The sequence below is a fragment of the Rattus rattus genome, chromosome 8, assembly GCF_011064425.1.
Source record: "Rattus rattus isolate New Zealand chromosome 8, Rrattus_CSIRO_v1, whole genome shotgun sequence".
NCBI lineage: Eukaryota > Metazoa > Chordata > Mammalia > Rodentia > Muridae > Rattus > Rattus rattus.
The window spans coordinates 107733832-107878010 of record NC_046161.1 but is presented as its reverse complement, the minus strand read 5'-3'; the positions used below and the strand labels follow the sequence as shown (position 1 = coordinate 107878010).

At 44.1% G+C, this 144179-nt stretch overlaps 1 protein-coding gene across 5 annotated transcripts in view; it reads left to right on the top strand.

The window, feature by feature from the left end:
* Rbms3 (RNA binding motif single stranded interacting protein 3) overlaps window positions 1-7502 on the top strand; it is a 665104-nt gene extending 657602 nt beyond the window's left edge. For all 5 annotated transcript variants that reach the window (XM_032911069.1, XM_032911066.1, XM_032911068.1 and 2 more), the window contains 2 exons: window positions 3573-3650; window positions 7371-7502. In XM_032911069.1, coding sequence (XP_032766960.1) covers window positions 3573-3650; window positions 7371-7502 — 210 coding nt within the window. The remainder of the gene's footprint in view (window positions 1-3572; window positions 3651-7370) is intronic.
* The last annotated feature ends 136677 nt before the right edge of the window (window positions 7503-144179 follow it).

Sequence of the window (144179 nt, the reverse complement as noted above, 5' to 3'; positions counted from 1 at the left end):
AAATTCAAGCTTTTGGAGGACACCATTATAAAGTAGTTAGCCTAGGATTAGTGAGACATCTGAGAGGCTAACCTCGCTTGCTGTCAAACCTGATGACCTGAGTTGAAGCCCTGGGACCCGCACAGTGAGAGTGGAAAACATGAACTCCAACTGCCACATGTGCACTATGGTGTCCATTCACACACACACACACACACACACACACACACCTCTATACGAACAAAATAAAATGCAATTTAATAATTAAAAAGCTGTAGTAAACAGCTCAAAGTGTGTATATGTATTCCCGTAAAATTGCGTTAATAAGAAATCCAGAGGATTCTACCAAGTCAAAATGGCAGAATTGGGCTCGGTAGGTAAAGTACCTGCCACATTAATGAGGATTCCCAGTCTGATACCGAGCCTCAAAGTAGAAGCCCGCTGTGGCTGTGCACAACCATGAACACAGTCCTTGCAGTGGGGGGAGGGGGGAGTAAATGCTGGCCGTGGAGACCAATAGCCAGCCAGTATGGAGGATCAGGGAGCTGTGGTTCAGTGAGAGACCCTAATGGAAGAGTTGAGCGCGGCTTGCACAACCTGGATTGTCGGGCCGAGTGCAGTGGGTGTGTGCTCACACTGCAGTCCAGCTGGGCGCTGGGAGAGACGTGCAAAGCTATTTGTCATCAGCAACCTGAAGCTGGGGGCTGAGCTTGCAGACGGCCCGGTTTCCCCAAAGTGCTCTCTCCTAACTTACCAGGGCTGTCACTTCTTCAGGCTTTCCCCTGAGAAAGCCTGTCACAGGAGAGCCTAGCCTTCCGTTTATCCACAGATAATAGTCTTCCGAGTCTTAAATCCACACAGCACTGGCTTGCTTAGCATAATCTGCCCGTAACCTTCAGATCCACCTATTAGATGTTTCTGTGACAAAAGTAACCAGAAAGGTATTCCTGCTGAACGCCGACTGTCGGAACGCACTGGACAGAGCTGGCCGCAGACTATAAAAACCTTTACTGTTCCTTTCAGTACACTGACAGAATGGCAAATCACCAAGTGCCTAGGGTAGTCTTCCTGATGAGGAAATTAGAGGCTGTGCATACGAAGATAGAGTGGTGCACCGAAGAGACTGGGATGTGGCTCGGTTGGTAAAGTGCCATGCTGCAGGGACAAGGACCTGAGTTCAAATCTTAGAACTCACGTAGTAAAAGCCAGGTGTGGTGATGAATTCTTTTAATTACAGAAGAGGGGACTTTGGGGGTTTCTGCTGAATCTCTGGGCCGGTCAGCCTACCTTGAGTGGCAGCTTCCAGACCAATGATAGGCACTGTCTCTCGCAATGGCAGGTGGTGCCTTAAGCATGATAAAGGAGGCTATCTTTTGGTGTGTACATGTATGCAGATGTGTGCTCACACTCAGACACACAGACACAGGCACACAGGCACACGCACCAAGACATACACAAAATGTTTGGGGAAAAAACTAAAACTTTCATTTGGTGGCATGTTATCATCTGTAAAAGCTTTTTAAAAAGTGCTTACTGTGGTGTGTGTGTGTGTGTGTGTGTGTGAGAGAGAGAGAGAGACAAAAGAAAGAGACAGAGAGAGACAGAGAGACAGAGACAGAGAGAGGGAGGGAGGGAAGGAGAGAGGTAATGAATATGTGGGTTTGTGCACATGACTGCAGTGCCCACAGAGACCAGGAGAGGGCACTAGATCTCCTAAATGTGTAATTATAAAGGGTTCTGAGCTGCCATCAGGGTGCTGGGAATCAAACTGCAGTGCCCTGGAAGAGCAGCCTGTGCACCTTGCTTCTGTAAAGTGAGTGAACCACCCTCCAGACTCAGGCTTCTGAGGAGAGTTTGAGTGTGAAGCCCTCCGCGTTCTCAACTGCACTGAACGTTAGCAAAGGAATGAAGACTTATTGATTCAGGTTTACAGAGGCAAAACACAGATGGGGCCCTGAGTAATCCGGTCATTTGCGGAAGCTTAGCCAGGAATCACATAAAATATTCTCATTAACCACGGCCTGAGAATGCCTTAGCTTGGCAGGAAGCTCTAAATAATTCATTGGATTCCCGTATCAGAGTCTCAGGCATGCCTCCTTATAGACACAAACAGCAGAAAGTGAGCACATCAAAGTAAGGTCCCGCCCCCAGGGACTGGTGACATCACCCTGGTCAAATGCCATGCGTGATGAATTATTAGGCCCAGGTGCAAAGTTCACAGCTAGCAACTGTAGAGGGTAAAACACCCCAGTCATCCATTCTGTCCTCACGGAGAGGAGTCGATCCTCTCGCTAGTAGATTAGAAGTTTTGTAAGGTGGCACCAAAGTCTAGGAACGTGAAGACCAACGTTATCGTTATTCAGCGAAGCAAGTCCAGTATATATGGCACAGATGTTTGAGACTCATCAGGGGGAAAGTATGTTCCTTAGGATATTAGGTCTAAGCAGAGGTCCTACAGGAATAAACACGTTGCAAATGCTGTTTTAATCAGCTTTAAGGAGGCTTTCCAAAAGCATGAATCTTCAGCGTCTTACATAAATTATATTATTCTTTTTCATTTATTGAAAGAGTGGATGTGTTGTACAGCGTTGCTCAAATGCATTGGAACCCAGAGAATTTTTCTCTCCAAACAAGTAATATTTCTGGGGGTGGGGATGGGGAGGAAGCCTGTGTGTGTGTGTGTGTGTGTGTGTGTGTGTTGTACACATGCACGCGCACATGCAGATGGAGTGACTGTCTGAAAGAGAGAGGGAAATAGATCTCCTAGACGTGGACTCACAGGTAGTTGTGGCATGGGCGTGTGTCATGGGTGCTGGAAATTTAACGTGGGTCCTCGTCAAGAGGAGAATACAGCCTTAAAGGTTGAGACATCTCTCCAGCCCCCAGGACTGTGGTTTATTTTTATAAGGTTTTAGAAAGAAAGTGTTCATGTTGCCGTGAGGATGGCATAGAAAGGGGGGACCAAAGCAACTTCAGCGTTGCCCGTGATGAGCTCACTCTCTTTTGCTGTGCTTGGCATGGAACTCCCAGCCTTGTACATTTTAGACAATTGCTCTACAGCTAGGGGGTATCCCCAATCATTTACTCTATAATAACAAAGGGTTGGGCAAACAACACTTGTCCACTGAGGTACTGCTGTGCACGTATTCCTTACATCCTTCCTCAGCACTTTTAGTTAAAAATCTTTGCTTACAAATGACGATTCATTCATTCGACAAATGCCCATCGGGAGCCCACCGCGTGATAAGTTCTAGCAGTAGAATGGAGGGAAAGCATCCTCACACTTGTGAAATTGGTGTTTAGATATGAAGTAGGAAACATTCCAGCTCTCACACAGAGTGCCTAGATGGGCACCCGGGAGGGTGGGCTGAGGTAACTGGTGCTGGTACGGAAAAGAACCTGCGACTGACATGGGTCTTACAGTGAACAGGAGTCCCTGTTGATGAGATCTGCCGTGGTTGAGCTGCAGTTGAGCGTTGAGCATAACTGGTCGTGCACTGTCTGTCTGTCCACTTGTCCTTGCATGCAGTGTCTGACTTGCGCATCATTTGCGACCCCCAAGTTCACGTGCATTTTTCTTTGATTTTCTCTAGTATATGACCGCTGCTCCCATGCAAGGGACCTACATTCCCCAGTACACGCCTGTGCCTCCGACAGCTGTTTCTATTGAAGTAAGTCTATCCCGTAAGCACAAAGAGGCTAGGAGAGAGAAGTCTCAGCCACACAAGTCCCCATGATCCAAGGAACGCTCAGATAAAATCTTTATGCTCTTCTAAAACCTGTCCCTGTAAGCTAAGTATATACAAGTCTATACATTGGCTCATCTGGCCTACAGTTTGCTTTACACATGCAGCTAACAAGTCTTATACAGAGGTATAAAGGGGTTGGGGATTTAGCTCAGTGGTAGAGCGCTTGCCTAGCAAGCGCAAGGCCCTGGGTTCCTGGGTTCGGTCCCCAGCTCCGGAAAAAAGAAAAAAAAAAGGTATAAAGGAAGAGTGATTTGCATGCCTAGACAACAATTCAAATCGGTTTCACGTCAGACGCAGACCACACTCATGATCAGAGATAAAGAACAGGTTCTGGCTTAGTTCTTTTCCCTATTGCTGGGCTATATAAGGAAAGCAACTCAGGACAGAATGGGTTCATGCCGGCTCACAGGTCAAGAGCACCATCCATCCTATGCTGGGGAAGTCATTGAGGCTGCTCACGCAGCCGCTCACGTCACATGCACAGCCAGAAAGCAAGAGAGCACTGAATGCATGCTGCTATTCCGTTTCCCTTTCTCTGTTTGTACAGTGCAGGGTTCCAGCCAGGGAATGGCACCACTTACAGTGGGTCTTCCCACCTTATTAACACGAATGAAGATAACCCCACACAAGGGTTTCCTGGGTTGATCTCCCAATCCGATCCGTCAAGCTAAGAACCAAGATTAACCATCCCAGCATCACTTAGGAGTCTGTTAGAAAGGGAACGTATCGGATACCACCACTCTGTTTCCTGAATCTATCTGTTAATTTTGAGATGGTTCCCTGAGAATCCAACCTCATGAAATGAGACAGCACCCTGATGCTTAAACCCTATGCTAATTAAGATAATTAAAGGGGGTGGTTGTGCTTTAAAAATATGGATTCCTGAGTCTGGTTACAAGAGATTCTTACTGATTGGTCTGGAATATGTACTGGGCGTAGGGATATTTAAACAGTCCCAGAAGATGCTAGTGGGTACTAAGAACTGAGAGCTGTTGCTCCGGTTGCCAGGGTACTCACTGAGTATAAGGCTCTGGACGCCACCCCTGGCAGGCTAGAAGGCAAATTAGCAAAAAGACCACTGTTCGAATGAATGAATTCAACATACTCTAGCTTTCCCAGAGATGGGAAAGATGTAACTGAATCACTGTGGGTATCCTGAATCATGCTGTCTGTCATCTTGTCCTTAATGGAAGGAAAGCACCTTCCCTCTTTTGATTGGGACAAATCCATCCCAGCTGCCCTCATTTTCCGGGATGGAGCTGTAAAGGTACAGAGGAAAGCAGAGAGCCACAAAGATGGTGGTTGGTGGTTAGACTGTATCCACCTCTGGTTATAACCATGGCCGCTCTTCTTCTAATGCCCAAACACTTTGTGATCATTGGTGGGCATTCGGAAAAACTAATCAATACACCTCCTCCCAGACTCGATCTTCCCTTCTCTGTAACACAACCAGTACTTCTCCATGTGAAAATTCACCAGTAGGGAGGTCGACGGAGGTCTTCGCTGAATAAATTGGCTCTCTGAAAATGTTTACAGATTTATTTTTGGAGTGTAACAGATGCATGCTTGAAGGCAGGTAAAGAAAGCCCCAAAGATTGGCAAGGCATTGCTGTCCAGTTTATGAGACTAGGGCTGTCACATCCCTTATTGTTTTTAACTTTTGAGATGTGCGGGTCCAAAGTCACGGCCCATTAAGCAGGTTTTAATTGGAGTTCAAGAACATGGGCTTAGATTACATGGTATTTGATACACTTAGTGACTTAAAAACCAACACATTACAAGTACCAGGAGCATAAACCCCTGTCACGTATTCGCACTTCTATATACGCCACCAAAGGCTTGTGCTACTGAGAGTCAGAGCCTTTAATTGGCACAGGGCAACAGACACAGGTAGTTTAGTTGAGTTAGATCTGGAGTTGGAGAGAGAAGACTAACTATTCTCACCATTCTGCCTTGAAGCCAGGCTTGTGAAGATCAGGAACGTAGTCATGTTCACGTAAAAACACCAGAAGGACATCTGTTGTTATCCATCAGTCCATCAATGGACCAATCACAAACCAATCCTATTTTGGGGGTTCTAAAAAGAGAAACCCTGTCTCCACAAAAAAAAGTACAGAACCAGGAAGTAAGTGATGGGAACAACTGAACATAATCTACACCATCTATGTCACCCACATCACCCACATCACCGACATCATCACCCACATCACTGACATCATCACCCACATCACTGACATCATCACCCACATCACCGACATCATCACCCACATCACTGACATCATCACCCACATCAACCACATCATCACCCACATCACCCACATCACTGACATTATCACCCACATCAACCACATCATCACCCACATCACCCACATCATCACCCACATCAACCACATCACCCACATCATCACCCACATCATCACCCACATCACTCACATCACTGACATCATCACTCACATCATCACCCACATCATCACCCACATCACCTGCATCATCTGCATAATCCAGGACAAGGATCCAAAATTACCCCAACTTGAAGCTGCCATAGCTGCTGATTCCTCCTCATCATCATCCTCCTCCTCCTCCTGCTCCTCCTCTTCCTCTTCTTCCTCTTCCTCCTCCTCCTCTTCCCCTTCTCCTCCCCCATCCTCCTTCTCCTTCACTTCCCCCTCCCCCTCCTCTTCCTTTTCCTCTTCTTTCTCTTCCTCCCCCTTCTCCTCATCCCCTCTTCCTCCTCTTTTATTTCTCTGAAGCCTCTGGCTTAATGCCTGTCTGTGTCTTAGAAAGCAAACCACAATGAAACAAGGAAGGAAGGAAGGAGGGAAGGAAAGGAAGGAAGGAAGGAAGGAAGGAAGGAAGGGAGGGAGGGAGGGAGGGAGGGAGGGAGGGAGGAGGGAGGGAAGAAGGAAGGAAGGAAACCAACACAAGAACCTGGGCCAGATGGCAAATGCCTTTGATCCCAGGGCTCTAGAAGCAGAGACATGAATTCCAAGTCAGCATGGTTTAGGTAGTAAATTCCAGGCCAGCCATGGCTGCACAAGGAAACACTATTAAAACAAAACAGAAACAATACCAACAGCAACACAGATCTTATGCAAGAAACTAGAGGGAGCACATCTTCCACTTTCCTAACACAGAAAGTTGGTTCTCAGCCCCCAAGCCGGGAGGTTCAGGAACATCGGCAACTCCAATTCCAAGGGATGTAACACCTTCTTCTGTCTGCCAAGCTTGCTCACACACACGTGGGCATATATGCACTAGACATCTACACATCTGTAAATAAATAAGAATGTATAATAGATCTTCAGAAACATGCTTAGTTATTGTAGGAGAGGCTGGACTGTGATTATAGATAGCTTTAATTGAGGGCAGACTCCTCTGTCGCAAATACGGTTGAAATGGTTTTCTGACCATACAACCTTTCCGAGGATGTCTGCTGACCCAGCTTACTGGTGTTTCATCATCAATGCAACAAGATCAACCATTCCACAAGCGTGCCCTGATGTTTCACTTTGCGCCCGTGCCGTGCTTTCCTGTGGCCGAGGGTTATCTCTTCAAACCCAACAGAAGGGCATTTGTGCTGCATCTAGAAAGGGCCCTTGGCTGAAACAAATAAGGCCTGTGTGTACCGATTTGCTTCTTTAGGGTGTTGTTGCTGATACCTCTCCCCAGACGGTGGCCCCCTCATCGCAGGACAGCAGTGGTCAGCAGCAACAGTTAGCAGTGGACACACCCAGTGAACACGCGCCGGCATATTCATTCCAACAGTCCAAGTAAGTCCACACTCAGCTGAGCTCCTCTCAGAAGCAGAGACCGGGAAGTCCTTTCCTCAGAGTGTTTCCGTTTGTTTTGGTTTCACAGAAACCACCCGTAAACTTAGCGATAGGCTTTGCTCGGGCTCATGGTCACGTGAGTGGCTTCCCATGAGTGGATTTCCCAGTTTTAGTGGTACTTAGCCCTGTATATGGAATCATTAGTCATCCCGACCCTCTGCTTTGGGATGGTGAAAGGCTGACTGTATGCTTCCCATCTTTTAACAAATCGGTTTCCAGACAAGTTAGACTTCCAAGAGTAGCAGGAAGAAAACCCAGCGAAAACAAGCTGTCAGGTTTGCATCTATGCATTAGCAGGTATCCTATTGGTTAATGCAAGTCACGTGACCCAACAGTCAATGAAGGTCCTCGCTTCAAGAGTGAAAAAAATCTGTTCAATGCTATTGGGAAAACTATAGTGTTCCACCTTAAACTATATAGTGAACCAGACGCCCTGTTCTTAAACTCTTAAACAGTTACAGTGACATTCTCATTGCAGGGTGACTTTGAATACCTGGGTAATGGTCACGGACAAGGAGAATATTGTTAAATATATGACAGTGATAATAGGCAGGCCCACCCTGCCCAGGAATTAAATAGCAGAAGGGAATAACGCCATACTCGGAATTACTCATGAAAAAAATTTTAATCACCCCTATAAAGCAAATTACATTCGGCCGTGTGTGTGGAGCTAATGTGTAGACTGCATTCCGAGGGCTCTTCTCTGAAGTGGGAGGAATTAACAATGGGAAAGTGTATGTCGAGAATCCTTTGCGAGCAAATTATTCCAACTGGGTGCATCGTGGCTGAGCCTCTGATGAGCTGAGACCAGTCGGACGAATCTGTGAGTCTTGCCCACTGTTCTGACACCCCTAAAGTGCGGAAGAATCTGAGCCTATCACCCAGGCCTGTAGGCAGTGCCACAGACGAATGGAAAAGAAGTGTGGTCTACGGCCGCATGGGAGAATTCTATCCAGCCATAAAGAAGAGGGTAATGATGGTCCTCAAAAGAGAAAAAAAGATCAGAGATCATGTTAAGTGAAATAAGCCAGATTAAGACAAATAGTATCTTTATTTTCACATGCAGAGTGTGGATTTGCATATAGACACCTATACACATATGTGGATACATACATCTACACTCGCAAGATAATATATATATATGTGTGTATATAATATATATATATATATATATATATATATAATGTTATTTCTGTTCCAGTGGATCAGAAAAATTATTTAGCTAGACCTTATAGGTAGCTTTCTTGAGTATCCTAGATTTTCACCAACTGGAAGGTTCTCAGAGATGTGCTGATGAAAAAGCCACTTCTTACTTTGCTCAGAGCCCCTTTTCTTGGGGCCATTATGCTAAGTGAGGTGTGGAGATCTTTAAGAGCTTCCTAATGGGTGACATCATTCCTCATCAGACACCGGCTGACCCTCCCGTGGGGTGTGAGGTGCAGACAGGGCCACCTTGTACCCTGAAAGGCAGCTTGACACATTACATGCATTTAACAGTCAAGAGACTGCAAACCACAGCCATCGCAGGCAGGGGTCCCAGGGACACATTTGAGGAGCACAACACTCGGATTATGGATGAAAGGTCTACCACAGACTATGTCCCCTGTCCACATTTTACTTTTCAGGCTAAAATAAAGAACTTGAAGTCCTGTTTCAAGGGTAGCTTACAGCTGCCTATGACTCGAGCTCTTGGAGATTCTGGGTGCCCACACAGACGTTTGCAAGCACACACACATATACACATAGAACTTGCATTGATGCAGACGGACTATCAGCTCTTATCACCAAAGGAGGCCATCCCTGTGACTTGTTCTGGAAAGTCTATGAGAATTCCATTCCCCACGGAGTCACCACTTACCCCTTGTGCCGAATATAAAACCTTTACAAAAGCTGGAATCCGGGGGCTTAGGAGATGGCTAGCTTGGTAAGGGGACCTGAGTTCTAATCCCCAGCACCCACGTAAGAAGCAGAGTGTGGACGCATGTGACTGTTACCCAGCACTGGGTGACCCGAGTCAGACAGACCTAAGGCCTTACAATCCAGCCAACCAGCTCTGCAGAAAGTGAGCTGGAGGGTCAGCATCTGCAAGTAATAAAGCGGAGACCAATAGAGAAGAGATTAGATTCAACTTTGACCTTCAACCTCCACATGTGCACAACCAAAGGCACACCCACACACGTGCAGACACACAATATATACACTCAAGATTAAAAGTTAGGTGTTTGATATTTTTTTGCATTTTTAATTAAAATCCCTTTCCTTTTCCTTTCCTCCCTCCTTCCCTCCCACCCTCCCCCGTCTCAAATCGATAACCTCTTCGTTAATTACTATTGGCCATCCAGTACAAAGCACTCAGACCTGGAATCATGTACACACAGACAACAAAAACACGGACTCAGCATGCTGTATTAATATATTCCTGCACGTGTGTATAAAAGGTAATGAATAAAAATAAAAGTTTATACATAGCCAGATCCCATGAAACATACGTGTGAGTCCTGTTAAATTCCCAATCGCAGAACCAGGATTCTTTGCCTCCAACTCCACACTTGTGACCCTGTGTTGCAATTCAAGTCTTGAGGACCCTGGCCCGTCCATTTGAAGTTATGTGATCACCGATCTCCGAAGAGTAAAACTCAGGTCACTGATGAAAGAGATTTGCCACTGTCCACTAGAAGTAGGGTTAGAAAGCCCATCGTACACCCCAGTGGGATGGCACAGGGATAGGGGCTTTCAACTGAGAGGAGAACTGAGCTGTGCAGTCTGTCTGTCTGCTCTCCACACAGCAAGCTAGATGGACTAAGACTCCTCTGATTGTCAAGTAATAAATGATACAAAATATTCCTCCAGGGTACCCAGTGATTCTTCCCTTCTGCTGTGCCCTGCTTTGAGTGTGCCCACTAAGGCTTTGAGGAGGACAGCTCGGTCTCCAGTAAGGCCACGGAGACGATGACAGGACCCATAAGAGGTAGAACCTCTTGGCAGATCACAGTGCTCCTGGGTCAGAAGGCATTGATGCAGTTGTCATGGCAACCTGAGTTTTGACTTGGATATGTGTAAGGACCCTTGATGCTTTTGCTAAGGTTCCCAGCATCTACATGGCCGCTCACAATCACTTCAAAGCAGTCTGATGTCCCCTCCCGGCCTCTGACAGCGAAGCATACACATGCTACACGTTCACACATACGAACAAACCATTATCCACACAAAAACAAAATAAATCTTTACAAATATCTAAGTCCACCAACCCCGGTTTTGACAGAGTCTGACACAAGTGTGGAATGTTATGGGATGAACAGAACTTGGCCACCTCAGAGGCTAATATGGCAGTGGCCTGCTTCTTTGAGTGTGAGGAAAAACTTGCACTCCTCACTAACGAGACGTCACAGGAAACAACAGAAGAAAAGCCTGGATGTTATAACCACTCTTGCCCATTTGTCTTTGCAGACCATAGGCAGAAGGGAGGACACTCGTCTGAACCCCTACCTTCAATGAAGAAACGTCACTGAACAAGAAGTTAGTTGGCCTCCGGTTTGCACAGGCCCCAGGGGAACGCTTTCTTCTTCTTTTATTTTTATTATTTTTTTTATTTTATACTTTACTCAAAGAAAACAAAATTTTTACGTGCTGTACGAATGGTTCCTTCGTGTGGTCTAACAGTTGTTTTTGTCATTTTTTTTTAATTAAGGGGAAAATAAATCCCAGAAAAGGGGGATGGGGTGGTAAACATCACAAGTTGATGCTTTCTTTGGAAAAACAGAATTTGCCTAAAGGTATAAGTAGTATTTTTTTCTTTAAAGTAGAAACACCAATGTCAAGATTTGGGCAACCAGAAGTATAAGAAAATTATTTTCCTCAGTAATTAAGCTATTTTTTCCTCTTCCTTTCTTGTTTGAACCTCCTGGGTTTTTTATATATATATATATTTTATGTTTTCTTAGAAATATTTAGGTAAGGTTTATCTTGAATCTTAATTGCCTTAATTTTAAGGACGTCAAAGGCTCCAGAGGCATGCTTTCAATGTCTTGTTTTAAAAAATATATATATATATATATATCAAGAAAGCATTGAGGTATTGTGCCAGCTTTCACTGGCATAGAAGATGGAGACTGAGTTTTTAGGGTGGAAAAAAGGAAAAAAACTGTACAGTTTAAAGGAAAATGTTCTTTCTTCATTTGAAGAAAATTTGTTGATAAACAAAACCAAGGCAACCGCGAGAATCGGGAAACGCTGGGACACTTCTCATGAACTTTGACACAATCCCTCTAAAAGGCTAAAAGACATTTTACGGTAAAGTTATTCACGTTGGTTTGAAAAACAACTGCATTAGAAATGATGCGTGTTTCGGGGGCAGAATGCGGATTTTTTTCTTTTTTTAATTTACAAGAGCGTCGTGGTTGCTAGCGAAAGCGTTAGCGCTTTTTATCTGCAGTCTTTTCTATGAGCTTTGTCAGGTTCTAGTCAGCTTTGCTTGTCACATTGCAAAACCTAGCATAAGAGCACTCAAAACAAAACTTTAAGTAGATAGAAGCTTACGGTCAAAAAAGTGCAAAAAAAAAAAAATTAAAAAAAAAACAAAAACAAAAACCACACACACAAAAAAACAAAACAAAAACAAAAAAAAAGCAATAGATAGAGAAATTGTTGACAATTTCTGTAGTTTTTCTTAGTTGTGGTCAATTGCAGCCTATGGATGGCCTATTTTATACCAAAGATGAAGTGAGACCCTGTTACAGGCGATGGTAGACACTGCTTTTCTTTCTTTGAAGTTTCGTTTGACCTACATGGCCGGACCAGTTCTAACTTCATTTAAACTACCTTCCACTAGTGTATACATAACCGCAAAAAAAAAAACAAAAAAAAAATGTTTTTCTAAAAATGTGTATTTGTTGATAGTTGAAGTTTGTTCCTACCCTGCTCAGCCGTTTAAGCATGAAGAATTTGAGACCCAGTGGGATGGATGGATGCGGGCGGCTTTAACTCCTGTGAGCGTTATCAGCTCCTGGCCAGCTCTCTCAGCAGTGGATAGGTGGCCACTGATACACGGGGTCCTTTGTTCAAGAGGTTGCAATGTCGTCAACGTCATCTGAACTGCAAGCTAAGGATGCTTCTGACCTCTGAAAGGCCACTTGTCGGAAAGGCTCGGCGATGTTCAGCGCGGTGGGGTGTGGCCTCCAGAGAAGTTCTCACAAATTGGTAGCAATGTTCCTTTCAAGCACCGACAGACACAGGTTTTTGTCTTCCCACCTTCGTTTAGTTATCGGCCCACCTCGCTTCCTGTTTTTGGAAAGGGGATGTTTTACTTTTACCCCTTCCCCCCCCCACTCCCCCACCAGTTGTGTTCTCATATCTTGATATTGACAGGAGAGATGACAGAGCCCTCTTTAAATTTCAGTTTAATTCTCCAAGATAGGTGGGGCCATTAAGATCTAAGACTCCTTCGAGTGCAGTAGGGGCAAGCTCTTAACACGCTAGTTGACAATCAATAAAATTGCTTTCTTTTTATCAACGAGAAACAGGAGAGTTAGGGGTTGGTCCAGCACCGAAACCAAAGGAGATATTTGCACTTAGAATAATGCAAAACTTGGCTTAAAATGATGTAAGTTGACTTAGTGAGAAAGTCCTAACCGTTGCGACTCATTGTACCTGGGATCAGCGGATCTTGTCTGGCTGGAAGTGAGAGGCGGGGGTGTGGAGGCGGACATGGTGCTGTTCATGGGAGCACTCCCAAGAATTGCTTCTGAATGGACCACTTAAATGAGGTAGGCAAAGCTCTGTTCTGCAGGGTTCGTCCATCTGAGTGCATAGGGAGGAGACAGAAACAAGCACTGGAGAGGAAAAGCGAGTAGGCTTTCAGAAACGAAACCACTTGTAAGGCAAATCACGGTCCCGTTAGGTACCCACAACTAAGGAGTCTTAACCAGTCCGAAGGTTCATATTCCACGTCTCACTAGACCCCGGTTCTCTTCTTTGCAACCCTGTGAACTGAGAGCGCAAACCCAGAAAGTCACTTTGTATGTTGGCCATCAAACTAAATACAGAACGGTATCCAAGGAGACGGCGACACACTACGGAGACAGCCTGTGCTTCACCTTTATCCTAATGTCTTTCCGTGCTTTGGAGGGAACCTGAGAAGCCTGCATCCTTCGGTCGCCCCGGTCAGCTCCTTGTGTGTTGGAAGGGTGGACTTGAATTTGTCTGTGGAAAGCAAACCCTCAAGTTCCAGGGGCTCTCCGAAAACTCACTGGAGACCCCACTTTCTCTTTCTCCCTCACCTCCTCTCGGTTCTCTGTGTATGTGAGGATTATCCTGGGCATCGTTCATTTGAATATGGAACCAACATACTTTCTTGTCCTTTCTGTAAAAGTACAAAATACATGTATTCACGTGATACAAAGAGAGTCTCATTTGCATAACCAATAATGAGGCTTCAAGGTAGCTACCATGTGGCGGTTGAAGGTGCCTAGGGAACTTCATGCTCAAAACTCCTGTCTTACATATTCACTCTGAAACATTTCTTTCAACTTTGAAATTTTCCTCATCTCTTTTCTTTCAAGCCACCTCAGGCCAAAGGAAATCATTATGTCCTTTTATATGTTCCTGTGTGTTTTATGTTTGGGCTGTCTTGATAGTGCCATTCCATAAAATCTTTTGAGAAGAAAAAAAAATGTGGGTATTCAAATCGGCTCCCTCTTATTCTGTCATTTTTTTTTTACCTAAGAGCAGTTTTTCAATTGTCCAATGTAAAAGGGAAAGAAAAGACATCAATTACTAAGTCGTAATTAAAAACAAGACATCACCACCACCCCCAAAAAGAAAACACACACGTGTGCAGTGCAGATGCCTGAATCTCGACCACCACTACACATGCTGGTCCTCGTGAGTTAGCACTATAGTCATTTTTAGATTTGAAGTAAAATTCTAGTTCTTGAGACTGTCAGAATATTTTGATTTTATTCCCTTTTATTACCCCATCCTGGACTTAGGAAACCAACTAGAGCCACAGTCCAAACAAGATAAATACCCTGTCATCTAAGTGCTACAAATTTCTGTCAGGACAATGGACGTCTTCGAATAATGACAAAGGCATCAGGGGAGGCCAAGTGTGTGGTGACTGGTAGCTGTTTTCACTTAAGGACCCCAGGACAGAACCTGTGTGAGCTAGTGGGAATATCAGCAGGTGCTGAAGATTAAAAATAATTGCTTAGTTTTTATTTTTTTAAATCTTTTTTTAATGGTTGGAATATCTATTTAAAAAAAAAAACAAAACTTACATATCTTTTCTATTGATTTAAAAATCCCCTTCACTGAAGAGTGGGATTTGGTCTCAACAGGGTCCTTGCACTCTTCTTCATGATTGAGATGTTTGGATGGGACATCTGCATAGACTGTGATATTAATAGGCTAAAAAATATTTTTGACAATCCAGTCTCATCCGCGTGAGTGTGGAGAACTGCAGGTGATCTGAAGACTGAAGAGTAAGTCTTCCGTGAGCCTCCGTGGAAAGCCGGTGATTTCAAACTATGAGACCGTAGGATCAAAAGTCACCCGGAATGGCTTTCAGCATCACAAGCGATCACACATCAGAATATAATATAATCATGTCACAGAACCTTGCTCTATTTTAGCTCGACCACAGTGTGGAGCAAAGAATACTTTTTGTTTGTTTGTTTGTTTGTTTGTTTGCTTGTTTTTTGTTGTTGTTTTGCCATTGAGACTGATATGCTGAACATTTATTTTGAGCCCACTGACCTTGACAGATTCTCTGGAACCCCAGAATTGGCAGGCTCCTTGATTCCATTTCCCTATCATAGGGTTTCTTTCATCCACGAATCAACTCATTTTACAGTTGCGGTGTTATATGGTGGTTGGGTCTGGTTTGAGATTAACATTTCTTACCCATACAAAAGTGGACCCTTCAGCCACTCACCATCTGTCTCAGTCATCCTTTGTGATGACCTGGAGTTTAGCAAAGAAAAAAGCTGAGTAAGAAGTGGCTCCAAGTGGCTCCACGATTTAAGAAACTGGGTTCAGCGAAGATTTCTGATTTTTGATTTCTACTGTCTTTGAGGCGATACCCCAACTTGTAACATGCAGACATAGTCGCTGTTACAGAAAGGGCTGGATGTCTTCTAGGCAGTAACAGCCATGACTTTCTGGGCAGAAAATTAGCTAGCGTGCTGGGGGATTCATTTCAGAGCTGAACAGAGCTTGGGGTTTCAAAAAGAAAAGGAAAAAAAGAAAGCAAGACCAGAGTCACCTGGGAGATTTTCTTAACACTGCTCCATTTCAAAGAAATATAATCACTGTCCATACCCAAAGGGCTAGCTAACTAGTTTGTGGGGGTGTTTTGTCTTTTCTTCTCAATGACTGGCCCTGTTAACCTTAGCATCTCACTGTGTGGGTGGACAGAAAAAAAACCCTGAAAATAACAGCTCACACCAGTCTCTCTTGCTTCTCAAGTACTGATGTGTCTAGGGAGTTTTAATCATTCCTGAAATCAGTCTCCACACAGCATACACTATGAATTTCAGCAGTCCATAATGTCCTCTTCCTATCCACCACACACAATCTGGAGCTGGCTGCATGCTTGCAAAACACAAATGGAAAAATTAGAAGAACAAGCTTGGCTCCCCTTAAAAGAAAGCTACTTTGGCACCATTCTCTTGACTGAAACTCAAACCAGGAAAACAAAAAAAAAGATCAACACATTCTCTATCAGGAGAAAAATAAGATCATTCTGGCTAAATACACAGTTTTAATCCCTTTCTTAAATCTTTTGATTACAAAAATATATCATTTTTATTTTTGTTGTTGTTGTTTCTATTTGAATCTGTTACTGTGTTAAGACTGAAAGTTACTCGTATCCTGAGGCATAATTTTATGGCCATTATGTACCTAAGTAAAAAGTGTAACATTAGTGTTACTCTTTGGACTTTAAAACCTTTGGTCCAACATTGTTAATAAAGATGCTCTCTCCTCCTCCCCAAATGTGTTAGGTCCTCACATGTAAAAAGAAGTGAGCTGTTCCATCCCTGTTAGGAATAGTAAAATTGTTTCAAAGACTCATTGGGTATCTGAAATCACACTGTTCTCCATTCTGGAAACAATCTGTCCCCATTAACTTAAGAAAACCATTGGGATCTTAATTTTTAAGCTCTGGGTGAAAGGACTTCAGTTTCTAGGAAAGTGTGACAGGGCTTCCTCTTTAAAAGCCTTGGTTTATGTCGTCATCCTCAGCTTCATGGACCTCCCAAAACACCCTTTCGAGATTTTATTTAAGGGCATCTTTGTATCGCTATCTCTGATTGTCATGGAGAGTTCTGTAATCCTGTGGCGTTTGGTTTTATTTCTAAGTTCTTTCATGTGTATCATGGTCACGTTAGATACCATTTCCCCTGTTTCCTGGGCTCTCTGTAGATCAGTGGATATTAGGTTTCAATTTCTGTTTTCTTTGATGAAGCTTTCAATAAAAAATGGAAATAAAATCAACAAAGCAGGGCCATGGTGTTTGTTTGCACTTTTCTAGAAACTTGGTGTGGGAAACGGAGGAGCCGTGTCTGGGTTTAATTCTGTTTTTTAAATTGTTGTTGTTTTCTGGACTCAATGGAAGAAAAGATCACTCAGGGCCGGAGAGATGGCACGATGGTTGGATCCTGTAGAGGACTCAGGTTTGTTAGTTCTCATCTACCCCTGTTGGCTTACAACCACCTGTGATTCCAGCTCCAGGGAACACACACACACACACACACACACACACACACACACACACACACGGAGTTAGAGATAAAAATAGAAATATTATAATAAATAACAAGTTATTCCAAGCAAGAAGAGCAGAGGGAGTGACCATTCATGCCTGAGAGTCTGAGAAAGCTGCCCTGGGCGTCTTTAGAGAAGGCACAGCCTTCCGATGAGGTCTTTCCTTTACCTCCCAACAACCCTTACATACTCAAAGGGGTTCAGCAGTTACCCATCCCCCATTTCCTTATATGCTCACTTGGCATTGTGAAGGCCAGAGTTTCTTTCTTCAGTACTGGTTTGTGTCCCTGCAAGAGTTAGGTGAACCAAGATCAGAAGTCTGCCTTCCTCCAGCTGTGGATGGCTATGGTAAGGAAATAAATTAAGGGTATTTCCCTGGCCCAGAATTGCTCAGCTCTCTTGGATCTTACATTCAAGGACAAAGAAATGATCCATCCTGCTTGTATTTGCTGTACAGTTCAAAAATACCATGACGTGAACGGTGAGAAAAATACCGGAAAAAAGTTCCTGCAGAAAACTTGGTGATATTTGAGACAGATAATCTAAGGAGAGAGAGAAAGTGAAAACACACATGTACATGCATGAACAAAGTTTATGTGGATAGAAAGCCCCTGTGAACCCTGTCTACACATGATGTGCTAAGCACACATGAGAAATAGGAGGTATTGGATATTCACAATTCCTGACTGGTTCCCCCAGTGCTGACATTCATTATCTCCCCTTCCCCTGCCACTGCCCACATGAAGAAGCATCTTTTGCTGATTTTCTGGGGCTGTTCTTGTTCAAATCTTGATTCTGTGACACTCAGCATCGGTGGGCACAGGGATGCAGCAAGAGAAAAGGAGGGTGTGTGAACATGGTTGAACCGCCATCCCTATGGTCCTCCTGCTCTTTTGGTACCTTACCTTCATACGTTGGCCTATTCCCTGCAGTTCTCCCTTGCTTCTTGCCTTGCATTGAGCCTTGTGGTTGGATCCTGAGAGTCCAGACTTATAGACCAAGTCTTGTTGGAGTCGAGATAATTCCACAGACATCATCTTCATGTGTTAAAACACAGGTAACCAAGAAAGGAAGTAGAGACAGGTAAGTGGTGGCCATGCTCTCAGACCATGTTGTGTATTCCATTGAGGTGTTAGGGCAGGAGTAACTGAAGAGAAAGCTGAAAGAAGAGATTTATAAGAGATTATGAAAAATGAGAGAAGTGGACATAAATGAACCTCTTATCATCCACGATTTAGGCCCCGTGCCTCATATGAGGTAACTTACACAGAATATATTGTTCACAGAGCTGAAGTAGAAAAGTTCAAAGTCCCTGTGTCCAGCAAGGGCTTGTCTCCACAAAGCATGTATGTATGTGCACATATCTATATGTGCATATGTGTATATATGTGTGAGTATGTATGCTGAGAATGACAATCAAACTCGTAGGCTTCTTTATGAAGGGCACCCCGCCTACTCCTAACGACTCCAGACTGACTAATTCCTCCGCTCCCGAAGCCCCAACCACCTTTAATAATAGTAATTTAATACAACAATAATAATAACACATGAAATGTTGCATTGGGAAGTACACAGAGTTTTAAATATTTTACTTTGAGTGCAACTTTCCCCCACCGTTATTGTACCAGGTGGATTTTAATCTTGGATGGTATTCTCGAATTTAGGAGAGATGTTTACGAGTTAGTAAAATAAAGTTCACAAAACTGTGTGGTGTGTCACCCGTGAGCTGAGAAGAGGAAGTGAGGTGTGTGTGTTTGTGTGTAGGGCTTTCCTTTCCCGTCTGTACGCACACCCACATCTGCCATCTGCTCAGAACGTCTCTGGGAATAGCCACAAGAAAGCCATCTAGAAAGCTAGACATGCCGTCCGGGACTGCTCACTTCAGTGGCATTTTCTGTGTATGTGTTGCCTTTTCAAAAATGAGACAGCCAAACAATACAGAACAAAAATGAAACACCAAGGACAGTTTCCAGGAAGAGCTGGGTGCTTATTTTTCATTTGGTGATTCCTCCAGGGACTGAGGTCTGCATCAGTCCTAAGCTACAGTGAAGCAGAACTACCCAGTGGGGACATCCTTCAAGATTCTAAGTTTCCTGGCATTCAGGTGATCTCTTCAGCATTGAGGAGATCCTTCTCCCGCAGGATTTGTAAAGACAACGAAATACACATACATGGGATCAAAATAAGGTATTTATATTGACCAAAAGATCCTCCAGAAGTTTAACGTTTTCGAGATAGTAATGTTTCTTTTGGGGGGAGTGGGTGTCGATGCATGGTTTACTTTTTGATACCTGATAACAGAACCGGAAGGAAGACGACTTGTTTTGGCTTCGTGTGTGAGGATGTGGTCCCTGCCATGAAGGAAACCACAGCAGCAGAACCTGAGGCGGTTTATCTTAGTTAAGGTTTCCATTGCTGCGAACAGTTGTTAAGGCAACTCTTAAAGGGAAAACATTTCATTGGCGCTGGCTTACAGGTTCAGAGGTTCAGTCCATCATCATCACGGCAGGAAGCATGGCAGCATCCAGACAGACAAGGTACTGGAGAATGATCTGAAGGCAACCAGGAGAGGGTCTGAATCTCACTGGCCAGACTTAAACATATATATGAGACCTCAAAGCCCTGCCTCCACAGTGACACACTTCCTCTAACAAGGCTCTCTCTCCTCCAATAAGGTCACATCTCCTAACAGTGCCCCTTCCCATGGGCCAAGCATAGTTAATCTACCACAGAGCAGCACAAGCATAGTTAAACTACCATGGCATCGCAGTCAGGATGCAGATGGCTGAGTGTGGTGCTCAGCCCGTGGAATGGTTCCATGCACAGTCAGAGTGGGTTTTCCTACCTCCTTTATCCTAATCCTGGACACACCTGACTGCCATGCCTAGTGGTTTGTGTCCATGACAATAACAGCCATCACAACTGTGTAGCCCAGGCTGACTTTGAACTCAGAATCCCCCTGCCTCAGTCTCCTGAGTTCTGGTTTAGAGGCTTATGTCACCAAGTGTGGCCTATCAGAACTTCTTCGATGATATCACAAAGGTTTAATAAATTTTGGAATTTTAAATTGAATGGCATATCCACAGTATGATAAAAAATGGTTGTTTCTATTGATAAGGGAGACGCTATATCACGCTGTGGTTTATTTTTTATAATTGTAAATAAAGGAAATAATGCAACTCGGTTGGTTGTTGATAAAATTAAAATACTTAATTTTGTTTCATTTTTCTTTTGTACATATTCAGAGACATGTACAAAAAGACATGGTTTGCATCTATAGTTTCTCTCCCTCCCCCTCCCCTCCCCTCCCCTTCCCCCTTTCCCTCTCCTCCCCTCCCCCTCACCCCCTCTGCATGTTCTATGTATCCATGTGGTACATGTCTTTACACATGCATGTGGCACATTCGTCTGTGCATGCCTGTGTGGGGTGTTTCCCTCTATTACACTCTGTCTGATCTTTTGAGACAGGATCTGTCCTGGAACCTGGAACTCACTGTTGTGGCTAGACTGGCTCTCTAGCGCCTCTCTGAGATACTTCTGTCTCCACAACACTGATGCTACTAGTCTGTGGTGCCACACCCAGCTTGAGATCCTTCTCAGGTCCCCATGACTGGGTAGCAAGAACTTTCCAAAGCCGTCTCTTCAGCCCTTCCTTTGGCTTTTCCTAAAGTGAATGAGTGGCCGAGGGGGATCTACAGAAACTAACCTTGTTGGGGTTTCCATCGCCATCAGTCTGATACCATTCAAGTATATCCTTTGGCCTGATCTTGCTTCTCCTCAGCCATCGACGGAGTGTCTGGCCCATAAGCATTCAGGTAGCTATGAATGGGGCCAAACAGACTTGTAGGTATATCTGGCAATGTCAAGACCTCCTGAACAATTGATACCCCACATCAGTTGCCATGTTCCTTCATCAGCCTCTCTTTTGTTTTGGGGGCATCAGCAAAATCTTTTGAGATGGGAGAGCAAAATCTAGTTCTTTCTTGTCCAAACAGGCTTTGGCAGTCCTTGAAGGATGCCTTGGGGACATGTGTTCATGGTGAGCTTGGCTTTAAAACTTCCACACCAGTTGGTCCCATGCAAAGAAGTTTCCCAGAAGCCTTCCTTCCATCAATATCCTATGGATAACTATCGGGGGCAAAGTTCCTAGACCACGACACAACAGAATTGTCAATTAAATCTCCACGTTTGCTATGTGGTTCGTCCACGTCTGCAGCCCTTATTTCTTTTGACCAGAAATAATTGGTTGCAAACAGAAAAGAAGGGGGAGGGTCCTTAGGGTGTTTTCAGTGAGAGGTTTTTTCTCTCATACTTTAGCTGCATATCTAGAGAGTTGTAATGGCTGCCTTTATGGCGTCTCCCGAATTGGTTTGGTTTTTGTAGCGTGGCTGCATCATAAAGAAAAGCTTACTCTCTGACTCATGATCCTGTACACAAAGGTTTGCAGGACTATGTCAGTTGGTAGGCTTCTTGCTGGGCTTTTGTGAGTCCCATCTCACCAGGACCCAACCAGGGAGATTTTAGTGCACTAATCTAATCTAGTCTAATCTAATCTAATCTAATCTAATCTAATCTAATCTAATCATCTATCTAATCCAATCTAATCACACCAGAAGCCCAGCATCTTCTGATCACCTCACCATCATGAGACCAGGTTTCTACCCTCTTAAATCCCACTGTAGGAACTCCATTCAGCATGTAATATTCTAGAAGAAAAACTCAAACTCTACCCAAGTCATAGTTAATCATTTTGGTGCTATTACTTTGGGTAACGAACAGAGAGATGAATGTTACGGTTAACGTATCCATGTTTTCTAGACATTTTCAAAATGCTAATCTCCACATGGTTTTCTACTTTAAGGTTATTGTCTGTTTGCTTTATTTGTTTTTGGTTTTAGAGACAGGGTCTCACCATGTAGCCCAGGCTGGCCCTGAAATCTCAGTAGCCATCCCAGGTCAGCCTTTCAAATGCTGGGGTTAATGGCATCATCGACCAGATCTGCTTTAATTCTTAGCTTTTCTATTTCCAAAATGTGATCCCAGTCTTGCTGAGGCATTAGCCAATGAGTTCACACACTCCAGACACAACAATTCAAGATGATAAGGACAAACACGTGCTCAGAGCTGGAGAAAGAAGCCATTACCCAGTCAGTAAGACACTCAAGACATCTAATAGTTGGAAGTAAGGCCTTAATTCTTTTTTCCTCCTCTTTGGAAGATTTCTGTTGGGCCTGACACTACATCCTCCTCCCCAGGATCCCTGTTGAATAAACTCAGTCTGTAGTAACGCTGTAAGACAGCAAGGGTGGGATGCTAAGACCCAGTGGGCATCCTGAAACAGTACTCCATGAGGTCCGAGGACCTCTCTGCTCAGCTGGACTTCTCTCTGTAGTTGGGTTTATGCATCTACAATCCAGCTGCCTTCTAAACGCAGCGGTTATCCATGTAAGTCTAAGCAAAGAATTGACGGTGCATCTCTGGTAATGATTGTGCTTCCCAAGCTTGAAGGTGCGTGTCAGTCGCAAAGGGAGCTTGAAGGTGCCCACCAGGCACCTAAGCTAAAGTAGAAAGGTGTGTTGTGGGTATAAAGACTGAGTAAGAGCTCGCAGGCCTGGAATTCTGTCTCCAATACTGCCAGCTTCGAGAGTGCACTTCTAGTTACAAGAATGACAGGAGAGCTTCAAACATAATTCTAATTATAATAAGTTTACATAATTTTCTCTGTATACAAACGTGCTCAAATGATTATCAATTTACTCAAATGAAATAAGCTCACATTCATTCACAAAACACTTCAGCCTTTAAAGTATTTTTATTCTTTGAAATTTTCATACATATATACAATGTATTTTTTTTTTATCGTATTTACCTCCCAGATATCTCCCTCCAGCAGCCCGCAGGATACCCTTCCAACATGTCCTCTTTCCTTTTTTTTTAAAGATTCATTTATTTTATGAATGATTCATTTGCCTCATGCATGCCTGCTGTCAGTAGAGGCCAGAAGAGGGCATCTGATCCCTTGGAACTAGAGATACCAACAGATGTGAGACACCACGTGCATGCTGGGAAAACAAACCTGTGTCCTCTGCAAGAGCAGCAAGGTCTCCTGACAGCTGAACCATCGCTCCAGTGCACTGGCTTCTGTTTTGTTTTTTAAATTAATAATCCACTGAGACCAATTAGTAACTCCCACAAGCACACTGATATGAAGCCAACCACTGGAGCATGGGCAACCTACCAGGGGTCACACAGAGCTTCCAGAAGGTCTTAGCTAGAGTTAGGGGCTAGGTGCTTCTCATCCACATCGGGGCTGGAGTGCTGACTGGCTCGAGCCCATGTAGCTTTGGACAGGTAATTTCATTTTTTGTTACGGTCTTGTCATGTCTAGACAGACTCTTATAGTGTTCTTTCCATCCTCTGACTCCTATATTCTTTATGCTGCCCCTCCTTCGGCTTTTTACCAGATCACAATGTGCTGGCTGGTTTTCTGTGTCGACCTGACACATGTTGGAGTCATCAGAGAGGTAGGCGCCTCAGTTGAGAGAATGCCTCCATGAGAAACAGCTGTGAGGCATTTTCTCCATTAGTGATTGATGGGGGGATAGGCGATGCCAGCTCTGCGCTGGTCCTTCTGGGTTCCATAAGGGAGCAGGCTGAGCAAGTCATGGGAAGGAAGCAAGCCAGTAAGCAGCACCCCTCCATGTCCTCTGCATCAGCTCCTGCCTCCAGGTTCTCCAGCCCAGCTTGACTGTTCCTGTCCTGACTTCCTCCAATGATGGATTATGATCAGGAAGTAGAAGCCTCCCCAACTTGCTTTTTGGTCATCATGTTTCATTGCAGTCATAGACCCAGACTAAAACACACAAAGATTTGTAATATGAGAACTATCCCATTAAGATATATGAATCAATGAGAAATTGACAAAATTCTTGTCTGTTCACTGACTATTTGACTTGACCATTTGAATTTACAGTTTGCCTGGCGAAGGCTATATTAGACACTGAATTTGTGTCAGTAATTTCAGAAGCAGACAAGTTGAACAGGCAGAATTCATGCATGTGCATGTGTATGCAGACACACACAAACACAGAGAGACAGAGAGACAGGGACATAGAGACAGAGACTAAATTGTTCAGTCACAAGAGTAGCCCCAAATGCGTGTGAAGAGATCATGCTAGATCTCTCTATCAGGGTCCTAGCCCTTTGCTGGGACCCAGCTCTGTGACAAGAAAAAAAAACAGTGGTGTGTAATTAGGGAGATTCATGATTTATGCACTAACGAGCAATGAAACGCAACCCACAGAGTGAAGAAAAGACTGTGGCCAGCTAATAAGCGTCTCTATTTATTAAGCTAAATAATCGACCTACAGAACAGATCTCAACCCTTGGCAGACAGGGCCAGGCAGTTACAGCTGGCATCAGTTCCATGGGGGAGTAGGCAGGGAAGCATAAAGCACGGAGCCGTGGGAAGAAGAGAGCCCAGGGAAGACAACAGTGAAACATTTCTCTGATTCATCCTGACTGGGGGGTAAGATAATGGTGAAGAGAAAGGAGATGCATGTGCCATGGGGAAAGGGGGAAAAGCGAAATGGTGCCTTTTCAACTCAGCCTTCATGTGGGAAGATGATGGGGAAATTTAAATTTCAAAGCCATGCACGAAAACTTGGTGAACAACCTTGATAGAAAGTCCCTAGCAAGAGGACAGGGACTTTAATGCCCCAAATCAGAAGAAACAGGCCAGCAGCCCCTGGAAGAATCCATCCTCTCCTGGTGGCAACTTCGTCAAATGCCAGTTCCTTTGCTAGAAGTGATGAAATAAATACTAGGTCTGCCTTTGAGGAGTTTCAGTGATGAAGTAAACCACACACGTGCGCGTGCACACACACACACACACACACACACACACACACACACAAAAAGAGACTTCATCTCTCCGAATTTCTGATGACTTATGCTTAATATCTAGACAATAGTTGGCAGTGTAAGGCTGTTGGGGGTTTTAGTAGGAAGGTGCTTAGCTCCTAAATAGGTTCCACTGGATTTTCTTTGCTTCTTATCTGAAGGAAAGCATGCAGACCAGGTAGAGACTGAAGCTCACACAGACATCAGCCTGGGTAGTCACAGAGCTCTTCTTAGTCCCCAGGTCCTTTGTTTTCATCCTCTCTACCTGCCCTCTCCTTGCCTTCAACTTTATGGAGAAAAAAATCACAATGGCGAATAGAGTCCTTGTGTGTAGAGAGCTTGTATTCAAGTAGACTTGTGCTCAGCCTCCTGGCGGGTGAGTCGGATGATGGGGAAACACAGGGACAATCCTCATGCCTACGGAAGCTAGGGAGAGCAGGACCAGTGAGTGACTAAGGCTTCATAGAGTAACAACATTCAAGTCAATTGTAGGGCCTCTATGAGGACTTCATTCTCATTATCTTAACCCTGCTTTCTGTCTGGGACAGGCTAACGGATCTATAGCACTGGAAAGGGCAGGAGGCGAATATGTTCCAAGCAACATGACTGTCAGCTGTGGTTGAACACTGGAGCAGCCTGACGAGTTCCCAATGCCCTTCACTTAGATGATTCTTTTTAAAGTGCTACAAAGCCTTTCCTGTTCCCATGTATGTCACTTCAATGGAGAATTGGGTCTCAAGACCCCAATACACAGACTGCATGTCACAGACAGATCACTAAGAGCTTAGGTCATGGGAGGATGGCTCAGTGGGTACATATGCTTGTTGTACAAGCATGGCGACCTGCATTCAGATCCTAGCACCCATGTGAACATCCAAGTGTAGCTTACATTACCAGCAACAACACCACTGGGGGAAGATGGGACACACAAAGATGAGAGGGACTCGCCAGCTGCCAGCACAGCTCCAGATTCAGAGAGAGACCCTGTCTCAAGGGATTAGGGCAGAGGGTGATAGAGCAAGACACATGGCTTCCTTTGGTCCCCATGTGCAAAGGTACAGACACTACACACATACACACCAGAGTGGAGTGTAGCAGTGAGAAGAAATGAGAATGGGAAGGAGGGAAAGAATGTGGTTAAAACAAACAAACAAACAAACAAAAAACGTAACCTATGCACTTTGGGAAGGGCTAACCTCAGAACAACACAAAGTAAGTTCCTTTCTCTTGCTTTGAGGAAAAATAGGACTGCAGGACTTTGGGCTAGATGTCTGACCTGCTCTGACTCTGCTAAATCTAGCTGGGCAAATTCTTTAGCAAAGCAAGCCCACATTATAGCAGGTAGGCGTGAGGGGTGGATTTCCTCACTCTGAGCAGCGAGAGGAAACCGTGAACACCAGGGGCAGCACAAGTCCCCCCACAATGTCTTTACTGAAGCCTTCAAACCAAGTCGTCTTCCAGGAGTCATTGAATGTTTTATTCATAGTTGGTTCCTAGGAGTGTGGCTCAGAAGCGAAGATGCACAAAAGGAAGAGGCTGCTCCAACCACAAGCAGCTCTCTGTCCTGACCTTCTAAGGAGTGTGTGAGCAACTGAAATCGCTACCCCTCTCCATCCAAGGATCTCCGGAGAGAAATATGCATCGTCTCCGGGATGCCCGTTGAAGATTGCCCTGGGATGTGTTCACTCTTCTGAACTGCACTTCTAGGCATGCAGCAGAAGGGAAGTCTGGGCAGCATGTGGGAGGTGCAATGTGTGTGGTTGGGGTGAATGGTTAGCAGAGCTGGGTGAGTTACCATTTAAGTGGAAATGTGCTGGTGCAAGAAGAGAAACCACAGAGAGGCTGCGAGGGTGAGGTGGGGAGGGAGAGGCAGGCGTACAAGAGCATCTGACTCACCTGCCATCGACGGCTCTCCTACTGAGCTAGCACGACTCATTTCTGCTTATTGCAGCACACGCTAAGAACTGCGTTCTGCTCTCAGTAGATGAGACCCACAGTGCAGCCGAGGGTCAGGGATCACAGTGGAAGAGAGTATGCAAAGAATGTGAAAGCTGGAGGGTGGGGAGGAGTGCTGTGACACACTGTCCTCTGGCCATAGCATGGCTGTTGCACTTATGAGCTCAACTGTGTGTCTCCCTTCTCCCCTGTGTCATTGGCCACTGACCCACAAGAGGGAAGGGACCAGTTGATGAACAGAATTTTGGACTGCCCATGAGTATGAATGGAATTGGTGACAATCAGGGATCATTGGGGAGATAGATCAATTTTACTTGGGGTGAATCAAGGGTTATATAGTTTGGGGGAAGGGGGTAGGAGTATTCAGGGTGGGCAAAGATTATTGGCTGAAGGCTAAGTGCCCTCATTAGCAAGGGAAGGCATTCCAGGAATCTCTGGTGCTTGCTGAATGGGTTCTTATCAGGGGAAAGGCAGCTGAACCTGTAATCTAACCAAGGCTACATGATATTTTGCAGGCAGAGGATACAGGGGTTTAAGGCTCCCCAGACAAGGTTAGAGAAGGAGAAGCCATGTTGACAAAGGGAGCCTTCCATTTTGTACCGAGCTCAGGGCTTTTTGGTAATGACAGATTTCAACCTTAGTTAGTAGAACAACATTCAATAGCTCTGGTTACTTTCACACGCCCCGCACAAGACCAAGCTCCTTAAAATCGTCAGCACAGATAAGAGTGGTCTAACTAGGTTCCTGCTGCTAGCTGAACAGCTATTGGCAGTTGATGGTTGCAGGGGAAGAGAGAGTCATTTCGAGGTGCGGCCACTGATCATCCAGGCCCCAGTGGATGATCGAACACCCACACAAACATGTGCAGAGCTGTTGGATTTTATGAGTTCAAATAGCAAATAAATTGGGAGAGAGTTGTGTGACCCTCTTGGGAGGAATCTGAGGTGGATATGATCGTGACACATTATATCACAAATGTATGAAATTTTCAAAGAATAAAAACAAAATTTAAAAAAAGTAATTGCCTTTCCTAAGCCAGATGCAGTTACTTCTTAATTTCTGGACACACGCCCAGAACTTGGCAAGTAAAGGCAAGAAGATCTGCAGTTAAAGGGCAGCCAATCTGATTGGACTATATTAGACCTTGTCTCAAACACAACAACAAACAGCCCCCCCCCATAAAAGCAAAAAGATCTACCCTGTCCCATCAAAGTCCATCACTCACTGCTCCTGTATAACCATGTTTTAGACTCTGTCGTGATCCAACTGTGTCTCAATCTGAGTTCAAGTAGCCAGTAGTATACAGAGCCGTGTACCATTGTCTAGTCTACAGTAGACAGTTTCCCCATAACAGCTTCGTAAAGATTTACTCATCGGGATTTTGGTGCATACTTTGGATGCCACACTGTAAAGTTGTTGCCCTTTCAGGCCTCGTGATAAGTAATGCAACGACCTCATGCTTTTTATGAGTGAAGACTATATGTCCCAGGACACCATGACCCAGTGACACTTAGGTGCCAGTACGCCTGTGGAAACCCACATGACGGGACACGCCACCCCCAAAGGCTGAGTCTTGTTCCATTTGGGCTCTTCCTTTACAACCCAGATAAACAGCTGTTGAAATTCAGTGTTTGAGTCCTGGCTCAACCTTTGTCAGAATCAGGACTGTTGGATACAGACCAATGATTGAGCTTTACACAGATTAAAATCTCCCAGTGATTTGTCCAGCATCAGAGAAAGGCAACCTGGGCTCCAACCAGAGGCCTTCAGGGACTAGGAAGGCCATGTAAGTGTGTGAGATAGGAACCAGCATCTAACTACTGGGAACTGAGTATCGGTTCCTATTCAGGGACATTTAATATTTATTATTTCTAAACACTCTCTGACTGAACAAAACAACCTAAAAATATAAACTATTGATTGGAAATATATACTAGATTATAGAAATGAACACATTATTATTATTATTATTATTATTATTATTATTATTATTATTATTATTATATGTCCTACCATTGGACAACCATCAACACAAATTTATTTCTTTTCTTTTCTTTTTAGTTATGTCTTTGTTTTATCAGCTAACAGGACATTGATTTACTTTGGCTCTCTGCCCCTTGTTTGTTGTTGACATGTGTAAATACATATGTATACACACACGCGCACGCACACACACATATTTCAGTCACTTCTTGGTGCTTGTTGGGTGGTTCATTCAGGAAGGACTCATGATGCATCATTTTGGTATTCCTCAGGCTCTTGAAATTTTGAATCTATCTTAAATACCTCTGATACTTCAAAAACAGTTTAGTTGGGTATAAAACCATGAGTCACACTTATAAGAAATGGGTTGTAGCGACAAGACAATGGCCACAAAATTGAAAGCACTTCAACAAGGCAAACGTTTTTATTTCTGAAGAAAGGTGCCTTTCTGGGCTAAATCACTGAGAAAGTGGGCAATCAAGAGAAAAGAGGCAAGTGCCCAAAGAGGTCCTTCATTCATGCTTGAAATACATTATCTCTCTGGTTCTATTTAAGTAGATATTTTATTGGTAGTGTTGTTGTTGCTATTGTTTTTTTTTTTTTTAAACATTAACCAGTCCTAAAATTAAGCTGCAAACTTTACCTCTATAACTGTGGAACTTGGAGCTATAAGAATTTCTTTATTGAGATTTTTGAAAAAGTGGAATCTAAAACCTCCATCTGCAGGAGTCTCAACTTCTGAACAATAGACACAGGGGTAAAACAGTAGAGCATTCCAAGTAAAGGGAGTTGCTCATCATTTGAAAACAAAATGACAGGTATGGCTAGTGGCTTACACTCCTTGGTAATCTTCCAATCTCCAACTTGGTAATCTTTCCCAGGGCTGCCGGCCTTGAATATCAACTGCCCACCTTTGTAAATCAATGCTTGGTTTTAAGAATTAGGAGACATAAACCGATGATTGGCTCCTGCAATTCTAGCACTCAGAAGGCTGAGGCAAGAGGATCAGCATATGTTTGAGACTAGCCTAGACTACACAGGGAATTATAGGCTAGCCTGGGCTAAGAAGGAGGGCCTATCTCAAAAAAAAGACATATAATTAAAAGGCATAGTCACTCCTAGCCACCAGAGGGCACCACAGACTCTAATCTCCCAGCCTTCCATGGGTATGGACACATAAATAATGAGCTGAAGTTATAGCTTTTACATTTTTCCTGTTTTTGCATCAATAAGAGGATCTTTTCAACACCCACAAGTGCGTGTTCTTGATTGCCTGGCAAGGTAAAATTTGTTTTAAAGACTTCAACACACCCCTCACTGGTCTGATATTTTTATTTTCCAGGTAGAGGGCAGAGATGAAAACAACTGTTGATTCCCCATGCATTTCTATATTTCCACCAAGTTATTTATTTAGAAGCCGGTTGGTGGAACACTACGTAGACACATAACCCAGTAGGGAAGTAGCCTACACTTGTGCCAGGTGGGATCCATCTGGGAACAAATATTAGAACCGTGGTTTCTGTCGACACATTAGGTTCTTATTTCCAAGGAAATAAGATACAGGAAGTAAAACCTGTCCTTCCAGATGGGTCTCCAAGACTAGAAGCAGACTTTGGCCAGCTGGTTCCAGTCATGCAATCAGTAGCTTCTTCCTGCTTCACTCTCTGTCGACAATTGAGTCTTTGTCCTGAGTTTCTGGCGATCAAGTCCTCATGATCGCTGTGCCCGCCGCAAACACAGGGCCTCTAAACACAGATTTTCTTTCACTCCTTTGTGTTCTAAGAGCATGTTTTATGAACTGCAAACTCTTTGCCGTCCTCAGTGAATAATTAGTTAGGTACCTTGTTGGTGAAGTATGGCTCCCATGGCTGCTTCCAACTGGCTGATTAGGGATGAAAAAGTGCATTTGAAAATGGAATTCCACTTGAAGTTCATGGCTGGGGGAGGACCACAGCTGACCATAATTCCTCCTGCAAAGAAAAATGATTCCCAAGGCTTCGGATACAGCCTGGTCTGTAAAGTGTTTGATTTGAACACATGACGACCTCAGTTGGGGGCACCCAAAGTCCAATTTTAAAAACTGGCTGTTGTAGCATGCACTTGTCATCCCAGAACTGGAGAAGTGTAGACACTGGATCCCTAGGTTCATGGGCCAGCTCGTCTATCCAAAATGGGGAGGCCCAGATCCCAGGGAAAGATCCTATCTCAAAAAATAAGGCTGACAGCAGTAGAAGAAGGGTACACAGGCTGACGTCTGACTTCCACATGCACTTACCTACACATGAACCATCCAGGAGGAAAGGAGAAAGCAAGGAACAAAGGAATACACACACACACACACACACACACACACACACACACACACACACACACACACACCAGTTTCTTGTGGAAATGCTAGGGCCTATTGAATTTCTGTAGCCAGCGAATCCTACAAGTTGCCTTTAGGAAGCAACAGAAGTAAAAGCAACAGAAGCATCAAGTTTCAGACTCTCTCGCAGGTTTGCTGATGAGGGCTTTCAAGTTCGCTAACTGATGAGTCCCACGTGTCGTTGATCAATGTTTCTGGACTTAAAGTTGAATCCCGGCTTGCTGCAGTATCCATACCCGTCATCTCTCGCTTGGGTAAGTAGCTTGAGTCGGTATCTGCCAAGTGTCTCTCGGAGGGGAAAAGCCAATGGCTACAGGGCAGGGGTGCAGCACCGTGCACTCTCTCCTGCAGCAGCCTGGGAGTTTTCTTAATTTTTTATGGTTCTGCAATGAAAGCAACCCAGGTTCTTGACCTACGTTCTCACTACTGAGAAGGATTCGGAAATGAGCCGGTGTGTAGAAGGGTTAATATAGACCTTTAAACCTGAGAGATACTACAAAGAGAGGCACTCAGAGGGAAGGAGAGGCATGCTTGAGGGAGTGCGGGGCTGGGCCTCTCAAGGAAGAGCAGTGCTTAAGTGTCCCAATGATGACCCTGTATAAGAGGTTTAGAAGTTTCCACAATTTCATTGTCCAAGATATTTCTAGGGACGCTGGCCTCCTCTCCATCTGTTTTCTTTTAGATAACAGAGATGATGGTGGGGCTCAGCGGTCCTTTGAATGTAGCCACAATCAAACGAGATAAACCAAGGGCCACTGAGGTTGAACACAGTACATTGCTGTTAAGAGGGGATGTGGTGCAATTCTTAGAAAATTTCAGCTTTATATCTGGAAAGAGAGGAAGGCCTTAAGCAGCTGCTGTCAACTGTGTTGGAACTCTTGATTCTCAGATGGTAAGAGGCTCCAGCAAGACTCTAGGAGGGTGGATCGTTTCCCACTACGTGTCCTCCAATTTCCCTGCATTTCCATCCTCTCTCCGTATGATAGCATTGATAAGGAGAGCAAGTCCAGGGTCTGAACCAACCCGCAAAATCTCTGTGACACAAGACATTGCTTCTATTGACACACACTGATCAGGACAATCGCCTACATTCTTATACCACACACATACATGCACACACACACACACACACACACACACACACACACACACACACACGGGAAAAAAGAAAACACAAAAACCAATAAAGGCAACGGCTGTAAGAAAAATATTTTATCATAAAAAAGTTACCGAGTCATCTAAATATGGTGACACACTGCACCCTGTGTGCTCAACACTCCCGACTTCCCTCCAGGCAACTCTACACATACCTCGTGATGTTTTCCTTATTCTCATCCCACCCAAAGCTAGACAGTTTTATGTCCCCTCAGAGCGAAAGCCTTTCTACAAAATTTAACTGTGAGGAATTGATCACCACCAGATGTGTGACTAATTTAATGGGAAATAGATTCTCAAACCAGGATCCCCCTAGAGACATCATTCATTAAGATTGACAAGTTGTCACCAACAATTCAAGGCTCTTGATACAGACTTCAGACCAAGGTAAGGCAGTGTGCCCTTCAGTGGGGAGGAGGCAGTAGTATTCATGCCGATACAGGAAGTGGAATGACTTCTTATGGGCACGTGTAACCAGGGAGATCTGGCCTGGAGCAAGATTGAGACATGCCCGAAACCCCCCAAATGTCACCCTGAGACTGGCATGGGTTGGTGTGGGTCTCTCCCTGCTCTGAACCTACAGGCTCTGGTGAATGACCTCTCCCTCCCCTACCCCTGAGGACAGGCACCTGCCCTGCAGGTTCTTGGAATGCCTCTTCAAGCAAATGAAGCATTCCCTCAGCCCTAGCCAAAGACACACACCCACTCTGAAAACCCCTACCAACTCCCCCAGGTCTACATAGTCTTTGTTCAACTCAAATAAACTTGAGCTGCCTCACAGAAGCTGTACCTGGAAGTCACAAAGTCCCACCCAGGGCTGTTCAAACTCTGCCTCCAACTCCTTCTCCCTCACCCTCATGGGCCTGTGGCCGACGACCTCCAAGGAATGGGCGACTTACAACTGCTGTGCATGTCCATGTAGTGTAAGCACCTTCAGGAGCTTGTCCCACATCTTATCTTCCCCTTCAAAGTACTTGAGTCATGACAGGGGTGGGGTTTTGTTTGGTTGTTGTCATTCCCATTTCCCACTTCCTCCTCAGCACCCAATCATTTGCTAAAATTACAGAGGTGAGGCTGCAGTGCCCTTCTAGTTTCAGAGGTCAGTGGAAGCCTGTTTGATACCATCCTCAATTTCTTTTTCAGTCTCAACATTTTATCATACAAGTTTCTCATGCGCTTGGTCAGTTACCCCAAGGCATTTTGTGGGGCAATTGTTAAAGTCTTTGTTTCCTGAATTTCTCTCAGTCCGTTTGTCATTTGTGTATAGGAAAACCTTATATCTGTGGATTAAATTTGTCGCCCGCTACTTTGCTAAAGGTGTTTGTCAGCTGTTGGAGTTTCCTGGTGAAACGTTTAGGGCCGTTTAAGAATAGAACCCTATGCAAATGAGGATGCTGAGACTCCTCCCCTTCCTGTTAGTATCCTTCTGGTTTCCTCCAGTTGCCTCACTGCTCCAGCTAAGACTTCAAGTACTATACTGAACAGATTTCCAGAGAGTAGACAGCCTTGTCTTGTTCCTGGTTTTAGTCGCAATGCTTTGAGTTTCTCTCCACTTAGGTTGATGTTAGCTGTGGACTGCCTGTAAATCGCCTTTATTATGTGGAGGTTCGCCTTTTGTATCCCTGGTCTTTCCAGGACTTCTAAAGGTGTTAGATTTTTGTCGAAGGATGTTTCCCCATCTAATGAAATGATCGTGCAGTTTTGGTCTTCGTGCGTGTTTATAAGATAGATTACGCGCGCCCACACCCACACAATGAACCATTCCTTCATTTGTAGGATGAAGTGTGGAGAATGACTTTTGGATGTGTTCTTAGATTCAGTTTGCAAATATTTTATTGAAAATATTTGTGGGGGTTGGGGATTTAGCTCAGTGGTAGAGCGCTTGCCTAGGAAGCGCAAGGCCCTGGGTTCGGTCCTCAGCTCCAAAAAAAAAAAAAAAATTGTGGGGTTGGGATTTAGCTCAGTGGTAGAGCGCTTGCCTCAAGGCCCTGGGTTCGGTCCCAGCTCGAAAAAAAAAAAAAAAAAAAAAAAAAAAAAAATTGTGAATTGTCCTGTAATTTCCTTTTTGTTTGGTTTAGGTATCAGGATAACTTTGGCCTTATAAAAAGAATTGTCCAATGTTCCTTCTGTTTCTAGTCCGTGGGATAATTTCAAGAGGACTGGCCTTAATTCTTTGAAAGTCTGGTGGAATTCTCCACTAAAGCCATCTGGGCCTGGTTGTTAGTTAGGAGACTGTCAATTACTTCTTCTGTTTCCATAGGTCTGTTTAAAGTGTTTATCCGATCTTGATTTAGCTTTAGTAGATGGTATATCAAGACAACTATTCATTTCTTTTACATTTCCAACTTGTGGAGTATACGCTTTTAAAGTATGTCCTTAAGAGTCTTTGGGTTTCCTTGGTGTGTGTTTTTAGGACCCCTACCCTTTCCCTCTCTGACTTTGTTCATTTGGATCGTCTCTCTTCACCGTGTGGTGAGGTTGGCTGAGGATGTGTCAATCTCCGAAGTTTCTCAAAGAACCAGCTCTTTGTTCCATTGATTCTTTATATTGCTTTATCTGTTTGTTTCTAGTTGATTGATTTCAGCCTTGGGCTTTGTCATTTCTTGCACTGTACTTCTTTTGGGTTTAATTTCTCCTATTTGTTCTGGAGTTTTCGGGTGTGCCATTAAGTTACCGAGTTTCTCTCTCTCTCTCTCTCTCTCTCTCTCTCTCTCTCTCTCTCTCTCTCTCTCTCCCTCTCCCTCTCTCTGTCTCTCTCTGTCACACACACACACACACACACACACACACACACACACACACACACACACACTTCGGACCATGAACTATTCCCTAAGAACTGCCTTCATTGTCTCCTGTAAATCTGAGTGTGTTGTATTTTCACTGTCGTTCAATTCTTAAAACTTTAATTTCTTTCTTGACCTAGTTTTCATTCAGTGGCAAGTTCTGTCTCTATGAATTTGCAAGCTTTCCGTTGTTGTTGTTGTTGTTGTTGTTGTTGTTGTTGCTGCTGCTGTTGTTGTTGTTATCCAGGAATAACCCATGCTGGTCGGATGAGATGCAGGGTGTTATTTCCGTTTCCTTGGATCTGCTGAGACTTGCCTTATGTTGGAATATGTGTTCTATTTTGGAGAAAGTTCGATGAGCTGCTGAGAAGAAGGTTCCTTCTTCTGTGTCAGGGTTCTGTGAATATCTGTTAGATCCATTTGGTTTGCAACATCTTTTAGCTTCAGCCATTTCTGTTTGGATGCTGTCTGGATGGCCCTGTCTAATGGTAAAGGGGAGGGGGGTTGAATTGACCTCACTACCACTGTGTGAAGGTCAATGTGTGATTTAAGGTGAAGGAGTGTTTCTCTTGTGAACTTGGGTGCCCTTGTATTGAGAGCACAGATGTTTAGAATTACACAATCTCCTTGGCGATTTTTCTCTTTCAATGAATACGTAGTATCTTCTCCTCCCTCTTCAGATTAATTTTATTTTGAAGTCTATTTTGTCAGATATTCAAATGGCTACACTAGCTTGTGTCTTGGGTTCATTTGCTTGGAATATCTTTTTCTACTCTTTTACCTTGAGGTGATACGTATCCTTCACGTTAGGGTGTCTTTCTTGGATGGAGCAGAAAGGTGGATCTTGTTTTTTATTTTTTATTTTTTTTTTGTCTAATCTGTTAAGTTAGTCTGCATCTTTTTATCGGGGAATTGAGATTTTTAAGTATGTATATATGTTTGTGATGAATTTTTCCGTTTCAGAGAATATTGCATTGGTTACTACTTTAAGTGAGATTGTTTGATAGACATAAACCAAACGAGATCAATACACCAGAAGGCTGTGCAGACTGCAAAGGCTATTGGTGCTGAGAAATGTTTGCATTTATCTACAACCAGGAGAAAGCCCTGCTGGTAAAAACAATGTCAGAGACTCAGTCCCTGAGCAAGATGTGTGCTCAGCCTCCTTCCCTTTAAACTGTGTAGGGAATAGTTTGAGTGCCTGTGTGTGTGTGTGTGTGTGTGTGCACGCGAGCGCACGCGTGTGCGTGTGATATTTTTGCATGCGTGCTCTCTGAGGCTAGAGGTATGAGGTCTTGCTGGAGCTGGAGTTATAAGCCGGTTTGAGCCATCTAACATGGGTGCCGTGAGTGAACTTATGTCCTCTGCAAGAGCAGTGTACACTCTTAACTGCTGAGCCATCTCTCCAGCCCCCAACATTTGTTTTCCTCATAACAGCCATTCTGACTGCCTGAGATGGAATCTCGATGGAATTTAGATTTATGTTTCTCTGATGGGCAACACTATTTCATATGCTTATTGACTCTTCCTGCTTCCTCCTTTGAGAACTCTGTTGATTTCATTAGCACAGTCGTTGACTGATGGCTTGCCTTTCGGTAACACCTGGCATGTACACTTCCGACCCCCACTTTCATAAACTCCGCCACCTCCATTTGACCTAACTCTCCTCTCTGTCTATTCCCCTTTGTCTCCTCCTCTTCCTCGACGCTTTCACATCCCTCTGGGACCCATTTTCCCCACTTTCTGTCACGCCTGTCTGACTCTCAGTGTCATTTAAACTTTACTTCAAAATCCATACTTCTAAAGTTCAGCCTCACAGATCTCTGTCCTCAGCCTCCTGGCAGCCAGGGTTACAGACACACAGGTGTCTAAAGCAGACGTTTGGGAAAGTTCTGGTAATGGCGTTCATAGAAGACATGGGCATCTTCTGTTTCACCCCTTCCTGCTTTCAGCTATTCCCTAAGAAGAAGCTGCTTAACGAGTTCACCAATTTATTATCTAGCTGTTTCCCTCATATTTCTAAGGATTCTCTGTTTATTTATCTGTCTATTTACTTTTCATTTATAGCTGTCTAGCGAGTTTCAGTTGTAGGAAATGAGGATTTAGCTTTGTGGTGCCGCACACCCACACAAATCTTCTAATCGGCAGTAAAATTATGCCGCTCTTTTTAGTTAAATCAACCTTTATATTTATATTTTATAGGCCTGTAAATATTATGCAAATATGAGCCTCGTTTGTACATTGACATTGTTCTCATTTATTTTTATGGGCGTTTAATAATTGCATCCATTTGTCACCTTGTTTTTTATATATATATATATATATCACAAATTTATCTCTGAGTCTTCAAAAATAACACTGATGTTTCTCTGCTATTTGAAAACGCATTAGCTATTCAGTGAAATTTATTTGGGGGTAATTTCCTTTCTAAAGCACTCTTCCTATCCATGTTCTAATTGGGACTATATATTTTTAGTCTCCGAAATATATAAATAATTCTTAGAAAATAATAACATGAAGACAAAAGTAGACAGATACATGGATGGGCTATTTATAAAAGCAGGTGCCTGTGTCCAATCAGTATATAAAGAGTTTTTTTTTCCTTTCCATTGGGGAGTGGCAAAATTGAAAACTTTAATGATGCTATGCTCATTAAAAGCTTAAGCTGGTCAATCGTTTGAATGAGAGCCTTGGGATCTAATAAGGGAGCAGTTATGCCTTAAGGAAACTTCCTCATGCATATGAGCAGACAGCTGAACGTAGGCATTTTGGTGTACTGCCTTTAGTAGATCCAGCTGGATCTAATCCACCCCCGCCCCCAACGTGGCGTACCCACGCACTAAGGTACAACATTTGGTTGAAGTTATCAAGGAATTGCCACGCTGGAAGTTAGTCATCAACTCACAGCACACAGCCAAGGCTTGTGAAAAGGGAAAGCAGTATTCCCCACAGCATAGACAGACAGACTCCTCATGAGGGCAGGATCCGGGATGTAACCTGTCCAGGCTCTGGGAAACCCTGAGCTTTTACATTCTATCAGGTAGGGCGTGGGGCAGGATTGGACTCCCTTTCTCTCTCTGACGTCACAGGGCAGGATCCATACTGCCCATTGGTCTCTTAAGTGAAAGCAGGAACCTAGATGCTGTAAGGGTGAGAACTTCCTGGGGAAGTCTATCCATTGGCCTCCACAAAAGCTAGCTTTGAGCAAGAATTGGGAAATGGGCCATTTGGGATGGAAACAGAAGCCATTTACCCCTTGCAGCCTCCCCGCCTTGATCTCAAGCGAATCTGCTTAATTAGGATGAAGTGGTCATCCGCTAGTCTCCTTCAGAGTAAAAATGGTGAGAGCTTTACAATGCACATGCCTTTCTTTGTGAACTGGCATGGTGTATTAGAAGCTATTTGAACCCGTTTCTAGTTAGGGTATGCCTCAGCCCTTAGCACACTCCTTTATTCCCTTGAACTAGAATCCAGACACACTCCTTAGTATTCACCTTTAATCCAAAACAATGAAGGCAAAGTTAGTTTGTAGAAGGAAGCGCCCATGTTTGAAAGCGATGTCTAATTGAGTGGCAGAAAGAGTGATGAATCAGAGAAAGATTTGACAGAATAGGGTATGCCCAACTCTCATGAGAAGAGAGAGAAAGGGAAGCTATTTAAGGGGGAGACAGACAGTACAGGAATGCAGTAGAGTTCATGGAGAGAGCAGTGCAGTAGAGTGGAGAGGGAGAGTGGAGCGGCCCAGAGAGGGAGAAGGAGGCAGTGTTACCGGGAGAGTTTTACAGAGACAGATCGAAGAGCGAACAAGCTAGACAAGTAAAACTCTGACTCACAGAATGAGTCTGAGAATGAGAAGGAGCTAGAAGATTAGAAAAGATTGCCAGAGTTAGTCTGAGGCCAAGCAGAGCAATTCAGAGGCCAAGAGAAAAGCTAGATTGAATAAGTCAGCTGGGAAAAGAGTTTGAACCAGAACAGGTGAGTTGATCCAGCCAGAGAGAAGTCACAGAGAACTAGGAAGGGGCGAGCTTATTCAACGGTAAATCTCAGAGGTTGAAAACATTCTAGTCCTAGATAAAATCATATGGAGGCTCGAAGCTTCCAGGACTAAGCCTAAGTTAGAAAATGGAGGAAGCGAGCCTTGGAGACAGTTACAACAGGAGAATATAAGTTACTTTTACAGCGATGAGCATGGTAGATTATTCCTTTCTGTATTAAATATTCCATTATGTAAGCTCATCATAGCTTTCCCATTACTGTGATCAAAAAAGCCAGACTTGAGGGGTGATATTCATTTTGCCTCATAATGTCACAGCATTTCAGCGCATCTGGGCAGGGAAGGCTTGGCAGAAAGGCTCAACTCAGGGCAGAGAGAGTGTAGCAGAGTCTGGTCTGCTTACCACACAACGGGCCAGCCAGCAGAAAGCAAGTCTGGAACCAGGGGCTGGGCTACAACCTTTGGAAGCATGGCTCCTGTGTCTAGGTCCTGCCAGCCAGCCCCACACCATCAAGGTTCCACAGTGTCCCAGTAAGGCGACTACAGGGGACGAACAGTGCCAAACACTAGCTCTGGGCAGTTGCTGCAAATTCAAACCTTACCAAAGCTGAGCTAAGTCAAAATATTGCAAGAAAACGTCACCTGTGTGGACTTAGGGTAAACAGGAGTGGGCTGACAGCAGTGTTGGTAAGATAGCCTTTGGATGAGTCCCCAGAAACTTCCTCATAAACATTACATGGTTTGGCAGATGAGAAAGACAAAGGCTAGCTACTTTATTATATTGTTTTATTTTATTTTCCTTCTCGCTAAACTGCTATTTTAGAGAAGGCTGCCTTTCTATGGGAATTGGGAAATAAGCTTCCAGGACGGGTCTGGGGCTACCGAGCAAATTCGGTTTTATTTAACAGGTCTTATATTTGAAAGTATGTTAAGAAAGCAATTAAATAAATATTAACTGGAAAAGTGAACATTAAATATGCCATACTTAGAAAGCACCTTCAAAATTTTTCAGGCTTCTGTAGCCTAAAATCTTGTAGACCTGTGTGGAGGGGTTGAAAATTTTCCAGACTGCTTAATGGCACAGGAGTCTGCCAAGCTCACTGAGAAAATGCATTGGCCATTGATGCATTGCCAGTGATGGCTGTGAACAGAAATGCATTGGCCAATGATGGCTGTGAACAGACCTTTGAGTGCGGTCCTAATGCTCCTCCCTGTCCCTCAGCTCAGAATGAGCCCCTCTGCACTGGGTTGCCCAAAGTCTCTCTTAAATAACAAAAGAAACAAAAGAGATACACAGTGAATGACATCATACCAGGGCACACAACGGCTTTCTGCTACTTTGTCTCCCTTTTAAGGCACTTCCAGGGCCTGGGCGGTGACTCAGAGTGCAAAATCCTTGCTACACAAGCAGGAGGCCCTGAGTTCAGATGCCAGCGTCCATGCAAAAAGCTCACATGATGTCACACGCCTGTGACCTCAGCCGGGAGTGGAAACAGGCAGAGAATATGAGGTCTCTGGCACGAAACAGCCATTTCTGACTTTCATTAGAGACTCTTCCTCAAACACTCGTGGGGACGTGATTTAGGAAAATATCTCAGTGCTGGCATCTGGCTTCCACACACGCCCACAGGGCAAGCACACCTGCACACCCAAAGAAATGGGCCAATGGGTGGATTTTAATGAATGAATGAGGAATTCCACTGAGTTCTGCTATGAAAGCAATGGCTTTAAAATTAGTTATTACTCACTTCCTGCCTTACTGACCTGTTTTCTGGAGCTTACACGTGCCTTTACACAGATCAGCTTCTTGAAGTAAATTCCTGGCTTTACTGTGCTCACAAACGCACAGGAAATCTAGGTTGAGAAATTCCTAGTGCTTAGCCTTCTCTCTTCCAATGGGTTCAAGTTCCTGAAGCCAGCTTTGTGCTCTCTACTCGCTAAATGCTAGAACACACATCCTGTTGCTGAACCTTGAAACCCTGGTGAAGAGATCCTGAGCCACAATTACTGTTGTTTGTGGGCAGTGCTGGTGTTGAAGAGCATGGAAAAAATTGACAACGTGATTGGCTGTGTGATTTGCATCAGCCAATGGGACACCAGGAAGCAAGATTCCATGAAAGCTATAACAGGGCCTGATTCAGTTGCGTGTTCGTCATGAAAGGGGAATTCCTGTATATCAGCTGACCCTTAGCCTGGGCCTCCAGAGGAGGACATAGGGACCATCTTTCAAGTTCTATAATGAAGCTGTATCAAACATAAGGGAAGAATATTCCCCTGACGGAACGGGAGGCTGAGCACACAACCATCCTAAAGGACAAGCTAATTTTCATAAAGTTCATGGGTAATGACTCTCTGTGTGTGTGTGTGTGTGTGTGTGTGTGTGTGTGTGTGTGTGTGTGTGTGTGTGCTTGTGCTGTGGCATGCATGTGAAGGTCAGAGGACAATTTTTTGGGACCTAGTCCTCTGCTGGTCTGTTTCCGCCTTGCCGTTGGGATAGCACAGTGAGTGTAGCAGGCCAGCCACCCAGGAAAGTGCATCAGTCAGTGCATCATTGGGCTCCACGCCTGCCCAGCCACAGGGATGTCGGAATGCAGTACGTGGGCTGCTCGGCGGGCAGGATGCAATCCAAAGATCCCTAGCCTGACCAGAACTAAAGGCTCTTCGGGGCTCTGGCCTGGTCTGCAAGTGTCACCGTTCCTCATGGGAAAGTCAGGGCAGGGCAAGTGACAAGTAGCTGCAGGCAGCCAGGAGCCACAGCAGGAGCCACTAGGTGATAGGGGAAGTGTTTGCCATCAACTGCAATCAGCACCAGTAGCCAGCAAACTCCTCCCAGGAGTAGTGATCCAGGCGCATAAGACAGCCACCTCAGATGACTCTTGGGGAAATAACTCACGCACTTTATTCCTTGTGGACAGGGACCTTATAAACACTTCAGAGGTAGGGTGGGACTCAGAGGAAGATGCTCCTCATTGGCTCAGGCTGAGATGTTAGGGATGCTTTATTTGCAAGGGGAAGAACTTCAGGTGTTGTCCTTACATGACCGATTGTCATGGTGCTCCTAGTGGGGTGTCATAGTCACATGTTCCAGGACAGGTAGAGTCTGGCAGGGAGCTGATTCTAATGCCTACCATTCTCAATTATGAGATTTACCAGGGTTTTGAACCTGCATCGACCTTACTAGTCCTTCTGTCTGATGGCATGGTCCACTTGCCCCATAGTCCCACCTCCCCCACAATCCTCCCCTTCCACCTTGTTGAAGCAGAGCTTTTCCTGTTATTTCAGTTGCCAAGACTCATACTCCAAGGAATTCTGGGATTGCAGAGGTGAACCACGGTGTCTAACTTTTTAGCATGAGCTCTAGGGATAGCAGGATGGCAGACTTCTGTAGCAAACGCATTCACTTGCTGTGTAACCCCTGCATTAGGGTTACTTCTGTATTAGTCAGGATTTCTATTGCTGTGAAAAACCGCCATAGGCAGGGCAGCTTAGAGAAGGAAGGATTTATTCTGGCTTTGCAGTTCCAGAGAGTTGCTAGTGCATGATGGGGGAACCGAGGTAGCTGGTAGCAGGCAACTGGAACAGCAGCTCACATCTTTAGCCTCAAACGGGAGCTGAAGAAGAATTATCATAGTGATGGTATCCCAGGGAGCAAAGTGGCTCACCTCATAGCGGCCTGAAAATGGAACGAGGGAAATAAGAAAAGAAACAAAAACAAAAACAAAAAACAGCATAAGCAAAGAGTAAGGGGAGAGCCAATAAGTCTAACATCTAATTGCTCCAACTGGGCTCCATTTTCCGGTAATCGACAGAAGTATGAATTTATCAAATTTGGTCTGCAACTTCTTGACCAGTTGCCTCTCAATAGTGCTAACAATTGGAGATCAGGACCTCTGTACATCGCCAGTCAGGGATAATCATATGCAACCATAGTAAAGAGAGGAGGTGGCTTCCTAAACCTGCCTCTCAACACTTACTGTTACTTAAGTAACACTTCTTGTTACTTTGTAACACATCTTCATTCCTAGACCCTCCCAAGTAACTAACCCTATGTCTGCATTGCCAAGACACAGCAATCCTTGCTTCTTTCTATACTTTTGTTGCTGTTGTTTGGTTGTTTGGTTGGTTGTTTGTTTGGTTGGCTGATTGGTTGGTTGGTTTTCAAGACAGGATGTCACTGTGTAGCTCTGTCTGCCCTGGATCTGATTATTGTAGACCAGGCTAGACTCAACCTCACAGAGATCCACCAGCCTCTGCCTGTCAAGTGCTAGGATTAAAGCCGTGAGCCAGTATGCCCAGCAATCTAATGTTTCTAGAGAGGAATTTCAACACGTACTAAAGCACCATTTTAGATTTCGAACTAGGATCATGTTAAGCATATCTGGCAACATTTAGGAACAATGACCCTTTAAAAACTAATGTTAATACAGAAGGTGCAAGAACATAATGCACTCTCTGCCTTCTGACATTTGATATGCATTTAGAAGGGTTTACACTTTTTTTCACACAAATGTAACAAGTGTCACTATTTCCTATGTTACACCTGTTGAAGATTTGAAAAGAATAATTTTTGTTACACCTTTTACCAAGCTGTTTGAGGAAACTTTTCATGAATCTTTTTTTTTCTACCTCCATTAACTAGGTTTTACACATACTCAATATTGTAATTCAGAAACGTGGCATTTTTACTCATCTCTCTAGTATTACCGTTCTCAGTTTAGCTTCCCCACTGTTTTCCCATGAGTCTCTGGGCACATGAAAGGTATTGATTTTTATTTCCCACCTTTCCTCTGATTGTGGTTTTAGTAGAATCATCTCTAGTCCCTCATCATGAAGTATAACACTGCCTGCTGCGTTGTCAATATCTTTCGAAGGTTAGTCAATTCCCTTCCTTTCTCAGTTTATTAATTATTTTATGTGTTATTGGCATTGCATTTAAGCCACTGTCTTTACTATTAGCTCCTAAGACAAGTGAGTTCTGAAAAATGTATCCGTTGTTATTGCACACTCTATTATTAGGTTTTAAAAGTGGGTTTATTAAAACTGTTGTAAAGAACTTACAAATAAAAAGCATCACAGAGAAAAACTAACCAGACCCAAAGTCTGCCTGTCTCCCTGAACGTCTATCTATCAGGACAGGTAGTCAGGAGCTGGGGAGCATGTCAAGATGGATCTATAGGTTCACTACCTAATATATTTTTAGGTACTTACTCACCACTGAAAAGTTCAAGACAGTTAAAACCAGAGAAACGAATTAGCTCTCGCTCATGTCCATTCCACGCACAGTTATTAGTTTATCCAACAGTGCTGTATCCATGCATTTCTGAGTTGTGGGGATAACTGTTATGCTGTTATGCTGTTAATTCCCAACCAGGCATATGGTACACACTTTTAATCTCAGCAGAGGCAGGTGGATGTCTGAGTTTGAAGTAGACCTGGTCTACCTAAAGAGTTCTAGGGCTACACGGTAAGACCATGTCTCAAAAATAAGACAAAACAAATAAAACAAAACCAAAAATCCCCTTCAAGATAGTTGTATGCTTGTTCATAAATCTTGCTACTGTTTCTTTATTAGCTTTAGATTTGGGTCAAAGCTGGGTAGCTAGATGTGTGGTCTGTCTTTTTCTCTCTTTCTGAGGTAGCCTCATTGGCCACGGAGAAGGCAATGTTTAAACCAGGACTAGAGAGGAGTGGAGTGAGGCATGCAAATGCTTGGGGATGTGAGGCACAGAGACAGACACTGATTGTCGCAGTGAATTAATACATTTGCCTGTGCACGCTTCTCACCACCCACCGAAATGTTTTGGATCCACGAACGAAAGACACACACACACACACACACACACGGGCTTATTTCTTAATATACCTTAACCAACTCAATGGCTGGGCCATTCCTGGAACTCTGTGTGATTAACACACTCCCCTCCAATGTTCCTGAGTTAATACTTGCCAAATCTATATTTAATCTCTTCTGCCCCAGACACAATTGTGGAGAGTGGCTCCTGGGGCTGTTTTCCTCTACTCTTACATATCAGTGGGCTCTCTCTCCTGCACCCTTCCCTGTGTGGTCTGTGTCCCACTCCCTTTCATGGCCAGACTCTTCCTCTCTCTGTGCTTCTTGCCTGGGAATCCTAAAATTCTGTCTTCTGCCCAGTCATTGGCTGTTGGCAACTTTATTTCCCAGTCAGAGCCAACGTGGGGCAGGCTTCTTTTAGCTTGCATGCATGACATTTCAAACAGGTCTTTGGGGAACATAATTAGCATGAGAACTTAAGCCACTACAACTGCTGATACTGGTCTCTAAACCGTATTTAAGGGCTCACGTAAGACAGGTGAACGATTTGATCACATTTTGGCTTAGAAAAGCATCTAGTTCCCTGTGCCAAGCATATTGAGATAGATACAGATCCGAAGCCAGGAGGAGGGATGGGGTGTTCATTTGAAAAAGAACAGAAAGGAAGATGGTGGAGAAGCAAGCACAGGAGAGGATGATGATGATGATGATGATGATGATGATGATGATAAAGACGAGGAGGAAGAGGAGGAGGAAGGAGGAGGGAGGAGAGGAGGGAGGGGGGAGGAAGGAGGAGGAGGGAGGGAGGAAGAGGAGGGAGGAGGGGGAGGGAGGGAACAGGGAACAGGAGGAAGGGAGGAGCAGGGGGGAAGGAGTAGGTGGGGGAAGCTGTTGTGAGGTTCTTAACAATGGGTGGGCTCTGATAACTCCCTGGAAGGAGAGGGAAGGCTCCCTCAGCACAAGGTGATCCACCTTTCTGGGCTGCATGACATCCTGTGAGGTGGACTTTCTCTCACCTAAGGAGTAATGGACAAGGAAGGAGTGACAGAAAGGTGCCATCCATCAAGACATTCAATGTCAAATAAAAGGCACAGGAATCAAACTCCCAGACGTGTATGGTCTAACTCCCATTCTTCAAAAGCACTACAGCTTTTCCTAATATGTCAAGTCTACGATCCTGCTTTATTTGGGGCTCAATTCTCCCAATGTTTGCTTTCATGATTCTAAAAGACCAAATGAACCCAGAGGCTGTGTGTTCGTCAGATTCCCAGAGGCCTTTCCAATCCCCAGGAGATGCTGATAATCTGGACATTCCCATCTTAGCTGCTGGAAGCATCCATGCAAGCAGCCCAGGGTTTCGAAGACTTCAGAGCTCTTGTTTGGTTTTGGCTTTGCCTAGAACCCCACATCTGTTATTGTTCCCCACCCAGGCACACAAGCCTCCGACTGTAGGAAGCCTTCAGTAATGATGTCTGTGCGGCCGTCACTCAAAGGACAAAGGATTACGTCTAAGAGTGCCCTTGTAATTGCATTGTTCCCATAGAGTGGAAACTTGTCTCTGCCCTTTCCAGTTTGCTTCGCCATGCATGCGTGTGCTGGTGTGCCCCCTATGTTTGGGAAATGTCACCGAAGCTAGAAGGCACCTGTGTTCTGTCTCCTCCAGTTCTCTTCCACCTTGCCCCTCATTCGTCCTACTGAGTGTATGCTGACGAGTTTTGTGCCAACTCCACAGGAGCTCCAGTTATCTGAGAAGAGAGAACCTCGGCTGAGAAAATGTCTCTGTAAGATTCAGCAGCAGGGCGTTTTCTTAATTAGTGACTGATGGGGGAGAGCCCAGCTCTTTGTGGGTGGTGCCATCCCTGGGCTGGTGGTGCTGGTTTAACAAGAGAGCAGGCTGAGCAGCCAATAACACCCCTCTATGGTCTTTGCATCAGCTCCTGCCGCCAGGTTCATGCTCTGTTTGAGTTCCAGGCCTGAGTTGCATAAGTTAGATAAATCCTTTTCTTCCCAACTGACACTGGATTGTGATGTTTTATCACAGTGGTAATAACTCTAACTAGAACAGACATTGATACCAGGATAGTGGGATGTTGCTAAGACAGAACTGACCATGTTGTTTGGGGGGAATTGTGGGAAGACTTCGGAATGTTGGGTGAGAAAAGCCACTGAGTGTTGGGAGCCTGGTGATCTCTTCTGTCTGACCTGAGGTCCTGGAAGATAAGAAGGTTGAGGGCAAGGCTGACAGTGGAGGCCTGGCTTTGTCAAGTTCCAGAGGGAAGTTTGAGTTTCACTTAAAGGCTGCTGTTGTGAGTTGAGAGAATCTGTGACTCTGGTTGGCTGGGGCTGAAGAATCAGCTGTGATTAAGAGATCAGTGTCACTGAGGTACAGCCTTCTGAGAAGGGTTTGCACTCAGTCAGTCTATGCAAGCTGTGCTCTGGAGGTGGCCAAGGTCATATCTCCTGCTGGTAGCCGACCTCGGTAGTGTAAGAGTCGCCCAGGTGGTACTGGTTTTGAAGGCTTGAAGAGAGCAGCTGAGGCTGGGCGCTGTGTTACAGGGCTGGTGTCCTGAAGAGAGCCTTGCAGAGGCTGTTGGCGAAAGGGCAGCCCAACTGCAGCAGAAGACCCCAGAACTGTTGAAGATGCCAATACCAGAGAATAATCACCAAAAGCAGAAGCAATGGAGAGAAGTCAACTGGGGTCTAGGAGACAAGCTGTGAGGCTGCAGAGGGCAGAGCTGGAGAGGTGACTGAGCCCCTTGGAGGAGCCCAGAAGATGGTGAGTGAATCCCAGATATTGGTCATTGAGTTATTGCAGTTTGATTTTGCTTGATTCAGACTGTGACTGTGCCCAGGTTCTTTCTTCTTGGAGTAAGATGATATTTCTCTTAATTTTGATTCCAACAGGATCCCACAGGTGAGAAACTTTGAATTTTAAAGGACTACATTTGAAAGATATTGAATTTGTGTGTGTGTGTGGTGTGTGTGTGTGTGTGTGTGTGTGTGTGTGTGTGTGTGTGTGTATTTGAATTTTAAAGACTGTGGGACTTTTCTAACTTGGAAGAGCAGCCCTCCCAGGGATATCAACTGAACATGGTTTAACAAGGTGCTATAAGACCAGGCACAAACCCTCCAATCAGGGCTGGACAAGGCAACCCAGTAGAAAGAAGAGGGTCCCACAAGCACTCATGTTTATATTAAGGTATGATTTTCATGAAGAACAAGAAAGGGCAGGTTATGGCTTGACAGTGAGGTGCTTGTGTGTCGAGTTGAGAAGGGTTCAGCTGTGCAGGCAAATCTGTCATCTTAATGCAGGCTAGAGTCATTGGAAAGGATCCTCGATTGAAATAAAGGCCTCCGTAAGATCCCCTGTAGGGTATTTTCTTAATTAGTGGTTGATTTGGGAGGGCCCAGCCCATTGTGGGTGGAGCTATCCCTGGGCAGGTGGTCCTGGGTCCTATTAGAAAGCAGGCTGAGCAGGTCATGGGTGCAAGCCAGTGAGAAGCACTCTGTTTCTTCCCCAAGTTGCTTTGGTCATGGTGTTTCATCACAGCAACGGTGAGCCTAAGTAGAACACAGAGCTTCTCATGAAGCTGCGTCTTCAGGTTTAAAGAAGCAACTAATGCTTTCAAGCAAGGGAGACCCCTCAAAGCTCCAACTCACTGAATTAATTAATTAATTCACTTCCTAGGGAAGTGGCATTGAGATGACCCTGTTGGCATTTCTGGCACCCAAGGCAAGTATGGCTTCCTAGAGGAAGAAGAAAGAACTTGTAAAAAATAAAATAATGCCCTGATCTGTCCTTGCTGATAACAAATTACCTGAGGCTGGGCAATTTACAACAGACAGAAATTTATTTCTCACAGGTCTAGAGACCAGGAAGTCCATGATCAATGCTCTGACAACAGAGCATCTCGAGAGGGTCCCCTCTTGGTCTGTCAGATGACAGCATAAGTTCTCAGAGGGGACGAAAGCCATACTTTCAAAGGTGGAGAGGCTAAAACAAAGTAGACCATTCTGCTTCCCTCTGGTGTTCTGTGAGGGGCTACACACTAATGAGAACTGGGTACCCAAGTGTTATTCATATCTACGCCATCACAGTGATGCCGATGTGTCAATCATCTCTTTGTGTCCTCACAGTGATAGCTATTTTGTTACCACTTTTGAGACATGTGCATCCTATAATAACTGTCCACATGGTGAAAGTGTGGCCAGTGTATAGTGGGAATGACTAGATAAGACTTGAGAAAACAGATCAGAGGGTGGTTCTAAGAGTAACATTCTCTGAACAATGATCCAGCCAGATCAAGTGTTGCCTAGGTACGAGGATCTGAACTCTTTCATTCATTGACTTATCTGCTTTTAAAATCAATTAAGTGCTATACTGGTTTTCCTGTAGAAAATCAGTAGCATTTCCTTACTAATGTGCTTATCAAAGGCTCATTCCCAGGGATTATTACGCTGAACTGTTACTGCTTCTGTGGACACTGCTTTCCTCTGGGAGACTTTGAAGCATGTGACATGGAATGAACCCTGACATCCCACCTCCTTGGTGATGTTACACTTTTGTGGTAGAGCATCAAACATCTGGAGACATTACTCTCAGGCCATACCCAGAACTCTACTTCAGGTGCTGAACATCTGTATGACTCCTCAGCTGCATTAACCTGGAACAAGTTCATTTGGAATTTATTGAGAAACATATACCAAGTTGTACCAGCCGTTTGCAATCTGCTCTGTAAAGCTAAGCAAAAAGCCAGTTGATTTAACACTTGTACATTTACCAGGATCTTTCAATGTTTTACTATTCCTGAGAGTTTTTTAAAATGTGTTTGCTTTTGGTTTGACTTACGTGTGTCTGTGTATGTGTTCCTTGTATGTGCAGGTCCCATAGAGGCCAGAAGGGGGCGTTGGGTGCGTTGTTCGGAGTTACAGGCAGTTTGAGTCACCTGACCTCGGTGTTGTAACTTGGGTCTTCTGCCCGTGCTTAGCCGCTTCTCCAGCTGCTTCAGAGCCTTTCACAGAGGCTCACAGTTGCCTACGGTTATGCCGGGTACCCTTTGCCTGTGAATTTGTTTCCTTCGAATTTTCCAACTCTTCCTCACTTTAAGATCATATTCCTCTAAGTACAGTTGAGTGAGTTTGTTTTTGTTTCGTTTGTTTGACTCTCTGTTGGCTCCTTTTACGCTGCTGGAGTGTGGGCTACGGTACGGAGTTCACTTTAAGTTTTCTGTCCTTTTAAATTTACTTGGTAATCAGTTTCCCACACACAGCTCAGCAAGTGAAAGGTTGTATGTTAGTAATTGTACAGCCATGGGAGCCATGAATGTGGTCATTAGAAATTTGAGATTGACAAGACAATTTTGGTACCAAGTCCATGGGAAGGATGTTCCATTGCACATTTGTAAGATAAAAGGTTCCTAGCATCTTTTGTTGTTGTTGCTACTGCTGTCTTTTCTTTCTTTTTATTCATTTATTTTAATAAAAGGATCTGTCACCGGCCTGAAGTGACAGCTCATCCCTTAACATCGTTGATTTCCTCTGCAGAGGACCTGGGTTCTATTCCTAACACAAACATGGTTGCTCACAACCATTTGGGACTCCAGTCATAGAGGATCTGATGCCCTCTTCTGGCTTTTGTGGGCACTGCACATAAATATTGCATGAGCATACATGCAGGTAAAACACTCAAAGACATAAAATATTTTTTAAAGGGCCAGTCAAGGCTTTATCTCTGAGCATCATAGGCTCAAATGCTATGGATATTGCATATCCATTGCTAAAGCAACCTCCATTAAGCCATGGTGTCCTTTCTTCTACAGTTTATTTTCAGGATCATAACTCCAGCTTTGACTCCCACATAGGCAGTATTCTCCCTCTGGCTACACTATCACAGCCTGGGGTGACAGGAAGAGGAGACATACCTTACAAGTAAGGGTTCATGCACAGTCTCAGAAAGCCTTGACATCGCAAGGTGGAAAGGAGCAGCCATTTTTGAAGGGGCTGAAAGGTCCCTGCTTCCTAGACAAGGCTTTCTGAAATGAAGGTTCAGGAGGGTAGTGTTTTTGTGCCAATGTTAATGCTTGTTTAAGCTGAAGGTCTAGTCACAGATGTCAAGAAGGAAGAAAACTAGATACCTTTGATGACCGTCTTTTACTTTTACCTTTTGCCTCACTCTCCCTGGGAGATGAAAAGATTGTTTGTTTGTTTGTTTGTTTGTTTTTACAACTAGCCAGAGGACTCATAGGGAATATGGATTTTTGCTAACTTATATTTTGAGTGATAAAATTATATGCAGGCAAAAATAATGACACACACATTATATATATGTGTGTATATATATATATATATATATATAATTTACTTTTTTAGCTCTGTGTGTGTGTATGTGTGTGTGCATGCATGCACTTAAGTGTTGATACCTGCAGAGACCAGCAGAGGGCACCAGGTCCCCTGCATCTGTAGTTACATGCAGTTGTGAGCTGCCCAATGTGGTTTCTGGGAACAGAACTCCAGTGCTCTGGAAGTTCAATTAGTATTCATAATCTCTGAGACCTATCTCCAGCACTAAGAATTCTATTTCCAATTTCCTACAATGCTTTCCACTGCAATAAACTTCAGTTCAATATGCTTCTATAGAACCATGCACTTACTGGGATAGAATAACAAGAAATTAGAAATGCCCCTGCCCCTTGTAAGATATGTCCTTCTATGGTTTGTGGGCAGGAAGGCAAATGGAGTGTCTCGTCAGTGTGTTGTATGTAAATAATGCTGCTTTTCCACCTAAGGAGTTTGAACACAGAATAACAGTGACCACACAAACCCATACTGTAGAAAAAGAGCCTAGACTATATCAGATTGAGGAGAGAGCAGCCAGTCAAGACAGTATGTGAGAAGCTGGCTGTTTCTTTCCAAGATAAAATGCACACTCTATAAACAAGCAACTTTTCTCTTATTATTCTTGGAAATGTAATGAAAGTGTGTGTCTGTATAATGAATACTACACAAGTTCATAGAAGTTCAACCCTAATAGCCCCAAGGAGAAAAGTCCAGTGTCCGACATGCAAATGACTATATAGATTCTGGAGTGCCCATCCCACTATTACAATAGTGGACCACTATTACACGATAAAAACCCAAACATGTTTGAAGAAAAATAAATCACATTATGTTAAATCACAATCTTAAATAATCATGGTGGATTCCAGGTTGGACTCCCAGCCTCTAGAAAGGTGCAGTGCTCAATTCCTGTGTCCAGCCGTAAAGCTTGTATTGTTTTCTTCTGGTGAACTTGGAAAACTGGTACAGGAGGTAGCTTTAGATTCTGTGATGCTTCCCATGTGTACAGACCAGAAGAGGTTTATTTGAGAGAGAAAATGAAAACTTGTTTTAGTATTTAATCTCTAATATATATATATATATATATATATAATGTGTGTGTGTGTGTGTATGTGTGTGTGTGTGTGTGTGTGCGTGTGTGTTTGTGTGCGTGTGTGTGTGTGTGTGTGTTGTATAATCTGTAAATTGAAACTGACTCACTAAATACTTTGTTCAATAGACCTCATGGTCATCTTTCCCTAGGTCAAAGGCTCTCCTCTCTCCTCCCTCTCTCTTGTGTCTCAGATCAGAGTTCCCATTGTTACATTGTTCTGTGGTTTTATTTTACTTCAGTTCTTTGTTTGACAGAGGGTCTACATTGTTCTGTGGCTCTATTTTATTTCAGTTCTTTGCTTGACAGAGGTTCCTCTCATAATTAACCTAGACTTTGTATCAATCGCATAGCTTCTTTATTCCTTGGCCTTTCTTCTTCTATATAAAATTGGTTGGTATATTAATATCACTGTGCCGTGTTGAAAGGTGAGTTGTGAGCACCGGAATGCCAGTGTCACTGAAACCCCCCTGCACCTCAGCATCACCGTCATTTCAGAATGACTCTGTTGCCTCTCTCTCCAGTCCATTCTTGCTCTATTTAACCACTAACTGTGTTGGTTCCTCTGCCAACACAAGATTTCCCCCCCATTCTAATTTCCAATCATTTGTTACGATTTTTGTTTAAATATTGACACCATGTCAGACAAACGTACCCACCTCTCTTGGTAATTTTATTGTATTTAGTGTACTGAGGTATTTCGAAGATTTTAAGCTGGTCTTCAGCAGACTGATGCAATGTGCTGTTTCCTTCTCGCAGTGTTAATGTTTAGCTAAAGTCAACTCATCCTCGGCTTTCCCACCCATTGTTTGATATTCATGGGTCTATAATATATTTATTCAGCTTTTGGTCTTGGTTTAAGTAATCTGGGTGGTTTCGTATTGGCTTAAATAGTGTTTATAAAGGATAAATCATTTTCTTCCTCGCCCGCCTTTCCCTTTTGTTCTTTTAAAGACTTGATTTTGTTGAAAGTATTTCAACATGTATTTATTGTATTCTATGACTCCTCTTTTCACTTGTTGATTTCTGCACTTATGGTTATTAGTTACTTTTACTTCTTCTCTTTGTATGTGTGTGGTAGGGTTGTATTTGTATGTGTAGTGTGCAGTATATGATGTTGTAGAGGAATTTTAATCCAGCAACATGGCTGCTTTGGCAAAGGATCACATTTGAAGACCTTTCTAGGTCGACATGATCTGGCTGCATTGCAGATGCACCCTTGGGACACACCGTTAATCCCAGACGATGAAAGTAAGAAGGTTAGTATGTATAAGGAAGCATCCAAGTTAGAAAGTGACATTTAAGTGAGGGGCAGATAAAGTGATGACTCAAGAGAAAGACTGGACAGGCTGAGTTAGAGATAGGACACGCCCAATACTCATGAGAACAGGACGGGAAAGGGAGGCTACTTAAGAGCAGCCCAGGGAGAGAGACAGAGAGGAGGCAGTTTTACTAGGGCAGTTTTATAGAAACAGGTTGTGGGTGAAGACAGAAATAAGCCAGAGAATGAGAAGGAGCCAGAAGATTAGAACAGATTGACAGACTTAGTTTGAAGCCAAGCAGAACAATTCAGTCAGAAGCAGAGAGAAGCTAGTTTGAATCAGTCAGCTTGGAGAGGAGTTTTGAGCCAGAAAAGCCGAGGTGAACCAGGGAACCAGAGTTCAGAAAGAACGAGAAAGGGTGAGTTCATCCAGCAATAAGCACTCAAGATAACAGTTACATCTGTGAATAAAAGTTACCATCACATGTGTGCAGGTGTGTGTGCAGTGCATACGCGTGCAAGGCTGTTCAAGCCTGTGCATGTGCATGCAGAGGCCAGAAGAGGATGATAGTGGCCTTCGTCTGCTCTTTTCCTCTTGTTCTTATGAACCTGGGTATTGATGAATGGGAAGATGATAGTTCTGGTAGGATGGAGGCCCAAAAGCTCACAGGACCCACCTATTCTGCTCCCCAAAGAGAAATCACAAGCATATGCTGCTATGCCTGCCTGTCACATGGGTGCTAGGGATTTGAACTTGGGTCCTTATGCTTTTAGTCAAGTACTTTACCCACTGAGCTATAACCCTAGCTCCTGGGAATCGTTGTTGCCCACTGTGATGAAACACTTTATAAAGATGATGTAAGGAAACAAGGATATTAGCAAAGATCACAGTTTAAGAGGCCATCACCACTGGCTCTACGTTTCTGGGTCCATAGTGAGGCAGAACATCATGGGTAGAGGAAGACACAGCATAGGGAACTCGCTTTTGGCCAACAGGGAAGTAGAAAGGGAGACAGGAACAAGCTGTGGACAGGATACCTCTTCCAAATGCCCCCCCCCAGTGAACTAATTCATTACTTCAGGGTGGCCTGGCCTCCTAAGGATTCCAGAACCTCCCTAAACAGCCATCAGCTCTGGACCAGGCCTCTTGGAGGAGACTTTTTATATTCATAAATAAAAGTTACCTTTACAGGTGTGTGTGCATAGCAGCATACCTCCTAAAATCCCTACATAGACTGTACTTTACGTTTTGTGTTTCCGGACTTTGTTTAATAGTAAGTTATTTTAAAGTCATTTGTTACAGTCTGGAGAGCGGTTCAGAGGTTAGGAGTGTGCACTGCCCTTGCAGAGAGCTCGAGGTCTGTTCCGAGAAGAACCACAGTCGCCTATAACTCCAGGCTCTTCTGGTCTCCTCAGGAGCTGCACACAACTTTGAAAAATATATTTGGAAAGAAATCTTGTGTCAGTTGGTGGAGTTATGTGAAATTGGTGATGTTCCATATACCCAATATAGATACATGTGTGTGTATGTCTGTATCTTCACAGAAATACTTTCTGAATGATTCTCGTCTTTTGGATGTGTGGGACACTAAAACTGATTTGAATCCACACATATCTCTTTGTACAGTCAATAATGTAAATAGTAGAGCAATTATTTTGCTCTATTTTATATCTTCCTGCAGTTTTTAATTAGCAATGCACAGTTTGGAGTAGTAAAAAAATATACAAAATATGAAACATAAATGAAACCTTTTCACCTGCAATCATCACCTTTACCAATTTGTGGTTTTCTTTTCTCCCCAAGGGCAGTCACATGAGCATGCATGCAAGGGAAAATGTACCTGCTGGTTTGTGTTTTCATTGTTATCTAAGTAACAATACATCTTACATATAGAATAGGTTGGCTCCTGTTCCTGGCTGAATAACATTTCAATACACAGCTATGCCAAAATTGATTCATCTAATATTGCTGTAATTTTATACTAAACCGATACTTCTAAAATGTAGTGTTTTTGGCAGTCCCCATGGCATGTTGTATGTGCAGACTCCATAGCATGTTATATGTGCAGACCCCATGGCATGTTGTATATGCAATCCCCATGGCATGTTGCATATGCAACAAAGAATATTTGATGAAGGGCTGGGGAGATGGCTCAGTGGTTAAGAGCACCAACTGCTCTTCCAGAGGTCCTGAGTTCAAATCCCAGCAACCACATGGTGGCTCACAACCATCTGTAATGGGATCTGATGCCCTCTTCTGGTGTGTCAGAAGACAACTACAGTGTACTCACATACAAAATAAATAAATCTTTAAAAAACAAAAAAAGAATATTTGATGAAGAAAGGTTGAGTAGTAGTACTGGTTTGCCCAGGTAGATAAGATATTTAAATGTTCGGTGGCTAGTATTAAAAGATCTGTGTTAGAAGTCAGATGCTAAGGTTCCTTTAAAGTGCCATTTCAGGCTGGGAAACCATTCTTGCCTGATAAAATTAAGACTTATTCTTGGTCCCAAATAAAGAGTAGTGAGATAAGGTTCCTCTTCTGATAAAGTCCTTCCTCTTGGTGTATGGTCACTAGGGAAGGTAGCCAAATGAGGCCTTGGAAGCCATTGAGAATGGGCCTCCATGTTTCCTTGGGTTGCTCTCCCGTAAGATTTAGAATGCCATGAAAATGAGGTCTCAGGAATTTGTCGAAAGCCACTACGGAAAAAATTACTGCCTTCTTTTTTCAAAAGGATTAGATTTGAATTCTAACCCTAGGTAAAGATGTGGCCTTCTGATCTGCCTCAGATATTAAAATATTATACATCACTATCTCTCCCCTTAAACATTAATGTGCCTTGGTCTGTTGGTCCTATGGTCTAAAAGACCACTCCCAGGAAAGCGGATTCATCTGAAGAGATGCTAAGGAGATGGGAGGAATAATTGTCCCCTCAATGAGATCATGAGAAGCCTGCCCTTGAGGCGGTCACTTGGAGATCTTCGTTTCTCTTTCCTCCTGGAATTCCCAACAATTCTGCCCTGTTCCTTTTTCCTCAGACTCTAATGAAGCGCTCCTCATGTTTCCTGTTGAATTCGTTTTCACTTTCTATTAATTCGATAAGAGATGCCAATTCCCCCAGCTTTGGCCCTCCATGTGTGTCAGTGAAGCGAGGGCAAGGGTGTCAGTGCACTGTGAGCAACTGGATAAGGTGGGGGCTGTGGAAGAGACAGTAGAGATGTGGTGTTTTCAGCTGTCAGTGCTCAGTGGCTTTCAGAAGGGGTGGGCATTCTGAACAAATGAATGGTTTGTGTCTAACTACCAATGAGCTTCCCTGATCTTATATAACCATATTGACAAGAATCAGCTTAAGGGAGGAAGGATTCATAGTTCAGAGGCTATGAGCCACCATGGTAGGGAAATTATGGTTGTATGGGGCAGAGAAATACAATGCCAGAGCTCAGACATTACTCAGGATTACTCATTTTCTTTCTTCTGTGTGTTCAGTCTAAAACCCCAGCCCACGGGATGGTGCCGCTGACATCCAGAGTGGGTTGTCCCCTCTTTTAATCTTCTCCCCTGAAGCACCTCATCAATACTCCAATTAACCAACACAGTGACAACAGTGGAAGTTTCTAGAACATTCCTAGCAGAGTGAGTGGATCAAAAGAGCTTGAACCCATGCTTGGGGCTATCCCAGAATGCGAACTATATCACTGAGGCAAAAATAATCCCAACCGCTATTTGGTTGGCTGACTGGTTGACTCTTTTGTCCTAGACAGGATCTCAGTATATGATCCAGTTGACCTCAGACTCAGTGTGTAGTCCAAGCCCACCTGAGCGCTCAGTCTGTCTTGCTTGCCTGTGAGTCCAGAGTGCACAGGTGTGTGTACACAGCCAGTTTCCGGTGTTCTTCATTCACTCATTCTCTTGACTTGAGACACTCCTGAGAGTTCAGGTCTAAGTAAGAGTGCTTGGTCAAGGTCCTGTCACAGATCCTCTGTTCGTCTGTGTGCTTTCCTTCAAGGATGTTTTCTTCCCTGCCTAACCCCAAGCACAGGCAATGAGGGCCGTTTATTAATTCAGTCTGGGTCCCTTCCACTGCCCCAGTGCCCTCTGCCAACATCCAGGTAAAGTTCCCTCTAAGTGTGGCTCCCAAGGAGATGGAATTCCGAAAAGAGAGAAAGCTTGATTGGACTCGGGAGAGTGTGGACGGTCTCATCTGATCACCCTAAAACTGCTTCTTCCTTTCATGCTCGTTTCTGTATCCCGAGTTATCACATCAGGACCACTGAATGATGCTCCACCAAATGGGAGCTCCTAGCCCATGGTGGGATCTGCAGTGACCTCATAAACCTGTGGCACTGTGACATCATCAGCCTGTGGTGAGTATGTAGCCTTGCGTCTCCAGCTGTTTCAACTAGAAGGAACTGGAGAACTAACTCTATGGGGACTCTGAGCGTTTTACACCTCTAAACCAAACCCCAAAATAACTGTGATAAGTGTGTGTGTGTGTGTGTGTGTGTGTGTGTGTGAGAGAGAGAGAGAGAGAGAGAGAGAGAGAGAGAGAGAGAGAGAGAGAGAGAGGACAGACAAGACAGACATACACATGGAGAGAAAGTCTGTGTGAGAGAGGTGAGAGAGGCATACAGACAGAGACAGACAGACAGATAGACACACACACACACACACACACACAGAGAGAGAGAGAGAGAGAGAGAGAGAGAGAATACACATAGTACTTGTGTATGTGGAGGACAAAGGACAACCTCAGTGCCGTTACTCAGATTTCTGTTTCTATCTACCTTTTTCTTTTGGAGACAGGATCTCTTACTGACTTGGAAATAAGCAAGGCTGTCTGCAAACCCCAGGGTTCAGCCTGGTTCCACCCCTTGGGCACTGGAGTTAGAGATGCCAGCCGCCACAGCAGGTCTGTGGGTGCAGCTCCTCGGACAGTGCCAGGCTGAGTTTACTGACCGAGCTGTCAGACTGCTTGGTTTCCTTCTTCAGAACCTGGCCTTCTCTCAGAGGTGAATGGCCCTGGCTTGGCCTGTACTTTCCAAGTCCATTTCCCTAACCTCCTTCCTGTGACTAACTCTTCTGGGAGCCGAGCACACTACATTCACTCTGAGGGTGGGTGAACTTGAACAGTAGACAGAGTTAGAAGGAGAATGTAAATCCAGCTGGCAGTTCAGCTAGTCCACAGTTCAGCCATCCTCACCAACCACTGGCTGCAAAATATTCTTTTGCACTATAAGGCACATGGCTGTCTCGGAGCCAACCATGAATGAGAGGTAACTTTGAGGAGAGATGAGCCATACTTCTGAGAGAGGGCCATGTCAACAGAAGAGCCAGGTTTGGGTCTCCTAAACAGACTGTCACTGTGCCCTCTGGGAAAGTTCAGTGTCTGTTGCCAGGGAGGAGGCCTCTAGTAGCCTCCAGCTTACAATTGTGGGAAAGCCTAAAAGTAGGCATGTCAAGCTTTCCCTGGGCTCTTGTTCTCCATCAGATACAAGTAGAAACAGAACCTAGTTAACATGGCTGGCCTGCAGGACCCGGTTTCAGGACTTTCAATTCTCTTTTTGGTCCTCAGGCTGACCACTTCCCTCCTTGCAATTAGGGACAGATACATCAAGATGCATCCTAAAGTTAGGTAAGGAACATCCTTCATCAGATGGATCTCCCAACAGAGGGAGACCTGCTTCTAGTGTGAGGACACATAACTTCCTTTCTGTGCTTGCAGTGATCTTCCCTGGTTTGTTAAAGGTCAATCAAATAGAGCCCCATGCAGCCAGACTTAAAGCATTAGGGATGGGGACAGCCTGGGGTAGGGGGAACTGAGTGAGACTTTGCCTCAAGAAACAAAGAAACAAAAAGCAAAAAACACCACCAACAGCAAAACAAACACACTGACAAAAGACAAACAGAAAGGATCATAGGAATCTTTGAAAGAAAGAAAGAAAAAGAGAAAAAAGAGAAAGAAAAAGAGAGAAAGAAAAAGAAAGAGAAAGGAAAGGAGAAAAGAAAGAAGGAAGAAAAGAAGAAAGAAAGGCAGAAAGGTAAGACCCTTCCAGGTAAAAATCTCTGTGACTCCTCCTATTTCCAGATCATCAGGCACCAGCAGGATGCTGGCTCTGCCACAGATCTTAGTATTTCACCAATAAAGAAGCAACCCCCTTCTGGCAGAGAACTGAGTTTTGCCAGGTGATTCAGGTAATAACGATCTTCATGACTGCCAAGAACACATGTGCAGTGACATTTCGACCAGTTGCTTCACAATTTTTTCAAGTCCTGGGAATAAAAGAGTTTTGGATCAACTGTAGATTTTTGAAAACTCAGAAAATATCCAAGGCAATGCATTAGTATAGAAAATCTATTGTTATTTTCCCCCCTCAAACAACCAAAGTAACCAAGCAACCAAATGAATTCCAACAGAATTCCAGGAAGCTGAATTGGGTTCTCTCCACTACCACGGCTGTGTCTTTTGGGTGTATGCTTCGACTGCAGACTAAAGGAACTGATTGTTTCTCCTTCTTTTGCCTCCATGAGGGCTGTTGACATTCCTAATAGAATGGTAACTGGATCCAGGAGCAGACCTTTCCAGTGAATGAGAAATGTTCTCTAAGGGAAATTAGGACAAGGCTCCAGGCAGGAACTGAAGCTGAGACCACAGAGGAGTGCTGCTCACTGGCTTGCTCACCCTGATTGCTAGAACTTACTGCCTAGAGGTGATGTTACTCACAATGATCTTGGCTCTCCCACATTAGTCATTCATCAAAAAGAAAAAAAAATCCTACACACCAGTGTCTGCAGGCCAACCTGATGGAGGGGTTTTCTCAACAGAGGTTCCCTCTTCGCAGATGACTCTAACTTGTGTCAAGTGAACAACCAAAAAACAACAGCATAACCAGCATAAGGGGAGCACATATTTTTGTGCTAACCCTAGAAATCACAGAATTTACTCTATTGATTAAGGTTATCACAAATTTTCCTTGAAGTTTATAAGGAGTTAATTTTCCAACTTGATGTGAGAATATGGAGTTACGTTCATTGTAAGTAAAGCATGGAGGGGCTGGCAAGATGGATTGGCAGGTGGAGGAGCTTGCCAGAAAGCTTGAGGACCTGAGTTCAATACCCACAACCCACATGGTAGAAGATAAACTGGCTCCTGTTGTCCTCTAACCTCCACACAAATTATGGCATACACACACACACACACACACACACACACACACACATATATACATATATACATATATACATATACATATACATATACACATATACACATATATATATATATATACATACATACACACACACACACACACACACACACATATATATATATATATATATATATATATACACACACACACACATGGGGCAGGGGGCAGGGGTAGAGGGAGGGAGTAGTAAATAGTAACTTTTTAAAAAAAGTAATTTTAAAGAAGGCATGTAGGCTAAAGTATCTTGGTGAACCATCCTTGGAAAATTCAATCTGCTACAAGGAGATGTTGATATCTGGTTTATGAATCTTTTCTCTAAAGTGTCTTTCCTTTTCCCTGTGGGAAACTATCAGCCACTTCACTGGTTGGATTTTCCCACTAAAATTTCATCAGTTAGTGGCTGTAGGATATAGCGTTTTTTATTTATTTAATAGTGCATGGCATTGCTTGTAAACACCTTTCTTCTTATCCTCTTCGCCATTCTGAACTTTGTGAAGCTCAATTTTCTCTTGTATGCAATGGGATAACATCCTATGTTAAGCAGAGTAGGCAAAGAGAAGACCTACACATGCAGTTAGTCCCACATAGGTCATTGGAATAGGCTTCCCTGGATTCTTACTAGACAAAGCCACGGGGACATTGAGCATAATAGGCTCTGTGCCCTACTCACCCATTATGGGAACAAGGTGATGCCCAAGAGAAGAGAACTCCTAGGTGTCCAGAGAACATGGAGCTCCTGGAGCAAGAAGACAGACCTGTTGAGAAGGAGGTCTACTCCCTTAGGTGCTGACAGTCATGGGATTTAAGGATCCAAAGTTCTCCAAGTTAGTTTATCAGATTGCCCCAATAGTTAAAATGCTTGGAAAGGCATTTGACATTGGTCATTGTCCCTATCACATTATCTGTGGTTGCCTCATTCTTGGGTCTGTCCTAATCCCCTGAGCACCCTTCTTTTTAAGCACATTGAATGTGCTAACAGGGAAATAGGCTGCATAAGCACAAGTGAATATAAGAGAGTATCATGGCCATGGGACGACTCTAGTTAGCAGTGATTGTTAGTGAATAACGGTTACTTGTCCCCATGGGTCTGTGAACTATGGTGGGATCAGCTAAGGGTGGACAGATACAGTCTGGGTTGGCTTAGCTTTCTACTAGATGTTCCAAACCAATTTTCTAAAAGCAGCAATGGAGCTTTGAATATGCCTCTTACTGACAGCTGGGAGAGCAGAACAAGCAGAAACGTGCAAGAACCATTGAGACCTAGGCCCACAACAGACACAGTGTCCACGGACATATTCTCTTCATACAGGTATATATGAAACCCAGAGGAGAAAAAGTGTACTTTACCTGCTGTGCTGCCTAACTTAAACTGTCAACTTGATATAATATAGCAACATCCCCTGAAAGGTAGGCCTAGTGAGAAATTCCCCAAATGCATTAGTATAGAAAATCTATTCTTATTTTCCCCCAAATAACTAAAGCACTAGACACCAGATGGTAGGAGTGTCTGTAGAGGGCTCTCTTAATTATTAATTGACCCAGTCTATCTTGACTGTCTTTATTTTTAATAAATCCAGCCCATCATGAGTGGCGCCATTCCCTAGGCAGGTGGTCCTGAACTGTGTAAGAGCAGAGAAAGCTGGCTGAGTACTAAGGATTGAACATCCAAGCTAGGGTTCGCATATTTATTCTCCCTGTTCTTGATCGTGAATGTGATGCTTGAAGAACTTTCCTTGACTGACACACAGCAATGGACTCTAACCTGAATCTGTGAGCCTAGCAAATGCTTTCTTTTCTCAGTTACTTTTTCATCTGGGTGATTTTTTATCAAAAATGAAACCGTAACACCTCATGAGGTGGGAAGACTAGACACACACAGTGGTGTCCACCATCTTGTTTCTTTTTCACATATACTTATTTGTAAGGACACCATGTTTTTCCTCCTAAATGACATTTGAACTACCCGCCACTTTTACTGTCTCACTCTAAACTCTGATTTCTAACCAGTGATATCTGTTGGTTCATTTCTTTCTGAGGGACAATTACTGATAATTTAGGTGTAACCATAGGATTCATTTATAGGGGTGGGAGAGGGGTTTTGAGAAGTCCAACTTTAAAGGATGACAAGTAGGACCCTGTTGTTTGAATGTGAAATGTCTCCTACAGATTTATGTGTCTATGGTCTACAGCTCATGGTGATGTTTGGGGAGGAGGTGATTCCTGTATGGAGTAGAGGTGGGGGAGGAAAGAGTCAATGCAGGTGGGCCTTGAGGTTTTATAGCCTGGCCCTACTTCCTGCCTGCCCTCTGCTTCCTGACTGACTCATGTTTCTATCCTGGTGACTTTCCTGACATAGTATACCATATCCCTCTTTAAACCAAGAGTCGTCATGAACCTTTTCTTCTGAAATTTGCTTTTGTAAGCTATTTTGTCACAAGGAGAAGAAACTAAAACAGATCCTTTGAGGTTGGGTGCATGTGGACAGGATCAGCTGAACCGGGATGGCTCTGCTCTGTTCCTCTCTGAACACCTGAAAGGATGACATAAACCCCATCTGTCCCCATTTGAGGACCAGGCCTGATTTCAAAAAGAGGGTTATAAGGCTCTAGCTCCAGAGACAGACTATAAGTCCCAGAAACTAGGTCATAAAACTTCCTCCCAAGGAACAGCCTGGGGATAACCACAGAAATGGTGAACTATCTTACCTCAGAATGGGTCATCTGTGCTGAGAAGCCCCATCTCACCCTATGGTTAACCTGGTTAACCGTTCATGACATAGGAATGCAGACCACTGACCACCTGTGACCCCTAATACCCACCAATGAAATTTTAGATTACCTAATCCTTCTAGAGAGTTTCCCCTGGTTCCCTATAAGAAGGCCTGTGTGCCTTTGTCTGGTGTCACCATTTTGGAGAATGGCTGACCTCCGAGTGCTGTTGCTTCTGCAGAGTAAAGGTTCTTTGTCTTTGGACACTTGAGTCTGGGGTCTTCCTTCAGTTGCTTTTGGACCCTTACCCTTTGTTCTCCTCTCCAGCCTTAATCCCAAAATAAGACACCAAAATTTCTATAAATATAAGTAATGAGAGGTCCTCAATAAGGTCAATGCATGATGCACATCTTTAAAAATAACAGATAATCAAATTCTGAAGAGTAAAGTATGTTCAGGCAATATTTTCAAGGACATGGAAATGTTTTAAGCCCATTTATGTTATTTAAATTCACACAGGAAAGCATTTCGTCTATAAACTCAGAGTGCATGCATTTCAAATGCACAAGTCACAAGGCAAATGTGTCCTCTCTAGGCTGGACCTATATTTATAAGTGGTGGCAGAGACCAAGTTGATTATCAAAACCCCCTGCTGGTCTCAGTACTAACTGGGATACTGCAGTGGCCACTCTCCTGGGGTGTGCTAATTCCATCTGATGTCTAATTCCCTTTGTGTATCTTTGGCTCAGGGGTTAGCAACTTGCAGTCTATAGGTGAGTGTAATCTATTACCTATTTTCTGATGCTGCTACATTGGAGGAAAACCTTATCTGCTCACTGACTGGCTGTAGCTACCGTCGCAAGTTATCATGTGACTGAAAGATCACATCTCCAACAACCACAAAGCAGAGGAAGCTGACTGAAATGGAGCAAAGCTATAGACCTCAAAGTTTTTCTCCAGTCACGTAGTTCCTCCAGAAAAGCTCCACCTCCTAACAGCTCTATGACCTTACCAAACTACACTATCAACTGGGGACCATGCGTTCAAATACGTGAGCCAGTCGGAGACATCTCTCATTCAAACCACCACACAAGTTCCTCATAGTTCTCCCTTGCTACCCTCCTAGGTTTGCTGTAGAACACCTAGTGAAGGCTGACTTTCGGATGTTCAGTGAATATGTATACATTTTATTATAATTGGCTCCAAGATATTGTATAGGACATCTATTTACACACAAAAAAAATGTTCTTTACTGTTTACCAGACATCCACATTTACATGGTATCTTTACATGGTGTCTTATACCTTTATTTGTTCAGTAGGACAACCCTAAAACCTACCCAAAGATTGATTCAACTCAGTTTGGGATAAAGCTCACCTGTATTGTTCTGACAGTCAATCAGCTTCATGGTGGCTAGCGAATTACATACTGCTATGGAAACACAAGGGACTGGATCCCTGGGTGATTCAGAAAGTAAAAGCTCTCGAGGTCAATTCCAATGACCTGAATTTGAACTCTTGAAATCTTCATGGTAGGAGTGAGCCGATGGATTCATGCAAGTCCTCTGACCTGTACACAAACACTGTAGCATATGCAAGCCTTCCTATAACACACACATACACACAAAGTATTTTAATCATAAAATGTTTATAAAAATGAAATGCAAGACATTAACATTTTCTGAGCTTTATTCCTAAAATTTTGTTTCCGTCTTGATACTGTCATGTGGCAGTCACTACATTCTTAACTGGAAGGTTCTTGCTGTTCTTGACAATTAGACTAGATTTGCATACTTATGATTTAAGTCACCATCACTGTAGTGCTCGCTGTTTTCCTTAGACATAATACGCTTGAGCCATCTTTGATCTCAAAGACACTCATCCTTTTCCCTGTCTCAAGGACCACTGAGTTCAGCATGGCTTCCCATCTGTAGTGAATTGTAACCTTTCTCTCAAAATGCTTCCAAATGGTTTGGCCCGTGGTGTTTCTGGTTCAGAGTTTTAAAGTTCGGCTAATGTCCCCACTGCCACGTTTTAATTACTTCCAGTCAGGTCTCTTCTTCCTCTGTGGAGTCTCAGATTATCTAGAAGAGAAGCATCTGCTTGCTGCAAGACTGAACCCCATCTGCCATCTCCCAGGGTTTCTGGTCTCTCTCATATTTTCCTGCCATCGGTTAAAGTCTGATTTCTTCTCAGCAGAAAAAAGGCAATTGCTCCGTCATCATTGTTAGACCCTGAAACCCTCTTCTCAATGTACTTTTTAAAAACGGGAGCACATACAGATAACTGCCAACGTTGATCCAGGTCAGATTTCCCTTGACCAAAGGAAGGTAAGAGATTTCCAGAACATTCTGCCTCCACTGACAGAACACAGTGCTTGACTCCATTGTAACAAAATAGAACAGAGAACTGAGAATCACCTAGGAGTTGGTAAAGTACTGGCTTAGAAAACGTGAGAACTGGAGTTTGATTCACAGGACAACATAAGAAGCCAGGCATAGTGACATGCAGAGTGATATAGGAAATAAACCATTACGGTTCATTTTAGGTAGGAGGTGTGCTTAGAGTCCCCTGGGGTCACAGATGAGGAGGAGCTGGGGCCCTCACTTCCCCAGCTGAGGTTTGCCACCTGCTTGTCTCAGAACTTTTACGTTGTGGATGGTCATCTGGGATCAGAAATGAAAGCAGGCCAAACCCTACAACATTCACTGAATACAGTTTTCTGTATTGAACTAATAGGAAGGGAGCTAAGCTAGAAGAATATGAAGACTGTTTCTAAAGCACCAGCCTATGGCAGGGATTGGAGGCAAGAATTTCTCACACTCAGGGACTTTACAAACTATTGTCTAGAGTCAAGTCACCCATTTTTTAATTTTTCTCCACATCGAGTCCCTTTCTGCAGAACAGTATATTAAAAACTATGTTGTTTCACCTCTTCCCTTCATGTATTACAGAGTGAAGGTCTTGTTTGGAACAGTAACCCCAGATCCAGGAAGGCAGACACAGGAAGACCTGGGGACTCATCAATCAGCCAGCCTATTCAAATTGATGAACTCCTGATGTCTGTCATATGGATATACACTCACTTGAATGTACACACACACACACACACACACACACCCCCCACGAAGAATCACAAACCTTAAACTGAAAAAACCTCTTGTAGCATTCACCATGGTTTACAGCTGAGAGAAAATGTTAAATAATTCTAAGCAGGCAAGTAGAAAACAAGGTACGACCCAATCTGTAAGTGATGTTAAAATTGTTGTTGCTGAAAGGAAACTAGAGGAAGAAAGGTGGGCATGGTATGGTGTCACTGAGCCCCACTGGAGCTCAGAGGGCTAAGAGCTCAGAGCACCCAAAGACGGAGGATTAAGCCTCGGGAAGGCTTGTCCTCCCTACAAGGATAAGTGATGTAAACCCAGCTCTTTAGCAACCTTACACACAGAGGATGCTATCCTGGTCATCGCAATTGTTTTCGAAGACTAAGATGGCTTCCTAAATATCCCAGCACACAGCAGATCTGAGGACAGGCCACCCCTTCACTTGGGATTACTTTCACCTTGGTTGGAGGCTTTCTCCTGTTGCTTGGCTTCCTTTATGCGAAAACCAGGGCACTTGGAAGCAATGGCTGTCTGAATAGGTGCAGAGTACTTGCTGGTGGACCAGCCCTTGGCTGAGAGATGCTCAAAAGTCAGTGTCTGCAGGTCTCTGCTCACAGCCCTCCTCTTCTCTTTCTCTCCTCAAGTCTTTCTATCTCCATCACACCCTTTTCACCCCCATGGACCCCACACGTTCACTCCCACAGATGCACATGTGTAACAATTAGAAGAGGACCGGCATAAGAAAGAACAGGTGGTAATTGTTTTCCTGAGTCTGGGTTAATAGAATAATCCCAAGATCCATCCATTTCCTTGAAGGTCTTGTTTCATTTTTAAGAGGTAAAATTTCATTCCCTTCCCCTCGAATAGGGCCTGGTTGATTGACAGGTTTCTGACAAACATGGAGAAACTGACTTACAGATTTTAGAGGTACAGCTCCCTCTCTCTTTGAGACACGCTCTTTAGGAGCGCAGGGCCATCCTGTAAAATGTCAGAACAGGTGGAAGTCACCGTGATCCTAAGGAGAGACCTCTTCGAGATAGAAAGAGAGATGCCACGCTCAGTCATTCTGGTATCCGTCTGTTGACATCTTCCCGGCTCAGTTGGGAGAAAAAAAAAAGACTCCAAGGTGATGTTAGTGACTGCTACACTGTGGTGACAAACAGAGGAGACCCTCCTGAGTGACAGCATCCTGTCTGGGTCCAGTCAGCTCCTGGAACCATGAGCAATGACACCCACCAGTCACCCCCCGCTGCTGTCTATCACTAAGCTCCTGTGGGGGATGGTCACAGGGACACAGTGTCAAACCACATCCTCTACTTGTAAATAATGGGGCTCTCAGTGGTGTCTCCCTCTGTTAATTTTGCAATCTTGGAGGACACACTAAGAAATGGTGAGAATCACAGTTTTCTTCTTTGAAAAATGTGGAAGATAGCCCAGGAGCAGAGCTTCTGTGTGAAACAAGAAAACACAAGGGGAATGTCTAAAAGCTGTAAACCTCTACATTAACTTGGGGGTTGTTATCAAACACTCCGATGAGAAGCACTTCCTAGTACCCAGGGGACTGGGTCATTTTCAAACCCTTGCTCATCGTCACGCATGTTTACTGGGTCCACTTTACAGGAAGGGAGGTTAAGTCTATAACCAAATTCATCTCTTCGTGTTTAATTCTGTTTAGTAATTTTAAAAAAAATCTATATATGTGAGCCAGCATGCATTTCTGCACACGGTTTGTGAACAGGAGCCAGTGGACACGGAAAGAGGGTGCTGGATCATTCAAACCTGAGCTTACAGGCAGCTGCGAGCCACAGCGTGGGTGCTCGGAACTGATCCCGGGTCGTCTGAAAGAGCAGCAAATGCTCTTAGCTGTTCAGTCATCTCTACAGACCTGTAGTTAGCATTGCTAGTAATTACATTTGTGGGTGCAGTTGCTAGTGACCGGAATTGCATCTTTCTTGTCTTATCGGTGTAGTGTAGGAGAAATGCGTGTCTGTCTGTCTATCCATCTGCCTATCTGTCAGTGCACCCACGGACGTCAGAAAACACACTTGGGTGCTGAGACTTCGCTTGTTTGAGACTTCACTTTCTCTGCTGTGTACCTCAGGCTAGCTGGCCCTTCAGCTTTCAGGGGGTCTCCTGTCTCCCCCCAGCTTGCTGTAGGAGCACTGGCATTACAAGCAGGCATTGCTGCTTTGCATGAGTTCTTGGCAATCAGAACTCACGCCTTGTCCAACTACTTTGCCCGCTGAGCCGTCCCCCTTTATCCATAGTATGACCTGTACCCTTTATCCATAGTATGACATCACTTGTATCTCAGAGGGGGATGTACCCTTTATCCATAGTATGACATCACTTGTATCTCAGAGTGGGATGGCAAGGGCGCTGTGCTTGTATGCCAACTCGAGACCGATACAGGAATAGTTGAGTTTGCATGCGTTTTCCAAGAAATGCCAAGGTTTCTGTTACCGTTCACCAAGCAGTCCGTACCCCGAGCCTTGTCAGTCACCACTGGGTTTATATATTGTTTTATTTTTATTTTGTTTTTTTTTATTTACTCTGTGTGTATGTCACACACACACACACACACACACACACACACACACACACACACACACACACGCACAGACATACACACCCCTAGAGTACCTGCGGAGGTCAGAAGAGGGCATCAGATCCCCTCCCCTCCCCGCATTCCCATCTTCCTTCCTGGTAAGGTCACCGAGGACTCTGTTAACTTCACACTGGGCTGTGAACAGTTGTAAAATGGCAGTTCCTCTAGATTCTCCCTTCTGGATGCCGCTGAGGCAAAGGACGTGACATAGAAACTTGATGATGCGACTGGCAGAGCCTCCATAGAAGTACATGTTTCTACTTACACACTGATCAGACGCAGAGTCGATAAGCATAAACACTCATGTACACCCAGAAACGCAATGCAGTTGTCCATATGCAAAACACTCACATCTCCACACACCCATAAATCCACTCACACTTACACACTCAAAATTTCACAATGTGCATACTCATGTGCACACCCATATTCATGCACACTTACACTCCTGTGGACATCCGTATGCCTACACTCACACACATGTTCACACTCACTCATGCTTGTACACACCAATACTCAGAGTATTGGTGTATAACATTCACAATGGTACACACACTAATACACACCCACGTACACCCGTCCACATAATCACATTGTATATTCACAGACTCAGAGTTCCTTACACTCAAAATCTGAAAATCTCACACTCCCACACAAATGCAACCTCCACATAACTCACATGCAAATCCACACACTCCAAACCACATAAGACACTCTCACACATTCTTACACTCATGTAGACTTACATACAGTGCCATTCATACATATTTTCACCTCAAACTGACTTCCATACTAAGACACGTATGAAACCACATGCATTCACATGCTGATCTGCATACCCACGTTAGGATCATCACTCGTGAACTCATACATTCTCACACCTGTGCATGCCCTTTCCCTATGTACTCTCAGATACCCAGACACACAAACATGCGACTTCATACAAGGATATAATACTCAATCTCACACTCATATGCATATATTCACACTCACAGTTTTACACTCATATCAAGAAGCTCACACTGAAACTTCTGGACATATTCTACCACACACTCAAACTTATTGTTGTGCACACACAGACACACACACACACACACACACACAGAGAGAGAGAGAGACAGACAGACAGACAGACAGACAGACAGACAGACAGAGAGAGAGAGAGAGAGAAGTTAGTCTTTCCTACCACTCAATCCCATCCCAGATCCACTTATTTCGGTCCTATCTCTAAGCTGAGGGACTGATATTTGTCATGACAAGATAATCACAGGATGCCCGCTGTCCTGAGTTCTGGAAGCAAGTGCAATAGAGGAGACTGCCTGTTGTGCCTGTGTGAACTTGGGCAAGTCACTTGAATCCTCCTGCTTCAGTAGGGTCAGGAAGCATTCCCACTGCCTGAGGAGTGGGGACTGATGGCGGAGGTGAAGGGTCTGGTACAGAGTCAGCAGGAGCAGTCAGCTAATCCTGGAAGCATCCAACTGCCAATGTGGCTCCTCTGCTTGGTTACCTTTTACTTCCCTCTCCTCTCACTGGGTTCATTCTTGGCCACTAGGTGGAGAAAGCAAGCCTCTTACAGTGACTGAATTAAAAGCAAGACCCAACTGGCCTGACACACATACCACAGACGCGAGGAAGACAAGGGAAACATTTCCCTTCCTCGGAACTTTAGAGAAGGTGGGAGCGAGCTTCCCAAAGGGGTGTTTGGGGAATTCTTCAGCAGTTCACAATGAAAGTGTTGGGGTTTAAGTGTGGTCATGCCTGGAGGCCCTAGATCTCACTGAGGGATGGTGCCAGGCAAATTATACACTTCAAAAACTCCGCTTCTAGCACCTTCTCCCCTTCTGAGCACCAATCTCTTCTCACTTGCATTTCAAGTAGACAACTGCCCCGTGTTATTTCTTCCAGAGGAACGCACTTCCCTAATTCCTAGGGACATTTGAAAGATGAAGCCTTTGATAAGTTGCCTTCCTTAAACCTGAGAGGTGAAAGCAAAGGGAATTCATTAAGACCCACTTCACAGAGCAGCAGAGAACACGCTGGCTAAAGCGTGTTCAGCCCCTTTGTGAACTCTCAAGCGCTCCTCAAACAAAAAGTCCGTATCTGTGGAAGAGACTAAATCTTAAGGAAACTTGCCTTGATGGCAAGGAAAGAGACCTTGGTGGCAATGACGTCTTGGTCTTGTCACCTCACATACCAGTGTCACCTAAGGCAGTGACTGTGCTATCCTCATGCCACACTTTCCAAAGGCTGTGATTTTAAAAACATGTTACTGGGCTGGAGAGATGGCTCAGTGGTTAGGAGCGATTGCTTCTCCTCCAGAGGAACTAAGTTCAGTTGCAAATACCCACAGGAGTGACTCACAACCTGTAACCAACTTCAGAAGATCCAATTCTGGCCTTTGTGGGCTCCCAAACTCATGTACTACAAACACACACACACACACACACACACACACACACACACACATATCCACACGTCCACAAATGCATACATGTACATACATGTGCCAGACCACACACACATACATGTCTACATATGCATGCACATACATACATGTGCCAGCACACACACATATGTAGACACCTGTGCCGATAAAAGAATTGTAATGGTATTAAGAAATTTCATATTCAAGTTGTCAATATCTGCTTGCGTATGGCTATGTGTATGATGTGCTTCTCTATGATGTGTGTGCATTTTTTCACCAGCGTGGGCACATGTGAGTGTGTGTAAGTACACCAAAAGTCTTCCTCAATCACTCTCCAAAGTATTCATCAAGGCAGGTTCTCTCAGTTGAGCATTCCTAATACTGCTAGTTTAGCTAGCCCCAGGGATACCTTGGCTCTGCTTCTGCATCTGAAACTACAGGCTACCCCAGTGCTGGGGACCTAAGCTCTTGGTCTTACATTGCACAGCAAGTCCTTCATCCACTGGGTTGTCTCTGTAGCCCCGTATTCCAATTTTTCCCCACTACACTACAAAATCCCTTTGTATTTATTTTCAATCTTTTTGAAAATGTCATACTTGAGGACTGTGTTTTTATCATCCCCCCTCTCTACTCCAGTGCCCGCCAGCAACTGTCACCTTTAGAATCTTTTCCTTTAGTTACTGTATGTGTATTTACGCAAACATGCATGCACGTGTATATATGAATACATTCTGCTGGTTCTGGTTGGCGGTTCTCCTACATGTATTTGTTCAGATATGACTGCTTGGGATTAGGTAATCCATCCAGGGATTGTTCCTGGAGAAGACCGATTCCCCATCTTCTAACAGTGAGTAATTTCCCAGAGTTCTCCATCGAAGGGTGGTCCCTGTGAGATTTCTCCCATCCACACCAGCACTGTGAAGTAGCACTGTTGTTTAGGTCACGATATTTTTTGAGAGAGACCTCATGGGTGTAGCTACGTTCTAGGCTTTAAAAATGGGCAAGAATCCCTTTCTGGCATTTTCTATACATTTTCTACCATTAAAGAAACAGGGAATACAAAAAGAGTGTAGAGAGCGGAGGTGATCATGAGAGACCTGGACAGGGTCATGGCAGCACAAGGCTGTGGTCCTGGCTGCTTTGGAAGCTGAAATAGGGGATCCTCATTTTAAGGCCAACCCTGAGCAACTTAGTAGATCCTGCCTCCAAGCAAAAATTGAGAAAAGGAAAGGAGGAGGGGGAGGGAATAAGGGGAGAGGGAGGGAAGAAGGGGAGAGGGGGGAAAGTGGAGGAGGGAAAGGGGGAGGAGGGGGGAGAAAGGGGGAAAGGGGAGGAAGGAAGGAGGGAAAGGAGATGGGGAGGAGGAGAGGGGGAGAGGGAGGGATGAGGAAAAAGGAAAGAAGGGAAGGGAGGGGAGAAGGAGGGGAGAGGGGGGAGGGGGAAGGGGAGAGAAAAGGAGAGAAAGGAAAAGAGCCCAGAGTGTGGCCAACAATAGAAGTGCCTTGTGCAGGTTCCCGACCCAACTTCACCCATCATATTCCTGTAGCTGGTACTTGGGTGTTAGACAGCTGCAGAGCTCAGCATAGCAACGGATTCTGCTTCCTGTCACTGCAAATGCCTCTGAGCAGAGCCAGGAACTGAGTCTTTAAGCTGTTTTTCCTTCAGAGAACCAGAGATCAGAGCAGGCAAGGGCGAAAGGCCTTTCATCTCTAGACCCCAACTTTATAAGGGACACAGAGACACAAAGGCAGCAGCCAATCATTACGGAGCTCAGACCGCCCCTGTGGTCAGGTGCTTAGGCACAGTTTCCAGACTTGTGGTGTCTGTGCCTCCGTGTTACGTCCTTCATACTCTTGAGTCTCTGGATGTCTAGGCTCAGGCACTTCTCTGAAGGCTGAGACTAGTTAGTGCCTGCTGGCCTCAACCCCAGACTCCTCCAAACACCAACTGGGCTGGAAATCAAGCTCAGAATGGACAAGCCATCGACAGAGCATGTGCTTAAGTCACTAAAACACACATGTGCAAGTTCCTCTCTTCAAAATGGAGTGCAAGACTCTCCATCCATGAGGCTTGAGAGATGGCTCCATGACCTGATTAAAAACACTGGCTGTCTAGAACAAATGAAACTCAAGACGGATGATCAAAATGTGAATGCTTCACTCCTTCTTTAAAAAGGGAACAAGAATACCCTTGGCAGGGGAAGAGAAGGCAAAGATTAAAACAGAGACTGAAGGAACACCCATTCAAGCCCCCCACATGTGGCCCATACATATACAGCCACCCAATTAGACAAGATGGATGAAACAAAAAAATTGCAGGCCAACAGGGCCGGATGGATCGCTCCTGAGGAGACACAGCAGAATACAGCAAATACAGGCCGAATGCCAGCAACAAAAGCACTGAACTGAGAATGGGACCCCGTTGAAAGAATCAGAGAAAAGAACTGGAAGAGCTTGAAAGGAGCTCAAGACCTATGAACAACAATGCCAAGCAACCAGAGCTTCCAGAGACTAAGCCACTACCTAAAGACTATACATGGACTGACCCTGGACTCTGACCTCATAGGTAGCAATGAATATTCTAGTAAGATCACCAGTGGAAGGGGAAGCCCTGGGTCCTGCTAAGACTGAATCCCCAGTGAACGTGACTGTTGGGGGGAGGGCGGCAATGGGGGGAGGATGGAGAGGGGAACACCCATAAAGAAAGGGAGGGAGGGATTAGGGGATGTTTGCGGAACCGGGAAAGGAATAACACTTCGAAATGTAAAATAAAAATACTCAAGTTAATAAAAAAAAAAAAAAACTGGCTGATCTTGGAGGGACCCAGATTTGGTTCCTAACATCTATATAGTGGCTCACGGCCAGCTGTAACTCCCGTTCCAGGGTCCCAGCAACACTCCCTTCTGGCTTCCACAGGTACTGCTTGCATAAAATGCCCATATACATGTAGATAAACTCATGAAGCACAAAATAAAATAAATATCAGACAAATTAGAAGTTCCCCTATCCATCTCCCTATCCAAGTTAGATCCAAGTAGTAAGAGGAAGAGAGCCTGCATTCCTACCACTTTACACGGACATCAAAGACAATGTTCCGGAAGTCACCTGTAGTCACCACTACTCCATCAGCACCCAGGGCTTGATGTGTGGACATTGTGGGCAAAGCCAGCTGCGCTCCTACTCTAGGCGCCATCTTTCCTTGCTTTTCTCCCTCCTCTTTCCTCTCAACAGCGCGCAAATGATGTCACTCATCTGCACATGCGCATGCCCATGCTTACCCGCTCAGCATGACTTCTGCAGTTGTGCAGCTATTGGAACGAATGTTAGCCTGCTCCATTAATTACCCTGTCCCTAACACTATCCATAAACTTAAATGTCACAGCGTCCACCCTCCTGATACAAGTACATAATCTCGGACTATTTCAGGATGTTTCACACAACCCCTCATCAATGAAATGCTCAAACTGAAACAAACCCAGTATTTTTCTAAATGTGTTTTAAAATATTGTCTGTTTAAATTAGTGTTGCACATGCACGTGTGCATGCCTCTGCATGGGTACACGAGTACTCCATGTATGTGTGTGTGCGTGCCCATGGATGGGTGGACGGGTACTGCATGGGAGCGTGTGTACTTCAGTCCCAATGAGTTACTTTTCAATTTGACTCACAACACAATTTTTAATGAAGAAATGTTCAAATTATCACAGAAAATGTTTGCTTTGAGCTTGATAGATTTTAACTGCAAAAATTGTAACTGCTATTTCCTACTTTTAAAGTAAAAGTTCTGCTTTCCTCTCCCTCATAGCTATCCCAGGAACATTTTCTTTGTTTTGGTTTTCTTACTTTATGCCATGAGAGAAAAGGCTAAGGAGAAGTTTTGGTTCATGTCCAGTGTGTTCCCACTCTAAGACTTGGACAGATTCCCATAGGCAGCCAAAGCAACGTGCTGGGAGACTTGTAAGGTAGTTCTATGTAAACGTGTCTTGGAGCATACCACATTTCTTCCCATTAAACCTGCTTTGAATGTGTCTCCCACTGTAATCATATGTGCGCATGCGTACAAGAAGCGCCTGGGGTCTAATGGAAGAGCAGAATGTAGATGCCATTTTTTTGTTTTCTTTTTTCCCTCTCTACAGTGTTTTCTGAATCCTAATGCACAGTGCACAGTTTTAAACATTTTTCCATACACACAAAGCATTGATATATGATATTAAATGTCTGATATGACTTCTCGGGACACACACTCTGAAACAATACTTCGTTGCAAGTAGATGAGTGGGGAATACCAAACGTGTGTGGAAATGAAAAGTAGAAAGACAGACGGGAAGGAAACCAGCAACACGGAACTAGAAAGAGGATTCCTATGAAGGGTATCGGGAGTCTATCCACATGCATGTGTGTTTGTACACACTCATGCATGTATGCAGTCTCTCTCTCTCTCTCTCTCTCTCTCTCTCTCTCTCTCTCTCTCTCTCTCTCTCTCTCTCTCTCTCCTTTTAAAATAGGGTCTACTACTGAACTTGTAGCTCATCGATTCAGCCTGATTCCCAGAAGTCCTTGGGTCCTGCTGTCAGCTTCCTTAGCACTGTGATTGCAAGGCTCTCATTTCCTGCTCAGCTTTCTTTTCATACATAAGTGCTGGGAGTTCAAACTTGGGTCCTCGTGCTCAAGTGCCTACTGAGCGTCTTAACCAGTCCAGGAGCTTCTTTCTTTCTTTCCTCGGGACATGACTGGAAATGAACTCCCTGGTGTTGCCAGGGCCAAGGACGGGTGAACTGATGTTGATATGTAATGTTCCTCAGGTATTTTCTGCGTTCCCTCCTTTAGTATCTGTAACTTGCAGCCAACCACAGTCTGTAAAGAGTAAGTAGAAAATTCCAGGAATGAGAAATTTATACATTTTAAAGAAATGGGATCATGCTATATAGTCCTTCTATATTTATTGCCAGCTGCCCTTGCTCTCCTACTGTGAGCTATGGTTTAAATATGAAATGCTGCCCATAAGCTCATGCTTTGAGCACTTGGTTCTCAACTTGGAAGACTGGTGTCCCGTGCAGAGCTGGGGCTTGGCTTGGCTTGGCTGGCGGACTCAGGTTACTAGAGCTGAGCCTGTGAAAGCCATGCCCACCCCTGCAGATTGCAGTCGATCCTCCTGTTCTCTCATCTCCCTGGATGTGAACAGATGCTCTGCAGATGGAACCTTTAGGTCCCAGCATGCCTTCCTGCCACTAAGGACCGGGACCTCCTGAACACAAGAACCAAAACAAACCTTTACGTTGTCTCTGTCCCATATTTTGTTCACAGTGACAAGAGCTATAACTAATACACTATGCCTTATTCATAAAGGTTGTCACTGCCCACGGGAAACGGTATGAATTGGGCTTGCATCTTGTCTGATATGAGATATCAGCCGTGTGTCCTAGAAGACATCTTCAGGGGTAAGGACAAACATCAGCGTCTGAGTCTCTGTAGTTGTCAGTGTGGTAAGGGCTTCCAGGAGAGGGGGAATTAATGTTCAGTCCTTACTATGAGCTTTACACATAAGTGTAGTGGACATGGAGAGCCCACAGGCAGCCTCCCAACCATGGTGCAGGTACTGGGCAGTAGAAGGCACAATGCTACATAAATTTATTTTGAAAAAGAAAAGATCCAAAGGAAAGAAGTGGGCCACCAGCCCATTTGCTCCCCAGTAGAAGTGTTACTGAAAAGGGCAGGAGAGAGGGCTCAGGGGTTAAGAATGCTTACTGTCCTTCCAGAGAGAGTGAATTTGGTACCCAATGCTCAAGTCAGGCAGTTCACCACTGCCTGTAACTCTAGCTCTAAAGGATTCAATGTCCTCTTCTGGCTTCCATGAGCATCTGCATGCATGTGTGCACACTCATGTGCATGCACACACTCTAGAAACAAATCTTAAAATTGCTACTCACAGATTCATAGCTAGACCTAGATTTAAGTCAAACCCTAAAGGGAATTTCAATGAAGAATGCTACAGAACATTTAAAATAATAATTAGCAATATATTTATATACTGCTCTATGCATAGAAAAATAGTGCTAGTGCGCACACAATTCAAAACTGGACAAAATGGTAGAAAGGAAAAAAATACAAACCTGTGGCTCTCCAGAACCTAATATAAAAATTAAAAATCAAAAGCAGAAGAAAGAAAGTTGCCAGGACCAAGGGCAGGGGAGCTGATATTGGGCTGCTATTGATATCTAATATTGAGCTGATATTGATATCTAATATTCCTCATTTACTTTCAGCTTTTTCTCCTTTAGTATCTGTAGTTCACATTCAACCAAAGTCTGCAAAATGTAAATAGAAAATTCCAGGAATAAGAAATGTATAAGTTTAAAAGACATTTTATTAAGAAAGAGAAAAGAAATGCAAACTGTCCTAGGCGACTCAATGCCCTAATGAATGGAACGAGCTACTCACCATCTCCGGGTGAACCTTATTCCAGATGTGCAGAGCTGTCTCCCCACTTGAAGTTAATCAGTGTGATCAATCATGTCAATTAGCTAAGCAGAAAATCATATAACCACATCAACTGATGCAGAAAACGCATTTGGCAAAATGCAAGTTCCCTCCATGATGGCATTCTCGGGAAATGTAGAATCGAAGATAATTACTTCACTTGATACAGAATAGCTATTAACCCCCCCCCCAGCAAGCTGCATAGTTAGTAGTGAAAGGTTACTTTCTCCTGATGCCAGGAGCAAGACATCCTGGTCTTACACATACTTAAAATAGCCCTGTAGTTATAACCCTGAAGTGAGGAAGGACATTTCAAAGTCACGAGGAATATAAGGAAATAAAGACAAAAATCTGCTCCTACTTTCACAGAACACAGTTGTCTATATAGAAAACTAGGAGATTCCCGGCAAATGAACCCAGTAATTGGCCAAATAGAAGGCCAACAAGAAACAAGACACCTTCCATTACATGAATCAGGAGTGTGTAGAGACTGAAATTGAAGAGCACCAAGCCATTTAGTTGGAGAGAGGATTCAACAATTAAGAGTAGAGTTGCTCTTAGAGAGGACCCAGGTTCAATTCCCAGCACCCACATGGCAACTAACTGTGTGTGACGCCAGTCTGATGTGACCCCACACCCTCCACTGCCCTCCATGAGGTCTACAAGCACAGGATGCACAGCTATGTGTGCAGGCAAAACAGGCATAACATAAAATAACAACCTTTATAAATGTTCAAAAAGATGTCCCACACTGCCCCCCCAAAGGTCATAAAACACTGAAGTAAAGACTCTTACTAATGCCAGGATTCTTTACAAAGAGCGTAGGAACAGCTGCAAACCAGAAAAACAATCACAAAAAGCCATGAATCTCAACACAATACTAAGCCTACCAGGAGTTGAAAAATAAAAATGTTACTGTGTTCAGGGTGATCACTTTCCATGTCTCCTCCATCATTTTCCTTTTAGTTCATTCTCTTAAGAGCTAACATAGAGCCCAGTGAGATGGCTCAGTAGGTCGAGGAGCTTGCCGCCAAGCTTGATCTGAGTTCAATCCCTGGAACCCACACAGTAGGAGAAGAGAGCCGAATCCTGACAGTTGTGCTCTAGACTCCTCCACAAGCAGGCTTGCCCACCCATAACATTAAAAAGTAATCTTAGAAATAATTTTAGGAGAAGGCAATGTAACAGCCATGAGGGATATGAGTGCTGGCGGTGGGACTGAATATTTCAGCATGCATCTGATGGTTGGGTCTGACTCCAGAACCCAGGAACCACAGCTTTCCCATAACAAGCCTGGACGTTGAGCAGGAGTCCTGCATCTCAAACGTCCTAATCTGTGAAGGGGAAACATCAACAGATTGCATCTCAGAGGTAGCTTAGCTGGGTTAACTAGTCAACTCGGAAGTTGGTGAAACAGTCAAAATGTAGCAAGAACTTCAACTGGCAAGTTGTTTTCCAACATTTAAGGGTGAACTTTTTCTCAGTTTTCCTGAGAGGGACCTTCCCATCACCTGTCTGTTGAAGACGAGAGCTTGTACAAAGTAACAAGAACTGGAAGATCTGAGTTCTTGCACTTCCAAGCAGATACTTTCAAGTTGGATGTGGGGGGGTTGTCCTTGTTTTGTTTCCCCAAGTAAAACTATTTTCTCTGTGAAAGAACATATCAGGCTGTTAGAAGATCATGTCTACACATCTGAGATCTCAGCCTGGCCTAGAGTGCACTTTTGTAATAGAAATAAAATGGACAAAAGAGTGAGTAGAAATCCTATAAGTGGACATAACTACAAATGGGATATTTTAAATACTGTGTTATGGCTGTGTCAGCAGTTAAGAGTGTGAGCTCCTCTTCCAGAACACTTTTGTGCAGTTCCTAGCATCCACATTCATGGTACAGCTGCAGGAGATGCCCTTAGAGTGTCTGGCACTACACACACACACACACACACACACACACACACACACACACACACACACACACACACACACCTACAGATATAATCAGGAAAAAGCTAAGAGAACATATAATTTATTCTGAATCCATGCATCTATTGCAAATGACTCTTCACCCAATGCATTCGAAGGTTTTATTTTACAATTTCTTGACACCTGTCTTGCCCCAAATATTCCTCACCTTTATGTGCTTCTGTAAGTGAAAGTGAATCTGATCCTTGCATTTTGCCTATGCAACCAACTCGTCTCTGGTCCTCAGTGATCTTCGCGGCACTTGACTCTATTCTTCCCAACTAGAGTCTTGGTTTCTAAATGAGCTGTGTTTTAGGCGGTTCTCATTCTTCACTGTCCAGCCCCAGATGTCATGATTGTTAGTTAAGAACAAGACGGTTTTGTTCTTTCTTTGTTCCAGGTTGCTCTGTGTGTGTGTGGACCACCTTTGTTCCCTCCGACATTGTGAGGCTGGCATCGATTCTTGGTAACTTAGTACCATGTTGAGTCTCCCTCCTTCTGTGAGCTGCAATCTGGTGACCTAATGCTTGCCACCTTTCTGTGCAAGGTAGGGAACTACATTCCCATAATCTGCTTCTATGCGAGTTTCCAAGGTGATGTTTGCCGTCCACGGAGCTCTGGTCTCATTATTGAAAACGATAAACTGAGCAGGAGTAGAAGCCACTCTCTGTAGGCTGCCCGAGCCAGTGTGTGTGTGTGTGTGTGTGTGTGTGTGTGTGTGTGTGTGTGTGTGTGTGTGTGTGTGTGTACAGGGGGGGGTGGGGGGGGGGGGGGCCAGAGCTGGGGCGAGGCCAGAGCTGGGGGCAGGGCCGGGGCGGGGCTAGGAGCTGGGGGAGGTGGGGAGGGAGACAAGAGTGGCCCAGCAACTTCCTGGAACCAGAACTCCACCCTACTTTGCAGCTGCTTTGGATGCCAAAAGCTTCTTGCAATCATGGAGTCACAGCAGAGTCTAGGCAAGTGCAGTCTCAGATTTGGGACATCAAATCTAGCTTTAGTGGTGGCTCCTTTGTCTTCTATATTGGTGCCATTGACTGTTACTCAAATCCTTTGACCCATGTAAAATATGCTATACCTGGAATACATCGGGGTTGGGGTTGATTCTGCATTCCTAGCCAAACCCCAGTGGACAAAAAGATCTTTAACCACATGAAAGATATCATTCACGTGCTCATAAAGGATTCTGTTGTAGGTCATTCCCTTGCTATGATAAATATCATGGCCAAAATAACTTGAGGAAAGGTGTTTTGTTTGTTTGCTTGCTTGCTTTTGGTTTGGGGGGTTCTTTTGTTTGTTTGTTTGTTTGTTTCACTTTTAGCTTACAGAACACCGTGAAGGGAAGTCAGGACAGGAACTCAAGGCAAGAACCATGGAGAAACGTTACTTGGTCCCTTGCTTCAGAGCCCTTATTCTGCTATTTCCCTTCACATCCCAGGCTCACCTGTCTAGGGATGGTCACTGCACAGTGGGCTGAGCCTTCACATAAATTAACCATCAAGAAAAATGCCCCAGGTTAACATACCTAATTTGACGGAAGCAGTTCTTGGCAACCAAGATCAGCTGTTACAGATGCCAACTGTACGCCTTATCTTCCCTTCGCTGTGGCCCCTGCTGTACCACCTCACTGGCTAGGACACTGACGATCTCTCAGTATTGAAAATACCTCCTGAGATGTGTGTGGACGCCAATGATAGCCATGTAAAATCCTCCCTCTCCAGAGAGCCCCGGGCTGTGGAGGATGGCATATTGGGAGCCTGTAAGGTACCGAGACTAAAAAATCCTACTGTCTCCCATATGTGTCTAGTTTTAACAGTTCAGCATCAAACAGTCCTCTCCACTAACCAGTGTTTCTCAGAGCGACTCAGGAACTCATAACCTCTCGGGTAGACTCACCACTGTCTTTATCTGTATCATATCGTACTTCCTCTCTCCCCAACAAGTCCAACTCTCTTACCCAGGAAATAAATCACATACAAATTTTTTAAAATATTTATTATTTCTAAGTATGTATATGCATTTGTGTTTGTCAGTGGGGGGGGTTGAGAGTGTGTGTGTGTGTGTGTGTGTGTGTGTGTGTGTTGCCTGCCGAGGCCAGAAGTAGACATCAGATTGCCTGAAGTCAGACTTATAGGAAGTTGTGAGCTGAAGTCTGGTCCTCCCTAAGGGTATACGGTGCTTTTAACCACAGAGTTTTCTCCAGCCATGAGGAGGCTTTAGATTTTCACTTGAAAACTTCCCATTGTAGCTGGATGTGTGTATATGTAGTATTGGACATACCTTAAGCTAAAATGTTGGCTTCTCATGGAAGGAAGAGATTATGAAATATTTTGACCTCCATGTTTAGGCAGCTGAGTGGTGAGAGTAGGAAAACCTGAAGCTTGTCTTTTGATTGCCACATCACAGCTAAAGGCATCGCCAGGCTGCAAATTCTAAATGTTGCCACAGCTACATACTCTCTGTATGACTCAGATAAATTATTTTGTCTTTGTTTATCTCTTGTTAGGGTTGGTCTGGGGCTGCTATGTATGCAAATGCTAAATCTGGACGCCAAGATATGATTTCCCCAACACCAGTGAAGTCTTACGTACACCAACTTTGGCTGTGCAAACTTTACTCTCAAAGTTAATTGGTCAATAAAATGCTAAGGCCTATGATTGGGCAGTACAGAGAGGGAGGCGGGACTTCCTGGAGGGAGAAAGGACCTCTGGGAGGAAGAACGTGGAAGGCCTTTTTGCCGGGAGACATGAGAGTAGACAGATGTAGCTATGGGCCTGAAAGGTATAGCCATGTGGCTGGGTGGGGCGAGGTGGTCAGCTTGACTTAACTAGACTGGTTGAGAGTCTGGTTAGCTAAGGCCTACGCTTTGGAATATTAAAGGGTCTCTGTATGGTTATTTGGGGAACTAGCTGGTTAAGGATCAACTGCTGCCATATTATTTTCCAGCATTAAATATACACTATATTACTTTCTTTCATTTTACAATCTCTGATATGGATTAAGTAATAAATAATATTCATGGAGAACAGCTGTTCTGAAGATGGCATTCGCACTAAGTGATTTTAGTAACATCCCTGGTGTGCCTGTGTTTCAGAATCTCCATACAGACAGCTCTTTTACTATGTGTGTGTGAATGCATGTGTGCATACATGCGTGCGTGTGTGTACATACTCATGTGTACATGTGTGTTGGTGTACATGAAGGCCAGAAGAGAGCTGGAGTTACAAGTGGTTGTAACACCTTACATGGGTGCTGGGAACCAAGATTTCTAATGTTTCCTGCTGTACACATCTTTGGATCTTTGGTCCTGGTATTTTCATCATTAATTATGTCCCCAATCAAACTGGCAAGCATAACAATGACAAAGCTGAGTAATTTATCTGGGTCCTAGGAACTATGCATTGAATGTACTCAGCTCTTTCCTGAAATGTATGCTGGGCAGTAAAATCTGAGAGTAAATCTTAAACACTAGAAACATAAAAAAGGCAATCTCTTAGTTGTTAATGTTCTCTGCAGTTAAGTTATGTGTAAAACCGAGTGTGATAAATCTCTCTTAGCCTTCACTACAGCACTGGAATACGGGCCTCGTCAGCTCCTGAGAGATGGAGACACTCCTGGACTGTGAACTACCACTTGAATTGCAGTGTCCTGGGCGGTGTGCTTGGACTCCCAGCGGTTAAAGAGCGAGCCATTAAACACAGCCCTAAGTGTAAAGACATGGGGCATTGCTCTCTCTTGGTTGGATGGTCACACACAAGAGTCACATAATTATCGGTGTGGACAGAAGTGGAAGAAGTGGTTGGCAGAGTGACACATACCTATAATCCAAGACCTGGCGAGAATGATGCAGGAGGATGGCTGTGAGTTCAAGGCCAGCAGGAGTTACACAGTGAGTCCCAACCCAGTCCAGGATACATAGTAGGACTCTGTCAAGAGACAGAGGTGGTGATGCATAAATAATCTTTATAGAATTTATAGAAAATTTATAGATGATAGAAATCATCCAAATAGGGTTTAAAAGAATGGGGGGAATTTGGTGGTGTGAAAAAAGAGTAACTTGCGGGGGAGGAAGTTGGGCACGAGGCTCTGAATGAAGCCCAGTGTTGTCTTCCTCGTATCCTTGGCAGAGTGGAATGTGCCCTTATTTAAGAAAGCACTTGATAACTCATTAGTGTTTATTTTTTTGTTAAAGAAAAAGATGCCAGGGATATGATTGGTAGAGGCTCAATATTTGGTGGGAGAAGGGGGTGCCTTGGCGGGCCCATGCTGAGACATCCCCGGAGAGACCAGTCACATATAGAATGTATACTATATTCTAGTATAGAGTTTATTTAGGGCAGAGGGAAGGGGGTTGAAGGGTTAGAGACAGAGACAGGAAGAGAGAGATGGAGGGAGGGATCAGGAGAGGAAGGACAGAGGGGGAAGAATGGAAGAGAGCAAGAGAAGAGAGTGAGGAGGGGGCAAGCTGCCCCTTTTATAGTGAGTCAGGCACAGCGGGTAACTGGTGGAAGAGTCTAGAAGGAATGCCAGCCAGCTAGCACACTGGCCATCACTAATACGTTTTTATGGCTATGTTTCACATTTATGAAGAGACGAACCTCTTCTTTTTTCTATGTGAAGGTTTAACTTTTATCACTCGAATTTAGCTGTAATTTTAAACATAGGTTACTGTCGATTTCAAATGTCAAGTAGAATCCTTGTCCTGTCTTGTGACTTTCATGTAAAACCACTAATAAGACATAAGGAACCAGGACCAAAGCAAGCATTTTCCCGACACCACTCCCCGCTTCCCTGCTCTCCCAACCCTTGCAGGGGGCTGTTACTTTGTTTCTCTATAAAACCGGACTTGGTTACCTTTACGAAAAAAAGAGCCAGAGCCATTAAAACAATGTGCACGGTTACACTGCCTGTGGAGCTACATGTGCACCGTGTGTGTGCCTGGCCCCTACAGAGGCCAGAAGAGAGCACCGGATCTCCTGAAGCTGGAGTTACAGATGGTTGGGAGCTGCCTTGTGGGTGCTGGAACCGAATCCAACCGAATCCTCAGCAAAAGCAGCATGTGCTGTTAATTACAGAGCCATCTCGCTAGCTCTCTCTCTCTCAAAACTCATTGAAAGGCTATTGACCGTGTTTTAGACAAGCAGCCATCTTGAATATCTCCCTGTCTCCTCTGTGTTCCAATGACATATACGGTCTTCTAAGACTGTACTATGGCAACGGCAGCGTGTTGAAAGGCTAGCTTGTATTTCTTTTCTAGGAACACTACCCACTAAATAGGTAATCAACCTGGTAGGAAATTTCAACACTACAGAGTCTGGGACCTCAGCCCGTGGGGTGGTGCCACCGACATTTCGGACATTTAGAACGTGTCTTCCTATCTCAATTCACTGACCCTAGAGACTCCCTCACAAACATACCTCAGAGATTTTGTCCCCCTTGGTGAGTCCACATCCTGCCAAGTTAACAATCAGTAATTAGTTAATCAGTCTAATTAATTATAAATTAATTCTTCACAAAGAGTACACAGTACATTTCTAATTGTGCCTTAGATCTGTCCCTCATGTTTCACTATCCTGCCCCAGCCCCACAGAGGCTCAGGTGAACGTATTCAGGCCGCCTTGACTTCTGCCTCCTAGTGGGGTGTCCGACGCCGGCTGCAGGTGGTAGAACTTTAGAGGATGCACCCTGCTGGCTCCTTCCCTGCACTGTGGTACTGGAGTGCATGGAGCTCTGTGCTAAAGGTCAAAGCAAGCACCCCTGGTCCATGATCTGCCCTCCCGAGTGTATTAAAGGCTGCACAGGCTGTTTCAGCCTCTGCCTTCCTTTTGCTCCTAGGGATTTGAGCATCTTGGAATGGTAACAGTGTAGGAGGAAATCCCATCCTCGGTGGATGTGGTGCCTCTGTAGACTGGCATTCTCACGAGTGGGGAGCAAGCATTGGGCCTTTTATAGAGGTGCAGGTTCAATAGCTGCATATCTGTCTGTCAGTCGATGCATAGACGGACCTTTTTCAGTATGTAGGCTGTGAGCATAGAAAGAATTGAGAGCTGGTGGGAATGTTTAGATCCTTCCAACGCTCATGAGATTTGGAGTCATTTAAGCATCCGTGATGGCAAACTGAACCTGTGGAATCGCATGCGGGATGATGATGCAGAACGGGACCGGTGGAGACTGCCTAAGCAGGCTCACTAAGCTACCAATAAGACAGGAGCGGTCCATCAGTTAAACATCACGCTCCTCTTGCCAGTGCTGCTCAGTGAGGCCCACCACATGCGGGGACCCCTGAGGCAGACAGACTGAGGCATGGGGAGGGGGATTCCATCCCAGCTCTGTGAGCTGATAGAAGCCATTCTACAGACCTTGGTCCAGTGTGGACAACAGGGTTCTTGCATTATTTAGAGATGTGAGAGGGAGACAGAAAGAGAGAGCTCAACATAATTGTTCTATTAACTAGAACATCAGTTGGAATTCCAACTCTTGCAGAACTCCTCTTCTAAAGCTAAGAGCTAATCACGGGCCTTGTGTTAAATGCCCCAGGTGGGAGGGAGATCCACTGCCCTCTCTAGCTCCCCTCCAGCCACTCATGTCTCTCTACGTTAAGTTGGACTTTCTCCTTACACTCACCCCTTTCAGCTAAAGACTGCTGCTTTCTTCTGTTTGGGGTGATTTGACTGATAAGATTTTTCTAGCATGCAAATATACTTTCTTCCCTTTGTCTTCAGGAATGTGGTTTTTGTTTGTTTTTGTTTTGTTTTGATTTGATTTTTACCTCTAACACATTTCACATATCATGGAGGGAAGTCATCCGTGATGTTTCTCAGTGCTGTACCATCATCCCCCTTTTCTTCTGACACATCTCTCTCTCTCTCTCTCTCTCTCTCTCTCTCTCTCTCTCTCTCTCTCTCTCTCTCTCTCTCTCTCTCCCTCCCTCTCTCTCCTCTATTTGTCTGTCTTTGAGGCAGGGTCTCACTATGTAGCTCTGGCTGTCCTGGAACTCACTCTGTCAACCAGGCTAACCTCAGACTCACAGAGGTCTGCCTTCCTCTGGGATTAAAGGTGTTGCCACAATGCCTGCCTCCTTCCTGCCTTATCAGGGAAAGAATGCTTCTTCGATACTCCTCAATGGCTTACCATCATCCCAGCCGAGCGATGATTCATGGGACCACTCGTTCATTCATTTCTTCAAAGGTTACTCTGTTCTGGTCTTCCCACTGTTGAAAACCTGGAAATGCAGAGAGAAGCAGACTCCATAAAAGCCAGTGAGTAGTAACTCCTTTAGAGATAATTAGGTCATGAGAACGAAGCTCTGGGTAGCGATGTTGGCTCAGGGGTGATTTGGAAAACGCTGCCAACGTAGAGGTTGAGCTGACACTCCAGTGAGGACATGGAGCCTCCTCCACTGCAGAGATTAAGAGGACAAAGGTTGCAAACTGACGGGGAACATATACACAAAGACATGTACGCCCATGTCAGCACACGCGGGCACATACACAAATATGTGTGCATGCACACATACAAACACACACAGACACATACATGTGCACACACGCCCTTGCACACCCATGCAGACATGCACACACAGGTACATACACACTCTCCCGTGTGATACACACTAATATATATAGCCTTTCACTTTAACCTTATTCTTCCATATATCCTGTTGAAAGACTTCCTTTTTTGCCCTTCTTGTCCTTTTACTGTGTTTCCATGGTAACTTAAGACAAGGATTAATCTGGTTTACAACATCTTGAAACTTGTCTTATTTTATATTGCCCGGGGGATGCATATGGGAGCAGGGTGATGTATGTTTCTGGCTGGACTTCAAGTGGACATTCTAGACAATGCAGTACGCGAACTGCAAAACCCTTCTTAATTCCAAAATTGATAATCTGCTGCCAACTATATTCTCCCCCACTCTGCACAAAATGAAAATTTATGTTACTAGAAAGAAAAAAGTAGAGCCTTTAAAGGGAAAACAATCAGTCTAAACTCGATCTTCACACTATTAACCCTGTATGACACCCACCCATTATCCCCCTTTAATGCTCTGATATCTTATATTAGTCTATGAAAACTGCAAGGGCCAAGTTATGTCCTGGTTACTTAACTATCTTGGGAACCATGACACTCCCCGCCTTCTATCCTTCTTCAAGATTTAGTAGATTAAATATACACTTAAAGCACATTGATTTTATTCTTCTACCCAGAGGCAGGGAAGTCAATGAATTCAAGACAAAGAACTATTACTGGAAAATGCAAGTATCCAGCATTTCTACTGAAAAAACAAACAAACAAACAAACAAACAAAAGGATCTGGGCTAGCCTGGACCCTTGAGTTCAGCCTGCTGGTTAAGGTGGTGCCTCAGATAGACTCTCACCATACTCTGTAACCTTGCAAATAATCTCTTAGTTTGTTACTTGAACCATAAAACTTAGATTTGCTCTGTGAGGGTTTCCAATGACCAGCTACCTTTGAATCAGGATGTCTGATGGTCATCCAACAATCCTAACACTGGTCAGAGGGAGGGGCCATTGTCATTTAACTGTCAGTCATGCGACAGTCCCACCAGCCACTTATCAGCATTTGATGTTCTGCTTTGAATGTCAGTCATGCGACAACAGCATTTAGTGCTCAGACTTCCCGTTGCCCCTCGGTGACTTAGTAATGTCATCCCCCATTGTCTTTTCCTCTCTTCAGGCCTTTCTTTGCCACTTCTGTTGTCAATTTTATACTCCATTAACACGAGGCCACACTTTCTCCTCTCTCTGTCTCACCATCAGGGGCACCAACTGCCACTTCCATAAGTCCTGGGTGACCTTGCCACTTTCTAAATACCAAACCTACACTTGAAGCGCAATGCTGATGACCTCGTTGGCATTTCATCCGGACGCCTCAACTGGCACCTTGTCCACTCGTGGTCGAACTTCGTAAGGCCCCATTCTGGTCCACGGCAACAGCATCCACATGAAATAATGCCTTGACCTAATGCCGCTCTTCCTCCATGTTGCTTCACAATGGCTCCTTCCGCTCAACGTGACTCACTTCAGTGATGAAGCAGAGATTTGAGTTGGATGCGCAGACATGCGGCCCCCTCACCTCCTGTCTTCTCTTATATCACTGCCATTGACTCCCGCCTCTTCAGGTAGATAATCCCACCATCAGCTTCCTGATAGCTGTTTCCTGAGAACGCTTCCAGAAGGTACAATTCTTTCTCCTCTCCTTGTGGAAACATCTATAAAGTCTGACAGACATTACCTTTGAATCATGCGATTAAATCTGAGCTCACGTCTCCACCTCAGGGGTCACTGGAGTGCCTACAGGTCCAGTTGTCTTTATGCCACCAAGAGTCTCCTAGTTTCTCAGGAGCTTCCAGTTCCTTCTTAACTCCACCCTTTACTCTACCTGAAGAGCTAATTAATTAGGTAAACTTTGTGAGTCATTTTTCTAAGAATTACTCTTCCCCATCCTGCCTTGTTGGTCTTATATCCTAATGGAACTAGTCTGCTCTCCTTGAGAACAGTGGCCAGAATTATTTGTTGTTGTTTTTCCTAATCACAAATACACATGGCCTCTCACATTTTTAGCTCCTTACACTTCTCAGTGGCTCAGAGAAGTGAAAAATAAAGACCTTTCTCTTGTTTTTCCTGTGCCCCTCACTTGTGAAGTATCACCCAGTAAGGAGCTATAGCTTGGTTATTTAAAGGGGTGATCAATAGTTTTAAGCACATCGGGCCTTGTTTGCCTAGACCCTAGCTATACTATGTTGAAAATATAGAGCATTAGATCAAGTTTAAAAATGGCTCAAGGGTCCTATCCTTGATGTTCCCACAAGAAACATTGTTCACCAAGAAACACTGTTAGATTAGTACTTGGTAGGTGGGAGACTCTATCAGGGAACCACTGGTGGAAGTATGAGCCCCAGAGGCAAACCACTTGGTGTAGGACCCCATGGATCAGAATTCCCTGGCTCTATATACATCTGTCATGTCTAGTAGACATTCAATGGGGAAAATTGATGTCTTAGATAACATCTCTTAACATCCAAAATAGGGTGGATTCTCTTTTACAGTACTGGGTTTGGAGTAACTCTAGCACCTTATATGTCCTAGGCAAGCACTTCTTCACTGAGCCACATCCATTGCCCAAGATGGTAGACCTTAAAGCTGTCATAGATAAGTGACGTCAACCGAAATGTGTCCCTGTCTTTGTGGAAATGAGTTTGATGGGTTGAGATCAAAGTTGCATTGGAGCTAACTAGAAAAAGGTCTGAAAGAGTTAGTCTGTCTATGTAGACCAGGCTGGCCTCAAACTCTCAGACAGCCATCTCCATCTCCCTCTGTCCCTCAGGTCCTCTGCCTCATCAGTCCTGGGATTAGGGGCCTGCATCAGCACATCCAGCAATAATGATATTCTTGATAAAACCCAATCCATTCACTGTGGCCGCCAAAACATGTATGAAGGGCAAATAATCATTGTTGGTAATTGGAGAAATAATGGTCTTGATATTGAGAAATAGCGAAGGGGTGAATGTGTAAAGACAGATAGAAAGCCTCTAACGTCACTGGGAACATTTTGATATAGACCCTTTTCCATCTCAAAACTGTTAGCAAACTTTGACATTAAAGAATCTTAAGAATATTTGCTGTTTTCGAAGACCTTAAGCATCTGAGGATTTCGGATGGAGATGAGAAAATAAAAAGTGTCCCTTTCTAGCCCAGTTATATCAGGCTTTAAAATGTCACTTTAAAAAACTCTGGTTTTCATCTGACCTGAGTCTCCAGGTTCAAGTCAAAACAAAAATGACCAAATGGTCATCGAGACTCTTTTTCTTCCTGTATAAAATCAGATTCACAGCCTGATGTACCACTGTACAAAGTGTTGCTAAATACAGAGGGATATTAAATTATCTAAACAGTATTACATAATTTAGTAGCATGTAATGAACACAGAATATATATTGAAACATTTATGGGAGAGCGTTGCCTGAAAGAGGGAAGAGGGGGAAGGGGGAGAGGGGAGAGGGAGAGGGGAGGGGAGAGGGAGAGGGGAGGTTGAAAAACAAAATTGTCAGCCAGGCTTAGCAGTTCAAGTACTTCAAGTTCCTGCACTTGAGGGATCGAGGCAGGAGGGTTAGAAGCTCACACCCAACTTTGGGTACACAGTGAGCTCCAAGCCAGCCTGGGCTACCTGAAATCCTGAATCAAAAATCCACAAATGAACAAACAAATAAATAACTTGTAAAGAATGGAGTTTAGAGGGTCCATCGGAACCGAAGACAGTATCCTAATCTTTTGATTGGCGGCCTTCATGTACTGCAAATATCTCTGCGGGTGGATTTGAGCTATGAAAAAGGTAACGTTGAGGGGCTAGCCTAAGTGGGTGTCTGCAGACAGTTGGGTTCCCTTAGTTCTGCCACAGCATCGTGAAAAGTCTGGTGTGCTATTAAAATGGGAAGTGACACCAGACGGTTACTCAGCTCTGTCACAGGTGTTTAGGGCTAGGTTGAGAGAAATGGGCAAAAGAGAAAGCCTTAAAGTATAAGTTCCTCAAGTGACCTAGGAGACCACCAGCATGGCCTGGCATGCTTCATTTTCCAGTGTAGGCAAGTGCCGTGGACACTTGACACTTGTGGCCTCTAAATTTCACAGTGGAAGCTCTCACCTTCTGGTACCTTCAATGGAGATAAGGTTTTGAAGAGGTAGTTAATTAAAATGAGGGCTTCAGGTAGATAGATTCCCTAATCCACTCTGCCAGGCATTTTTGTAAATAGATTGCCTTAGGACACCCACTGAGTCACTGGGGAGAGGTGTGCACCAAGGAAAGGCTACCTGGTGATGTATTGTGAAAGCCAGATACAGGTCAGGATGCTGTAACAGAACTGTGGGCAGGGGGCGGGGGCAACAGGGATCTGAGGGATGGGATTAAGGCAATGGGAGAAACTTGGAATATAGGGAAGCCTTTGTCCTGGTTTGCAGATGTCCACCTTCTTATTGTGTCCCTACACTGTTGAGAGGAGAGGTGTTGGCAATCTCATGTCCTCAAGACATACACCAACCTCACTCAAGAGATCCCTAATGACCTAATCACCTTTCAAAGGTCACACCTCTGCTCCTGTCTAGTGCCAGGCACCTTGGGCAACTAGATAGAGAACACTTTCCCCAGTGGTCCCTCTGTCAGGTCTCTTAACCCCATCTCTAAGGATCACAGTAAGGACCTAGCCTTCAATCTGTGAATTTCGTAGGGACAGGGACATTTGGTCTATGGCAGAGGTCATCCACCAGCCAAGAAGAGAAACCTCAGAGGAATCCAAAGTAAACAATGTCTCAACCTTAGACTTTCAGCCTCCCAAACAGTGAGAAAATAGATTTTTGTAGTTTAATCCATATACTCCCTGGTATCCTGTCATAGAAGCCCTGGGCAATGAATATAAGAAAATAAAAAGAATGAACTTTACACTAATAGTATTGAAGCCTCGCTGGATGCCAGCAACTGGTTCTCGGCACACAGAGAATATCTGTCTCCTGCTTCTCTCCCATGACATGGGGCGACCTTTGGAGATGCTCAGACATGTGTCTGTGATTATGAGTCTGGGCATATGAGCATGGGGCCCCCAGAGGCTAGAAGAGGGTGTTGGGAGTTAGAACTATATTGTATTTATAATCTGTCCCAATTCTATGTAAAACACCATGACCAAAAGCAACTTGGGGAAGGAAAGGTTTATTTCTTCTTGCAGAGGCACTTTATTATCCAAGGAAGTCAGGGCAGGAACTGGGGCTGGAGTGTGGAGGCAGGAACTGAAGCATAACCATGGAGGAGTGGTGCTCTCTGCATTCCTCCTTTTGACTTGCTCAGTCCTCTTTCTTATAGCAAGAGGACCGCCAGGCCACTCCTGTGGGATGGGCTCTCTCACGTTGACAATTAATCTCGATAAAAACCTCACACACTCACCTGTAGACACGCCTTATAAAGGCATTTTCTTCCTCAAGATTCTCCCTGCTCAAAGAACTCTAGCCGTGTGGAGTTGACACAAAGCCAACCACACACACAGGTATTTGTGAGCCACCCAACCCGGGTGCTGGGAACTGAACTCAGGTCCTCTGGTAGAACAGTCCATGTTCTTAAGCTCAGAGCTGTTTCTCCAGCCCTGAATTAAATTTTTTGGTGAGATACCCATGATAATCTTCAAGGCAATTATGAGTAAAAGTAGCACAGAAACTAATAAGAGCTAATTAGTGAAGGAGAATTAATAAAAGGAAATGAAATTAAAATGGTACAGCAGGAAATATTCATTTAGATGATGAGAAGGCAAAAAATGAATCGCTAGTAAAATGAAATAATAATTATGATAAATTGGAGAATAAATAGAAAATAAGTGCCAGACACAAATATTAATATGGATATAAAATATATCCAACATTTCAATCCACAAGCACCAGAAAAATGTACAAAATAAAATAGCATTGTCTCTGTAGCATATATAACAGATATATCTTAGATTTAGGGATATAAGTTAAAATGAATATAAATATAAAAATATTATTCTTCTGTATAGACCAAATGTTAGATCGTAAAAAGGACATATGTTAAGTCATATAAAAAGGAGTCCATAACTTAGAAACGTTCCAAACCACGTAAGCTATTGGATTCTAATTTCAGCTGTTGATGGAGTAAAACTGGAAACAAACCCTAGAATTAGCATTTAATTCTTTTCCATTATGTGGAAATTAATATTCCTAAATAGAAAATTGAAGGAAAACTTTACAAGGGAGATGGAAAATACTTTTGCGTGAATTTGAAAGACAACGTGCCAACGTGTATGAGAGACAGTTTAAAAAAGAATCATAGGTGCGAATGCATGGACTTAAAATGCAAAAAGAGGGGCTGGAGAGTTGTCTCAGTGGTTAATAGCACTTGCGGATCTTGGAAAGGACCCTCGTCAGGTAGCTCACAACTGCCTGTAATTCTAGTTCCAGGAGGTCCAGTGCCCTCTTCTGGTCCCCATGAGTACTGCATACACATGAGAAACCCAAGATACCTAGGAAAACTAGTCAGTTCTGTAAACTATGGATTTGATTGAGCAAACTAAACAGAGTGGAAGAACATTAGAGGGTTGTTTTCTGATATCAACTTCCTGGCTTCACGTGTTCATGCACACAGGCACACATTCTCTCTCTCTCTCTCTCTCTCTCTCTCTCTCTCTCTCTCTCTCTCTTTCTCTCTCTCTCTGTCACACAACACACACACACACACACAAGTCCACACAGCCGAAAACACAAGTACTTAACTCCACAAACGAAGTCTTCCTTTCGCAGACTATGTGGTTATAGAAATACAAGAAAATTCAGAGAAAAAGGCAGAGTCTTCTGATTTGAGTTAGGCATGAGAGACCCTGACAGGCACACCCAGTGCTGACGAATTTATAAAGTCAAAACAAAAGTAAATCCCAGTGCAGAAATGGACGTTTGCTGGGCGAACCCACGTCCCTCCCAACTCTGCTTGGCAGATCTGTATCCTGATTATTCCATCTGGAGATAAGTGGGTGACATCATCCATAAAATTAAATCATAATCAATCTGACTAGCCAACGGGCCAGCAGGCTGCTTCACAACCACACACAGAATATGGGAGATGACTCATCTCAATGGGAGACAAGGGAGCGAAATGAACTGCACACGGTGCAGAGAGGGTGACCCTCAGCTTGTGCCCAGGCTTGTAGCTGGCAGCATGTCCAAGCCGGTGCCCAGGAATGCCAGGATTGCTGACACTTACCTACATCAGCCATGTGGGATGAGGAGAGGCATGCTGTCTAGGAACAGATCCACAGGTGGCATCGTAGAAACTGCGGATATCCAAAAGTAAACATTCCCATTATATGACAGATTATCCCTTATGGAAAATCACGGAGTGGTGAAAGCCATATATAGTAGTATAATGTTCCCAGTCAGCTCAATTTTGGAAGCTAAGGGAGTTTTGCACAGTCTGTTAGCTAAGAGTATAGTGTATTTCTGAGAGGAGTCACCTCTGTAAGAGGGCGATAAAGTGTGGTTCTAAGTCAGTTCCTGATGTAGGAAGGAGCAAAGTCACTAAGACAAGACAGCCCACAAATAGAGTGGGCAGAGACGGGACTCAGTTCATAGCGTGTGTACCGCATGTGCACAGAGCTCCACACCTAGCTCTCCATTATGGTGATGAAGGCTATAAGCCCAGCAGATTTCATTACAGCGGTATAAGCACAGCGAGTAGGAAGTGGAAGCTGGAGGATCTGAAGCTCAAAGTTATCCTTGGCTACCCACCCCCCCTTTAAATAAAAAAGATGAACAGTCATCCATATACACCCAAAGGACTCTGGGTTAATGTACGCGCGTAAGTTTGTTGTGGATTCAAACCGTTCACAATTGCTAAGAAATGCAGCCAGCTTGGGTGTCCATCAGAAGATAAATGATAAAGAAAATACGGTCTATAGTCACAATGGGACTCTTTCAGACATCAAGAAAACTAAGTCACGATATTTGCAGGAAAATGGCCGGAAGTAGAGATTGTTACGGTAGGAGAGCTAAGACTTGGAAGATAGATACTGCATTTGCTCTCCTATGCGGAATCTGGAAAAAGTGTGTTGGGGGAGGGAGGAGAGGGACCACGTGAGATTTGGGGAGAGGAAGGACACCAGGAAGAGGGAAGCAAAGGGACTCGGGGAGGGGAGGGGCAGTGGAGGAGGAAGATGAAATAAGGACAAAGAAAGTCTAATGAGTCACGTAAGCAAACCCCGAAATGAAAACCACAGCTTTGTGCACTAACTTTAAAATTAGGAGAAAAAAAGAGAGGAAGATGCAGAAATAGAATAGACTGAGACACACACGAGGTTTGTTCCTGTTGATTATCCCAAGTGTTTCCGCTGTGGCTGGACAGATGAAAGGCTTCTAGCGCCCAAGGTCATCACAGACTCTCGCCAGCCACCAGAAAGCACAGATTTGGGCTGAACCATTGGAGACACTCGGCCTTCACGACTGGGGATTTCCACGGAGACCCCTGTAAATGCAAAGTGCAGCAGTACGCCGAGTTTCTGAGTTTTCCGAGTAGCAACAGAGCCAGATGTTAGGAAGCTGGTGGCTTTGGAGTGTCTGCAGTGAGAAGGTCACTGCCCATCTGTGAGGACGCGGGCGCAAAGCAACGGAGAAAGGAGGGAAATTCTTGTTTTCCTCTAAACAGCATCGGGAACTATAGCACACAAAGGAGACATGTTTAAAATATATTCCTTCGTTTTGTTATTTGTATAGCATATGCATAATGTGCACATTGACCTATATTTATAAATCTAGAGACCTAGTTAGTTTTGGGGGAAAATATCCTAAAAGTGGGTCAATGAGAAAATGAGTAATTTTTCATGGACATCAAAACTGTTTGCCTGCCTTATTTTCTTCATCCCATCCCCTGTCTCCCAGGACTGTGTTGTCTGATTGGATAAGAGCCCAGCAGACAAAGTGTATAATGGCAAAAGGCCTTGACACTCTGTCTTTATCGTCCTTATTTCATTAGCTCTTCCTCATATAAACCTCAAGAACTCAGAGGAGTATGCAGAAAAAACAAACAAACAAGGAATCTGTAATGAAAAATAAACTCACCTAAAGATCTAGAAAGAACAGCCATCTCTAGTGTCCTGTGTGATCTAGAGAGCTAGACCTGGCAGAGGACTGCCTCAGACGCTACTGTGTCCATGTCCCTGTCCCGTTGCCCTCTCTTCGGTCTCTCCCTCTTCTAACTGTATCTACCTTGATCAGTTTGTACTGCAGTCCTAATTTTTCCCTTTGATTATATTCTGAAGGCTAGAGAGATGGCTCAGTGGTTAAGAGCATTAGCTGCTCTTCTGGAAGACCAGAGTTTGGTTCCTAGCGTCCATGTCAGGTATCTTATAACCACTTATAACTCCAGGTCTGAGGCCCTCTTCTGAATGACACATGCATGCATACACACACATGTGCGTGCACACACACACACACACACACACACACACACACACACACACACATATGCCTACCTTCAATTTCCTTCTAAGCTAAGTGGAAACTGTCACGTGCTTCCTCGAGACCCATGATATCCCATAACATGAGGCTATTTCTCAGTGATTTCTGCTAACTTGGAGTGGCGTGCCTGCAGAGCATATGGGGAAAATAGGTGAAAAGTCAAGCTTGCCTTCCTGATTGGAGCCATTTGGCCCGTGATGATAAGCCTCAAAGCATTGTAGAGCATCATACAAAACAAGGAAGCCTGGGTTCTATAAAGATCCTCTGAGAGCGTTGTGGAGTATGGCTTGGTTTTGAAGAATAAAGTCCCCCGAATCAAAGAAATAATCCAGCAAAACACACAAATGAAGCTCAACTGGGGAGTGTGCTGTATGACAGATCTTCTGTGAGGATGTCAAAAGAACCAATATAAACAAGACGGATGTTGTCATAGTTTAATGTTTATGTTATTTTAGTATTCCATCTCTACTACTGTTGTAGATATAGTCACGAACTTGTTTATTTTCCCTTGGGGACAGGGACTTAATTTGTAGCTAAAGCTGATCTGGAATTCAGGGTCTTCCTGCCTGAGGTATCCTGGTTCTCGGTTTAGAGATGTGCACCATGTTACCAGAACCCCGAGAAACCAGTGCCCCTCTCTTCTGCTTCTGACTCTGCTTAGATGTGAGCAGGCACTCCCACCTCTGCAGCTGCGAGCTGCATCAGCCACCATACCTTCTCCACGGTGATGGACTCTATCCCTTGAACCATAAGCCCAAACCAAGCTTTCCTATGGTTTTTACACATATTTGGTCACAGCCTTGGGACGAGCAGCTAACACTCCTCCCGGGAGGGTCAGTCCCTTACAAATACGTGACTGTTAATTTTGAATTCTAGCACTTGAAGAACAGCAGTCCAGAAAGAGGACACTCTACCCCCGACCTTCCTTTTTCTTTCTACAAACAGAAGATAACAAAATTCCTACGTGTAAAGTCCTTCCCTGTACCTCAAAGGACAAAAGCAGGAGTGAGTTTCTTATCTCACCTCAGATGAGCCAAGCCCTGCAGGAATCTGAACAAATAAATCTTGTCCAACTAACCTTTATCTACCTAATCCCTCTCTGGAATCAATTACTTCATCCCACCTCACCTTATCTTGTCACGGGGATGACGCAATACAAAGTGCTTTCTCCAAACTCTCATAAAAGCTCTTAGCCCCACCTGCTTCCCTGGGCTTTCATTTGCCTGGCATGGCTCTCCTGTGCATATAAAAATTACAAAATAAGGAGGTTGGGAAGATAGCTCAGTTGGTAAAGTGTTCGTTGTGGAGCTGAGTTTGATTCTTAATCCCAGTGTTAGGATGCAAAAGTAAGCCATACCCCCTGGTGTTCCCCAGAGAGCCTGGCTTAGAGGTCTCCACATTTCAGTAGCAGATCCTGTCTCAAAAACCAAGGTGGACCAAAAGACCAGCTATTCCTGAACAGAAGAGGCCGGGAAGACAACTAAAAGCAGTTCTTGGCTGTGAATCAGGTGTTTGTGTCATAGGGGACTTGACTGGGAATACTATAATAATAATAGTAATGATGATGATGGTGGTGGTGGTGGTGGTGATAATGGTAGTGATGATGGTGGTGATGATGACGGTGGTGATGATGGTGATGATGGTGGTGATGATGATGGTGGTGATGATGATGGTGATGATGGTGATGATGGTGGTGATGATGATGGTGGTGATGATGGTGGTGATGATGATGATGTGGTGATGATGGATGGTGATGATGGTGGTGGTGGTGATGATGGTGATGATGGTGGTGGTGGTGGTGATGGTGATGGTGGTGATGATGGTGGTGATGATGGTGGTGGTGATGGTGGTGATGATGACAGTGATGATGCTCGCATGTGGTCTTCGGGTGACAAAGTACCGATGTATTTTGATGACCTTAAGCAGTTGTATGACGCATCTCTGTTTATTAGATGTACATACTAGTTTCCTGGGGTGCAGTGTGAGAGGAGGGAGATGAGACCATCTGTTGACACTTTAACCCACACGTTCAAAATAGAAAAATGTTCAAAACACAGCACTCTTCTTGCCATCTTCCCAAATTTTCCCTTGAGATCATATGAACACAGAAGTCTGGCAACGTGCTTCATTGTTAGACCCTTTTACATATAACAGCACCCTGGCCTCAATACCTGGGTTCAGGGAGAAAGAGAAGAGATGGCTAACTTCAGTTCCTTCAAGTGAAAGAAACATTCCGATGGGGATGTCTCCTCTGTGTGCTGCTTCTCCTCTCAACAGCAGAACTCACACTCGAAACCTGGGAATTTTCTCTGTCTTCCCCACGGGCCATAACTCCTCTATTTCCCCCTCTCTTCTTTCTAGACAACAAGATTCTATGGGGGTCGCCTTTCTGATATGTGGTGTATTGGTTCATTTTATTCTGAAGTGGCTCTAATGTTGGCACTTTTTGGAAATGCCACATCTCTCCGGTGAACTGTGAGAGAAGCTTCTGTGTTAGAGCCACTCAAGCCTGTATTATAGCAGTTAGCTATTTTGCATAAAATCCAAATATTTGAAGGACAAAGGATACGGACGACATTCTTAAAGGTGCAGTTGGGTCTTCTTTCAGATGCGAGCACTCTGAACTTTTTTTTTTCCCCTTTCAATTGCCGATGCTTTCAGTAATTGGGGGATATCAAACATAGGCTCTCAATGGAAGTTTGCTGGATGAATGAACCAAGGATTGAAATCTCTTAGCTCGTTTGAATGACAGCTCCTATAATGTTATAGGCTGTCTTCGGTATCAATTCTATTTTGAAAACTTTATGGCTCATGGCCTCTGTGCTTGCAGCTTAGATGCGTGTTATCTGACCTGACATGGAGAACTTCGTTCATCTCAGTTAGCTCTGAGGCCCTTAGCTGAGACTGAGAGTCTAAAACACACAGTTCAAACACTCAACACAATCTGGAATTGTTCTGACAAAGCCCAGTGATAGCTCCATTTACTCCAGTTACTCCATGACTAGGTATATTTTTTAATGAGTCACTAAAAGATTTTATGAGTTACACATTGCTCTGACTCTTTCAGAACGTAGTAGGTCTGCTTAGATTTGTGAGGTTTTGTTTTTCTTTTTTGGTTTTGTTGTTGTTGTTGATTTGTTTTGTTTTGCTTTGTTTTCCCCAACTATAAAATGTTAGAATTTGGCAGTGACTACAACCATGGACTCAGACTCAGTTGCCTGCCCTGGGTCTGCACAAGACCATCAACTGTCAATCACTGATGGAGGAGGAGCTCATGGGGCCCTGTTGTTGTAAAAATATAAAAATAAAAAAAGTATAGTTTGCCTTTTATCCCGCTAGGTCCGGCACCTCAGTGCCCCAAGATATCTGCTAGATATCTTGGCGGAATCACATCCCAACTCCTCGGCGGCCCATTGTCTCCTGCCGCTGCACACTTTCCTACACTCAAACCGTCACATAAAAGAACACACAACACAATAATCTTTGACCCAATTGGTAAGATATAATTGCCCACTTAAACAGACAAAGCCCAGTACCATCCATCCCTTAGGAACATTGATAACAACCTGTAAATACACAGAGCAGAATCTTTGTTTTTTTTCTTTTTTTGGTTTTTTTTTTTTGGTTCTTTTTTTTTTTGGAGCTGGGACCGAACCCAGGGCTTTGCGCTTCCTAGGCAAGCGCTCTACCACTGAGCTAAATCCCCAACCCGACAGAGCAGAATCTTAACATCACCTGCCATGGCTTCTCACCCTCTCCTTTCCCTGTCTCCTCCTTTCTACTCTAGTCTTCTCCTCTTCCTTTCAGACTTCTCTCCGGCCCATCCTTCCTTCTCCTCCAATGACAGGCCTCCTTCTATCCTGTACCTGCCCCTCACCTGTACTTTACAAATTCAATGGGGAGAAGGTTCTGGTGAAGTCACCTGATTCCTGAGTAGTGACCAGGCAGCTGTCCTTAGGGCAGTGGAATTAGCATCAAAATACAGTAACTTCAGGGCAAACCACAACAGGTCCCTGCCCGTCCCTGCTGGAATATTGGGTATTAATGGATTCCGATGAAGGCATGACCATGGTCTTCAGTTATGTGCCCACTTTTGAGCACATTAGGTACCAATATTTATCTCAAAACGCATGGTCGCCTACGCAATCTTGGTTAGGTCTGATGGGTCACAAAGAAAGACGTAAGTGTGGAGGAAGAGGTTGTAGGGAGGAGGACTCTGTGCAGGGCTTGCAGGAAGGCAGAGGAGGAGTTGCACGAATAAGAAGAAGACATTACCTACACACGTGGAACTGCCAAAGGAAATTTCAATCTAAAACATGTTGAGTTTTCCCAATACATAACTTTCAACTGGTACGGAATTGAGCACCATGTTATTCACCACAAATACCATTCAGAAGAATAATCTCACTGAAAAATGCAGAAAGTAGGGCCAGAGAGTTGGCTCAGCAGGTTACAGTACTCGCTGACAACCTGAGTTCAATCCACAGGACATGCACAGTAGAGGAAGAGAACCGTGCTGTGACCCTCCACACAGGCACTGTTTTGAACGTTTAGGTTTCTCCTACTGACAGTCTTCTGGAAAGTTCTGAAAACTTGAGGATGTGTAACCTGCTATGATAGTTTGAGAACGGCCGCCATAGGCTTATCGATTTGAATACTTGGACACCAAGGAGAGGCACCATTTGAAAGGATTAGGAGGTCTGGCTTTGCTGGAGGAAGTATGTCCCTGGGGTGAGTGCACCTTGAGGTTTCAAAACACACATTCCAAGCCCAGCCTTTCTATTTCTGATGCTGGTGGATTGAGACGGAGAATCTCAGCTACTTCTTCAATTCTATGTCTGCCACCACACCACCATGTTCCTCTGACACTGTAAGCACACACTGGTTAAATGCTGTCTTTTATAAGTGTTGTCTTGATCATGGTGTCTCTCCACAATAATAGAACCATGACTAAGAGCCCTGCTGGAAGAAGTAAGCAATGGATCTTTGGATCTTTCTTGTCCCGCCCATTGCTGTCTCTCCTTCCTGTCCATTATGATGTCATCTGCTCCGCCATTCCATCCCTACTATGATGGGTTTCCCCTGGAGCATTTGGAACTCAAGGACTTGCGTATGGAGAAATTTGGAAGGTGGTCCAAGGATGTGCAAGCTCTGGAGTGGGCAGTGTGGCAAGGACATTGGGAAACCATATTTGTGGATATTAATGAGTATTCTGTTGTTGTGGACATCTGGGGGTTAGTCCTACTGGGGACATTTGGAAGAACTAGAGACCTGGTCTAGCATTTCACCACTCATCAAAGCTGTGTCTCCTGCCTCACCAGCTGTCCCCACCGTGATCTCTTCACACTTATAAACTCAGGGCCTTCAGCCTAATTGTCCTCTTGAATATGGGTAACTGGCAGGGAAGATACTGGGCAACCTCAAAGGCCAAGTCCTATAGGGCAAGGTAGCTTCTTCCAGTGTCTTATGGAATGTTCAGGCACAGACTAGAGCCTCCATGTTGTAAGGAAGCCCAACTCATGTGACAGTGACATGTGAGGACTCTTCAATCATGAGACTTGGCTGAGGATCTACCTGGAATGTCAGAAATGTGAAAGACCGGGACTCTGATGCTTCTCACTGGTTTATCAACTTACCTTAAGATGGTGAGGCTTCACAAACAAGACCTGAGCACCACAGGGTTGAGACAAGCTGTCTCCACCGTATTCTTTCCAAATTTGATTTCAGGAATCTGCGAGCTCCTTGGTAAATTGGTATTGTGAGGCTTCAAGTTTGATCTGGCTCGCCATGCATCTGTAGACAGACAGACACAAAGGCATTTATCTCTGAGCATCCGACTCTTGCTGGTTATGAAGCATTAAGTCCCCCGGGCATTCAGTTTGCCCTGCATGGCCAAATACATCCTCGCACATACAGAATGGGAGATATTTAGCACTTGACATGGGGATCTGTCACTGTACAGTTTCCTTAGAGCCACTGGTGATTTCAGATAATGTAGACTGGTGACCAGGGGATAGAGCAGTTCTGTGTCTATGTTACAGGTAGTTCAGCTGGCCATTTTACGGAAGAGAAAAATCAATAAGTCAGCTGGGAGTCTGGGTTGTGCTAACCTCAATGAAGGAGCCAGCACGGGTTGCTGTGACGAAGCTAATAAGAAACTCTTACCCCAGACCTCAAAGGTGTGAGAGGGTGTCACCACACCCCCTAAGGCTAAGCCATTTCCTCAGGGCCCCCCAATGCATCAGGATAAGAACAGAGAAACTAATGGCCTTTATACGCCAACTCCTACAGAAAAATAAATTGGAAATCTGTTTTTAGAGTTAGCGTCATGCAGATCTGCAAATGAAACCTGGATGGAGAGAGTTAGGCATTCAGGGACTTCTTGGAGATTTCCTGAGAGAGCAATGTCACAGACGGCGTAAAAACTAACTTGATGGCATGGCTAGCCTTAACACAGCAAGGGATGCCTTGGATGATTTTTTGGTAAATAAAGATAATTCTTTTCACACTGATACTGTATAATTCTCGATAATTGAGAAGGTATTCAGAAAACAAAGGAAAGGAAAGGAAGGAAGAAAGGAAAATATGGCTGGGGGTGACGGGGGGGACATTGAGAATGCTCGCTATTCTTCTAGAGGATCCAGGTCAATCCCAGCAAGTCAAACAGTGCGAAATCACCCATAACTCTAGCTCCAGGGGGGTCTGAAATCCTCTTCTGCACTCACATGGACACACACACACACACACACACACACACACACACACACACACACACACACACACACCAATAAATATCTTAAGAATAAGGCTAATAAAGAGGGAATTGAGCAATGCTTTCTCTTCTGGCTGCTCATCTGAATATGGTGGCTTTACTAACCACCTTAGATTAAATCAGGACTCCTATATACAATATATTTCTAGCTCCTTCCTATATGAGCAAATCCACATTGGGTCAAACACTGTTGTGGGAGCAAGGGAAGCTGAATGTACTGATGCAATTCTGAGGTGCCCTAAACCCACAGAACCTTCGCCTCCCTCCGGGAAACAGGCCCATGTTTGTGGAGCCTGCCTTGGAAGCAGAAATGAGCCGTTTAAACAGCACAAAGAGCTGGAAAGGAATCCAACATCCAGGAAATTGACTGCCCTGCCCGTATCTGGGCAACCTTTGCAAAGGAGTGTAAGCAAGACCACAGCTTATCTGCAGTCTGGGCAAATGAAAGGCCTAGGTATGCTTCTCATGCTTGATTTAATGGCCTGGCTATCTTCAAAATCCTCCATTCTTTGCAAGGAAGTTCTATGAATGGGAGGGGGGATAGGCTATTCTGAAAAGTGATGGAACTGGCTCGCCAAGAGGCGCTAGAACACATGCTAGAAGGTGGGAATTGAGTTTCCCCCATTAATATTGGCCTGCTCCCATGTGTGCACCATATTTAATATTTGGTGTCTTCATTTCATTTCCTGTTGCTGCAATTAAAAGTACCCTGGCAATCGCAAGGGAGAAAAGGGGTTATTTGACACATTCACAATTCCGTGTTAAAGACCATCATTGTGGGGAAGTCAAGGTGGCCAGAATTGGACCAGGGTGACCATCACACCGACAGTCAAGAGCAGAGATCAAGGAAGCAAGGTGTGTCTGCCAGTGCTCAGCTCTCTCTTGCCTTTCACTGGGCCCAGGGGGTCCTGAGCCACATTCAGTGTGGGTCTTCCCACCTGAGTTAACCCAGTTTAAAAAAAAATCTCACAGGCATGCCCATTAGCCCACCCTAGTCTAAACAACTACTCAGTAAAACTTTCTCATGTGAATCAAGCCAACATTCAAAACTAACCATCGCACTTGGTAAGAGAAAATGATGAACAACATTATGAATGATCAACCACAACATTGAGCAATCCAGAAGTATCCAGTGATGGGCATTGATGTTCACCCTATGTGATGGTTTGTAAATGCTCAACCCAGGGAGTGGCACTATTAGAAGGTATGTCACTGTGGGAGTGGGCTTTAAGACCGTCATCCTAGCTGCCTAGAAGCCAGTCTTCTGCTAGCAACCTTCAGTTGAAGATGTAGAACGCTCAACTCCTCCTGCAACACGCCTGTCTAGATGCTGCCCTGCTCCTGCCTTGATGATAATTGACCAAACCTCTGAACCTGTGAGCCAGCCCCAATTAAATGCTGCTCTCCTTATAAGAGTTGCCTTGGTCATGGTGTCTGTACATAGCAGTAAAACCCTAGCTAAAACACCCTACTTTTAGGGCATTCCCAGACTTCTTCAACCATTATCACATTTAAATCTCCTACCAAAACACAAGGTATTTACCTATGCCCGTAGTGCCCTGCTCAAAGAACACAAAGAGACTAACTTACCCAAGGTCACACATATCCTAGAGTTGACTTTGAATCCCAGGTGTTCTGTCTTCAGAGATGGTACACTGTCCTTAGAGACACATAGACATGTAGCCACCAGGTTCCTGAAACTTTATGATTGTAGATGCAGGGGTTGCAGGGGTGGGGTCATCTCTATGATGCCAACTAAACCTTCCACCATTCTGCTGAGGTGAAGGCTGGAGTTGTGTTAATGGTTGAATGAATGAAAAAATAAACAAATAATAAAAACGATGGGAACGCGGTTCTTTCTTCAAACCTGATCTTCGTAGCTAAAAGCCAACACCTTCCACACGCAAACCCTCTGAGAATTTGCAAGCAGAGGTCATCGTCTCTGGGACTCTCATGATGGTTGGAGATGTTGCCATTCTAACCCAGCCAGAGGTGAAGCCACCAGGCTTGCAAGAGCTATGAAACCGTTGATCCAGCCATGCTTCCACCATCAGCAGGTGCCAAGGATGAAAACCTTAATTCTAGGTTACCTCCCTCTGTCTCTAGCACTGAGAAATGTCTCTAGACAGTGCCCATTATTTCCAGTGTCTACAGAATCCTGGAGGAAGACAGGAATTTAGTCGGCATCCACACTACAGCCTTTCTGAGGCCCAATCCCCTCCCAACAAATTTCTTGCTCTGTTTCCACTTGTCCCCCAGCTTGGAGAACTGGCAGCTTAGAAAAGCCATGAATGATTGAAAAGGACTTTAGGATCTGAGATGAAATGTGCTCAGCGGGGCGGGAGTGCAGCTCCTTGCAGTTTCCCTCTGTGCAGTAGCCATGCACACTTCGGCCTGTCTGAGGGTAAGTCTCATTTCAGACGCTGATCCATTTTCCCTTTGAGCAGCCCTAAGTGGACAGACTTGAAAGGGATTTGGGCCTGCTGCTGGCTGGAATATCTCAAGGCCTCCTTATCGCCCCTCACATGGGGACAGTCTCTTAGCCCAGCGGTTTTGAGCAGTTACTGAAGCTTCAGTTGTGGGACCCCTAATCCCTGTCCTTCTATAATTGGCACTCCTAAAAACAGGAAACAGGGACCAGCTCCCCAGAAAGCAACAGGAGTGCTGACTTGAGCTGCCTTCAAATCTTCTGACAGTCAAGCCGTGTGTCGCTGAGGGGAACTCACTTGGCCTAGACTGAATAGCAAAGCAGAGAGAGAAGCAGGGGCTGCAGACTAGCTCAGGACAATGTCTAGGCATCTGTGGTCACTGCTTTGCCGATGAGTGATTGCAAACTGTCTTCAGAAGCCTGGTGCTAGAAGGGTTTTGTGCATGTGACTTTTCCCCGCTTTGTGTCTGTCCACCCCTCACACCACACCTCTGGCTTGCCTCTCTGACAGCCTCCTTCTGCATACGGTCTCCCAATAGAAGAGACTGTGAGAGCGTCACAGGGGTCATTTGCTATCCACTCAAGGTTTCCTCTGTAGAGTGGGAGTGGCAGGCATATCTGTGACAGAGGCAGAATAAGAATATAGATATAGACATTGACTGTCCCCTCCCCTTCATTGCCTTCCCTCCCATCCATTCCCTCCTCTCCCCTCCCCTCCTCCTCTCCCTCCCCTCTTTCCTCTCCATTCTCTCCTCTCACCTCCATTCTCTACTCCTCTTTTCTTTTCCTCTCCTCTCCTTTCTTCCCCATCTTCCTCCCTTTCTTTATCCCCCATCTCTGCATCTCTCTCTCCCTTACCCAATGATGTAAGCAAATACAAACTCAGAGCTCTTGCCCCGAGTTAGTAGCCAAGATGCCGAGTGTCTAATCCCACCCTGGCTTACAGCTCCTATTAGGCCAAAAGCAATGGTCAGAAAAGAGCCCCAAAGACTGACTGGTATGGACGTTCACTGAACCCAGCCTCTTCCTTCCAGGCAAGTAGGAAATAACTGTCCAGCAAGTGCTTTACTGTTAGGGACAAGGTGACTGTGTTTGCCCCCATGGGTGGTGTGGGCATGACATCTTATTCCAGGAATTGATGATAATGCTTCCTGCAAGGTCTTCCTTGACTCCCTCCACCATTTGGAACCCTGGAGACTGTAGAAAAAAGTGGACAGGATGGCAATTACACGGAACACTGGCTGTGATGACCTTCTGTCCCCTGACATACCCCCCTTCTCTCTTCTGTTACAGTTTAAATGTATCAGGTCTCTAATAGGCTCACATGTCTGATATTTGGTCCCCCGTTGGGCGTGCTGACAGAGGAAGTGCTCACAGCTTTAGGAGCCGGAGACCAGCTAGAGGAAGGAGGTCAGTAGGGGAGGACCTTGAAGTTTTATGGTCTGTCCACTTCCTGTTTGGCCTCTTGGTCCTTCAAGCTTTGAGCAAGCAGCCTGAAGCTCTTGTGTCACCGCTATGAGTCGCTCTAGCTGCCATGTCTTTCCCACCATTATATATTATACCCTCAAACCATGAAGGAAAATATAAACCCTCCCTCATTTGAGTAGTTTATTGTCCGGATCTGGTCAGAGCAATAAGAAAATCAACTTAAAACCACAGCCCCTCAGGTGCAAAACATCGGCCCTCACTTCATAATAAAAGTCCTGGCAACTCAGGGCAACAGATAAAAGGCCATTTGTTTAGTGATGTGCATAGCTGGGCATCAGCCCAGTGCACTGACTGAGTGCAGAGAAGAGGTTATAAACCCCAGAGCTTGACTCTTCCTCATCCGTGACTGCTGCTCCCTCTGTTGTCTACATCTGTCTTTTCCTCAACCAAAACCCTACATGGGTTCATCTCTATGTCTTACATCCTGTTTATTTTAAAGCTTGTTAGACACTTGACCTAGTAGACAAGCTTGGCTGTAGGCAATTCTATTACCCTGAACGTCCAGTTTGAGGGGGAGGGTAGGGGGTGTCAGGTGTCTTCTGTTCATTTGCTCATGGGCCTAAGCTGGCCTGATGCTCCCGAGCAGACATATTACCTTTCTCACACTCATCAGAACGACCATGCCAGAAGGCCACTGAGCCTTGGTATTAAGAACCTACAGAGCTTGTATTGTGTTACTGTAGTTTGTATCAATATTTCTTTAAAGAACATTCTAGTCCAGGCCTTAATCCTCTATGAGGGAAATTCAGTGTATACTATAAGGCTTGGGGGAGAGAGAGGGAGGGGAGGGGAGGAAGGGGAGGGGAGGAGAAGAGAGAGCCATTCAGAGCATCTACTGCTCTTGCAGAGGACCCAGGTTTGGTTCGAGCACCCATACTGCATTTTGAAACACCATTTCTAACTCCAGTTCCAGAGGATTTGCCGCCCTCTTCTGTCTGAGACGGGCATTGCACTCATGTGGTGCACATGCCTGTATATGCAGAAAAAAAAACATGTAAATAAAAATAAAAATAAAATACCTTTTTCAAATTGTTTTTTTTTAAAGATGTAGCTTGCCTTAGTGACTCAGCCATTCTATCGCCATGGTAAAGAGGAGTCGTGGGGGAAAGACTTTCAATTGGCATTTTCTGCCACAGATTTGAGGCAGTCTCAAGAGAAGAGATGAATTGTCAAGGGGAGAGAGAGCTTCAAAGAAGGGGGCGTGGGCAGAACTGTCTCTTATCACGGGTCTAGAGAAGCTCACTTGAATGATACACTATTGAATCCTGAGGACCAGACCTCATAACTCTGAGTAGACACCACCTGCTTTGCAGGAACCCCCGAGGGATCATTTGAAAGCGTCTTTAAATCAGACAAGCACCCTCTGTCCTCATTAGAACCGACAGCCCTGTGTGGATCGTGATGCCCGCTCCCACTCTCAAATTCATTAGGTCCATTTCTCTTCCCGGCATAGCATTGCAGGCACACATGTCCATCTGGCCACAAGGAAAAAAAATATATAATGGAGTTTATTTTCAGCATGACCAATTAGATGTGCAACTGCTATTAAGACTAACAGGACTCACACTCCAGATCCATGCTCGGTAAATCTGGCCTTTCCCCTTATGAGCAACAGATGGGTTTTGCACAATGCCCCATTACCTTCTGCCTCAGCACTGCTGCCAGTGCTGAAATATAAAGTTATTTATGGATGGGGAAGGATGCATAACTCACTGTGCATTATTTCCTGTCTCCCTTTTCCCTTTATTTAGTTAGAGTTCTCTATTGCTCCAGATGAACAAGTTAGAGAAGATAGCAGTGTCCCCATTGGGCAGGGAGATGGATGTCCCTTCAGCCCGGGCACTTTTCCTGATGGCCGCAGATCTCTGGGGTGAAGCTGGGTTTCTTGCAAGAAATGGTAATTGGTACATCTCCATAGAGATGACACCCATTCCTCAAACACTCTGACAGGCCATCTTCTCGAAATCCGGCCAGCGGGGGCATATGCCAGAGCCATTTAACTACACGTGACACGTCTGAGAAAGGAAAATAAATCGCTCCTTTGTGAGACGCCAGGGCTCTTCAGTTCTTGGCATCTCAAATGGATAGAGATTTGCTCCCCGTCAGCTGGGGTGGACAGAGAGCTGGTCAGGAAGATCACCGTGGTAGACAGTCTACAAAGACATACATAGTCAAAGGATAAAAAATCCACGAGGAAGAAGAGGTGGTCTGAGAGAAGGACCGAGAAGCAGCAGGAATTGTAATGGTCTCCTTCCTTGTGAGTGCTGACCAGGATGCTACGTGCACTGAGCTGCCCTGGGAAAGTCCTAAGATATTCTATACCGAAGTCTCTTCATCTAAATTGTGCATTTTAAAAGAGAGATGTGATGATATTCGTTATAGAAGTTAATACTTGCAAATCATTTACAGTAGCATCTACCACACTGCTCCAAGTTATGCAAAGAAACTCCAGCCAGCAGCAGGCGGACTGCTGTGTCTTCCTTTCGGTTCAGATTGACCCGTTATAGATGTGCTCTTGCCCTGGACTCACAGGAGCAGAGATCCTGATCAGCCTAAGTTTCTCTTTAGAGTTTTCTTTTATGAATATGAGGGAAGACGGTATATCCCTGTGTCAAGGACAAACATGAGCTGAAAGTCTAAATGATCTTGGGAGCCATGTGCCCTACATCATGTGATTTGGAAATAGTGGCTCATCAATAGAAGAGTTGGGGTCACACAGAGAGGAGCACGGAGATCAGCATAGAGAGGAGCACAGTGAAGAGTGAGGAGCACAAAGAAGAGCACAGAGGAGAATGGAGAGCAGCACAGAGAGTAGGACAGAGGAGCAGAGAGAGGAGCAGAAAGAGGAATGAGGAGCACAGAGAGGAGTGAGGGGCACATAGAGGACCACAGAGAGGAGCACAAAGAGTTGCACAGTGAGGAGCACAGAGAAGAGAACAGAGAGAAGTGAGAAGCACGGAGAGGAGCGAGGAGCACAGAGAGGAGTGAGGGGCACAGAAAGAATAACAACAGGGGAGCACAGAGAGGACCAGAGAGAGGAAAACAGAGAAGAGCACAGAGAGGAGCACAATAGCCAGAGATGAACCCCTCTGCATATCTCTAACTCTTGGTGCCATTGCTTTTGTTGTTGTTGGTGATGGTGGTGCTACTGTTGGTGTTGATGTTGGTGGTGCTGCTGGCGCTGCTGCTGGTGGTGGTGGGGTAGCATCTAGGGCTTTGCACATGCTCAGCAAGCACTCCACTACACCTCCAACCATTAGTCACTGATTGCTCAAGCAGCTTTCTGGCTCTGTCCCCATGGCTTCCCCCAGTGAATCAGGATGTTCTCTTCATGGCACAAGAGCAAGATCATCATCATCAAGCTAGATTAGCTTTTTAACACAAAGGGAGATCAAAGTTTCCAGGGAAAAGACCAGGATTTGTTGGAAAGTACAGCCCCATAGGTTCTACCTGCAAAAAGTGTGAGTGTGTGTGTGGAGAGAGAGAGAGAGAGAGAGAGAGAGAGAGAGAGTGAGAGAGAGAGAGAGAGAGAGCGCTGTGGTGACAGGAGAGGAGAGAGTCCCTTTTAGAATGCTGCCTAACAAGGAAGTCCCACTAGGGTCAGCTCAACATTCCATGCACATGCAGGAGATTTGCAGCATCCCAGGCTGGCACAACACGGTTAGGCACAGGGAAACCTCCTCTCCCGGGGACCAGTGTGTCTCTGGTGAACATAGTTGTTCCCAGCTTGGGAGAATCTGACTTCTCAGCATGCACCCCTCTTTTCTCCCCCTCCCTTCTATGGAGGGGAGCTCTTTCTCCATGGCTCACAAGAGGAACGTAAAGTTGAAACTTAGATTTCTGTCCCTTGTTTGCCTCCTGGGAGCAGACATCCCTACGAACGATGTTGATAAATATTACTGAGATAAGCCATAAGATATCAAAGGAAGGCTTGTTCTGCGTCTATGGAGCCTTCCCCCCACCCCTCACAATAATGATAAAAAAGCACAAAGGTCTGAGCCAGCCTCTGGAGGCCAAGGCTTTACAGCTGCTTAGCCAATGCCTTTAAACTTGACATGGGCAGCCATTAAACCAGCTGCCAATCGGCAATACATAAAATCCAATTTTGGGTCCCCTTAGTTTTCTCTCCTTTAGGATTGATGATAATTAAGATGGATTATGCTAAATGGCATCATGTAGATAGAAAGCCCAGATTCTATTTAAAACATTTCAGCTGGCAGGGAAGCTGCTGAAAGGCCACCGACCTGCTCCACCTTTGAAACAGTTTTAAACGAAAAGAACACATTTCTGAAATCTCCTTATGGAAGAAAACCCATGGCTGGAGTACAGAGCAACTCCTCTTTGCAGTTTCCTTGTACTCTAGAAGGTGCTAGAAGTCTGGTTTGTTTGTTTGTTTGTTTTTAAAATCAAACGTTTTTGAATATGGACATTTCACCTGCCTATAATCATGCATACTGCATGTGTGCCATGTGCTCAAAAGGCCAGAAGAGGGCGCCAGATCCCTGGACCTGGAGTCCGAGATGGTTATGACCAGCCAGCTACAGGTGCTGGGAACCAAACCTGGGTCCTCTTCAAGAGCATCAGGTGCTCTTAACGGCTGAGCCATCTCTCCAGCCCCAACGATCTGATTCTAGCTGCGAGAATTCCATATTCTGTTGTTTAGAAAGCAGAACGAATGAAATTACCCAGGCTGATGTTTAAAGCACTTGCAGTCAGTGGATCAGGCAGGAAGCCTCAGTGACAGCTATGAAGACAAAATGAGGGGGGGGGGATATAAAGAACAATTGCCCGTTGGCCCCAGCAGTCACCATGTATAAAAGAGCAGATACATTTTATTGCACTGTAGGAGACAGCAGAAAGTACCACTGGGCATTCTAAATATTATCAATTTCACCTTTGCTTTTCCATTCTTGCTAGTAGTCATCCATAAAGAAATTCTATGGCCTACCTCTATCCAAAAATGGTCATAATAAATTCCCACTCCAGAGAGGCCCGCCCTCTACCCAGAATGCAGAAAGGCTACACAGTAATGGCGAAGAAAATTCCTATACACAAACCGTGCTGGGATTCCCTACACCGCAGTTTAATATTGACTGCCAACCTGACAGGATCTCAAATCCCATGGGAGACAAGTCTCTGGGTGTGTCTGTGAGTCCATTTTTAGATTGAATGAATTGAGGTGGAAAGACTCAGGAAGTGGAAACAGCCCATGTTTGGGGTCTGTGTAAAAAGGTGAATGTTGGCTGAGCCTTGATTTTCCCCTTTCTCCCCCTCCCTCTCTCCTCTCTCCCTCTGCCTTCCTCACTCTGTCTTTCTCTGTATCTCTCTGTGCCTGTCTCTGTCTCTCTGTGTATTTCTGTCTGTCTTTCGGTCTCTCAGTCTCTCTCTCTCTCTCTCTCTCTCTCTCTCTCTCTCTCTCTCTCTCTTTGTTCTCTCTCTCTCTCTCTCTCTCTCTCTCTCTCTCTCTCTCTTGTTTCTGTTTCCCTCTCTTTCTCTCTCCCTCTCTCCCCTTGCTGACTATGGGTACAATGTTACCAGCTGCCTGCCCAGGGTTGACACTGCCCACAATAGGCTAAACTCTCACTCATCAGTCACTAATCAAAGAAACGCCCCCCACAGACTTGCCTAAAGTCTGATCTGATGGGGGCACTTTCTCAACTAGAAGTTCCCTCTTCCCAGATGCCCCTGGCTTCTGCCAAGTTGACAGAAAGTTCACCGTCCCACATATCCCCTATGAGAAAGAACAGCAGCATCTCAACAAGTGTTTGCTCCTGACAGTCAGGAGCAACCCCAAATCCACAAGTGGGGTGGAGGGAACCATATGGTGGAATAAGTTTGATAAATAATAAATTTAATATAATGACAAATTATCAGCAAACACAGCAATATGAGGTGGGTTCACGTCATTTAATCCAAGGAAAGGCAGGCACAGAAGTGTGCCTCTTGTCTGCCTCTTTACACAGGGAAAAATGGTAACATTAGAGATGAGCCCTGAGGCTGCCAGGGCCTGGGAGAGAGAGAGAGAGAGAGAGAGAGAGAGAGAGAGAGAGAGAGAGAGAGAGAGACAGAGAGACAGAGAGACAGAGAGAGAGAGAGTGTTGTGGAAAGGAATGAGCAAACAAGGAAAAGTTCTGTGTTATGCATGTGGTGGTCACTACATGCTTATCATTTTTTTCAGAATTCACAATATAGTATACCTTTAAAAAGGTGAAAGACTTTCCTGAAAATTATGTATTAATGGACTTTATGTTTTTTTTTAATGGAGCACAGAGCTGGAGAAATGGCTCAGCAGTTAAAGATGGTCACTTTGGTGGTTCACAACCACCTGCAGCTCCAGCTCCAGAGCAGCTAATGCCCTCTGGCCTCTGTGGGCATATGCACATGTGTGGTAAAGATGCACACGCACACATGCACACATGTACAGGCACACATGCATACATGTACACGCAAACATACATACATGATACATATATGCACTCATCTATGCATACATACGCACATATATATGCATGCATACACATGCATACACCTGCACAGATAAACACATGCACACATACACATATGCATATATGCACTCATGCATGCATATACGCACATACATATATGCATGCATGTTCACGTGCACACACATGTATACATATACGTGCATGGACACATGCACACATGTACACATACACATGCACACATGCATACAATACACATACATGCATACAAACATACATGCACATATGTACACACACATACATACATGCATACACATTCATAAAAATAAATATGTAAAAAATAACACAATAAATCACTCTCAAACTGAGTGATTTTAAATGTCCTACTGGATCAGACATGGCTGTGGTGGTATTGCTTCTTACTGTTGGCCTGCAGGTCTGGGTCTGATATACAAGGGTCTTGCTCCTTGGGCTGCAGCACTTTGGGGACACATTCTGATGAGGGAGATGCAGGATAGCCAGTTGAACTCAGCATTCTACTTCCAGAGCTTTGTTCTACTCAATCTCTGGAAATCCTTTTAACAAAGGATGGTCACATGACTCAGCTGAAATGCTAGGTTATTAATCCAGCATCAAGCAAGTCTTGCTGGTGTCCTGGTTTCCCCTTCTGTGGCCATAATTAAATACTCTGACAAAAACAACTCTAAGACAGAACAGACTTACCTGGTTTTCAATTCCAGGTTGTAGTCCATAGCTGTGAGAAATCAAGACAGGGATTTGAGGCAGCTAAATTCAGTCAAGATCAGAGGGGTGCCTATGCCTGCCTCTAGTGTTGAGCTTAGTTTCCCCCACTTTTATAGAGTTCAAGATCCCTAGCACAGGGAATAGTGCCACCTACAGTGGACTTCGTCTTCCTATATCAATTAATGTAATAAAAACAAATCCTCACAGACATTGCCACAGGCTAACCTCATCTAGACAACCCCCTTTTCTTAAAGAGTCTCTTCCCAGGTGATGTTAGACTGTGTCAAGTTGGCAGTTGAAACCAATCATGAGAACTCTTTACTGCACTGAAATGTATTTGTACGCCTTTATTTCCTGAAGGACAGAAAGAAGGAAAAGTTCACATTCCTACCTTTTTAAAAAATATTATTATCACAGTTGAATACATGTTTAGAATTTAGACTAGAAACTCATATTTTCATTTATCTGATGAGTAATGTAGTTTGGGCAATTTGAAACCTCTGATTCAGGTTGATTACTCTAATATTGTGTGTGTGTGTGTGTGTGTGTGCATGTGTGCATGTGTGTGTGTGTGTGTGTGCGTGTGTGTGTGCATGTGTGCATGTGTGTGTGTGCATGTGTATGTGTGCAGTGTGTGTTGCATGTGTGTGTGCATGTGTGCATGTATGTGTGTATGTATGTGTGTGTGCATGTGTGTGTACGTGTGTGTGTGTACATGTGTGTGTGTGTGCATGTGTGCATGTGCGCATGTGTGTACCCATGTACACATGAGTGGAATGGCTATGGAGGTCAGAAATCAGATTCTCTGGAACTGGAACTACAGGCAGTTGTGAGTCACTTACCATGAGAGCTGGGAACCAAACTCAGGTTCTACAAGAGCAGTGAGCGCTCCTAACTACGGAATCAGCTCTCCGGACTCCTCGCTTTCTTTTTGTATTAGAAACCGGGAAGCCTTGAAGCTATCTGTACAGCTCAACCATTATAACTGTCACCTTCCGTGTGGAAGGCATGGGTTTTTCCCTCTCACTCTGCAGGATTTAAAATTATTTCTAAACCTTTCCATAGGTCTTCCATATTAGCTATGTGCTCTGACCACAAGATTATAAGGTTCGTTTTGAAAATGGGCAGAAATCGAGAAGAGTGGGAAAGAGAAAGGGACAGGTGACAAGGGGCAGGATCTCTGGATTTCCTTCAGACGCTGTAAGCGAACTTTGCAAATCCTCTATCTCTCCTTGCTGATTTCTTAATCATCTTATAAAGCTAATTATGTCTCCCTCCACTTACTTGAAAAGATAATGGAGAACGCATCTGGAAAAACAGTGCTTTTTTTTCCTTCTGACTCAGCGGAAGCTGGCTGGAAACCGCTTTCACTAATTGAGCACACAGGTGTGGCTTCAGCCTCTGCGGAAGTCTGTATTGTTCTAGAAGTGGGACAAAGCCTGCTTCTGATTCCTCGAAGCGGCTCTGCCTGCCAAATGCTGCCAGAGATTTGTGAGCAGAGGCGGGACTCAATTGCAGCTCACTCATGCTTCAAACCTGGGCGAAACGATGGCAGTTCTTCAGCCGCTGACAGTCGGGGAGTGAGCGGGCAGTCTCCGGCTGATTGTTAAGCAGAGAACTCATCACAGTGCCAGCTGGATCTTGGGGGATTTTCTGTGTCAAAGCCAAGGTTGAAATGAGTGCAAGGATGAGGAAGATTGACTGGTCCTGGAGGGATAGCTCCTGGGTCAGGGATACATTGAAGGGAGATGTGTGACAGTCCTTCACCGAGACAAGCACTGGAGCTTTGGGATGAATCATCACTTCTCCAGTGAACCCCACACTCTCCTCCCAACCCATGGAGTAACAGGGCAAATGCCATAGCTTTGTTGAATTATTCATCTCATCCTAAAAACAATAAGAAGCCACTCAACTGGAAATTATTAATAATCTTTACAGGCATGAGCCATCCCAGAGGCCATGATGGATTTAATCGAAGATTTAAAATGTGCCTGTTTCCAGGAAACTGTGTTAAGGCAAAACGACACACGGAGCTTCTCCTGAGGAATCTGCACACAGGGATACCTGGCTCTAAGGTTTGTCGGGGAGCGGCAGTTCTGAGCTCCCTTTCAGTAGAGAACCCGAAATACAAGCTCGAACCAGGACCACCCAAGCCACATATATGATAAGAGACTATGGTTGTCTGGATGATGTAGCTTCATATATTTAAATGTTTGGTCCCCAGGGAGCAGAACTACCTGCTACTAATCCAGTGCCATGCTTGTATCTGTGTTTCTTGCCGTGATGGTAATAGACCAAGGCTCTGTAACTATAAGGCCCCAGCTGAATGCTTTCTTTCAAAATGGTTACCTAAGCCATAGTTATCTCTTCATAGCAATAGAGAGAGACCCTTGGGGGAAGCCCTCCAGAAAATCAGTATCACATCATCGTGATATCAAGACAGACATTGCAACACGCCATGTTTGTTTCTATTCTTGATACACACTACTGAAGGTAGAACCCAGGCCCTCATATGTCAGGCAAGAATTCCACCCTAGCCCTCTTTTTATTTTAAGTCAAGGTCTCTCCAGGCTAACTTCGAACTCTCTTCCTATAGTCCAGGCAGGCCTTGAACATAGCATCCTTTTGCCTCAGACTCCTGGTTACCTGGGATCACAAAGCTAGCTGTGCCACCTGGCCGGACAGACTACACTGAATTATTCTGTGTTGGTAGACCTCAGACTACCAGAAGCAAAGCGATAATGCTTCTCTGGCTTCTGGACTCACGCTAACCTGCTGACTGAACAATGCTGACTAAGCATTCTTGGACAGAATGCTACCTGCACCTGTATGATAGCTTCTCCAAGTGACATTCACAGAGTATCGCCCTACACTGAGATGCTTTTTTAAATGAATTACATGCATCTTGAAGTTAGTCAAGGGGACTTTGATTAATAGGTAATTATACGGCATTAACTTGGTAATTACAGGGCTTTGTACAACAATGCAGAGTGCCTGTTTCATTACTGAGTTGAGTTAATTGGATAAATAACAGCCTTAATAAACACAGCAATCCATCTATGGCACCACCTTAATCTTCACTGCAACGAGGATCATCAGGAACTTATAGATTACAAAACCAAGGTCGCAAAAGGCTGAGGACTTTCTCAAGACCTGTCCCTTCCCAGAGGAGTTGGTGCTCTACCAACCTCATCTACTGCCTAAGTCCATCTCCTTCTCAGGCACAATTACTTCCCAGGGACACAGGAGTGGAAGGCTATAACGTGTTGAGACACATGTGAAATGTGATCTGGTAACATGTCAGATCACAAGAATGGAGAGTAGAGGGCAAGACAGACACATATTTTGTTGGGAGCAATACCCTTAAAACCCTCCATTACTAATGTTATTATTATGGTTAGAATTAAGTATGACTGGATTCATGGAAAATCCCCAGCCAGCTGCAGAAGACTAATACAAATCTAGTGATCAAAATGAATAATAATATGATACATCAGGATACCCGATGTGATGACCTGTAACCTTTCTGAAAAACCAACATCCTGCTGACTAATAGATATGACAAACCTGTGACCTTTCTAACATCCTGTCAACATCAGCCGATTCCCTGACCACAGGAATACTGTGTCCTTGGCCTGTGTAAATGTTTCACATTTCCCCCCTCCCTCTGTTACCCCTGTTATGGTATAAATTCAGCTTTGGGAAAAATAAAATCGTCGCCTTGATCAGACTCTTGTCTTGGTGTCCTTCTTCTCGTCTCTTGTCCCCCATTCTCTTCCAGGTACCCTCAGGCCCCGTCATTGACAAATATTTTACTTTATTGGTACCCTAAGGGATATGTACTTTTTGTCCAGGCTAATTTTTATTTTCACCTCGACACAGTCAAGAGTCTCTTGGGAAGAGGGAGTCTTTCAACTGAGTGATTACCTGAGTCAGACTGGTCTGTGACCACACCCATGGGGAACTGTCTTGCTTGTTAGGGGAGGGCTTGGCTTACTGTCGATGACAGCATTCTCTGGACAGGTAGTCCTGCACTGCATAAGAATATTAGCTTATTGGGACGATGCCCTTAAAACCCTCCATTATTGATGTTAACAGTATAGTTAGAGTTAAGTATGACTGGGTTCATGGAAAATCCCCAGACAACTGCAGAAGACTAATACAAATCTGATGGTCAGGATGCCCAGTGTTATGACAAACCTGTGACCTTTCTGAAAAACAAACATCCTGTTGACATCAGCTGACCACACGAATACTGTGTCCTTGGCTTGTGTAGATGCTTCCCACTTTCCCCTCCCTCTGGTATCCTTGCTATGGTATAAATTCAGCCTTGGGAAAAAAATAAAATTGTCACCTTTATCAGACTCTTGTCTTGGTGTCCTTCTTCTCGTCTCTTGTCCACCATTCTCTCCTATGTGGTCTCCAATCTTTGCTGACTGCCCACAGGCCGGGGCATTAGCTGAGCAATCCTAAAGTACAAGGAAAGAAGCATCAGTCCTTCAGGGTCCCTGCCTCCAACGTCCTCCCTTGATCTCCTACTCCAACTTCCCCCAGCAATGGTATGAACAAATATAACAATGATGTGGAAGTATAAGCCAAATAAATTATTTCTCCCCAAGTTGCTTCTGAGTATGGTGTTTATCACAGCAACAGAGAAGCGAACTAGAACACTGTTGTAGACTTTCCAAAGTTTAATTTTCAAAATGAATTTTTTTTTTACAACCAACTCATTATAATTGCTGAACATATGCCACAGTTTTTGTTCCAGCTTATTAATGAGGGAGCCAACTGGGCGAGGAAACAAGCTTAGAGTTATCAATGAACAGAACAAAGGAGCCAGCAAAGATACAATGAGATGCATGTTTTTATCCATTCATAGATGGATGGACCCCTGGGCTTGTCTTCACAAGAGAAAGTAAGTGTGCAATGAAAAAACTGCTCAAGTAATATCTGTAAGCCAAACCCAAGAAACCACCCCAGGTCCAGATTCACAAGGAAACGGTCTCTGGTTTCATTTTCTATAATAAAAATATCTGTCCAGGTATAAGAATGGAATGCGTGTCTTTAATCCCAGCACTCAGGAGGCTGAGGCACATGGATTGCTGTGAGGCTAGCCTGGTCTATATAGTGAGTTTAAGACAGACTGGGGCTACATAGTAAGTACATTTCTAAGACTAATGTCCCAATACAATTGCAAGTTTTCATCTATGCAGGTCCTCATCAATAGTAACTCTGTGGGCCGGAGACATAGCTTCATTAGTAGAGTGCTTGCCTAGCAAGTGGGAAGCCCCGAGTTCAATCCCCAACTCTAAATAAAATGAGTATAGAGGTGCACACCTGTGATCCCAGCACACAAGAAGAGAAGAGAAGAGAAGAGAAGAGAAGAGAAGAGAAGAGAAGAGAAGAGAAGAGAAGAGAAGAGAAGAAGGATAAGAAGTTCAAAGTCATCCTCAGCTACAGAGGGAGTTAGAGTCTAGCCTGGGCTAGAAACAATCTCAAAAACACAAGTAAAAGTGTAATAGTACCTCACATTCCTCCAGGGAACGGAGCGACCCTGATCCATGCTTGCTTAGGGCTATGTGACACCACAGAGCACAAGAAACTTTTTAACTTCCAGACTTCAGCTCGTTCTTTATTTTATTTTATTTTATTTTATTTTATTTTATTTTATTTTATTGTCATGAGAGTGGAGGCCTGGGGAGTGTGGCTTTCCAGTGTCTTTCCACTCTTCGGAATTCACGAGTGCACGGAAAGCCTCTTGCTTGTCTTTCTTCCGACTCTTAATTCTGATCCACGAGTCTAGGTGTTTGGCAATGATTTCATTTATAAATTTCTTAAGTAAATCATGCATTTAGACTCCAGTTTATGGTCAAATACAAATAGCCAACTTTGGACTGAAAATGATTCAACACAAAAGAACAAAAGAAATATGCACTATGTTTTATTGAAAATTGTGTGTTCAGGTTTTACTAAAATATCTTTGTTTCCACTTTTTAATAGTTATCCTCTGACTATTTTCCCCCAGAGACACTTTCTTTGACTTCAAGTTTATATGTTTTACTATTTGTTTGCTTATTTGATTATCTATCTATCTATCTATCTATCTATTCATCCATTATGTTTAAGATTCTGTGTGTGTGGCTAGGCATGGTGGTGCAGCCTTTAATCTCAGCACTCCTGAAGGCAGAGGCAGATGAATCTCTGGAGTTGGAGACCAGACTACAACAAGAGTTCCAGACCACATAGTGAGACCCTGACTATAAATAAATAGATAGTATCATCTATCTGTCTGTGTATCTATCTATCATATATCTCATATATCTATTTATCATCTATCTATCCATCTATCTGCCTATCTATCTATCTATCATCATCATCATCTATCTATACATCTATAATTTATCATCTATCTATCCACCTACCTATCATCTATCTATCCATCTATCATGTATCTATCATCTATCTATCTATCTACCATGTATCTATCTCTCATCTACCTATCCATCTATCATTTATCTATCTATATATCCATCATCTATCTCTCTATCTATCATGTATCTATCTACCATGTATCTATCTCTCATCTATCTATCTATCTATCTATCTATCTATCTATCATCTATCTATCCATATAGTATCTATCTATATGTGAGTGGGTGATAATAAAGGAAGGGGGCAGTATCTTTATTAGTTGTCATCTATGATCAGTGATCTTGTCAAGAAGAACCATCCAGATGTGATGGCATACACCTACAGTCTTGGAATACAGGAATGTGAGGCAGGGAAATGTTGATTTCAAGGCTAGCCTGGGCTTCATATCAAGACTTGAAAAAAAGAAGTGGGCGATCCTCATATTATTACCTCTTAGTATTGTGATTGTTTTCTTTCTTTATTTTGATGTTGGTCCATTATATGTGATGACCTTCCTGCCTCTTCCTCCAAGTGCTGAGATCACAGGCTGGAACCACTACTACATCACACCCAGTTGTTTTGTTCCAGAGGAAAAGGCCTCTCTGGAAAAGATTCCCACTGTGCTCAAACCCTTGAGGACCACACTGTCCTGATGTTCCTGTCCTCATAGCTTCACTCCAAACCTTGCATTTTTAGGCAAAAGAACTGGCTCTTTGGTTGTTAGTTGTTTAGCTTAGGTTTTTTGTTGTTGGTTTTTTTGTTTGTTTGTTTTTATATTTTTCCTTCCAGCAGCAGGTTAGTTCACTCAAGGTCAATTCTCATTAACTAAGTTGAACCTATAAAATTAACCTTACCAGGTAGAACAAACACATTTGTTGAAAATTTGAGTTCTTGTTGCGAGGGGAGCCATACATACTCATTAGTTTACTGATCTCCCTCCCTCTGGCCTCACACTGCCTCGGATGCCAGAAACAGGCTTTGTAACCTGTCATCCGAGCAAGAGATACTGGCTCTGGAATTCAACGGCCTGGCTGCTGTGCTAGACAGTTCTATGTCAACTTGATACAAGCTAAAGTCATTTGAGAGGAGAGAATCTTAATTAAGAAAATACCTCCCTGAATAAGTAATAAATAAATAGATTATAAACAAATGAAATAATATTAAACAACCAATGTTTTACATGAACAGAAAAGAAAATGAGAATACTCCATAAGATCAGGCTGCAGGCAAGCCTGTAAGGCATTTTCTCAGTGATTGATAGGTGAGGGCCTAGTCCATCACAGGTAGTGCCATTCCTGGTCCTGGGTTCTAGAAGGAAGCAGGCTGAGCAAGCCATGAGGAGCAAGCCAGTAAACAGTGCTCTCCACAGTCTCCTGCCTCTAGGCTCCTCCCGTGCTTGCTGAGTTCTTGCCCTGACTTCCTCTGATGGTCTGCAGTGATGAAGAAGCTCAATACAAATAAACTGTTTCCTCCCCAGTTTACTTTTGGTTGTGGTGTTTCCTCACAGCAATAATAAACCTAACAGAGACCAGAAATTGGTACCAGGATAGTGGCATAACGGAGTTTACCATGTTATTTTGCAGAGGATTGTGAAGGACTTTGGAAATTTGGACTAGAAAACTCAACGGGTGTTGAGAGCTCAGTGGGCTGTTCTGGAGGAGCTTGGATGATCAGAGGATTGAGAGCAGGACAGACCTGACTTGTCAAGTTTTAGAGGAAAGCAAATATTCTACTGGGCTCTTACTGAGTTAAGAGTCAATGGTTCCTGGTCAACTAGGGCTGAAGAATTGACTATGATTAACAAGAGACCAGAGCTGTGGTGGTTTGAAAATGCTTGGTGCAGGGAGTAGCACTATTAGGAGGTGTGGCCTTGTTGGAGGAAGTGTGTCACTTTGAGGGTAGGCTTTGAGGCCCTCCTAGCTGCCTGACAGAATTCTTCTGTCTGCCTTTGGATCAAGATGTAGAACTGTCTCAGCTCTTCCAACCCCACATTTGCCTGGAGGCTGCCATGCTCCTGCCTTGCTGACAATGGACTGAACCTCAGAACCTGTGAGCCAGCCCCAATTAAATGTTGTCCCTTATAAGAGTTGCCTTGGTCATGGTATCAGTCCACAGCAGTAAAACCCTAAGACAAGAGCCACTAAAGTAAAACTTTTGCTTTACCAGGATAAAAGATGTTGGTCATCTGTTGAGAAATTAGTGATGATTAAGAAGAAACCAGCATCATTGAAGTGAAATCTGCTGGGAAGTGTTTCCTCCAATTCTACACACAGAAGCTTGGTTCCAGAAGTAGTTAGAATTGTACCTTAGTATAGCTGCCAAACGTAGTTGTGTAAGAGTGTCCCAGGTGGTACTGGTTTTGAAGGCATGAAGGGGTCATGAGAAGCAGCTGAGGAATAAAGGGGTCAAGCTGAGACTTGACACTGTGAAAAACCAGGATAGGCCGTTGAAGATGGTGTAGCCTCAGTAGCAGTTGAAGCCCAGTATTGAAGATGTCCTGGAGAGAAGTTGAGGCTTGGTGCCGTGAAGAGAACTGAGGAGAGGCTATTGGTAAAAGTGCAGCCCAGTTGCGGCATTTTGGGAGACAACCACCAAGAACAGCAGTAGCAGTGGAGGACAGGCAGCTGGAGCCTAGAAGACAAGCTGTGTGTGCTGCAGAGGGCAGAGCTAGAGAAGTGACCCCAGATGCTAATGTGTGAACTCGGGAATGAATAGAAAATGAAAGGTTATGGCTTAGCCATAATATGGTTATGTGTCAGGCTGACAGGAGACCAATTGTACTGAATAGTTGTTTTGTTTATTTTGTTTTCTTGTATTCACTTTACATTCTGATCAGTCCCAACCTAACCATCCCCTCCCCCCACACACACCCTCCCTTTTCCATAGAGAAAGGGAAGACCCCTTGGGTACCAGCCTTCCCTGGGACATCACGTGACAGCAGGACTAAGAACATCCGCTCCTATTGAGGCCTGACCAGTCAGTCCAGTTAGGGGACAGGGATCTGGTGGCTGGCAACAGAGTCAGAGATAGTCCCCACCACTCCAATTGTTAGAGGACCCACATAAAACCAAGCTGCATATCTGCTACAAGTGTGTAAGAGGCCTAGGTCCAGCCCCTGCATGTTCTCTGTGGTTCAGTCTTTGTGATTCCCTCATGGGCCCAAGTTAGTTGACTCTGTAGGTCTTCTTGTGGTGTCCCTCCAGCCCCATTGATCCTTCCCACCATTTTCCACAAGTCTCTATGAGCTCGACCTATTGTTTGGCTGTGGGTCTCTACATCTCTTTCCATCAGCTGCTGGAAGAGCCTCTCAGCAGACAGTTATGCTAGGCTCCTATCTACACACATAACAGTGTAGCATTAATAGTGTCAGGGTTTGGCTTCCTTCCAAGGTGTTGGTCTCAAGTTAGGCCATTCATTGGTTGACTACTCAACCAATATTGAGGGAATCCTCAATATCTGCTCATCTTTATCCCCACACGTCTTGTAGGCAGGGCAAATTTTGGATTAAGGTTTTGTGGGTAGGTTGCATAGATTTATGCCAACTTGACATAAGTTAAAGTCATCTTTAAAGGAACCTGTCTATAGAAAACACCCCCGCAAGGTCAGGCTGTAGGCAAGCCTGTAGGGCATTTTCTTAATTAGTTATTGATGGTGAAGAGAGGGTTCAGTCCACTGTGGATGGTGACATTCCCGGTCTGGTGGTTCTAGATTCTATAAGCAGGCTAAGCAAGCCATGGAGAGCAAGCCAGTAAGCAGCATCCCTCTATGGCCTCTGAAGCAGCTCTGCCTCTGGGATCCTGCCCTGTTTGAGTTCCTGTCCTGACTTCCTTCAATGATGGGCTATGATGTGCAAGTTTAAGCCAACTAAAAACCCTTTCCTGCCCAGTTTTCTGTTGGTCATGGTGTTTCCTTATAGCAAAAGTAAGCCTGACTAGGACACTAGTTTAGCTCCCTCTGGCTAGGAAGGTTAAGGCTGCCTGCCAAGGGAATCCCCCTCCCCCCATCACCACAGTGCTTACTGAACAGTGTGTGGATTCCTATCTTTGCTTTTTAATTTTTTATTTACTTCCTGTGATTGTTAGTATATGCTTGGCCCCAGGGAGTGGCACTTTTAAGACATGGCCTTGTTGGAGTAGGTGTGTCACTGTGGGTATGGACTTTAAGGCCCTCCTCCTATCTGCCTGGAAGACAGTCTTCTAGTGGCCTTCAGACAAAGATGTAGAACTCTCAGCTCCTCCTGCACCATGCCTGCCTGGATGCGGCCATGCTCCCGCTTTGATGATAATGGACTGAACCTCTGTAAGCCAGCCCCAATTAAATGTTGTCTTTACAAGAGTTGCCTTGGTCAGGGTATCTGTTCACAGCAATGAAACCCTAACTGAGACACTTCCAGTTTAGAAAACCTCTTCTTTTTTGATAGGCACAGTACTTCCTGTGAAGAATGGTAGCAGTCTTGTCTCTTTAAGATACGTTTACATGCTTTTACTCTGAACCAGCAAGCCTGACATTTGAAATAGTAAGTTTCCTTCCTTCCATCCTTCCTTCCTTCCACTTTTCCCTCCCTCCTTCCCTTCCTCCCTCCTTCCCTTCCTCCTTCCTTCCTTCCTTCTTTCCTTCCTTCTTTCCCTCCTTCTTTCTTCCTTCTGTCCTTCTTTCCCTCCCTACTTCCTTCCCCCCTCCCTCCTTCCCTCCCTATCTCCTTTCCTCCATTCTTCCCTCCTTCAGTCCTTCCTTCCTTCCCTTCTTCCTTCCTTCCTTCCTTCCCTCCTTCCTTCCTTCATTACCACTGCTTCAGCAAGAATCACAGCCTTCGAGTCCCCACAGTGCATCTAGCAGCCCCCACCTTCATCAAGCCAACAGAGATTGGCCTGGGTATGGCCGCACACGCTTGTAATCTCAGCACTCCAGAGACATAGGAAAGAGAATCGGGAGTTCAAGGCCATGCTCAGCCACACCTTAAGTTTGAGGCCAGCCTGTCCTTAAACGACAAAAAGGGACCGAGGAGACAGTTCAGTCAATAAAGTGCTTGGCTTGCAAGCCTATGGGTTTGAGTTTGATCTTCAAACCCAGTTTAAAAGCCTAATTTGGGAAAGATGCTTGGTGGTCAAGAACACTTACTTCTCCTTCCCCATGGTGTCCTTTGTTATTCAGAGTCTTTTCAGTTTCCTAGGATCCCATCTATTACTTGTTGACCTTAGTGCTCATTCTACCTATCTCTGTTCTGGTCAGAAAACCTTTTCCTGTGTCAGTGAGTTCCAAGGCTATTAACCACTCTCCCTTCTGTCAGATTTGGTGCAATCCAGTTTTATATTGAGGCCTTCGATCCAGCTGAATTTTGTGCAGGGTGATAAGTACAGGTCTATTTGAATTCTTCTACATGCAGTTGTCCTATTTGACCAGAGCTATTTGTTGAAGATGTTGTCTTTTCCCCAGCATGTGTGTCTGGCTTCTCTATAAAAACTCATGTGCCCCCAGAGTCTGTGATTTCATTTTGGAAGCTGAGCAGAGCAACAGCAAATATTTTTACACTTCACATCTCTCTCTCGCTCTCGCTCTCTCTCGCTCTCTCTCTCTCTCGCTCGCTCTCTCTCTCGCTCTCGCTCTCGCTCTCGCTCTCGCTCTCGCTCTCGCTCTCGCTCTCGCTCTCTCTTGCCCTCTCTTCTCCCCACTCTCAATTCCACCATTACAGTTAATAAAATACCAGGAGCCCTTCTGAGAAAAGATGATCTTAAGTGTCAAGAAACTCTCCTAGCAAAGGCCAGAAGAGTCGGGAAGGAACTTACCTTTATCCACATTTACCAAGATTGCAAAATTGTCTTAAGGCTCCCTGAGAGCAGGCCCTCCTGAGAGCATTCTGTGCTGTCAATTTCCCATCCTGTAAGAGGGCAACCAAGGAGCCCTTTAGCAAGAGGCTGCACATCGGCTTTGGTCCCTTCAGAATTGAGAAAGGGCAGCTGTCCAGGTCTCTCTTTCTGAAGATTAAAACTAGTTAGGGTCGTATAGAGGTGATGGTTCAACTTGACATTGAATTGGCTTTGCCTCAATACACTGAAAGGACAAATGCTAGCTAGGGTGATTATTCTGCTGGCTTCTCTGTCACAGCAAGAAACAAAGCAAGTTTTATTCCTCTGTCAATCTAGTAGTCCCTGGCATTTCCCCTGGCCCTCCACAAGAATAATCTAGCATCAAACGTTGGATATTTTCAAGTGGATTCATCAGAATTCTTAGACATCATTTTAGAGCTTGTAAAACTGAGAGATTTGTTTTGTTTTTTTCTTGATCAATTTGGCTTTATTTTAGAGATACAGGTTCAATACATCTAAATCAATAACTGTAACCCATCACAACATATACTCAAAAATCATACCATTCATAATAAAAGTCCTGAAGAGGTTGTAAATAGAAGTAACATACTTGGATAAAATAAAGAATATATTTATAGTATTTTAAAACTTTGTTTAAATTGATTTTTCTGCATATATGTATCTGGGGACATGTTTGTGTGTGACTACATTCATATTTGTGCACATGTACATTCAGAAGCTAGAAATCAAGGATGCCATTCCTTTTAAACTATCCATCTCATTTTATGAGACAGGGTCTCAGTGACATGAAACTGGCCACAGGCTGCCTGACCACCAGGTCCCAGAGATCCATCTGTCTTTCCCTCATCGGGGTTAGCATTGCAAATACACATTACCAAAGCCTGCTTTTTTTTCTTTTTTCTTTTTTTTTTTTTTTTTTTTTTTTTCAGGGTTGGGGTCCGGACCCAGGGCCTTGCCCTTGCTAGGCAAGCGCTCTACCACTGAGCTAAATCCCCAACCCCCCAAAGCCTGCTTTTTAAAAAGATTTTATTTTTATTACTTTAACTATGTGTGTGCATGTGTGCCTATGTGGAAGTGTGCACAAACTGTACAGTGACTATGGAGGACAGAAGAGGACAGAAGATCCTTTGGAGCTGTAGTTATAGGTGCTTGTGAGACACCTGATGAGGGTCCTCTGGAAGGCGCCAAGCACTTTTAACCAGTGGGCCATCTTCCTGCCTGTGTCCAGCTTTCTTCTGCATGGATTCTGCGAATCAGAATCATGTCTTCACAGTTTCACAGCAAGACTTTACCTACTAAGCTATCTCCTTATCTCCTTAGCTCTGGTATCATTGCTTTTAAAGACATATTTGCTGTATGTGGTGTGTGTAATATATATATTTGACAAGAGTCAATGTGCACTACACCCATTCAGGAGCCAGGGAGCCCAGAAAACAGTTCCAAATTCCATGGAACTAGAGCTACAGGAAGATGTAAGCAGCCACGTGGGTGCTAGAACCAAACTCATGTCCTTTACAAGAGCAGCATGGGCTCATAACCACTGAGCCATCTCTCCAGCCCAGCCCTATGTTCCTATGTTATTACTTTGAATAGTATCAAAACATTCACAAACATGATTTATATTATGTACTATCTCTATTTCATACACACACACACACACACACACACACACACACACACACACACACACGGACCAGTCCTGCATAAAATCCACCGTGTTCACCACGAGAAGAGTCAGCGGGGTTTCCCCGTGCAGTGCATCGCCTCTGCCCACCTTATTTGCAATGAAAACGCGGATATGCTAATATGTTGTGTATAAAATCATTAAAAGCGTGAATCACATGCTTCCTCTGGTTCCAGCAATAACCAAACGGCGTCTGGGGAAGAAACAAGCAGCTAAAGGCTGGCGCCTTGCGCCCTGTGTCACTTGTCTTTACCCATCATTTATCATTTGAAGGAGCCTGCTGCTCCTGTGGTTCACAAAGCTTCCAGCTCGCTCTTGGAATCGCTTTTTCCTTTCTTGCCTTTTCTGAACTCTGCAAACTCTTAAAAATAACTGTGGAAAGTGGAGTCAACCCGCCACTACCCTGTACACCTAAGCCCTTTGTGCTTCCTTCCAGAGAGAGTTTCTTAGAGGGATTTTATCTGCTGCTAATCATTTCCTCAGTGTTTCTGGCATTTGACCAGCTCTCTGCACTCAGGAAGCCAGAAGCTGATGAGATAAGAGACACAGGGGTTGTTTGTAGTCTTCTAGGGTTAGACAGATTCCTCCTCAGTATCTCCTTCCGTTTAGAATTTCTCTTTAATGACCATCTAGGGGCAGGATAATGAATGCCTTCTGCCAGGCTAAATGGTCTGTGGTACCCTTTAATCTTCTAGAACCTATGCCTACTCTAACGGAAATGGCCCCGCCCACCTTGCTGCTATAGAGCGCTCTGCAGCTCTGCATCCTCTTTCCCCTAGCTGCTCCTCTTTTTCACATCCTCGGAACAGTTCTGTTTGCTGTAACCAAACGTTTGCACACCTCTGCTCAGTGTACTTTGCTCTATCCGTTCAGGCCAGAGGCTGGCAATGGCTTTGTAATCACCCAGAGGGTGGGGCTTTTGGATTTGCCTGTCACGCATCTTCAGTCACATCTAAAGGTTCACATTGTCCCATCTGAGCAAACGTGAGTGAGTGATATGAAATTATTGGGCAGGGCTGTGCCCCCCCATACAACTTTATCTATAAAAATTATGATGCAAGGGCAAATTTGGAGAAATGTTCTTCGTAGGCTCATGTGTTTGAACTCTCGTCCCTGAGCAGCTGGCGTTATTTGGGACGGTTGTGGAGCCTTTAGGGGGTGGAGCCCCACTGGAGGAAGTACGTCACTGAGGGCGGATCATGAAACTTTATAGCCAGGCTGCACTTCCTGTGTGTGGTTGCGGTGTGACCATCCAGGATCGTAATCCTGCCTTCTTTTCTTCCTTACCTATGGTAATGTCTTCACATCCTTGACAGACTATCCCCTCTGGAACTGTAAGGCCAATAAATCTTTCTTCCCCTAAGCTGCTTTTGTCAGGGTGTTTTATCACAACAACAAGAAAGTAACCAAGGTGCTGCTCTCCAGAGTATGTCTAAGTATAATCCCAGGGGTTAGATTTATACTGACAGTGAGAAACAGCGGTTAGAGACACAATTCAAACTGCAGCGAATCATACTAATTTTTTACACATCCTAAAACATATCGATATCTTAAAGTAATTTTTGAGAGAAAGCTACCGTGAGTCACAAATAATTTCAGGTGTAATTGTTAAATCTATCTCTGTAACTATCGGGTGCGTTGCTAGCTAGTTTCAGGTGTGCATTACTAAATCCAGCTCTAACTATTGGCTGCATCACTAGCTTCACGAAGAAGGGCATGAGTGGGTTTTCATCCAAACCTCAAAAATGGGTGTTGATGACTTATGCTTATAATTTCAGTACTTGGGAGACTGAGGCAAATTAAACTGCCGAAGGTGGTGTTGACTGTATGTGAGTCACAGGCCACTCAGAGCTATTTATTAAAACCTGCCTCAGTCTTGGGATGACTTTATGAGGGTTAAATTGGGATGAGGAGAGGAGAGAAGGTGAAAGAAGAAATATGGGCAGGGACAACTAACACTGAGGGTCATTTGAGGGATCAGATGGAAACCTACTACCATAAAAGCTTCTTAATATATATATACATTAAAGAAAGAAATGTAAATGAAGCCACCAAGTGATGGGGGGGGGCAATGACATCATTTGCCATCGAGTGAAATATCCAGTGCCAGGAATGGTTAGACCTAATTGAGTTGTTGCTCAAAGGGATCCATGGAGACCTAAAAACAAGACTATGGTTGCTCTCCACAAATTGATAGTAAGGCCAGCTGAAGACAATGAATGCAAAGAAATGGAGTTGGTGCGTACTTAAACACTGTCATCCCTACAGACAAGTATTCAGGATGCTCGAAGGTACTCAGCATGCTCCCAGAGGAGAGAGGCAGCCATCAACCCAGCTGCAAACCCTGTGAGTTACAAGTGGTGGCTTGCCTGCATGCTATGCTGGTAAAATGCACAGACATTGAGGGGGTAACCAATAACTCTAGGGTTAGACTTTAGACCCACTCCATGAGATGGAACCCAAGCATGACATTGCTTAGGTGGCCAAAATCCTGAGAATAGACAGCCCAGGGATCTCAAATACTGTTGTTCTGTTAAAGGAATATAGCAATAAAATAACCCCAGATGACATTCTGCTATACTTATATATCAGTGACTCAGCTATCATCAGAGATGCTTCCTCTTACAGGGGTTGGGAAGTAACACAAACACAACTAGACAATGGGCAGAGAATGAGAGACTTTGGAACACTTAGTCTTAAATGGAGTGTCTTCATCAAACACCTCTCCTCGTGGCTCAGGGGGATATACAGAAAAGGAAGCAGAACAAGTGTAAGGGCCAGAGGGAAGGGATGGCATCAAGGTAATAGTGTCTTCCGGATATAATAGGAGTGGCATACATCTGAACTCAAAGAGACTGTAGCAGCACAGGTCCAAGCCAGACATGGCCCCAGCCCTTAGAGAAAGAACTGCACCTGCATGCACCTCCACCCCTAACTAAGAAGCTATCTCCAGTTGACATCTTGCAGAGGAATAACTAGTTTCTCAAGTGGAGTCTCACTATGTATACTAATCATACTAGCGGGAAGAATCCATGCTGATCAGTACACAGCCACTGCGAAAAGAGCTCAATGGTATTTTCGTAGATTATTTTTAAGTCATATTGCTTTGTGGACTTGAATTCTACCCAATAGGACCTATGTAATGGACACAGTGTCACATGCCCGCAAGCTCAGCATTCTGAAATTGAAGACAAAGGCAGGAGGATCCCAGGAAGTTTTTAGAGGGTAGGCTGCAGTTTCAAGCCAGTGGAAAACTACGTTTCAGAAAACATGGAGGGTACCTGAGAACTGACACTGGAGTGGTCCTCTCAGTTTCACATGTGCACTATTCCTACACCCATGCCCAGAGGTGCACATACATACATACATACATGCAAGCATGTGCATTCACACAGGCACACACACACACACATGAGCATATATATACATATATATATGCACATACACACACATGCAAGTACACACACACACACACACACACAAACCACCACCACCACCAACAACAACAATAACCAAAAAAGAAAATCATGTCTAATTTACATATAAATTAAATAGTTTAAATGCTCAGTAATGTGATACTTTACCTTAATTTGATCCTAAATCTTTGCAGTGGTACTAGTTTTTTTAAATATTAAGAAATCACCAGGGGTACAACCATTCTGGAAATCAGTCTGGAGGTTCCTCAGAAAATTGGACATTGAACTGCCTGAGGATCCAGCTATACCTCTCTTGGGCATATACCCAAAAGATGCCCCAACATATAAAAAAGACACGTGCTCCACTATGTTCATCACAGCCTTATTTATAATAGCCAGAAGCTGGAAAGAACCCAGATGCCCTTCAACAGAGGAATGGATACAGAAAATGTGGTACATCTACACAATGGAATATTACTCAGCTATCAAAAACAACGACTTTATGAAATTCGTAGGCAAATGGTTGGAACTGAAAAATATCATCCTGAGTGAGCTAACCCAATCACAGAAAGACATACATGGTATGCACTCATTGATAAGTGGCTATTAGCCCAAATGCTTGAATTACCCTAGATGCCTAGAACAAATGAAACTCAAGACGGATGATCAAAATGTGAATGCTTCCTACCTTCTTTAAAGGGGAACAAGAATACCCTTTGGCAGGGAAGAGAGAGGCAAAGATTAAAACAGAGACTGAAGGACACCCATTCAGAGCCTGCCCACATGTGGCTATATATATATACAGCCACCCAATTAGACAAGATGGATGAAGCAAAGAAGTGCAGAAGTGTAGATCGCTCCTGAGAGACACAGCCAGAATACAGCAAATACAGAGGCGAATGCCAGCAGCAAACCACTGAACTGAGAATAGGACCCCATTGAAGGAATCAGAGAAAGAACTGAAGAGCTTGAAGGGGCTCGAGACCCCATATGTACAACAATGCCAAGCAACCAGAGCTTCCAGGACTAAGCCACTACCTAAAGACTATACATGGACTGACCCTGGACTCTGACCTCATAGGTAGCAATGAATATCCTAGTAAGAGCACCAGTGGAAGGGGAAGCCCTGGGTCCTGCTAAGACTGAACCCCAGTGAACTAGACTGTTGGGGGGGAGGGGCAATGGGGGAGGGTGGGGAGGGGAACACCCACAAGGAAGGGAGGGGGATGGGATGTTTGCCCAGAAACCGGAAAGGGAATAACACTCAAAATGTATATAAGAAATATTCAAGTTAATAAAAAAAAAAAGAAGGAAAAAAAAAAGATATCACCAGGGGGTGGGGAAGAGAGTGGACTACCCAGGAGTGCAGATATCCTGAGGCTGCAGGACAAACGGCCACCTCTGCACACCTTGGCCCACATCGCTGGTTCAAGAGGAAACTGCACAGTGCCTCTGGACAGAGGGATATAGGAACAGACAGACGCCAGTACCCGTGGTTCTGGTCTGCACTCAGGTCTGAACGGATCCTGCCAAACAGCTCCCTGCACCTAAATCCCGTGGGGGGAGAGAGCTAGACCCTCAGAAGAGCAGACACTCCTGAGAAGTCAGAGGAGAATACCCTTTGCCCACAGTCCATACCCAAGAGGGGATTGCATAGTGCCGACTGTGCCCACTGGGTGCAAGGACCTACATTATCAATGAGGGGCAGGACCTTTTGATTCCTGCCCGCACCTAGAGCTGGAAGACAGTCTCCAGGAGCATTGCCACAAATGAAAACAGAACACCTGTTCTCAGGAAAGGCTGAAAGAAAACAGGAAAACAGTTCTACAGAAGTGCTGACACAGAGGCCTACAACAGGGCCAAGTCACTCCCAGAAACAGCAAGACAAGCAAACACCAGAGACAACCCAATGGCTAGAGGCAAGCACAGGAACCTAATCAACAGAAACCAAGACTAATTGACATTATCAGAGCCCAGTATTCCCACCAAAGAAAATACTGGATATCCAAGCACAACCAGAAAAGCAAGATTTAGATTTGAAATCACAGTTTTTGATAATGATGGGGGATTTTAAAAAAGACAAAAAGAACTCACTTAGATAAATGCAGGAAACCACAAGTAAACAAGTAGAAGCCCTTAGAGAGCAAACACAAAAGTCACTGAAAGAATTACAGGAAAACACAATCAAACAGGTGAAGGAATTGAAAATGGAAATAGAAACAATTAAGAAAGCACAAAGAGAGACAACCCTAGATATAGAAAATCAAAGGAAGAGACAAGGAGCCATAGAAACAAGCATCACCAACAGAATACAAGAGATAGAAGAGAGAATCTCAGGGGCAGAAGATACCATAGAAAAACATCGACACAACTGTCAAAGATAATGTAAAATGCAAAAAGCTCCTAGCCCAAAACATACAGGAAATCCAGGACACAATGAGAAGATCAAACCTATGGATAATAGGTATAGAAGAAAGTGAAGACTTCCAACTTAAGGGGCCAGTAAATATATTCAACAAAATTATAAAGGAAAACTTCCCTAACCTAAAGAAAGAGATGCCCATAAACATACAAGAAGCCTACAGAACTCCAAGTAGAATTTCCAGAAGAGAAATTCCTCACATGACATAATAGTTAAAATACCAAAATGCACAAAACAAAGAAAGAATATTAAAAGCAGTAAGGGAAAAATGTCAAATGACATATAAAGGCAGACCTATAAGAATTGCACCAGACTTCTCACCAGACTATGAAAGCCATAGATCCTGGACAGATGTCATACAGAACATAAGAGAACAAAAATGCCAGCCCAAGTTACTGTATCCAGCAAAACTTTCAATTAGCATAAATGGAGAAACCAAGATATTCCATGACAAAACCAAATGTATGCAATATCTTTCTATGAATCCAGCCCTACAAAGGATAATAGATGAAAAACTCCAATACAAGGAAACTACACCTTACAGAAAGCAAGAATATAATTTCCTTGCAAAGAAACTAAAAGAGAGACAAACAAACATAATTCCACCTCTAAGAACAAAAATAACAGGAAATGACAATCACTATTCCTTAATATCTCTCAACATCAACAGACTCAATTCCCCAATAAAAAGACAGAGAGTAACAGACGATATGTAAAGAGGACCCAGCATTTTGCTGCATGCAGGAAACACACCTCAGAGAAAAAGACAGACACTACCTCAGAGTAAATGGTTGGAAAACAATTTTCCAAGAAAATGGCCCGAAGGAACAAGCTGGAGTTGCCATTCTAATATCAAATAAAATTGACTTTCAACCAAGAGTCATTAGAAAAGATAAGTAAGGACACTTCATATTCATCAAAGGAAAAATTCACCAACATGAACTCTCAATCCTAAATATCTATGCTGCAAATGCAAGGGCACCTACATTCATAAAAGAAACCTTACTAAAGCTCAAAGCACACATTGCACCTCACATGATAACAGAGGGAGATTTCAACACCCCACTCTCATCACTGGACAGATCATGGAAACAGAAATTAAACAGCGATTTAGAGAAACTAACAGAAGTTTTGAACCAAATGGATTTAACAGATATTTATAGACCATTTCATCCTAAAACAAAAGGATATACCTTCTCAGCACCTCATGGAACCTTCTCCAAAATTGACCACATAATTGGTCACAAAGCAGGCTTCAACAGATACAGGAAGATAGAAATAATCCCAGGCATCCTATCAGATCACCACACACTAAGATTAGTCTTCAATAACAACAATAATGACAGAAAGTCCACGTAAATATGGAAGTTGAACAATGTTCTACTCAATAACTACTTGGTCAAAGAAGAAATAAAGAAAGAAAGTAAAGACTTCTTAGAATTTATTGAAAATGAAGATACAACATTCCCAAACTTATGGGACACAATGAAAGCTGTGCTAAGAGGAAAACTCATAGCTCTGAGTGCCTGCAAAAAAGAAACAGGAGAGAGCATATATCAGCAACTTGATAGCACACCTTAAAGCTCTAGAACAAAAACAAAAAAAGAAATAAACCCAAGAGGAGTAGAAGGCAAGAAATAATCAATCTCAGAGCTGAAATTAACCAAGTAGAAATGAAAAGGACTATACAAAGAATCAACAAAAGCAGGAGCTGGTTCTTTGAGAAAATCAATGACACAGATAAACCCTTAGCCAGATTAACCAGAGGTCATATAGAGTGTATCCAAATTAAGAAAATCAGAAATGAAAAGGGAGATATAACAACAGAATCTGAAGAAACTGAAAAAATCATCAGCTCCTACTACAAAAACCTATATTCAACAAAACTGGAAAATCTGGAGGAAATGGACAATTTTCTAGACAAATACCAGGTACCAAAGTTAAATAAAGAACAAATAAATCATCTAAACAACCCCATAACTCCTAAAGAAATAGAAGCAGTCATTAAAAGTCTCCCAACCAAAAAGAGCCCAGGTCCAGATGGGTTCAGTGCAGAATTCTATCAGATCTTCATAGAAGGCCTCATACAAATACTGTCCAAAATATTCTACAAAATTGAAACAGACAGAGCACTACCAAATTCCTTCTATGAAGCCACAATTACTCTTATACCAAAACCACAAAAAAACCCAACAAAGAAAGAGAACTTCAGACCAATTTCCCTTATGAATATTGATGCAAAAATACTCAATAAACTTCTTGCAAACCGAATCCAAGAACACATCAAAATGATCATCCATCATGATCAAGTAGGCTTCATCCCAGGGATGCAGGGATGGTTTAATATATGAAAATCCGTCAATGTAATCCACTATATAAACAAACTCAAAAATAAGAATCACATGGTCATTTCATTAGAAGCTGAGAAAGAATTTGACAAAATTCAACACCCCTTCATGATAAAAGTCCTGGAAAGATCAGGAATTTAAGGGCCATATCTAAACATAGTAAAAAGCAACATATAGCTGATAACTAACATCAAACTAAATGGAGAGAAATTTGCAATCTCACTAAAATCAGTGACTAGACAAGGCTGCCCACTCTCTCCCTACTTATTCAATATAGTACTCGAAGTCCTATCCAGAGCAATCAGACAGCGAAAGGAGGTCAAAGGGATACAAATTGGAAGGTAAGAAATTAAAATATCACTGTTTGCAGATGATATGATAGTGTACTTAAGCAACCCCAACAGTTGCACCAGAGAACTACTTAACCTGATAAACAACTTCAGCAAAGTGTCGGGATATAAAATTAACTCAAACAAATCAGTAGCCCTCCTCTACTCAAAGAATAAACAGGCTGAGAAAGAAATTAAGGAAATGACACCCTTCACAATAGTCACAAATAACATAAAATATCTTGGTGTGATTTTAACCAAGCAAGTGAAAAATCTGTATGACAAGAACTTCAAATCTCTGAAGAAAGAAATTGAGGAAGATCTCAGAAGATGGAAAGATCTTCCATGCTCATGGATTGGCAGGATTAATATAGTAAAAATGGCCATTTTGCCAAAAGCAATCTACAGATTCAATGCAATCCCCATCAAAATTCCTACTCAGTTCTTCATAGAGATAGAAAGAGTAATTTGCAAATTCATTTGGAATAACAAAAAACCAGGATAGCGAAAACTATATTCAACAATAAAAGAACTTCTGGAGGAATCACCATCCCTGACTTCAAGCAGTACTACAGAGCAATAGTGATAAAAACTGTTTGGTATTGGTACAGAGACAGGCAGGTAGATCAGTGGAACAGAATTGAAGACCCGGAAATGAACCCACACACCTATAGCCACTTGATCTTTGACAAAGGAGCTAAAACCATCGAATGGAAGAAAGATAGCATTTTCAACAAATGCTGGTTCACCTGGAAGTCAACATGTAGAAGAATGCAAATCAATCCATTCTTATCACCATGTACAAACCATAAGTCCAAGTGGATCAAGGACCTCCACATCAAACCAGATACACTCAAACTAAGAGAAGAAAAAGTGGGGAAGAGTCTCAATCACATGGGCACTGGAGAAAAGTTCCTGAACAAAACACCAGTGGCTTATGCTCTAAGATCAAGAATCGACAAATGGGATCTCTTAAAACTGCAAAGCTTCTTCTGTAAGGCAAAGGACACTGTGGTTAGGACAAAATGGCAGCCAACAGATTGGGAAAAGATCTCTACCAATCCTACATCTGATAGAGGGCTAATATCCAAAATAAAAAAGAACTCAAGAAGTTAGACTCCAGAGAGCCAAATCACCCTATTAAAAATGGGGTACAGAGCTAAACAAAACATTCTCAGCTGAGGATTATCAAATGGCCAAAAAGCACCTAAAGAAATATTCAACATCCTTAGTCATCACGTAAATGCAAATCAAAACAACCCTGAGATTCCACCTCCTACCAGTCAGAAAGGCTAAGATAAAAAACTCAAGTAACAGCAGATGCTGGCAAGGATATGGAGAAAAGGGAACACACCTTCATTTTTGGTGGGATTGCAAACTGGTACAACCACTCTGGAAATCAGTCTGGAGTTCCTCAGAAAATTGGACATTATACTACCTGAGGACCCAGCTATACCTCTCTTGGGCATATATCCAAAAGATGTTCCAACATACATCAAAGACACATGCTCCACTATGTTCATAGCAGCTTTATTTATAATAGCCAGAAGCTGGAAAGAACCCAGATGCCCTTCAACAGAGGAATGGATTTAAAAAAATGTGGTACATCTACACAATGGAGTACTACTCAGCTATCAAAAACAGTTACTCCATGAAATTCATAGCAAATGGAATGAACTAGAAAATATCATCCTGAGTGAGGTTACTCAATCACAGAAAAACACACTTGGTATGCACTCATTGATAAGTGGATATTAGCCAAAAAGCTCAAATTACTCAAGATGCAATCCACAGACCACAGGAAGCTCAAGAAGAGCTGACCAAAATTCAGATGCTCCCACTCCCTCTTAAAAGGGGGAAAATATTCATAGGAGGAGATATGGAAGCAAAGTTTAGAGCAGCGACTCAAGGAATGGCCATTCAGAGCCTGACACACATGTGGTCCATATCTATACAGCCACCAAAACTAAATAAGATTGACGAAGCTAAAAAATGCATGTGGAAAGGGACTGGATATACATGTCTCCTGAGAGACACATCCAGAGCATGTCCAATACAGAGGTCAATGCTAGCAGCAAACCACCAAACTGAGAATAGGACCCCCTTGGGGGGAGTTAAAGGAAGGATTGAAAGAGTTGAAGGAGCTTACAACCCCATAAAAACAACAATGCCAACCAACCAGAGCTCCCATTGACTAAACCACTACCCAAAGACTATACATGGATTGACCCAGGGCTCCAACTGCATATGTAGCAGAGAATAGCCTTGTTGGGGCACCAGTGGAAGAGAAAAGCCTTGGTCTTGCCAAGGTTGGACCCTCCAGTGCAGGGGAATATGGGGGAGGGGAATAAAGGGGATATATAGTGGGAACACCCGTATGGGAGAGGGGGAGGGGAGGGAATGGGGGCTTATGGACAGGAAACACAGAAATATAAGTAAAGAAATATGTAAGAAAAAAAAAAAAGAATCACCAGGGGTTGGGGATTTAGCTCACTTGCCTAGCAAGCGCAAGGCCCTGGGTTCGGTCCTCATCTCCAGGAGGGGGTAAGGGGATTTGGGGAGAGGGGATCACCTATACAATACAGCCTAAACATCCCTGTCTAAAGACTGCTAATTGCTATAAACACCACACTTGAGAAGGCCTAAGCTGGATGAAAAAAGTGAATCAAAATCTTTTGTGTGCATATAATCATCTTAAATGAAGGGATGGGAATTCTGCACCATAGTGAGTTACTGACATGCCATTCACATTTGTTGATCTATAAAAAACAGTTGGGTGTACTTATTCTTTTCCAGAGCTAACACTACATGCATTTAGTTAAGGAGAGAGAGAGAAGGAGAGAAAATTGGTTCTCTCCTTCCAGCATGTTGATTCTGGGACTGATCAACAATACTCAACAGTGGTGGAAAGTGGCTTTACCTGCTGAGCCGTCCCACTGGGCCTGTGTTGAATCAGAAGTGAAATGTATAACTCCATCTGCTGACCAGTAAAGCCATATATGTTCAACAAAATTTGTTTAATTGAAAGGTCAATGTTGCTTAATCAGAGTCACAAGTATTTTGTTTGAAAAGTTATAGGGAGACTGGCCTATTTGATATTCTGTGAAGGAGAGCTCTGTCCTCTCTTAGGCCTGGGCATTGCTCTAAGGAGGTGGACTTTACAAAGTTGAGCTCTGTATGTGTTCTTAGGTGAGGTGAGTCTATTATACCAAATCACACAGAACCACACTCCAACGCAATACATCACTTGGCAAAACCTAGACTCAATGGTTCTCGAGCCCTACACATATTATTGTAAAAATCTAGCATTATGAAACTCTTAAAACTTTGGGTTGCTTTTGTACTTTACATAGATTTCTATTCTGGATTTTTTTTCTTTCTGTAGCTCATGACAAAATTAGGCTTCAATATGTCTTCCGGATCATTCTTCATGAAAGTTAGTTTGGCGGTTCCTGTGCTTCTGAGTGGGCCATAGAAATCCACTCATGCTTCAATCTAGAATCCTAGCTGACTTTGTTTTTAATCAGTCTTCCAACACATTCAGTGCTCTCTACTGGTCAGTATGTATCTCCTTTCCACGTTCTGGGGAACATTTCCTAGTGAATGGGAAATAACCAACTTCTCTCACGCTATGGAGAAGCCGTGAGCACCTCCGGGCGCTGTTCTCGCCTGTTTACCCATCTCTGACCTTTATTTTAGAATGACAACTTTGATTGGACGTTAGAATTCATGAGTCACCACACGATCTTCTTTTAGAATGCAGGAGCTTGAGCTTTGAGTCCTGATGAGGAAAAGTTCACAGCTCAACCAGGTACCCCCCGCCCACCACCTCTGCATCTGAGTACCTGAAGAATTCCCGTTTTTACCGATAGAATTTGAAAGCTTAGCCAGGATGCGCCTGGATGTCAATCACTCTGAATCTACTTTTGTCTCTTAAGATAAATTGTTTTACTTTCTAGCTCACAGATCCAGCTTTCCCCTTTGAAGGTCTGGTTTTTTGTAAATGCCTCTCTGCATCACTTCTAATTTTTAACCTTCACCAAATCATCTAGGAAATTTTCCAGGCACTATGATTTTTCTTTCATTTTCTGTCTTACATAATACTTTCTTCCTACATTGGTCTGCTCTAGCAGTTCTCAACCTGTGACTTGCAACCCCTTTGGGGGGTCACATTGGATATCCTGCATATCAGATATTTATGTTCCGATTCATACCAGTAGCAAAATTGCAGGTATGAAGTTGCGTTGAAATCATTGTATGGTTGGGGGGATCACCACAGCACGAGGCACTGTATTTGGGGATCACAGCGTTAGGAAGGTTAAGAAACACCGCTCTAATCACCATGCTATCTTCCTGTGTAGTCACCACATGATTTTCTCGCACTGGTAATACCATTGCCGTGTGAGTCTAGCTGTCTGACTAATTGACTGTGTCTACAATCAAATGTCCTTTGCAGCTTGTCATCTCAGTTTTTTAATCTCCCCATTTAGAATCCAAATGTCTGTTGAAAGCCTGTTCTCAGTTCGCTGGCACAGCCAAGCTCCACACTTTGGTTCGGTTTGTCTTCTAAAGGAGATTCTTTTCCTTTCCATTCCTTCTGAGTGTCAAACCACTCAGCATGCCAGGTGGCAGCGCGCCTGAGCCGCACTCTCACAAGTTCTTATTCTTGGGACACATGTCATGCTCTCTGTGGCAGGAATAGGCATGTCTGCATAATGTCCTTTATTATAAACCAGTGATCACAAAAAAAGTATTCCCTTGAGATCTCTGAGGTACCGGGATATGATCAAGGATGGAGAAGTGCTGGGAGAATCCCTTTTGTAGCCAAGTGAAGCAGGAGAATGAGCACACAGGAGACCCGCCATTTGCAGTGAATGTCTGAAATGCTGGGGAGGAAAGTGTGGCGGGGCTAAATTCTTCCTCTACAGGGTTCCGGATGCTGCTCCCAGTGACTGGTTGTAGACGCAGCATTGAGATCAGAGTGTAGGAAAAAGTTGAAGTATTGGGTTGGGAGAAAACCACACAATTTTGGTTTTAGAAATACTGTAAATAAAAGGTTTCTATCAAGCAAAGTGCTCAATACCCCTAATCCCTACACTAGGGGCACTGAGGCAGGAGAATTATAAGTTCCAGGTTAGAGTAGACAACATAGAGTCATGTAATGGGAGCCTGTATCAGACTCAGTGGATGGAAACGCTAGGCTATGTGGTCTGAAGACCTGACTTCAACCCTGAAGCCCCTATAAAAGTGCAGGAGGAGGATGGACTTCACTAGTGGTCTTATGACCTACATACACACAGTAGTGCGTGTCTCCCAATGCCTATCACGCAAAGGAAGAAAGCAATTGTTTGTCAATATCTTTGAAATGTTATTTTTGTATGTGCATATCTATATGTGTGTGGTGCGTATGCACATGTTCAGGTGGAGGCACAGGTGTGTGTTGTACACATGTTCAGGTGGAGGCCCAGGTGTGTGTGTGTGTGTGCGCACATGTGCAGGTTTAGGCAAAGGTGTATGTGTGTGTACATATACAGATGGGAGCACAGGTGTATGTGTGTGTGCACATGTACAGGTGGGGCACAAGTGTAAGTGTGCACATGTGCAGTGAGGGTACCGGTGTGAGTGTGCACATGTGCAGGTGGGGGTACAGGTATGTATGCACATGTGAAGGTGGGGTACAGGTTTGTGTGTATGCACATGTGCAGGTGGGGGTACATGTGTGTGTGTACGCACATGTGCAGGTGGGGGCACAGGTGTGTGTGTGCACATGTGTAGGTGGGGGCACAGGTGTGTATGTGCACATGTGCAGGTGGGGGCACAGGTGTGTGTGTGCACATGTGCAGGTGGGGGTACAGGTGTGTGTGTGTGCACATGTGCAGGTGGAGGTACAGGTGTGAGTGTGCACATGTGCAGGTGAGGGTACAGGTATGTGTGTGTGCACATGTGCAGGTGGAGGTACAGGTGTGAGTGTGCACATGTGCAGGTGGGGGCACAGGTGTGAGTGTGCACATGTGCAGGTGGGGGTACAGGTGTGAGTGTGCACATGTGCAGGTGGGGTTACAGGTGTGTGTGTGTGCACATGTGCAGGTGGAGGTACAGGTGTGAGTGTGCAAATGTGCAGGTGCGGGTACAGGTGTGTGTGTGCACATGTGCAGGTGGAGGTACAGGTGTGAGTGTGCACACGTGCAGGTGGGGGCACAGGTGTGAGTGTGCACATGTGCAGGTGAGGGTACAGGTATGTGTGTGTGCACATGTGCAGGTGGAGGCACACCTGGAAGTTGAGAGATCCTGTTGTCCTTTATTGCTTTTCATTTAGTTTGGTGAGGCAGCTTGAACAAGGAGCTCTGGGATCATCCAGGGTAAATACCTGGCTTGCTCCCAAGAACAGGGATTACAGGGAGGCCTCCATGCCCGCTCTGA